Below are 144,179 nucleotides of genomic sequence, written 5' to 3' on the forward strand. Positions count from 1 at the left end.
AAATCAAGTAAAAACTAGTTTGTTTCGACAGCATAGCTAACTAGAGCACTAGCTAACATATTTACATAATCATTTGCTCTGATCAGCTGATAGCCACTCTTCCCGATGTCAATCATCTCTGGTCCTCGCTAGGCTTGCTTACAATTTGTGATGAGTGAGTGTATTGTTGCAGAACATAAGACTTTATGAAATTTTGGTATGTTATGTATTTCGTGTGACTGAATTATGAAAGGCGATTATTTTTTATTTCTGCACCTGTCCCCCAAATGTCTGTGCACGGCCCTGCATGTGATCAAATGTCTGTGCACGCCCCTGCATGTGATCAAATGTCTGTGCACGGCACTGCATGTGATCAAATGTCATGCAGTTTTTGATTAAGTCGACGATGTTGCTTTTTTCCAACTGCACAATGCAGCCATCAACTGCATTGTGAGAGGCACTATTTGTCAACCAATCATTTGGGTGATTTTGCCTGACCCAAAGCGAACGTGACCTGAAACAGGAACCAACTTTGCTGCGATTCTAACACTACACTACGGGGGATACAAATTAAAGTGATATTTGAGACCTATGTTTTTAGTTTATGATTGTGTGATATGGGGGTATAGAAAACTTTATTAAGACATTTATAAAGAAAAACCTTTATAAATAATAAAAGCTATGTTCACACTGCCATGTTGATCTGAGCCTTGCTGTTGGAAAACCCCTACAGTGTCCGATTTTCAGCTGTCGTAGAGATACCTACACTGACTTTCATCTATTGCCGACTTTTATCTACAGTTGGCTTTGCTAGCCTTACTGCTCAAACACACCCATTACTTACACCTCCAATCCTTTCAGATCACTCACAAGGGCAGCGTCTTAGAATTCAGCCTATATTAAGGCAATCATTGAACACTCCTGTCACTCCTCGCCCTCAACTAGTCTGTCTAATGATCACACCTGCTTCCAATCAGATAGTTAAACTGTGGCACCTCCATGGCTGTCAGCAACAGTATAAAAGCCCCAGTCATTCCCACAGCATCAAGCATTGCAGTCAGATGGTTTTGGTTGTGTAGTAAGCCTTCAAGGTGGAGCAGTTTACAGTAAGGTTGTGTTTACACAGGCAGCTGAATTCTGATATTTTTTCACTAATTGGTCTTTAGACCGATCAGCTCTGAATAAGATCTGATGTGATTGTTAAATGTCTAAACGCACCCTACCTAGCTTCTGCTAGAAAATGGCAAAATCCTTTGGATATGGAATGAGGTAATGTCTTTTCAACAACTACATTTAATGTTGATTCTTAATTGATATAACTTGCCTAGAATACCACTAGATTATGGTGAGTGGTTTCAATAAAATGTTGTGGCTTAAATGTTAAACTGAGGTTTTCTTCCTTACTGCACTGGGGGTATATTGTTCTAATTTATGCTTACATTGACCATTTGCTGTTTTTGGTTTTGTAGCCTACCCATACCAACAGCCTAAGTCAGTTGAGCAGCCCCAGACTAGCTTCCAGCCCCAGTCAATCCAGCAGCCGAGCTTCCAGCAGCCGAGCTTCCGAACTATAGTGCTCTGCTACCCGATCATGATAGGCCCTGACATTATAGAGTACATTGGTTTAGGGCAGGATAAAAAAATCAATAACTAGGATACTGGCAGGGCTCTGGAATCATTAAATTCATAACTAACATTTTGAAGCTGAGCCACTTACTCGTGTTCTGCTGCTCAGTACTGTCATATCTGACTAAAATAGTAACATGGTTTAAGAGGTGCTTCAACCTTGTTAAATATAAAACAGAGATTATTTCACCCCAAAAATGTTTTGTTGGAGTTTAGGGTGATAGAGTAGTTACCAGCTAACTGCTCATGTCTTGTCATTGAGCAGAGCAGCCCAAGCGGAGCCATTGCTATGTAAACTCAGACCCAGAACTAACATGAGCAGCACTTCAAGAGTGAGTGACAGAATGGGGGGAGGAGCTAATTGATTCACTATGGCGCAAGTTATTTCTGATACACCATTTCCATGCTCTTGTGACACTTGATATTCTGGATTTCCCTTGATTTGTCTGTGATTAAACTGTGGGTCAAAAGGGAAATAAAAGTATTTTCAGATTTTTTGGGGGGGTGAATCACACTGTACCGGTTTCCTAGACGGCTAGCTACCAGTGTCTTCCCCCTCCTTTGTACCGGGGACCTCCGAGCTAGCTAGCACCAGTGTCCTTCCCTACTGCCTGCAATACACCTGCTCTTGACGTTAACAGAACTGTGGGAAAACAGTGCCTGACACACGGGGGCGAAGTACACTGTCTACCGATATGCTGCATTCTGTGTACCAGCATCACTGTAGTCCTAGTTAGCTAGCTACCGTTGACACCCCAACCTCTTCTGTGGGTTTTATCGGCGGTTGGTATCCAACCTAATGGTGCATTTCCGCCTCCCTCCTGTGTACCAGAGTCATAGCTTAAAAATGGACCAATAGAAATAAAGGGCTGTTGCAGGAATGCAATCATGCCTGAATTGCCGGCTGCAATCGTACCCTTCTTGACCAAGCAGCCAACTTACCAGCAGACAAGCTCCCTGCAGCCCAAACCATTTGAGCAGCCTTCAGACTAGTTCTCTTTCAGCCTACTTGGTTTGACATCTCCCTTTGTGACACCTCACTATGTCATTGGTTGAAGCCTTATTCAATCGCTCTTAACAGGCCAATCATTCAAATGTATTTACAAAGCCCTTTTTACAACAGCCAATGTCCCAAAGTGCTGTACAGAAACCCAGCCTAAAACCCCAAACAGCAAGCAATGCAGATGTAGAAGCACTGTGACTAGGAAAAACTCCCTAAAAAAGGCCAGAACCTAGGAAGAAACCTAGAGAGCAACCAGGCTCTGAGGGGTGGCCAGTCCTCTTCTGGCTGTGCCGTGTGGTGATTTTAACAGAACATGGCCAAGATGTTCAAACGTTCATAGTGGACCAGCAGGGTCAGATAATAATAATCACAGTGGTTGAGAGGGTGCAACAGGTCAGCAGCTCAGGAGTAAATGTCAGTTGGCTTTTCATAGCTGATCATTCAGAGTTAGAGAGGGGTAGAGTGAGAGTCCAAAACAGCAGGTCCGGGACAAGGTAGCACATCCAGTTAACAGGTCAAGGTTCCATAGCCGCAGGCAAAACAGTTGAAACTGGAGCAGCAGCATGACTAGGTGGACTGGGGACAGCAAGGAGCCATCAGGCCAGGTAGTCCTAATGCATGGTCCTAGGGCTCAGGTCCTCTGAGAGAAGAAAGAGGGAGCATACAGTGCCTTGCGAAAGTATTCAGCCCCCTTGAACTTTGCAACCTTTTGCCACATTTCAGGCTTCAAACATAAAGATATAAAACTGTATTTTTTTGTGAAGAATCAACAACAAGTGGGACACAATCATGAAGTGGAACGACATTTATTGGATATTTCAAACTTTTTTAACAAATCACAAACTGAAAAATTGGGTGTGCAAAATTATTCAGCCCCTTTACTTTCAGTGCAGCAAACTCTCTCCAGAAGTTCAGTGAGGATCTCTGAATGATCCAATGTTGACCTAAATGACTAATGATGATAAATACAATCCACCTGTGTGTAATCAAGTCTCCGTATAAATGCACCTGCACTGTGATAGTCTCAGAGGTCCGTTAAAAGCGCAGAGAGCATCATGAAGAACAAGGAACACACCAGGCAGGTCCGAGATACTGTTGTGAAGAAGTTTAAAGCCGGATTTGGATACAAAAAGATTTCCCAAGCTTTAAACATCCCAAGGAGCACTGTGCAAGCGATAATATTGAAATGGAAGGAGTATCAGACCACTGCAAATCTACCAAGACCTGGCCGTCCCTCTAAACTTTCAGCTCATACAAGGAGAAGACTGATCAGAGATGCAGCCAAGAGGCCCATGATCACTCTGGATGAACTGCAGGGATCTACAGCTGAGGTGGGAGACTCTGTCCATAGGACAACAATAAGTCGTATATTGCACAAATCTGGCCTTTATGGAAGAGTGGCAAGAAGAAAGACATTTCTTAAAGATATCCATAAAAAGTGTTGTTTAAAGTTTGCCACAAGCCACCTGGGAGACACATCAAACATGTGGAAGAAGGTGCTCTGGTCAGATGAAACCAAATTTGAACTTTTTGGCAACAATGCAAAACGTTATGTTTGGCGTAAAAGCAACACAGCTGAACACACCATCCCCACTGACAAACATGGTGGTGGCAGCATCATGGTTTGGGCCTGCTTTTCTTCAGCAGGGACAGGGAAGATGGTTAAAATTGATGGGAAGATGGATGGAGCCAAATACAGGACCATTCTGGAAGAAAACCTGATGGAGTCTGCAAAAGACCTGAGACTGGGACGGAGATTTGTCTTCCAACAAGACAATGATCCAAAACATAAAGCAAAATCTACAATGGAATGGTTCAAAAATAAACATATCCAGGTGTTAGAATGGCCAAGTCAAAGTCCAGACCTGAATCCAATCGAGAATCTGTGGAAAGAACTGAAAACTGCTGTTCACAAATGCTCTCCATCCAACCTCACTGAGCTCGAGCTGTTTTGCAAGGAGGAATGGGAAAAAAAATTCAGTCTCTCGATGTGCAAAACTGATAGAGACATACCCCAAGCGACTTACAGCTGTAATCGCAGCAAAAGGTGGCGCTACAAAGTATTAACTTAAGGGGGCTGAATAATTTTGCACGCCCAATTTTTCAGTTTTTGATTTGTTAAAAAAGTTTGAAATATCCAATAAATGTCGTTCCACTTCATGATTGTGTCCCACTTGTTGTTGATTCTTCACAAAAAAATACAGTTTTATATCTTTATGTTTGAAGCCTGAAATGTGGCAAAAGGTCGCAAAGTTCAAGGGGGCCGAATACTTTCGCAAGGCACTGTACTTAAGTTCACACAGGACACTGGATGAGACAGGAGAAATACTCCAGATATAACAGACTGACCCTAGCCCCCCGACACAAACTATTGCAGCATAAATACTGGAGGCTGAGACATGAGGGGTCGGGATACACTGTGGCCCTCTCTGTCGATACCCCCGGACAGGACCAAACAGGCAGGATATAACCCCACTCACTTTGCCACATCACAGCCCCCACACCACTAGAGGGATATCTTCAACCACCAACCTACTACCCTGAGACAAGGCCGAGTACGAAGATCTCCCCCACGGCACAAACCCGAGGGGGGCGCCAACCCAGACAGGAAGATCACATCAGTGACTAAACCCACTCAACTGACGCACCCCTCCTAGGGACAGCATGGAAGAGCACAAGTAAGCCAGTGACTCCGCCCCCATATTAGGGTTAGTAGCAGAGAATCCCAGTGGAGAGAGGGGAACTGGTCAGGCAGAGACAGCAAGAGCATTTTGTCGCTCCAGTGCCTTTCCATTCACCCTCACACCCCTGGGCCAGACTACACTCAATCAATAGGACCTACTGAAGAGATGAGTCTTAGGCAGACCATTCCATAAAAATTGAGCTCTATAGGAGAAAAGCCTGTCTCCAGCTGTTTGCTTAGAAATTCTAGGGACAGTAAGGAGGCCTGCGTCTTATGTGTAGGTATTAGCCCAGAACGTTTTTTTTGTGTTATTACATACAGCTGGAAACAACTTTTGGATATCAAGCAGCGGTAACTCAACAGCATTATGACCAGGAATACGACTTTCCCGAATTGGATACTTTGTTCATACCCCTCAAGGCAATTTAACTTATCCCAGAGGCTGCTCCAAGACGCCACCGTCAGGGAAGAGGTATTCGGAGGGGTCTTCTAACCCGACTCTGGAGGCGTGCACACCATCCATCGCTTCCGAGTATATTACTCACTAATGTTCAGTCTCTGAATAATAAAGTAGACGAGCTCAAGGCGAGGATATCCTTCCAGAGAGACAACAGGGACTGTAGTAACATACTCATTATTCATGTTTCACGGAATCATGGCTCTCTCGGGATATACTGTCCCTGTCCATACAGCCAGCTGGGTTCTCAGTACATCACGCAGACAGGAATAAAGAACTCTCCAGGAAGAAGAAATGCGGTGGTGTTTGTTTCCTGATTAACCTTTTAACCAAATATTTCTAACAGTTGCCCCCAGCGTGAGTTGTTTTATGCACGTGATGTCAGAATGCATTCACTGTTCCAAAATGTGAATGTTATTCAACAGGACAGTTAACACTGCTAATTATCTATTCAACTTGTCAATTTCAAATTATTTTCTAACAAGTTGTATATTCTAACAACAATTTTAAATGAGGTGTGTTCCGTCTCCTCATTTATTCACATAGAAGTAGCCCATTTCAGCGTTGCAGACAATTTATGTTTGAGGCTTTACTGAGCCAGAATAAACTTCTCTCTTCGAGAAGAACCCACCGCACTTTACTCATGTTTGCGCAGATCAAGTATGCATATATTTGCACTGTCTTGCAAGAATTGGAAAATGTTCTTGCTTGTGCTTGCTTTGCCTTCCTTGTTGTTTTCCTTACAAATAATAATTTTGGACTTGTGTGCATTCCTATCAAATTTAGTTACTAATTTTCTGTATATTGTGTTGTTGTTTCTACTGTAGGCACCTACAGCAATGCATGTATGTATGTATGTATGTATGTATGTATGGAGCATAATGTATTTACAGTTGTAGTCACATGTTTTCAAGTACTTGTGACAAATAATGCATTCCGATTATTGCATCTCTTATAATGGACAGCTATGATGTGTATTCTGGGTGTCACATAATCTGTCAGACTAAAGATGTTATAATGAGGTAAAGGAATGGTTCACTCATCTTTCGGGTAAACTTCCGGAAGTGAATGAAGGGAAGTGGATGATCGTAGATGACACACCCCCTTCAACATGCATACTATAAACAGACCAAACTCATCTTGTCTCCTCTTATTATCTTTGGTTGAGGCAAAAAATATATATACATTCCGGCATGCACAAACTACCCATCGTTGGATTACTTTCGATTTCTAGAAAATGTTTTACTCAATTATTTAAATCAATGGTGAGCTCACCCATGATGTGATTAATTATAAATAGTCATTTCCATTAGCTAATTCATATTGTAGTTTCTGTCAGCTGAGAGTTATAAAAATATGACCTCTTGTGTTACGTCAATCTTTCCACAGTTAGCGCTAGGACAAATATACATTTGTCTACATTTTCCGGTTTGGATGATTGTGTTATGCTGTAGCTACTTCTGTGAATGTCTGAACATTGCATCCAAAAATAAACTGGTCACATTCTGGACACTGTGTTTGTTCAAAATGATTCTGTCAGAAAAAAGTGCGGCCAGCTCAAATGCTGATTGTTGCGTCAATCGAAAATGGACGTTCTAAATAAGCATTCTAATCAAGCCTTCTAATCACACAGGTTTGATCTTACGCAACAGGGACCACTATAGAAGGATCACACCCGTTTGTTGGTACGTGTGAAAAAGTTAACTAGTCATGATGTGATTGTGATAACATACAGAAACTCAAGTCCTTTTGTTCACCTGAACTAGAATACGACGTGAGTAAGACATTTAAGCCTCCTACTCTCAGACGGCCCAGACAGCATCCCTAGCCGCGTCCTCAGAAAATGCGCAGGCGAGCTGGCTGAAGTTTACAGACATATTAGGCTCTGTGTGTATTTAATCCGACCCTCTCTGCCTAGTCGTCGCCATTTTACCTGCTGTTGTTGTGTTAGCTGATTAGCTGTTGTTGTCTCACCTGTTGTTTTAGCTAGCTCTCCCAATCAACACCTGCGATTACTTTATGCCTCGCTGTATGTCTCTCTCAAATGTCAATATGCCTTGTATACTGTTGTTCAGGTTAGTTATCATTGTTTTAGTTTACTAGTTCCACTCTTCATACCTCTGATACCTCCTTTGTCCCACCTCCCACACATGTGGTGACCTCACCCATTATAACCAGCATGTCCAAAGATATAACCTCTCTTATCATCACCCAGTGCCTGGGCTTACCTCCGCTGTACCTGTACCCCACCATACCCCTGTCTGCACATTATGCCCTGAATATATTCTACCACGCCCAGAAATCTGCTCCTTTTATTCTTTGTCCCCAACGCTCTAGGCGACCAGTTTTGATAGCTTTTAGCCGCACCCTCATCCTACTCCTCCTCTGTTCCTCGGGTGATGTGGAGGTAAACCCAGGCCCTGCATGTCCCCAGGCACCCTCATTTGTTGACTTCTGATCGAAAAAGCCTTGGTTTCATGCATGTCAACATCAGAAGCCTCCTCCCTAAGTTTGTTTTACTCACTGCTTTAGCACACTCTGCCAACCCTGATGTCCTTGCCGTGTCTGAATCCTGGTTTAGGAAGGCCACCAAAAATTTGGAGATTTCCATACCCAACTATAACATTTGCCGTCAAGATAGAACTGCCAAAGGGGGAGGAGTTGCATTCTACTGCAGAGATAGCCTGCAAAGTAATGTCATACTTTCCAGGTCCATACCCAAACAGTTCAAACTTCTAATTTAAAAAATGTATCTCTCCAGAAATAAGTGTCTCACTGTTGCCGCCTGCTACCGACCCCCTTCAGCTCCCAGCTGTGCCCTGGACACAATTTGTGAATTGATCGCCCCCCATCTAGCTTCAGAGTTTGTTCTGTTAGGTGACCTAAACTGGGATATGCTTAACACCCCGGCAGTCCTACAATCTAAGCTAGATGCCCTCAATCTCACACAAATCATCAAGGAACCCACCAGGTACAACCCTAAATATGTAAACATGGGCACCCTCATAGACATTATCCTGATCAACTTGCCCTCCAAATACACCTCCGCTATCTTCAATCAGGATCTCAGCGATCACTGCCTCATTGCCTGTATCCGCTACGGGTCCGTGGTCAAACGACCACCCCTCATCACTGTCAAACGCTCCCTAAAACACTTCTGCGAGCAGGCCTTTCTAATCGACCTGGCCCGGGTATCCTGGAAGGATATTGACCTCATCCCGTCAGTTGAGGATGCCTGTTCATTCTTTAAAAGTAACTTCCTCACCATCTTAGAACAGATATAGCCCTTGGTTCACTCCAGACCTGACTGCCCTCAATCAGCACAAAAACATCCTGTGGCGGACTGCAATAGCATCGAATAGTCCCTGCGATATGCAACTGTTCAGGGAAGTCAGGAACCAATACAGGCAGTCAGTCAGGAAAGCAAAGGCCAGATTTTTCCTGTAGCTCTAACTCCAAAAAGTTCTGGGACACTAAAGTCAATGGAGAACAAGAGCACCTCCTCCCAGCTGCCCACTGCACTGAGGCTAGGTAACACGGTCACCACCGATAAATCTATGATAATCAAAAACTTCAACAAGCATTTCTCAACGGCTGGCCATGCCTTCCTCCTGGCTACTCCAACCTCGGCCAACAGCTCCCCCCCCCCCCCCCCCCCCCGCAGCTACCCGCCCAAGCCTCCCCAGCTTCTCCTTTACCCAAATCCAGATATCAGATGTTCTGAAAGAGCTGCAAAGCTGGACCCATACAAATCAGCTGGGCTTGACAATCTGGACCCTCTATTTCTGAAACTATCCGCAGCCATTGTCGCAACCCCTATTACCAACCTGTTCAACCTCTCTTTCATATCGTCTGAGATCCCCAAAGACTGGAAAGCTGCCTCGGGTAATCCCCCTCTTCAAAGGGGGAGACACCCTGGACCCAAACTGTTACAGACCTATATCCATCCTGCCCTGCCTATCAAAGGTCTTCGAAAGCCAAGTTAACAAACAGATCACTGACCATCTCGAATCCCACCGTACCTTCTCCACTGTGCAATCCGGTTTCCGAGCTGGTCACAGGTGCACCTCAGCCACGCTCAAGGTACTAAACGATATCATAACCGCCATCGATAAAAGACAGTACTGTGCAGCGGTCTTTATTGACCTGGCCAAGGCTTTCGACTCTGTCAATCACCCTATTCTTATCGGCAGACTCAGTAGCCTCGGTTTTTCTAATGACTGCCTTGACTGGTTCACCAACTACTTTGCAGACAGAGTTCAGTGTGTCAAATCGGAGGGCATGTTGTCCATTCCTCTGGCAGTTTCTATGGGGGTACCACAGGGTTAAATTCTCGGGCCGACTCTTTTCTCTGTATATATCAATGATGTTGCTCTTTCTGCGGCCAATTCCCTGATCCACCTCTACGCAGATGACACCATTCTGTATACTTCTGGCCCTTCCTTGGACACTGTGCTATCTAACCTCCAAACGAGCTTCAATGCCATACAACACTCCTTCCGTGGCCTCCAACTGCTCTTAAATGCTAGTAAAACCAAATGCATGCTATTCAACCGTTCGTTGCCTGCTAGCATCACCACCCTGCATGGTTCCGACCTAGAATATGTGGACATCTATAAGTACCTAGGTGTCTGGCTAGACTGTAAACTCTCCTTCCAGACTCATATCAAACATCTCCAATCTAAAATCAAATCTAGCGTTGGCTTTCTATTCCGCAACAAAGCCTCCTTCACTCACGCCGCCAAACTTACCCTAGTAAAACTGACTATCCTACCGATCCTCGACTTCGGCGATGTCATCTACAAAATAGCTTCCAATTCTCTAATCAGCAAACTGGATGCAGTTTATCACAGTGCCATCCGTTTTGTTACTAAAGCACTTTATACCACCCACCACTGCGACCTGTATGCTCTAGTCGGCTGGCCCTTGCTACATATTCGTTGCCAGACCCACTGGCTCCAGGTCATCTACAAGTCCATGCTGGGTAAAACTCTACCTTATCTCAGTTCACTGGTCACGATGGCAACACCCACCCGTAGCACGCGCTCCAGCAGGTGTATCTCACTGATCATCCCTAAATCCAACACCTCATTTGGCCGCCTTTCCTTCCAGTTCTCTGCTGCCTGTGACTTCAAAATTCGCTGAAGTTGGAGACTTATCTCCCTCACCAACTTTAAACATCTGCTATCTGAGCAGCTAACCGTCCGCTGCAGCTGTACATAGTCCATCCGTAAATAGCCCACCCAATTTACCTACCTCATCCCCATACTGTTTTTATTTATTTACTTTTCTGCTCTTTTGCACACCATTATCTCTACCTGCACATGACCATCTGATCATTTATCACTCCAGTGTTAATCTGCTAAATTGTAATTATTCGCTCCTATAGGCTATTTATTGCCTACCTCCTCATGCCTTTTGCACACAATGTATAAAGACTATTTTTTTCTACTGTGTTATTGACTTGTTTATTGTTTACTCCATGTGTAACTCTGTGTTGTTGTCTGTTCACACTGTTATGGTTTATCTTGGCCAGGTCGCAGTTGTAAATGAGAACTTGTTCTCAACTAGCCTACCTGGTTAAATAAAGGTGAAATAAAATTTAAAAAAATGAAAGAGCACCAGTAAGCCAGTGACTCAGCCCCTGCAATAGGGTTAGAGGCAGAGAATCCCAGTGGAAAGAGGGGAACCGGCCATGCAGAGACAGCAAGGGCGGTTCGTTGCTCCAGAGCCTTTCCGTTCACCTTCACACTCCTGGGCCAAACTACACTCAATCATATGACCCACTGAAGAGATGAGTCTTCAGTAAAGACTTAAAGGTTGAGACCGAGTTTGCGTCTCTCACATGGGTAGGCAGACCATTCCATAAAAATTGAGCTCTATAGGAGAAAGCCCTGCCTCCAGCTGTTTGCTTAGAAATTCTAGGGACAATTAGGAGGCCTGTGTACGTGTAGGTATGTACGGCAGGACCAAATCAGAGAGATAGGTAGGAGCAAGCCCATGTAATGCTTTGTAGGTTAGCAGTAAACCCTTGAAATCAGCCCTTGCCTTGACAGGAAGCCAGTGTAGGGAGGCTAGCAATGGAGTAATATGATCAAATTTCTTGGTTCTAGTCAGGATTCTAGCAGCCGTATTTAGCACTAACTGAAGTTTATTTGGTGCTTTATCTGGGTAGCCGGAAAGTAGAGCATTGCAGTAGTCTAACCTAGAAGTAACAAAAGCATGGATACATTTTTCTGCATCATTTTTGGACAGACAGTTTCTGATTTTTGGAAAGTTACGTAGATGGAAAAAAGCTGTCCTTGAAACAGTCTTGATATGTTCGTCAAAAGAGAGATCAGGGTCCAGAGTAATGCCGAGGTCCTTCACAGTTTTATTTGAGACGACTGTACAACCATTAAGATTAATTGTCAGATTCAACAGAAGATCTCTTTGTTTCTTGGGTCCTAGAACAAGCATCTCTGTTTTGTCCGAGTTTAAAAGTAGAAAGTTTGCAGCCATCCACTTCCTTATGTCTGAAACACAGGCTTCTAGCGAGGGCAATTTTGGGGCTTCACCATGTTTCATTGAAATGTACAGCTGTGTGTCATTCCGCATAGCAGTGAAAGTTAACATAATGTTTTCGAATGACATCCCCAAGAGGTAAAATATATAGTGAAAACAATAGTGGTCCTAAAACGGAACCTTGAGGAACACCGAAATTTACAATTGATTTGTCTGAGGACAAACCATTCACAGAGACAAACTGATATCTTTCCGACAGATAAGATCTAAACCAGGCCAGAACTTGTCCGTGTAGACCAATTTGGGTTTCCAATCTCTCCAAAATAAATTGGTGATCGATGGTATCAAAAGCAGCACTAAGGTCTAGGAGCACGAGGACAGATGCAGAGCCTTGGTCTGATGCCATTAAAATGTAATTTACCACCTTCACAAGTGTAGTCTCAATGCTATGATCGGGTCTAAAACCAGACTGAAGCATTTCGTATACATTGTTTGTCTTCAGGAAGGCAGTCAGTTGCTGCGTAACAGCCTTTTCTAAAATCTTTGAGAGGAATGGAAGATTCGATATAAGCCGATAGTTTTTTATATTTTCTGGGTCAAGATTTGGCTTTTTCAAGAGAGGCTTTATTACTGCCACTTTTAGTGAGTTTGGTACACATCCGGTGGATAGAGAGCCGTTTATTATGTTCAACATAGGAGGGCCAAGCACAGGAAGCATCTCTTTCAGTAGTTTAGTTGGAATAGGGTCCAGTATTCAGCTTGAAGGTTTAGAGGCCATGATTATTTTCAGCATTGTGTCAAGAGATATAGTACTAAAACACTTGAGCGTCTCTCTTGATCCTAGGTCCTGGCAGAGTTGTGCAGACTCAGGACAACTGAGCTTTGAAGGAATACGCAGATTTAAAGAGGAGTCCATAATTTGCTTTCTAATAATCATGATCTTTTCCTCAAAGAAGTTAATGAATTTATTACTGCTGAAGTGAAATCCATCATCACTTGGGGAATGTTGCTTTTTAGTTAGCTTTGCCACAGTATCAAAAATAAATATCTGATTGTTCTTATTTTCCTCAATTAAGTTGGAAAAATAGGATGATCGAGCAGCAGTAAGGGCTCTTCTATTCTGCACGGTACTGTCTTTCCAAGCTAGTCGAAAGACTTCCAGTTTGGTGTGGCGTCATTTCCGTTCCAATTTTCTGGAAGCTTGCTTCAAAGCTAGGGTATTTTCTGTATACCAGGGAGCTAGTTTCTTATGAGAAATGATTTTAGTTTTTAGGGGTGCAACTGCATCTAGGGTATTGCGCAAGGTTAAATTGAGTTCCTCAGTTAGGTGGTTAACTGATTTTTGTCCTCTGACGTCCTTGGGTAGGCAGAGGGAGTCTAGAAGGGCATCAAGGAATCTTTGTGTTGTCTGTGAATTTATAGCACAACTTTTGATGCTCCTTGGTTGGGATCTGAGCAGGTTATTTGTTGCAATTGCAAACGTAATAAAATGGTGGTCCGATAGTCCAGGATTATGAGGAAAAACATTAAGATCCACAACATTTATTCCATGGGACAAAACTAGGTCCAGAGTATGAATGTGACAGTGAGTAGGTCCAGAGACATGTTGGACAAAACCCACTGAGTCAATGATGGCTCCGAAAGCTTTTTGGAGTGGGTCTGTGGACTTTTCTATGTGAATATTAAAGTCACCAAAAATGTGAATATTATCTGCTATGACTACAAGGTCCGATAGGAATTCAGGGAACTCAATGAGGAACGCTGTATATGGCCCAGGAGGCCTGTAAACAGTAGCTATAAAAAGTGATTGAGTAGGCTGCATAGATTTCATGACTTGAAGCTCAAAAGACGAAAGCGTATTTTTTTAAATTGAAATTTGCTATCGTAAGTGTTAGCAACACCTCCGCCTTTGCGGGATGCACGGGGGATATGGTCACTAGTGTAACCAGGAGGTGAGGCCTCACGCAGTAAATTCATCAGGCTTAAGCCATGTTTCAGTCAGGCCAATCACATCAAGATTATGATCAGTGATTAGTTAATTTACTATAATTGCCTTTAAAGTAAGGGATCTAACATTAAGTAGCCCTATTTTGAGATGTGAGGTATCACTGTCTCTTTCAATAATGACAGGAATGGAGGTCTTTATCCTAGTGAGATTGCTAAGGCGAACACCGCCATGTTTAGTTTTGTCCAACCCAGGTCGAGGCACAGACACGGTCTCAATGGGGATAGCTGAGCTGACTACACTGACTGTGCTTGTGGCAGACTCCACTAAGCTGGCAGGCTGGCTAACAGCCGGTGGATAGAGAGCCGTTTATTATGTTCAACATAGGAGGGCCAAGCACAGACCAACTTCAATTTGTTTACTGCCCCAATAGATCCACAGACAATGCAATCACCATCGCACTGCACACTGCGCTGTCCCATCTCGACAAGAGGAATACTTACATAAGAATGCTGTTCATTGACTATAGCTCAGCCTTCAACACCATAGTACTGTCGTGACGTTACTATAATTAATGTGATGACTGCTATTCATCTAATAATGACCTCCTACCTTTAGTTATTACTCTATTAAATTAATCATGTTACAATTCATTAGTAATTTGGGGCACCACGAGAACCGTTTCCCGAATTAATTCAAGAATATATCGATATCATACCAGTCATCAATCAATCATTTCCTCATATCAGTCTCATTCTGAACGTCGCATAATCCTTGCATATCTGCATGAACCCTAGCCTAAGTGATGAATCAGCGACACACATATTGGCTTAATTATTTATTTACTAACTAACTAAACAATCACACAGAATTACATAAACACACACGGTATATGTAATCAATTAATATGAATATGAAAAGTCCCTAGTGGACTAACCTGATTTCTCTGTCATCTCTCTGTTGAAACCACTATCTGTCTATGGCGAGTAGTTCGATGTAAGTCTCTGGTTGTCCACCAGAGGTCACAATGTCCTTCTTAGTTGAAAGGCTTATTTTGTTCTGGAGTGTTCGTTAGAATAGATACATCAGAGTTGTACCACACGGTGGTGAGAGGGAAATGTTCTTCCCTTTCGTCTTTGTCAATTGTACTAGACTACTTCACAATACCCAGCTGCAGACTGAGAATGTTTGATCTAATCTTCACCTTCTTCACTTGTTGAGAGTTTCAGAGGGTCTTACCATTTTCTGGTCTTGTAGTTTTAACAATTTTGTGACGTCCGGCTTACACGGTCCGCCTCCTTGGTCTAGTGTAAATTTCCATGCGAGTCCTGTTAAGCACTCAGGCCTTGGAGGGCATTCCATCCTGTTGACACAATGTCTGTGCTCACGTGGGCATGGTTACTGACTTGGCCCAGGTTAATATGAAAATACACTATCTCATTTAGAAGGCTAAAATCACATTTTATATTTTATAAAGTATTGTAATACTTAATCATTTATTTTATACATTTTGAGGCAAATCTGATATATACATTGTGAAAGCTCTTAAAGTTACAATGTTTCCGATCATTTTAATGACATCACATATTCCATCTGTCATCATTATCAACATTCTTTATCTTAGAAATATTGTTTCTTTGGCAATAGTCTCTCTGTAACACTCAGACATTCCATTCTCAATACTGCAGAGCCAAAGGGAGAGTTTCTGCCAGGTATTTACGATCCGGTTGTTAAGTCATAAAACTGGGCCAACTCCCAAAGGAGAGAGAGAGAGATTGGCAATCTGTCAGCCATTGGCCTAGCTGATCCGGCAGTATCCTCCATGCTCATCATTTAGCTCGGTTCCCTGGGTCTGAAGTCCGCCTTCTGCAACTTGGTCCTGGACTTCCTGACGGCCACCCCCAGGTGGTGAAGGTAGGAAACAACACCTCCACTTCACTGATCTTCAACACAGGGGCCCCACAAGGGTGCGCGCTCAGCCCCCTCCTGTACTTCCTGTTCACCCATGACTCCACGCCTCCAACTCAATCATCAAGTATGCAGACGACAACAGTAGTAGGCCTGATTACCAACAATGACGAGACAGCACACAGGGAGGACGTGAGGGCCCTGGCAGAGTGTGGTGCCAGGAAAATGATCTCTCCCACAACGTCAACAAAACAAAGGAGCTGATCGTGGACTTCAGGAAACAGCAGAGGGAGCACGCCCCTATCCAGATTGACAGGACTGCAGTGGAGAAGGTGGAAAGCTTCAGGTTTCTCTGCGTACTTATCACTGACAATCTGAAATGGTCCACCCACACAGACAACTTTTACAGAAGTACAATTGAGAGCATCCTGTCGTGCTGTATCACCGCCTCGTACAGCAACTGCACCGCTTGCAACTGCAGGGATTTCCAGAAGGTGGTGGTGTCTACCCAACGCATCACCGGGGGCACACTGTCTGCCCTCCAGGACACTTACAGGACCCGATGTCACAGGAAGGCCAAAAATATCATCAAGGACATCAACCACCCGAGCCACGGCCTGTTCGAGGTCAGTACAGGTGCATCAAAGCTGGGGCCGAGAGACTGAAAAAGCTTCTATCTCAAGGCCATCAGAGGGTTAAATAGCCATCACTAGCCGGCTACCACCCAGTTACTCAACCCTGCACCTTAGAGGCTGCTGCCCTATAGACAGTTGAAGTCGGAAGTTTACATACACTTAGGTTTGCGTCATTAAAACTCGTTTTTCAACCACTCCACAAATTTCTTGTTAACAAACTATAGTTTTGGCAAGTCGGTGAGGACATATTTCCAACAATTGTTTACAGACAGATTATTTCACTTATAATTCACTGTATCACAATTCCAGTGGGTCTGAAGTTGACATACACTAAGTTGACTGTGCCTTTAAACAGCTTGGACAATTCCAGAAAATGATTTCATGGCTTTAGCTTCTGATAGGCTAATTGACATAATTTAAGTCATTTGGAGGTGTACCTGTGGATGTATTTCAAGGCCTACCTTCAAACTCAGTGCTTCTTTGCTTGACATCATGGAAAAATCAAAGGAAATCAGCCAAGACCTCAGAAAAAAATTGTAGAAAAAATTATTTGGAGCAATTTCCAAATTCTTGAAGGTACCACGTTCATCTGTACAAACAATAGTACGCAAGTATAAACACCATGGGACCACGCAGCCATCATACCGCTCAGGAAGGAGACGCGTTCTGTCTCCTAGAGATGAACGTACTTAAGGGCGAAAGGAACAAATCAATCCCAGAACAACAGAAAAGGACCCTGTGAAGATGCTGGAGGAAACAGGTACAAAAGTATCTATATCCACAGTAAAACGAGTCCTATATCGACATAACCTGAAAGGCCACTCAGCAAGGAAGAAGCCGCTGCTCCAAAACCACCATAAAAAGTCAGACTACGGTTTACAACTGCATATGGGGACAAAGATCGTACTTTTTGGAGAAATGTCCTCTTGTCTGATGAAACAAAAATATAACTGTTTGGCCATAATGACTATCGTTATGTTTGGAGGAAAAGGGGGAGGCTTGCAAGCCAAAGAACACCATCCCAATCGTGAAGCACGGGAGTGGCAGCATCATGTTGTGGGGGTGCTTTGCTGCAGGAGGGACTGCTGCACTTCACAAAATAGATGGCATCATGAGGAGGAAAAATTATGTGGATATATTGAAGCAACATCTCAAGACATCAGTCAGGAAGTTAAAGCTTGGTCGCAAACGGGTCTTCCAAATGGACAATGACCCCAAGCATACTTCCAAAGTTGTGGCAAAATGGCTTAAGGACAACAAAGTCAAGGTATTGGAGTGGCCATCCCAAAGCCCTGACCTCAATCCTATAGAAAATGTGTGGGCAGAACTGAAAATGCGTGTGCGAGCAAGGAGGCCTACAAACCTGACTCAGTTACACCAGCTCTGTCAAGAGGAATGGGTCAAAATTCCCCCAACTTATTGTGGGATGCTTGTGGAAGGCTACCTGAAACGTTTGACCCAGGTTAAACAATTTAAAGGCAATGCTACCGAATACTTATTGAGTGTATGTAAACTTCTGACCCACTGGGAATGTGATGAAAGAAATAAAAGCTGAAATAAATCATTCTCTCTACTATTATTCTGACAGTTCACATTCTTACAATAATGGTGGTGATCCTAACTGAACTAAGACAGGGAAGTTTTACTAGGATAAAATGTCAGGAATTGTGAAAAACTGAGTTTAAATGTATTTGTCTAAGATGTATGTAAACTTCCGGCTTCAACTGTACAAAGACATGGAAACACTGGCCACTTTAATAATGAAACACTGGCCACTTTAATAATGTTTACATATTGTTTTATTCATGTATATATTCTATTCTGTTCTACTGTATTTAGTCAATGCCACTCTGACATTACTCGTCCTAATATTTCTATATTTATTAATTCCATTCTTTTACTTTTAGATTTGTGGGTATTGCTGTGAATTATTAGATACTACTGCACTGTTGGAGCTAGGAATACACGCATTTTGTTACACCCGCAATAACGTCTGCTAAATATGTGTGTGTGACCAATACATTTGATTTGGTTTGACTCCGTCCAGGTCTCGTGGAGATTCTGCAATTCCGTCCACAACAATGTTGTTCCGCCTTGACTTTCCCTCCACTTTCCCTCTAATTTCTCAATTTCTATCATGGATTCACATACATAACTGACGTCCTCTCTTAATGACTTACAGGTTGCGTTCATCTTGCCGTTCTCCTGTTTAAACTTATCGAGCTGACACTGGGAGAACTGCAAACTGTTCTTCAGGTCCTGGACCTCTTCAGGTCAGGTCATCCATTCTTTTTTTAGTTGTCTCAGTATTTGAATGCAACACTTGAAGATATTTTGTGGCTGTTGTAACAACTGCTTGTAGAACTACTTTTGTTCATTTGAAAGATCCTTCATCTGTAATAATAGACATCACTGTCCTCAACGCTACTCACAACGGCTTTGGTTTTTGTCATGGTCGCAACGTAAGCTACGCTGTTACTGCTTGCAGTTTCAGACAGGGAAAGTCACAGGGAAGATGGAAACAGCAACAAATAGCAGGGATCTAGACAGCCACAAGACCGGGACAATCCGTGATCCCAGCCACAAGGGCTAACCGTGTCGCGGTCTGGATTCAAGCCCTCAAACCCTGATAGCTTGATAGGCAGCTAGCAGCTAGCTGCTATGCCAAGCGGTTCCTCAGACGCTTGGTCGGCAGGATCCCTGGACAGATAGCAGCAGTCCCAGCAACTGATGCAAACCTTGTTCCAGGATCCAAACTCAAAAAGGTAGCTAGCTAGCTAGAAATCAAACCTTTTCAAATGAATACTTTTTGAGAGACTTTCCAAAACAACAAACCGAGCTCTCCCTCATTCCGCGTTTAACAGGAAGTGGGTGTGGAGCCCACTCGGGGTGCAAACTGGTCTACGGGGGTTATGTGATCATCTGGGGAGGGTGGAATGGCCTGGGTTAGGTTGAGGCCTGGATGCCCTGGGTTGAGGCTTGAATGGCCTGGGATGAGGCCTGTATGGCCTGGGTTAATGCCAGTGTGGCCGTTTGATATGCCGGGGTGGCCGCTTGGTAGGCCACTTTGGCCACTAGGGTAGCCGGTTGGCCGATGTTGGCCTAACCCATTAACAGCGAACATCTGTCGTCTCTCAGAGCAACACGTGCCAAGCAGACTGAATTTACTGTCATGGGGGAACCACCTACCTGGTTTATCCCAAAGTCATCGAGGAGAGACCACAACGCTCCTCTAAGCGTGGACACACTGGGCCCACAAGTGGCCAAATGCGCTTCCCTCCTTGGGCCTGATCCCTCCCCCCACTCACGAGTGAGAGCGAACAGTCTCGCCCTCATCCTGATAGCCCCACATTGGCCTGGGAAGCCATGGCTGGCAGAGATTTTACCTCTCCTGTACGCACAACCATGGTGCCTCCCACAAGGCAGGGATCTGCTATCCCAAGTGAAGGGCAAAATATTCCACCCTCATCCCGAGTTTATGGATTTCTGGGCCTGGCCCGTTAGAGGTCCAACTTAAACTCGGTGGGCTTGCCTCCGAACATAATTGCCACAATTCAGAGTGCAAGAGCTCCCGCACAAGAGGTCTTTATGACCTGCAGTGGAGATTGTTTGAGAAGTGATATGAGAGACACGAGTTGGTCCCCTTTCAGTGCTCTCCTTCCTATAGGAATTGCTCAACATGGGCAAGTCCTTTCCCACCATTAAGGTCTACTTGGCAGCGATCACAGCCTAACATGTAGGACTAGGTGAGACGACGATCGGGGCTCAACCAATTGTTTGTCATTTAATGATGTCTCCGTCTGGTCTCTAAGCCACTTGCCCCATCATAGGACTTGGCACTGGTTCTGGATGCACTCACAGGCCATCATTTTGAACCCCTGGACATGGTGGATCTTAAGACTATGTCTTATAACAGGGTTTCCCATACTCGGTCCTGGGGCCCCCCCTGGGTGCATGTTTAGATTTTGGCCTTTGCACTACACAGCTGATTCAAATATTCAATGCCTAATGATGAGTTGGTTATTTGAATCAGCAGTGTAGTGCTAGGGCAAAAACCAAAATGTCCACCCAGGTGAGGCCACAGGACCGGGTTTGGGAAACCCTGTCTCATAAGATGGACTGTTGCTCACCTTGGCTACGGCCAAGCGAGTTAGTGACCTTCATGCGCTCTTGGTTCATTTTCATGTACACAGTTTAATCCCGACTACTCCAAGATTATGATATGTCCTTATGCCGAGTTTGTTCCTAAAGTAATTCATATGGCATAGTAGTCAAGCCACTGACCTCTTCCCCTTCCACCCTCCACCATTCTCTTCCCCAGGTTGTGTCTGGTACATGCCCTGCACGTCTACATGGACAGGACTAGGCTGTTCCGGAACTGTGACCATTTGTTTGCTTTCCCAACCCTGCTCAGGGTAGGGCTTTGTCCAAAGAACAGGTAGTGAGGGCTATTGCCAAGGCATACAGTTGTAGGGGGTTGCAGTCTCTCCTGGGTGTCCAGGCGCATTCCACCGGAGGATTTGCTACATCATGGGCACTGTTCAGGGCCAGCTCTCTGAGATTTTTGGGCTTCCTGTCATACCTTTGTTAGGTTATATCGTCTGGATGTAAATGCACCTTCTCTGGCGCACAAAGTCCTCGATGCTGGAGCTGAGCAGGATGAATCAGGCACATTACCATGTACCACAACAGGCTTCTCAGGAAATGGGGTATTGGCAATCAGGGCATTTTGCAAGTGTCCCATAGTGAGATGTCGAACCGATTCGACTGAAAGATTGAACTTTGGGTTACGGTATATAACCCTGGTTCTCTGAAGGAGAGGAGGGAGCCATCTCACCAGATTGCCCCTCTTGCATGACTCTAGAATTAGGAAACCAGAGCATTGCAGGTGCTATATAGCCACGCATGTATAGTACACTCACAAAGCGGCTATATAGTACACCCACAAAGCTCTGATTGGCCTGCTAGGTGTGATTCTCCTCCAGAGAACCGGGTTACATACTGTAACCCAAGGTTTACAGTCCCAGCCAGTTCAGCCCAAGCCAGTGGTCCAGCAGCAGCCCTGGTATGAACTCAAGCAAGCTAATATAAATCATGCTGTTACACAGAGCAAAGGGGTCATGTGGAACATGGGCTCTGAAAAGGGAAGCAGTTTTTGGCCCGCAGATTCAGCAGGCAGCCAACTTACCAGCAGCCGAGCTCCCAGCAGGCCAAGAAGTCAACCTACAAGCAGCCAAGCAACCAGCAGCCCAAGCAACTCGTGCAGCAGGCCTACCAGTAGCTGAGATTCTAGCAGCTCAATATCATGATTAGTGAGTGATTAGTTGGAAATGTTCATGGTTTTCCAGACTCTACACCTTCCCGGAGGGTGACATCCATGGAAGCTCTGACCAGATCAAGAGAGTTTGAACAACTACACTTGGGTGGGTATAAAGCAATTGCACTATTAACCACTTGAAGGTTTTGGCCTTAGAAATTGTCTATAACAACTAACATTTTTGCTCTTGCTCTCAGTTTGGGGAAGGCCCTTTCCTGTTTCAGCATCACAATGCCCCCGTGCACAAAGCAAGGTCCATACAGAAATGGTTTGTCAAGATCGATGTGGAAGAACTTGACTGGCCTGCACAGAGCCCTGAACTCAAGCCTATCAAAAACCTTTGGGATGAATTGGAACGCTGACGCTGTCCATGTAGCAATGTTCCAACATCCAGTGTGAAGCCTTCCCAGTAGAGTGGAGGCTGGTTTAGAATCAAGGTGAGGACCAACTCCATATTAATACCCATGATTTTGGAATGAGATGTTCGACGGGCAGGTGTTCACATACTTTTATCATGTAGTGTGTGTAAACAGTGCATTTCGGAAAGTAGTCAGACTTGTTACATTACAGCCTTGTTCTAAAAATGGATTAAACAGTTTCCCCCCCGATCAATCTGCACACAATACCCCATAATGACAAAGCAAAAACAGGTTTAGAAGTTTTAGCAAATTTATTACAAATAAACCAATGAAATATCACATTCACATAAATATTCAGACCCTTTACTCAGCACTTTTGTTGAAGCACCTTTGGCAAAGATTACAGCCTAGAATCTTCTTGGGTATGACGCTACAAACTTTGCACATCTGTACTTGGAGAATTTCTCCCATTATTCTCTGCAGATCCTCTCAAACTCTGTCCGGTTGGAGGGGAGCGTCGCTGCACAGCTATTTTCAGATCTATCCAGAGATGTTCGATCGGGTTCAAGTCCGGGCACTGGCTGGGCCACTCAAGGATATTCAGAGACTTGTCCTGAAGCCACTCCTACGTTGTCTTGACTGTGTTTATTGTTGTTGTTCTGTTGGAAGGTGAACCTTCTGTCCAGTCAGAGTTTCTGAGCACTCTGGAGCAGGTTTTCATCAAGGATCTCTCTGTACTTTGCTCCGTTCATCTTTCTCTCAATACTGACTAGTCTCCCAGACCCTGCCGCTGAAAAACATCCCCACAGCCTGATGCGTCCTCCAGACGTGACGCTTAGCATTCAGGCCAAAGAGCTCAATCTTGGTTTCATAAGACCAGAGACTCTTGTATCCCATGGTCTGAGAGTCCTTTAAGTGCCTTTTGGCAAACTCCAAGCAGGCTGTCTTGTGCCTTTTACTGAGGTGTGGCTTCAGTCTGGCCACCCTACCATAAAGGCCTGATTGGTGAAGTGCTGCAGAGAGGGTTGACATTCTGGAAGGTTTTCACATCTCCACAGAGGTACTCTGGAGCTCTGTCAGTCCCCATTGGTTTCGTGGTCACCTCCCTGACCAAGGCCCTTCTCCCCCGATTGCTCAGTTTGGCATGGCAGCCAGCTCTAAGAAGAGTATTGGTGTTTCCAAACAACTTCCATTTAAGAATGATGGAGGCCACTGTGATCTTGGGGACCTTCAAGGCTGCAGAACATTTTTGGTACCCTTCCACAGATTTGTGCCTCGAAACAATCCTGTCTCGGATCTCTACGACAATTCCTTCAACCTCATGGCCTGGTTTTTGCTCTGATGTGCACTGTCAACTGTTGGACATTGAACGGGGTACGGTAGTAAATGCCAGGTGCATTGGTTTGTTTTTTAAGAACTGCAACGCTGCTGGGTTTTTCACACTCAACAGTTTCCTGTGTTGATCAAGAATGGTCCACCACCCAAAGGACATTCAGCCAACTTGACACAAGCGTAGGAAGCATTGGCGCCAACATGGAACAGCATCCCTGTGGAACGCTTTCAACACCATGTAGAGACCATGCCCCGACGACTTGAGGCTGTTCTGAGGGCAAAAGGGGTTGCAACTCAATATTAGGAAGGTGTTCCTAATGTTTGGTATCACAGGAGGTTGTTGACACCTTAATTGGGGAGAACGGGCTCGTGGTAATGGTTGGAATGGTATCCAAAACATTGTTTCCAGGTGTTTGATGCCATTCAATTTACTCTGCTCCAGACATTATTATGCACCGTTCTCCCCTCAGCAGCATCCACTGTTTGGTATACTCCAGATTGTTTTTGTTGAATGCCTGGTATAGCAAGTAGCGGCAAAGGAACACAATGTATATTATCCAGGTCAAACTCAAACCCTATAATCTGCATGAATAGTGTTGAATACTTCTCTGGTCACACTTTATGCTCACAAACTAAATTAGTCAAAACCAGCCATTGCACCTTATTCTACCCTATGGTGAATTATGAAATTCTGTGCAGACAAACGTCCAAAAGGGAAGATCAAATCAGGGAATGGAACCTAAATTATTTTCCAATCGTTTCATTCCGATCAGAACCCCGATTTATTTTGTTCCGTTCGTGTTATGACCAGGATAATAAAGTTCTGAGTCAGTTCTAATCCCAAAAAAGTAACTGTTCGTATAGTCAGAGAGGAAGCGAGGCCCAACTCGCTGGAAAATCTGTCTCTCTCCAGCAGGTGGCGTTTTCCCCCCGTATTTTCGCCCACTAAGCAAGGTTTTTGGTTGGAAGTCAATAAAATAGTGTCTAATTTGGTCAACAAAAATTTGCTACGTGAGTTTTTTTTGGTCTAATAGAAGTTTCATAATGCTTAACTTGTTATGAATGTACACGTGACATCCTGGCAATTTTGAGAAAATAAACCCTATCGGAGATGTCTAGAGATGACTACACATACAGTATTCATGGCATGAGGCTAGTAGCATAGCATCTCTCTCCATTGAATACAGACTGTTGATGTCAACAACCCTCATCGAATAATCAAAAAAGTATTATAATAAGGAGTTCATGTATCCACCAACCCAAAGAAAGGATAAGCAGAAGCTAGACAGCCAGCCGTGCCGCTTTGTGGACAATGACTCCTATTGTTAGGGCAGAGACATGTATCTTGTCAGTATACCCATACTCTTTGGTATAGTTCCTTTTCGTTCATTTGTACTGCATGAAATCAACAGTTTTTACATTTAGCTCATTAAGGCTGCATTCACACAGGCAGCCCAACTCTGATTTTTTTTCTTCCACTAACTGGTCTTTTGACCAATCAGATCCACTCTGAAAAAGAGCTGACATGAACGGATCTGATGTGATTGGTCAAAAGACCAATTAGTGGAAAAAATATCAGAATTGGGCTGCGTTTAAACGCAACCTGATTTACTCCACCAACTAGGGTAGATAGAGCAGCTTGCTATGGAACAGATAAACTAGTTTTTTACATGTTTGATGGACAGATAAGCGCAGGCCATAGAAGCTACTATAATATCACAGGTGGGGATAGAGCGAGAGAGAGAGTGGGGTGGACATGGAGCACTGAGCAGCCTTGAAGCACTGAGCAACATGACAAAAAAGTGTTCCTTGAAACAGTTCCAACCTCTGTATCAAATTTTGATACATCTTTGTATTCTATATTCTCTCCATTTCGTTTTTTATTTAATTTTTCACTTATTGTTATCCATCCACAGATTTGTCACTGAATTAACTGTAAACCCATGTGACGATGACTGTAAACTATTAGAGGATGAGTTCCAACACTTACCTGCATGTTCAAAGGTGGGTGGGTGCCTTTAGCTTTGCTATATACACTACCGGTCAAAAGTTTTAGAACACCTACTCATTCAAGGGTTTTTCTTTATTTTACTATTTTCTCCACCTTACAGTGAAATACTTACTTACAAACCCTTAACTTCTTTGGGACTGGTGGGCAGTATTGAGTAGCTTGGATGAATAAGGTGCCCAGAGTAAACTGCCTGCTACTCAGGCCCAGTTGCTAATATATGCATATTCAGGATGGATAGAAAACATCCTGAAGTTTCTAAAACTGTTTGAATGCTGTCTGTGAGTATAACAGAACTCATATGGCAGGCACAAACCTGAGAAAAAATCCAACCAGGAGGTGGGAAATCTGAGGTTTGTAGTATTTCAAGTCATTGCCTATTGAATATACAGTGTTTATGCGGTCATGTTGCACTTCCTAATGCTTCCACTAGATGTCAACAGCCTTTAGAACCTTGTTTGAGGCTTCTACTGTGAAGGAGGGAGCTGTTTGAGCTGATTGAGTCAGGGGTCTGCTAGAGTGGCATGAGCTGATCACGCGTGCTCACGTGAGTTAGCTGCGTTCCATTGCATTTCTACAGTCAAAGGAATTCTCCGGTTGACACATTATTGAAGATTTATGATAAAAACATCCTAAAGATTGATTCTATACTTCGTTTGACATGTTTCTAAGAACTGTAATATGACTTTCATCTGAACTTTCACCTGGACTTGGATTGTGTACTAAACGCGCGAACAAAAAGGAGGTATTTATCAAACAAAACAAACATTTATTGTGGAACTGGGATTCCTGGGAGTGCATTCTGATGAAGGTCATCAAAGGTAAGTGAATATTTATAATGCTATTTCTGACTTCTGTTGACTCCACAACATGGCGGGTATCTGCATGGCTTGTTTTTGTGTCTGAGCGCGTACTCAGATTATTGCATGGTTCGCTTTTTCCGTAAAGTTTTTTAAAAATTTGACACAGCGGTTGCTCAGCAGTTGCGGTTGCAGTTGCGACACAGCGGTTGCTCAACTGCTGAGCAGTTGCTATACCAGGCAGTGATGCAACCCGTCAGGATGCTGTAGAACCTTTTGAGGATCTGAGGACCCGTGCCAAATCTTTTCAGTCTCATGAGGGGGAATAGGCTTTGTCATGCCCTCTTCACAACTGTCTTGGTGTGCTTGGACCATGTTAGTTTGTTGGTGATGTGGACGCCAAGAAACTTGAAGCTCTCAGCCTGCACCACTACAGCCCCGTCGATGAGAATGGGGGCGTGCTCGGCCCTCCTTTTCCTGTAGACCACAATCATCTCCTTTGTCTTGATCACTTTGAGGGAGAGATTGTTGACCTTGCACTATAGTGTCAGGTCTCTGACCTCCTCCCTATAGGCTGTCTCGTCGTTGTCGGTGATCAGACCTACCACTTTTGTGTCATTGGCAAAATGAATGATGGTGTTGGAGTCGTGCCTGGCCGTGCAGTCATGAGTGAATAGGGATTACAGGAGGGGACTGAGCTCACACCCGAGGGGCACCTGTGTTGAGGATCAGCGTGGCAGATGTGTTGTTACCTACCCTTAACAACTGGGGGCGACCTGTCAGGAAGTCCAGGATCCAGTTGCAGAGGGAGGTGTTTAGTCCCAGGGTCCCTAGCTTAGTGATGAGCTTTGAGGGCACTATGGTGTTGAACGCTGAGCTGTAGTCAATGAATAGCATTCTCACATAGGTGTTCCTTTTGTCCAGGTATGAAAAGGCAGTGTGGAGTGCAATAGACATTGCATCATCTGTGGATTTTTATTTAACCAGGCAAGGCAGTTAAGAACAAATTCTTATTTATATTGACGGCCTACCCTGGCCAAACCTGGATGACGCTGGGCCAATTGTGCGCCGTCCTATGAGACCCCCAAATTTGGATTTGATTCAGCCTGGATTCTACCTAGGGACTGTAGTGACGACCTCTTGCAGATGCAGTGCCTTAGATCGCTGCGCCACTCGGGAGCCCTGGATCTGTTGGGGCGGCATGCAAATTGGAGTGGGTGTTGGGGCGGCATGCAAATTGGAGTGGGTCTAGGGTTTCTCGGATAATGACGTTGATGTGAGCCATGACCAGCTTTTCATGGCTACAGATGTGAGTATTATGGGTCTGTAATCATTTATGCAGGTTACCTTAGTGTTCTTAGGCACAGGGACTATGGTGATCTGCTTGAAAGATGTTGGTATTACAGACACATCTAGAAGAAAACGAAATGCACACCTATTAAGACGAGGTGCTGGCTAGCGGAGTAGAAAACTTGAAAATAAAAGAGAGACGTATTACAGACTCAGACAGGGAGAGGTTGAAAATGGCAGTAAAGACACTTGCCAGTTGGTCAGCGCATGCTCGGAGTACACGTCCTGGTAATCTGTCTGGCCCTGCGACCTTATGAATGTTGACCTGTTAAAAGGTCTTACTCACATCGGATCCGGAGAGCGTGATCACACAGTTGTCCGGAACAGCTGATGCTCTCGTGCATGTTTCAGTGTTACTTGCCTCGAAGCAATTTAGCTCGTCTGGTAGGCTCATGTCACTGGGCAGCTCTCGGCTGTGCATCCCTTTGTAGTCTGAAATAGTTTGCAAGCCCTACCACATCTGACGAGCGTCAGAGCCAGTGTAGTACGATTCTATCTTAGTCCTGTATTGACGCTTTGCCTGTTTGATGGTTCGTCATAGGACATAGTAGGATTTCTTATACGCTTCCGGGTTTGAGTCCCGCTCCTTGAAAGCGACAGCTCTACCCATTAGCTCAGTGTGGATGTTGCCTGTAATCCATGGCTTCTGGTTGGGGTATGTACGTACAGTCACTGTGGGGACGACGTAATCGATGCACTTATTGATGAAGCCAGTGACTGATGTGGTGTACTCGTCAATGCCATCGAAAGAATCCCGGAACATATTCCAGTCTGTGCTAGTAAAACAGTCCCGTAGCTTAGCATCTGCTTCATCTCACTTCAAAGGGCTCCTTTACTATACTACCCGCCGCACATGTTCTTCAAGCCTCCAAACAGTGGTGAATGAAAAGAGACATATTTTCAACAAATCACCAAAAAGTGTAATGACATTTGGCGATTGTCAATTGGCCAGAATTGATGCGTCATTTGCTGTCTGCATCTGTGTCGGCCACTCATCTCTGCCTTGGCAAAATGTCAATGTTCTGGTCGAACCACATCACATTTTGGAGCCTAGGCTATACCACCTGTTTAAGTCCATTCGCAAATGTTTCATGCCTCTGACATGCGGTAGTGATTAATAATGGTGTAATAGCCTACCGTTTTCTTGAAATGTTGTTTTAATTATTGTAATAGGCTCATGTTTTACCGATATGGCGTACCCCCACTATTTATTTTGACACCGTACCGGACCTCCTTACTTTCACCACTGGGAAAAAGTAAATGAATCCACAAATTGTATATATATTTTAAATGACCACGTTTTAATGAATTTGTTGATATAATTAAAAACATATATTAGAAAACAGTACAGCAGGAAGTAGGCGGGACTTTCATATCAGATAGACGGGTTGGCTGACAACGTCACAAATTATACGGGTGCATTGTTGCCGGAAGCCATGCTTAGTTATAATTCTGAATAGTCAGATGCTGTAGCTAGCAACAATGACATGCAGGGAATCGCAGTTGGCTCATTTCAGCTAGTTTTATCTTGTTCTTGATACCATGTCTTGTTTTGAGGTGTTTTGACTGGTTTCATGTCAATGCTAATATGGCAAAAATGTGCTAGCTAACTAACTGTAACGATGTATTTGTGAAAATGTATTTGTTTTCAATAAACATTTGTATATCTTTCTAAATGTTTAAATGAAAATTTTACAAGCCCACATAACACACTGCTGCTACTGTTTATCTGTCCTGTTGACTAGTCACTTCATTCCTAGTTATATGTACATATCTACCTCAATTACCTCGTTCCCTTCACATCGACTTGATACCTCATGTATATAGTCAAGTTATTGTTACTCATTGTGTATTTACTATTACATTTCTATTATTTATCAATTTTATTTCTACATTGTTGGGAATGGCCCGTAAGTAAGCGTTTCAGTTTTAGTCTACACCTGTTGTTTATTTAACTAGGCAAGTAAATTCTTATTTACAAGGATGGCCTAGGAACAGTGAGTTAACTGCCTTTTTCAGGGGCAGAAAGACAGATTTTTACCTTGACAGCTTGGGGATTGATCTAGCAACCTTTCGGTTATTGGCCCAACGCTATAACCACTAGGCTACCTGCCATTTACAAAGCATGTGAGGAATAAAAATGTATTTGATTGAACTTGTTTGCAAATAATTGGTTAGAGATCTTAAATATCACTTTAATTTGTATCTCCTGTAGCTTCAGAATTGTGTCAAAGTTAGTCCCTGTTTCAGTAACGTCGTGAGTCAACCAAAAACACCCGAATGATTGGCTGACAAATAGTGCCTCAATGCAGGTGATGGCTGCATGGTGCAGTTGGTATGACACAACTGCAGCGACTTGAAGACAACTTCATCAAAGACTGTTAGAGAGGATCAAAACTGTAATGTATCATGAGTAGTTATTTATTAAACAAGGTTCTTTGTAGATCAGTCAGTCGGCATTCGCCTGCACTGTCATTGACAAGCCCATTAACGGCATGCCCTTTGATCACATGGTTTTTGTAAAGTTCATGCAGTCCACATGTAGGCGCAAGTCTGACAATCTTTGTCTCCATAATGCAACACACTTGAGCTGCTCGAACCATAGAGAATGATAGAGGCCTCTAGTGGCCAAAAGTCTGCGTTAGCATGGGAAGCACCATTGAGAGCTTCCACCATCTTAATGTAGTCAACTGGGTGGGACTTCCAACTTTATTGGCTGATCCCTCCTGAAGAAGAAGAAAATGTACTACTTCAAAATGGAGATTGCCTCAATGGCGCTCCCAATGCAGTCACAGACGCTATGATGGCAATGATAAAGATGAGTCCTCTATCTATCTCTATGGCTTGAAGGTGCCCATTGTCTGTGTTTTTCAATGCCAGTTCTGCTTAAGTTTGTCACACAGCTGGCTAGGGCTGGAAGCACCCCCTCCCTTTGTGGAGAAAGGGGAGGAGCATATTACAGTCACTCTCTCACTGATGAACTGTATGTAGCAAGGTGTTTTGACTGTGTGTATGTTTGACTGTGTGTATGCGTGTACCCTTTTCTCCAAGTTAATTGTGATGCAGTAAGTTTTAGCAGTGAGGGGGGAAACAATTATAAAGAATAGGCAGTTTAGTTCTGATTGGGTATGTGCAAGACAGATTTTTAACATGGTGATTCAATCAAATAAATCAACCCCCCCCCCAAAATAAAGTGGTTCGCTAGGGAAAGTGGATATAATCAATTCCAGAAAAACGCACAAACCAGGAGATTAACCAAACAAATTAAATACAGTAGCTAAACAAGAAAACGTGTTAAATCAAATTCCAGACATTTCAGGCATAAACATTTTAATCACATATATATTTTTAAAGACCTCTATTGGTCATTGGTGGAACTACAGTGGCACAAGCAGACATTTTAATTGAAAAAGAGTTCGCCTGCAGACGTGCCAGCGAGACAAAATGTCCGACCTGAAATTAGCTCATGGGATGTGCGAAAATGAGTAAATGTCAGTAAATGTAATTTTTCCCAATGATGAATAAATTTGCATATGTTATTTTGGCTCTGGATGCATATGTTGTACATATAGGTCTACTAAATCACTTTAACCTATGATCAGAACAATTTAGCACTTGAAGCAGTTGAGCATCTTTTTTGTTCAGTCTGGCCTAAAACGAGTCTTACCTTTCTGTTTTTTTTGTTTCTTCCTTTTTCCTTTACGATTTAGATCCTAAATTTGAAGCCACAAAACTAACAAATCACCACTATCTATAGACAATTTGGTTTTTAGACACTTATGTTGCTCTGCTGCTATGAACAACTATAGCTTTTGAACAGTTTAAATGCTTAACAGCTACAAAGAGAGCCCACAGATCACAAGCACTGGAGTTTCAGATGAAACTTTTCTAGGATGTGGCATGAATAAAAAAAATAAAAGAAAGTACAATACATAATTTCCACCAAAGATGTTATACTTTACTATAATTATAAACTGTTTTTAGTATACTTGTGTTGCCACTGTTCTTAAACAGACCCCTCCCACTTATGAATTCCACCCCTGCTCCCTTCATACTTCCCTCACCCTTCCCCCATCAGACAAGACCACACCCCATCCCCCTCTTCTTGCCATGTCAGAAAACAGTCTTTAGCTCTTCCACTATGGCGGTCTTGTGACTAATACTGTCTATTCTCCTAGTAGAGCAGGTGATCAGGTAGTCTGTGAAAGTCTACACAAGTCTTGCATACCCTCAGGCGATCAGGTAGTCTGTGAAAGTTACACAAGTCTTTCATACCCTCACAGATCTAAGAAAATCAAGTTAGAAATGGTTCTGTTCTCTCTTCAACACATATAATTTCCTTCAACTTCTACTTACCTTGTTCAATTAAAAAAAAACTTCATAGACGACAGTATTCATACTGTACTTGATTTTTTTTTAAAGCTACTCCTACCAGCTTTCACGTTGTTTTCTGTCATGGACGACATCTAGTAGGAGGTGCCTAGACTGCTCTCACGCACTCAACCCCCTCCCCTTGACTACGAAGGAGGAGGAGCTGGCAACACAGTGGTGGATGACTGACTGTAGTCGCTGAGAACAGTCTGCATGCACAGGTTTTGTTTTGGTGTTCTTTCAAGCCGGTGTGTCCGCGTCACTATCACGCTCATATTTACGTTTTTTCCCTTGGTTCAGTTTGCGATCCTCTGCACATTATACATCGATGTTGTGAGCGAGGAGCACATTCAGCTCGTGCGGATACCGGCTATTTCGCGGGAAACAGGCAGAATTCAGAAGCATCGGTGAGTTAGCTAGCATGCTAGCTGTCTTAACTGTTTTTACAGATCATTCCAACAGTTTTATTTTTGTCTATTTAAAATGTGTCACTTTCTCTATAAAATAGACGTTTCTTTTTTTTCTGTCATGTTCTTGAACGAGTAAGTGTAAAACATTAGCTTACGATGTAGACTGGTCTTGGCAGGGACATGGACGTGAAAAAAAGTGAGGTGGGGTGAAGGGGGGCGCTAGCTAGCTACGGTTGGCTATTGAGTAGAGAAATACAATTGTTTGTTGGTATATATTTAAAGATATATGTGTGTTTATATATCTACCAAAATATATATATTTAAAAAATGTGTGTGTTTATATACACACAAGCACACATTTAAAATGTGTATATATATATTTTATTTTATTATTATTATTATAATTTTTAAGATTGTGTGATTTTAAATATATATATATTTTATATATATTTTTTTAAGTCTGTCTATACACACTATATATATATATATATATATATATATATATATATATATATATAAAAAATGTGTGTGTGTGTGTATATATCTACCAAAAGATAGTTGCAAATGTAATTAGATTTAGTATTTCTTATGTTTGCTTTGTATCTGGCTGTACATTTTTTGTTGCTGCCCAAAATGTTATGTTTCTTTGAAGACAAAAATGTGCTTTCATCGAAAAACATGTATCAAGTACAAGTGAATGTTGCAAGCCTAGGCAGCTAAAGCGGTTTGTTTCACAGCATAGCTTGTTGGCACACTAACTACCATACTTTATATTATTTGGTGTCATAATTTGGAAATGCACACGCCATCTACAGGTTATAGTCCATCATAACCTAGCCCAGTGATTCTCAATTGATGGGTTGTGACCCAAGGAGGTTTTGTGGGTCGCGGGTGTCTGGAATAAAATAAAATCTTGACTTAAACCAGGTAGAACATGTGTAGTATAGCAACACTATTTTGGTTGATTTTATGGTCTAAAGCCAGTGAGTTTATTAACATTCTTAATCAAGGACATGGGCAAAGTTGTATTTTTGAAAATGAAAGCAGTGGGAATGTTGTTTCCTTGTCATATAATTGCTGCATTTACTATCAATATAGCATAAAAAAATGTTTTCAGATTGTGTTTTGGCAATGCGAATATTGGGTCGCAACTGAGACAACCTGGTTCAATATGGGTCCCGGGGAAAAACCAGTTGAGAACCACTGATCAAGCCTATGTCGATGCACTCAGAATCTAGACAACCCCATTGGTTGAGATGATGTGATCCCCTTCAACCTTGACAACTTCTTTATAACCATGACGGCCACCAAACATTGACAAAGTTGTGAGTGCAAGTCACTGGGGCTATAACAATACATGTTGCTTCTTGCTCTATAAATGAAGCAAGGAATTTGTTTCAAAAGGAATTATCAATGATAGTAAATTAAAAGATGTATAAAATGTTTGCAGGGAAGCATGGAAGAAGCCTATGTAGGATCGGGTGATGCTGGAGGGTGTCAGTTGAGATGTTGCAGTATTACAATGAAAGGGGTTATCTGGCTTAAATCATTTTAGTAATCAGACTGATAGCCTCTTTTCAAGATCAGAATATTTGCAAATATTGTCAAGTTTGTAAATAGCCATCAACCATTTCAGTTTCAAAACTAGCAACCAAACAAAGAGCAAGTAATGTCAAACTACCATGAGATATTGAGACAAAGTATTGGTACAGACACTATGGAAACACAGACACAACATTGAATGACAATCTTTTCTTTTCTTTAGAGCCACTGTATGAGGAGTCTCGCTCTAACATCAGCAATAACATGTAAAATGTATGAGTAGCACATAAATACATTTAGCATATGTCTTAATTCAGCACCAGTAGGAACTTTAGGAAACAACCTTAATGTGACTGCAAAGTATTCCCTGACATTGTTACACATTGGGGATCAAGCACATGGAAAAAACCTAGCTAACAGCAACTATGGTGGCCATTTTGAGTTGCTGCAATAATAAGTGGCACCGTCAGAAAATGTGGCAGCACAGTGTTTGTGTGTGGGGGAGGGGATGGGATAGTGAATAGTTAGCACTCAGCTGCATTAGCCTCCCAGGAAATGCATAATAATTATATATGATAACAACTATATGATAACATTTTAGACAATCTATCACTTTCAAAGTCTTGGGTCCATTTTTGTTCTTGTTGGCTGTGTAGAAGGCATTTTGAATATCTGCTCCCAATGTGCTCTCTATTGCAATTGGAACTTTCTTAGGTCTACGAAAATAGAAATGATGGTGAACAGACACAATTACTTTCCCGAACACGTTTTCATTACATTGGAAAGATTATTATCAGATTACATGTGGGCATAGGCCTAGAATTAGCTTTTCTCCTTCTGTTTCCACACAGTCCTAAAATGAACAGTATTGTAAACTATGTGACTTACATCGAGGGCAGACATCTCTCTTGGAGACATATTTTGTGCTGGAATTGGAATGCTTGTCTCACTGTATGTACTAGCATACGTGAAAGGCTGTTCATGCTTGAAGAAACCTAGTGCACCCCTGGAAGCATCGTTTCAGGTATGCCTAGATGTTTTTTACACATATTGTAATCAGTTTGGAACCACATTGTAGTCTATTAGTGTAACGTAAGGTGTACGTAGAATTACAGAATTAATACGCAATCTCCTTTAACGTGAACTATTTCAAGTTGTTTTTGATAAATATTGAAACACCTATTATTGGTATAGTTTCTTATAAAAAATAATATTTTTGAACGTAAAAAAATGTGTTTTTAATGTTCGAGCATTACTCTCCCCTCTTGTCTTGTTATTTGATCTCAACCCCCCCTGGCTTCTTAAAGTGGTATGGCCCTGGTTTGCTGTACTTTTCCACTCAGTACACAGTCTGTCTGTGAGTGACTGTGTTAGTGAGGGGGAGGGGTGTTCCAACGTCTCCTGTGTAGACCAATCGTTTACTGGATAGTTGTGCGTTTTTGTTTTATATATTTGTTCTATTGGTGCAACTTTCTGTGTGTGTTTTAGGCAAATTTGGGCTTTAAAAATAAGTTATTTCAGGCACATTGGTGAGTTAGTTCATGTTCATTTGTGTAGAGACTTGAGATTGCATTTGTTCTGGGGGGTTTTCAGTTCCCTCGTGTAAAGTAGTTTATTACCTTTAACGTTTCATTGTAAATATGAGTACCAGTAGTTCCAGTTCGTTCACACCAAGTGTGTATGCCCCCTCATCCACTTTAGTCTCCCCTCTGAGGAAGATGGTAAAGTCCTGCTGACAGTTATCCCTCCCCCACTGCTTTTCCAGGCATCCATATGCCTGCGTTTTCGGGGCTAACTGAAAAGGAGGCAGAATTCAGGACAAAAGCTAGGCATTTGCAGTTGTCATAGACTATATTAATATTTTATATTGGCTAGTTAATAGCTATTGGACGATTCCATGCCAGCGGGAGAGAAAAATATTTTTGTTATCTCCGATTGTTTTGGCAATTCTCACATAGAAACTTCATTGGGAGGAAGGATGTTTGACATTTTTTTTTACATTTGTATCACAAATCATATGGTGAAAGTGTACATTTAAGGCCTTTTTTTTAGACCTATACATGTTTCCTGTAAGACTATGATCTATGAACCATACATGATATTTTGGAATGTACACATACTCCATATTTGAGAGAACAATATAAGGAGGAAGATGTTCTCTGGATCATGTACGGTTCACAAATCATCGTGTCTTTACAGAAGGCGTGTATTGGTCTAAAAAGAGTCTAAAATGGCCACTTTAATCAGGATTTTTCTCAAAAATGGTTAGTGATACAAATGTTAAAAGTATTTTCAAACGTCTTTAATCCCAATGAATTTCTCTGTGAGAATTACCCGAAAAATCTGATATACCCTTTGAAATAATACATCATTGTTGAATAATTACCTAATGTTAATAAACCATATGCACATTTCTGTAAGAAAAAATAGGTACGCGTTCTTGTGTCAAGAAGAGACATTGTCGTGTCATCCTAGTTTCAGATAAATAACTTTGTAGAAATGACTGTTGTAAGTTTTTCATAGAAAAACGATAGCATGGCGAGTTTCTCCACATAGACACTTTTGAATTTGGTTAACGAAGATGTTGAGTTTATTTTGGTTAATTTTTCAATCTGGTTCAACAAGACAGTTAACTGTTTGTGGTAGTATTGGACTGTAACGAAACAATCCCTCTTTCACCTTCTGTCAAACCAAGATGTCTGCCTCAAGCGACCTCACCAACCCTGATCAGTCATACCCAACCTGTCTCGGGACCCAGAGTATGATATAGCCTTATAATAATATATACCATTTAGCAGACTTTTATCCAAAGTGATTTACATCAGTGTGTGCATACATTTTAATGTGAATGGCCCTAGAGGGAATCAAACCCACGACCCTGCGACACAAGCGCAGTGCTCCACCAACCGAGCCACACAGGACACTCCTTGATCAACCAGTTTCAGTGAATCGAACAGCCAGTCTATGGATGAACATAACCCAAGGGAGGGACTGACACCAATGCAGCACAAATATGAGAAATGTGCAATCAGTTCTGTGTGGGCAATCAGTAGCAAAGCAAGGAACCCCTGTCTGGCCTGGGAGGAAAACAGTATCCAGATGCTCACTTAATCAGTGCTTTGTTGTACAGTTTAGGCCTTCAAATTTGACAGACATTACAATAATCGGAATACCATTCAGATGCCTGTATTCTGTGATTCCATTAGTTTTTTTGCATCGTGGAAGGTATTTAGTTCAGAAGTATGAAAGCTCTGAATACCAGTTGTGTGCGTAGTATTTGAAAATATGTGTTATGTACTTCATCTCAATCCGGAAATATTTAGGCTAGTGAGGTTGGACCACTTGAAGACTACTTCCAGTTGTGACTGCTGCTGTGAGTCGCTACAGAACAGTCGTGTGGGGGATGGGCAGCATAAAAAACGAGAGCAACATTTCACTCAAGATAGCCTACACTTAACAGGATTTGTGGAGTAACATTTGTGTGAAGGCCTACAGGTCAAGTCTATAACAGAACTATAAGGTGCAGCCACCCCACCCCTGAACGTTTTACCCGTTCATGTGATAGACATCTTTAATGGTACTTTACATAACAGAAATATAGGCCTAACACCAGCATAACATCTTGTACTAGCCTAATCCCATTTGTGGTCAGTTAGCAATGTAGGTTAGTCACTTACATATATTTATATAATATGCCTGTAGGCTAATGTAGGAAACGTATTCCATATATCACTCCTTGTTCTGGATCCCCAGGGCTATTCATGCCAGAATTCTTAAAAACTGAAGGTCGGAGTTAACACTGTAAAGTAGGAAGTAGTATTGAATGATTCTTCCCTTGTCTAAATAACATTGCTTAAACTGGTTTCAGCAGGTTCTAGCTGGTTCCTTTTACACTGCCTCTGGATTGGCTAACAACCTGATTGAGAGAGCAGGGGGAGGAACGTGTTCCCAATGTGATCTTGAGTCAATATTTATGTTCGTCTTTGGTGCTTTGGACATTTCATGAATCATTGATTGTTTTATATCCCAAGGTCATTTAAACAGGTGGTTATTTAAATACTTAAAACATTTTTGTGTATGTGTGTCAAAATGTCTGATGTACAAACTTGAGAGAAATTATGTGTTCATTTTCAGCGAGGAATGCATGAACCAACCTGCATTATGGATGAGAATCAGGCCTAATTATAATTTATAACAATTATTATTCTGCTTCTCACAGGAGTCATTCACATAAAGCCATGAACTGCTATTGAATAAAATACTTCATGGCACTCATTAGACCAGTAAAGAATATTATGTACAGTCTTGCAGATCTATAATAAAAGTGTTCACAGAACCCCCAGGGTGTAATGTAGTGGTATATGTACTGTGTTGCTCGGGTCTAATGATTGCACCACTATCAGTTACTAGTATAGGGCCCTATAAAATCTGCATTGAGGAGAACGAGGTACAGAATTACTGAATCCAGATATTAAAACAGAATTGATCAATATTCAAAAATATATTGAACTTAGTAGGAAATCAACTAAATGTATTGAACTTATTAGAAAATCCATTAAATTGCCCAAATTAATCATAAAACATGAACAAAATCCATCAGTGATTTGTATTTTCCTGCACTTTCTGAAAAGACACAGGAATGTCCCTCTGTGTGTGTGTGTGTGGTGCGTGCATATGTCTACACTTTGTGTAGCAATTAGCAATGGTGCTAATGATAACCTTCTGATAGGGATGGAAAGGCTTTCCTAAAAAAAAACGAAATTAAATGTTAACTACAAAGTAATGGCAAAATGATATTATGATTATTTGCATCAATCCAGTGGCCATTTGTTTTGCACACACTGCAAAACAAGTGCTAGAGAAATGTTGCTAACCAAACAAAGGTATCTTGCTGGTGCATTAAAGGGTAACTACACCCCAAAATCAAAATGTCTTCTATTTTTCTCAGACCTCGAGTAGTATCCTGATGAGGTTTAAGCATTGTTGTGGACAATTATTTTTTTTTTCTATAAATAAATGTGTGATTTTTGAGAGTGAAAACCTGGTTATTCCCCCTAGGGGGGGAACGGAATTTGGGAAAAAACTAAACGAATCGGGCAAAAAAATAAAACATAGGGCCTTATAAAATATGTCGGTAGGTTACTTCGACTTATATTTTTTTGTAGTAGCTGGTTAGCAAGGAATTTCTCAAATTGTTAGCAATATTTGGACTTTCAACGTACAATTGATTTTAGACAGATTGGGTAGTTCACCTTGGTACTGGGTGGTCACTGGGTTTCTTGTCCTGTGGAATAGAACAACCTTGTGGTTAAAGATACCAGGGATTTTGGGGGTTTGGCAGGGTTATAAATCTAAATTACACATCACAAAATCTTATTTGCGACAAGATTACACATCAATATTATTTGCCTTGAAGATACTTGAGAAACTTTCATTGTTTTTTTAATCCATGATAGACAAGAGACGAGGGAGACTGAAATAAATCAAGCCCAATGCATTTTTTAATTTTTTTTGTTTGTATTGGTTCAGACATACTACGCAGTAGGCCTGTTATGTATGTAAAATTTATGTAAAAAAAAAACGGTGAACAGATCCGCACATGGTGTGTCATGCCGATGGGATTCGATCTTGCAACCTTTTGGTTACTAGTCCAACGCTCTAACCACTAGGCTACCTGCCGCCCCACCTTTCTGACCCTGAACAAGGCAGTTAAGCCACTGTTCCTAGGCCGTCATTGAAAATAAGAATTTGTTCTTAACTGACTTGCCTAGATAAAGGTAAAAAAAAACGAAACAAATACAACTCCCACCTGGTTGAACATTTACTTAAGGTCACCCAGCCTTTTGGACAGCAATTGCATTTTTTAACAACTGCGACCTGGCCAAGATGAAGCACAGCATTGAGTATTGTCTTTGTCACAAAGCACCTAATCAGAGGGAACATTGGACCGACAGGGTAACAATTGGAAGTGGGATGGATGCCAAAGACTTGGGCTTTCCTACAAACCCAGAATTTGTGAGCAATCGTTATTGTGTGAACAAGTCATACAGCTGTCATTCATTTAGCCCTTCTTTAACTACTAGAATATAGAGTAACAATTCCAAGCTTGACTTAATTCTAGAGGCACTCTGAGGTCAGTGGTCAAGTTCTAAGGAGAACCCCGATGGTGAAAAAGAGGACACAAAGCTCAGTGAGTAAGATACTGGAGGAGGTCTGTAACCTGCATGAGAGCTGAAAAAGCATGGAACATCTCTGTTCAAATCAGTATCTCAATCAGAGTCAGCGATCTTTCGGTGTCATTGTTAGCGATAGGTTATGAAGTGCGGTCTTTCGGTACAATCCCCATTGTATAATTATGGTAAGAATAAAATGATACCTTAAAGTGGGAGGAGTTTAATCTCTCTAGTCCTCCTGCACAAGTGAATGTTTCAGCCAACAGCTGCCAAGTGCTAAGCCTGGCTGCACATAGCAGCAGCACTGGCGGACATTTTGAGTTTCTGCTGGCAGTCCTCAGGCAGTCTATGAAAGAGGAAGGGAGTGGGGGGTGGGCATACTACGCAGTGAGCTATTAGCTGGCTAGTGTTAGTTGTACTGAATAACTGTAATATCAGCAGAATTTTTAAATTATCTTAGGTTTCATCTTGTAATCCAAGAAATATGCAAGAAACAAAACATAGTCCTGACTCAACGAGTAATTTATCTACTACCATAATTTTTTTTATGCATGTTCGCTTTATCATTGTATTGCTATTGACATTAGTTATAGGCCTTTTTAATTTATTAAGTTATTTCTATATTTTTATACTTTCACCTGTGTTACTTGTGTATCTTTTCTATCTATAGTGTGCTCAGCTGCCATTAATATTCCATACTGGTGTTCAAATCAAATGTTATTTGTCACATACACATGGTTAGCAGATGTTAATGCGAGTGTAGCGAAATGCTTGTGCTTCTAGTTCCGACAATGCAGTAATAACCAACGAGTAATCTAACCTAACAATTCCAAAACGACTACCTTATACACACACGTGTAAAGGGATAAAGAATATGTACATAAAGATATATGAATGAGTGATAGTACAGAACGGCATAGGCAAGATGCAGTAGATGGTATCGAGTACAGTATATACATATGAGATGAGTAATGTAGGGTATGTAAACAAAGTGGCATAGTTTAAAGTGGCTAGTGATACATGTATTACATAACGATGCAGTAGATGATAGAGTACAGTATATACATACACAGTGGGGCAAAAAAGTATTTAGTTAGCCACCAATTGTGCAAGTTCTCCCACTTAAAAAGATGAGGCCTGTAATTTTCATCATAGGTACACTTCAACTATGACAGACAAAATGAGAAAAAAAATCCAGAAAATCACATTGTAGGATTTTAAATGTATTTATTTGCAAATTATGGTGGAAAATAAGTATTTGGTCAATAACAAAAGTTTAACTCAATACTTTGTTATATACCCTTTGTTGGCATTGACAGAGGTCAAACGTTTTCTGTAAGTCTTCACAAGATTTTCACACACTGTTGCTGGTATTTTAGCCCATTCCTCCATGCAGATCTCCTCTTGAGCAGTGATGTTTTGGGGCTGTTGCTGGGCAACACTGACTTTCAACTCCCTCCAAAGATTTTCTATGGGGTTGAGATCTGGAGACTGGCTAGGCCACTCAGGACCTTGAAATACTTCTTACGAAGCCACTCCTTCGTTGCCCGGGCGGTGTGTTTGGGATCATTGTCATGCTGAAAGACCCAGCCACGTTTCATATTCAATGCCCTTGCTGATGGAAGGAGGTTTTCACTCAAAATCTCATGATACATGGCCCCATTCATTCTTTCCTTTACACGGATCAGTCGTCCTGGTCCCTTTGCAGAAAAACAGCCCCAAAGCATGATGTTTCCACCCCCATGCTTCACAGTAGGTATGGTGTTCTTTGGATGCAACTCAGCATTCTTTGTCCTCCAAACACGACGAGTTGAGTTTTTACCAAAAAGTTATATTTTGGTTTCATCTGACCATATGACATTCTCCCAATCCTCTTCTGGATCATCCAAATGCTCTCTAGCAAACTTCAGACGGGCCTGGACATGTACTGGCTTAAGCAGGGGGACACGTCTGGCACTGCAGGATTTGAGTCCCCGGCGGCGTAGTGTGTTACTGATGGTAGGCTTTGATACTTTGGTCCCAGCTCTCTGCAGGTCATTCACTAGGTCCCCCCGTGTGGTTCTAGGATTTTTACTCACCGTTCTTGTGATCATTTTGACCCCACGGGGTGAGCTCTTGCGTGGAGCCCCAGATCGAGGGAGATTGTCAGTGGTCTTGTATGTCTTCCATTTCCTAATAATTGCTCCCACAGTTGATTTCTTCAAACCAAGCTGCTTACCTATTGCAGATTCAGTCTTCCCAGCCTGGTGCAGGTTTACAATTTTGTTTCTGGTGTCTTTTGACAGCTCTTTGGTCTTGGCCATAGTGGAGTTTGGAGTGTGACTGTTTGAGGTTGTGGACAGGTGTCTGATAACAAGTTCAAACAGGTGCCATTAATACAGGTAACGAGTGGAGGACAGGAGCCTCTTAAAGAAGAAGTTACAGGTCTGTGAGAGAAAGAAATCTGGCTTGTTTTTAGGTGACCAAATACTTATTTTCCACCATAATTTGCAAATAAATTCATTAAAAGTCCTACAATGTGATTTTCTGGTTTTTGTTTTGTAATTTTGTCTGTCATAGTTGAAGTGTACCTATGATGAATGTTACAGGCCTCATCTTTTTAAGTGGGAGAACTTGCACAATTGGTTGCTGACTAAATACTTTTTTGCCCCACTGTACATATGAGATGAGTAATGAGATGAGTAATGTAGGGTATGTGAACATTATATTAAGTAGCATTGTTTAAAGTGGCTAGTGATATGTTCAGGTACAAGGAACATGATTGATCCCTGATTGATTGATAAATGTCAAATGTTACAACTTGTAAACATTGATATATTTGACTATGGTGTCTAACGTTACGTACTCTCTCAGGCTTGTTTTGAACATTACGGCAAAAGGTCCTTATTTTCACTTGCGTTCTTGTTTTAGGACGGAAGTAATCTAGATTTCTGGTGGTTAATTAAACGGTTCTCTCTAGCACCCTCTCTAGTTGGAGAAAAATCTTCTCCCCCCCATCAGAATGGTTTAGTCCTAGCTAGGCTGTAATTTTCCATGCAGCTACAGACTGCTAGTGTGGGGGAGGGGTGGTACTAAGTGTGTCAGGCTGTGCACTCTAGTACTGACTGCGCTGCTAGCCTGTTTTTTTTGCGGGCAAAAAGCAGTCTCTGTGCTGCATGCTTCTGCCAAAGTTACAAAAAAAAGTATATTTTGCTTTTGTTTTAATCACTTTTAAGATGGCTACCCTGGGGTAAATCCCAAAGGGGGAAAATCATTTTGTTTCCATCCTTTTGTTCTGAGTGTGTTACACTGTGCAGTTTGTCAGCCTGTGCTGGCTCAGTGTTGCCTGTGCTGGCTGTCTTGAGCCACGAGGCTGAGATTGATGGTTTCACTGTATGCACAGCCTTGCACAAGAACACTCTATGCTGAAACAGATGGAACAGTCCAACCTTAGTCCCCCTCACCCTCCCGCTTTTTTTCTTCCTCCCTCTGCTGTTGCTAGTACAATCAACACAGCCAATCGAATCACCCGTACAACCTCTGTCCAACGGAAGGCCTTCTTCTCCAGACTACTGTTCAAGGTTTACTTGAATTTCTTTCTTTTTTTGAAGACTGTTGTACAGTTATAATGATGTTTGCTCTGTTCTGACTATGATCTTGGCCTATATTTCAGTATTTAACTTAGCCATTGTTCTATATATTATTTTCCATTAAGTAGTGCTATGCTAGCCACAATTCCGAAACGTAGATAATATAATTTTTTTAGAGTGTTGTTTAAAAAAATAATAATAATAATGTTTACAGTAGTGCTGTATTTGTGTTTTGTATTAGGAGAAAATATTTGTAGATATTTTCTGTAGTAAAAAAAGTATAATTCTTGGCATTTAGATTGTCATGCCCTGCTATTTGTGTGTGAGGACATGAGAGGGTTGGGGGTGAATGCTAGAAGCCTTAAGTATTGTATTAGCAGCAATGCTTTGCAACCAGTCCGAATGTGTAAAAATATTTGTCTGACAAGTGAAAACGGTCTTGAATCATCGGCACCGGAATAAGAACAGGAGCTTTAACAGGGAGGTAATATCTTTATATCTACCAATGTTTTCTCATATTGGTTTCTTGGCTAATGGATTCTTATGGGAATCTATAAAAAATACAAAAAGCAATAAGACCACAAACGGTCTCTGATCAATACTGGGATATGAACACTGATCAAAGCTCATGTTGCGCTGGCTCCTCCCGCCTTGCCACTAATTGAAAAACACACCTGGGGTTTGAAAGGTATAGGGGCGGCAGGTAGCCTAGTGGTTAGAGCGTTGGGCCAATAACCGAAAGGTTGCTGGTTCAAATCCCCTAACTGACAAGGTAAAAATCTGTCGTTCTGCCCCTGTTCCCTGGTAGGCCTTCATTGTAAATAAGAATTTGTTCTTAACTGACTTGCCTAGTTAAATAAAGGTTCAATACAAAATATAAAATCATCTTGGATCGAGTTAACAAAAGTTTCATTATTCAGAGGCTGTCATCCGTAATTTGTTATTGTCGAGGCAGTGAAAAGTAAGAGCAGGAATTCTTGAAGATTTCTGCAGACGACCTACCTCAGCCAAATCAGTTGTGAAATTTAGCATACAAAGTTTACTCGACATTGCTGAGACTGATAGCCTACCTTTGTCTGTGTCTTGGGAGAGATCTGAAAAGGGAGGGAATTTTCACAGAAATTATTGTCTGAAAGGAGTTTCTGAAATGTATGCCATCAACCTGAGGATGCAGCAGGAGAAAATAGTCACGAAAGAAAACTGTAGCTTGGACTATGTCTTGGAGCCATAGGCTTGGAGCCCATCTCTGCCAACTTTTTGGTTTGACCAAACCTGTCTTGCTGTGTGACAGGTTTTTTGTATTTAATTTAGCCCTTTGTAGCCCTTTTGTTAATGATTTGAAAGATCAGCAGTATTTTACAAGTACTTGAGGAATTGCATACCTGTATACCTGCTTAGTAATTTTGAGATGTTTGCCAGTGCCTGTGTTGTCATATGGATGAATTCAGGAATGGGCAGATCACTGGAAATATATTTATAATGCGCTGCAATCACAGATGTGCCCATTATTTTCAAGCCTTTTGAGATTCTGTGAATTGTTGTGCTGCTGTGTAGCCACATACCCCTCTAGAATTGTTGTGAGCTATGAACAGAACACAGTACTAGTCAAGTACTACTAGCCTAGTAAATCACAAAGGTTGGTCAGAGAAGACAAACATTACCAAAGGAATAGAAGCAAGAACAAGATGGTGATGAGGAGTCTTTTTTTCCTCCAGTTTGGAGGTATACAGTGGACAGTTTACAGCTATTGCAGACCAGAAACCAATCATCTATGGCCCACATCAATCAGTAAATACTGTAGTATATAGTACAGCGGAGGACTAGCTTGAACCGCATCATGGTAGCTTCAGGAGAAAATATACCCAAACTAAATACATTTAACCTAATTGATCAGCATAACCTAACACAACATTATGTGGGATGGATGAGGATCATAACTACTTTGAAAAAGAAACTTAACCTACTTTTAATACAAATAAAAACTAACGAAACAGCCTGTGAAAAATTGGCATACAGAGCAGGTAACATATTAACATGAAGGTGATGTAAGTTGATGCACTGTTGTACTACAATGGATTGGATGCGTGTTCAGTTAGCAGTGTGTGGGGGCTCAGTCTGGCTGGCTGCGCATACAGCAGAGTTGGCGGACATTTTGTTTTTTCTGCAGTGAATCCGGAACGCGTGTAATGAAAGAGGAGTGGTGAGGGGAAGCCTACGCACAGTCTGCAGTAACATTGGAATGTTAACAGAGCTGTTGTAACATAGCAGTGATTTTATTCATTTTGTATCATATCAGAGATGAGAAAATAACATGTTAATAATTATTATAGTAAAGTTATGATGTCAAAATGTTACTGAACATATTATTTTTCATCTTCCATTCAAAGGACATTTTGGTCAAATAAGTATCTCAATCAGAGTCAGCATTCTTTTGATTTCTTTGTTAGCAATAGGAGTCCATAGAACACACAAAGAATGTCATAAATTGCGATCGTTCGATACATTCCCTATTGTATGTATAATTATGCGAAGAGTAAAATGATACCTAAAAGTAGGAGGAGTTTAAACTCTCGTCCTCTTGCTCAAGTTGATGTTTCAGTCAACAGCTGCCAAAGTGCTAAACCTGGTTGTCCATTGCACCAGCACTGGCGGACATTTTGAGTTTCTGCAGGCAGTCCTCACACAATCTATGAAAGAGGAAGGGAGTGGGGGGTGGGGGATGGGCGGTGGGGGATGGGAGTGGGCGATGGGCATACCACGCAGTGAGCTATTAGCTGGCTAGTGTTCTAGTCCCAATCAGCAGCAATTTTAAATTATCTAATTTTGGTTTCATCTCATAATCCAAGCACTATGGAGGATACAGAAAACAGGTTAGACCTGCCTCTCAAGAATGATGTTTTTATTGGCGTTTACTTTATCATAGTATTGATATTGCCATTAGTAATTATAGGCCTATTAACTAAACAATTATCATCTCACTTTCTTCTCAGAAATTCAAATTCATATCACATTTTATTTGTCACATACACCGAATACAACAGGTGTAGGTAGACCTTACAGTGAAATGCTTACTTACAAGCCCTTAACCAACAATGCTTTAAGAAGTTTTAAGAGAAATAAGGGTTAAGTAAAAAAATTTTAAAAAAAGTTACAAATAATTAAACAGCAGCAGTAAAATAACAATAGCGAGGCTATATACAGGGGTTACCGGTACAAAGTCAATGTGCGGGGGCACCGGTTAGTCAAGGTAATATGTACATGTAGGTAGCATTAAAGTGACTATGCATTGATAATAAACAGGTGGTGGTAGTAGTAGTAGTAGTGACTATGCATTGATAATAAACAGGTGGTAGTAGTAGTAGTAGCAGTGTAGAAGAGGGGTCTGGGTAGCCCTTTCATTAGCTGTTCAGGAGTCTTATGGCTTGGCTGTCGAAACGTTGGTATTACATTTTTGCATCTGAGCTCCTAGAGTGTGCGGCTCTCTTTTATTTTCAAGTTTCTACTCCGCTAGCCAGCACCTCGTCTTAATAGGTGTGCGTTTCTTTTTCTTCAAGAAGCGGTTTGCACCTAGACTTGGTACCGCTTGCTGTGTGGTTGCAGAGAGAACAGTCTATGACTAGGGTGGCTGGAGTCTGACAATTTTTAGGGCCTTCCTCTGATACCGCCTGGTATAGAGGTCCTGGATGGCAGGAAGCTTGGCCCCAGTGATGCACTGTGCCGTACGCACTACCCTCTGTAGTGCCTTGCGGTCAAAGGCCGAGCAGTTGCCATACCAGGTAGTGACGCAACCAGCCAGGATGCTCTCGATGGTGCAGCTATAGAACCTTTTGAGGATCTGAGAACCCATGCCAAATCTTTTCAGTCTCCTGAGGGGGAATAGGTTTTGTTGTGCCCTCTTCACGACTGTCTTAGTGTGTTTAGACCATGATAGTTTGTTGGTGATGTGGACACCAAGGAACTTGAAGCTTTCAACCTGCTCCACTACAGCCCCGTCGATGAGAATGGGGGCATGCTCGGCCCTCCTTCTCCTATTGTCCACAATCATCTCCTTTGTCTTGATCACGTTGAGTGAGAGATTGTTGTCCTGCCAGGTCACTGACCTCCTCCCTATAGGCTGTCTCATCGTTGCCAGTGATCAGGCCTACCATTTTTGTGTCATCGGCAAACTTGATGATGGTGTTGGAGTCGTGCCTGGCCGTGCAGTCATGAGTGAACAGGGATTTCAGGAGGGGACTAAGCACGCACCCCTGTGGGGCCCCCATGTTGAGGATCAGCATGGCAGATGTGTTGTTACCTACCCTTACCAACTGGTGGCGGCCCATCAGGAAGTCCAGGATCCAGCTGCAGAGGGAGGTGTTTAGTCCCAGGGTTCTTAGCTTAGTGATGAGCTTTGAGGGCACTATGGTGTTGAACGGTGAGCTGTAGTCAATGAATAGCATTCTCACATAGGTGTTCCTTTTGTCCAGGTGGGAAAGGGTAGTGTGGAGTGCAATAGAGTTTGTGTCATCTGTGGATCTGTTGGGGCGGTATGCAAATTGGATTCGGTCTAGGGTTACTGGAATAATGGTGTTGATGTTAGTCATGACCTGCCTTTCAAATCACGGCATGGCTACAGACGTGTGTGCTACTGGTCGGTAGTCATTTAGGCATGTTACCTTAGTGTTCTTGAGAACAGGAACTATGATCTGCTTGCAATATGTTGGTATTACAGACTGCCAGGGACAGGTTGAAAATGTCAGTGAAGACATTTGCCAGTTGGTCAGCGCATGCTCGGTAACGCAGATGAAAAACACACAACAGGTTAACATTCACAAGGCCGCAGGGCCAGACGGATTACCAGGACATGTACTCCTGTGTATCTTTTCTATCTATAGTGTGCTCAGCTGCCCTAATATGCCATACTTGTCAGGGCTCGACATAAATGCTTGTCCAGGATTTTTTTATTTTTTTTAATTGTCGGACAAGAAGAATATAAATTTAAGTTGTCCGAATGGACAAGTAAAACAAATCACACAAAATTCACAATATCAAACAAGGAGGGCCCTGATACAATATTCAATAGACAATGGCTTTAATATTCAAATCAATTTTTCATGTACATACATTTAAAAAACATGTCATAGGGTAGGTGATATGCACATCATTAGCAAAGTTTTAATGAGACTTTTAATGGCATAAATATAGGCTAAGCAGCCGTCATGTTTGACAAACATTTTGAAAGATAATTTGCCTAACATTAACATCTAAAGGCTTGATTCTGTTGACATAGGCTACACGAGGCAGGGTTTGTTCAGACTAAATGGTCACAAAACTGGAGAGTGAAGGACCGTGCCTGTTGCCAGATCACACACCTTGAATCTGAGCAGAAGCATTTTGAAACTATTTAACCATAAATGTAATTGTCTAAAACTTGGAAGTTTTATGTGTCATATTAGTAACCAATGCTAGTTGATGCATCTTTAAATCTCCCCTCTTTCTTAATTTCTAATGGATATTTTCTTCTCTGTCACATAAAACCACTTGGTATTTTCCTGCTAATTGCATTTTAGAACATTTGCGCATATCCAACAGCCATGTGCGCCATTGTTGAGCTTATAATAAGATTTATTTTTAAACTTTAGCAACATTTTATGCTAAATGGTCTGACCTGTTGCATCAGCCTCCATTATTTTTTACAATTTTTTAATCTACGGTGGTTGTATGAATTTTGGATCTGTCATCCCAGAATTCTCCCCGGGTCTGTTTTTAAACCATAGATGTATTGTTTATCGTCCCAGGGATGACAGGACGAGCCCTGTAGGCAATTATTTTCTAAAGACATAAAAAGTATTTGGTTGTAATTGTAATGGTGCAATATTTTATTGGCTACCGAAAATGGCCAACCATCCTCCAGAAGAGCCTTGAAGCGGTAGTGTTGTATTTTGAGACATTGAACGTCCAACGAAGCCATTAGGCTGAGTGTGGCCAACATTTTTGTCTGATTCTCTATGGTAAAAAATATAGAACTGCATTTTATTTTGAAAAGTGGTTCCTTGCATCATACAATGATGTGAAAATTGTGTCACAGACCTTTTTTTTTGGAACAAGTGTTTGAGCTTTTGGACATGTAAAAAATGGCAAAAAAAAGTTAATTTCAAGCCCAGCTGGTGTAAAGGCACATGGAGAATAATTGATCCCTGTATTGATTGATATCTGTCCAGTTGTACAAGGCTTTTTTTTTAACATAACAGTTAAAGGTCCTTATTTTCATTAGCGTTCTCATTTTAAGACAGAAGTAGTCTAGATTTCTGGTATTTTAATTAAACAGTTTTATCTCTCCAGCTCCCTCTCTAGTTGTAAAAAAAAATATCTTCCCCCTACCTCTGTCAGAATGGTTTAGTCCTAGCTAGGCTGTAAATTTCCATGCTGCTGCAGACTGCCAGGGTGGGTGGGGGAGGGGTGGCCGCTAAGTGTGTCAGGCTGTGCACTATAGCACTGACTGTGCTGTTAGCCTGTTTTTTTTGCGGGCAAAAAGAAGTCTGTGCTGCATGCTTCTGCCAAGTTACTAAATAAGTAGTATATTTTGCATTTGTTGTAGTAACTTTTAAGATGGCCATTGTGAGGTAAATCCTAAAGGCAAAAAATTACCTTTTGTTCTGAGGGTGTTACATTGTGCAGTTAGTCAGTCTGTGCTGGGTCAGTGTTGCCTGTGCTGGCCGTGTTTAGCGATGAGACTGTGATGGTTTCACTGTGCGCCCGTGTGCACAACCTTGCAAAAGAACACACTATGCTGAAACAGATGGCACAGTCCGACCTCAGCCCCCCTCACCCTCCCACTTTTTTTTTTCTTCCTTCCTGTGCTGTTGCTAGTTCCCTCAACACAGCTAAACGAATCACGCGTATAACCTCTGTCCAATGGAAGGCCTACTTCTCTAGACTACTCCTTTTCAAGGTTTACTTACATTTTTATATGTATATTTTTAAACAGCCAAGTTACTCTATTCTGACTAGTATCTAAACTTCAGTATTCTATTTTTTGTTTGTTCGCTAAAGAGTGCTACGCTAACAATTCTTCCAAAACGTAGATAATGTGTTTTTTTTTGTTATTTATGTAACACTAATGGCGTTGTATTTGGTCATTGTGTGTTTTTGTCTTAGGAACATTTGTATTTTTTGGGGGGGTATAAAACATACGCAAATGTTTGACATTTAGATATTTATGTCCAGCTATTTGTGTGATAGGAAGTGAGAGGGTCTGAACAGTTGGGGGACAATACTAGAAACATTAAGTATTGTGATGGCAGCAATGCTTTGCTACAATTTAGAATGTGTAAAAACTTTTTGTCTGACAAGTGAAAAAGATATTGAATCATCATTGGCACCAGAATAAGAACACGAGCTTGAACAGGAAAGTGATCCCTTCATATCTACCAATATTTTCTCCTCTTAGTTAACCGGCTAATTGAGTCAAATAAGGATCTTAGAAAATGAACTTTAAAAGGCGATAAAACCACAAACTGTCTCTGATCAATACTGGGATATGAACACTGATCAAAGCTCATGTTGCATGGCTCCTCCCACCTTGCCACTAATTGAAAATCACACCTGACGTTTGAAAGGTAGAGATCATCTTGGATCGAGTCCAATTAACAAAAGTCTAATTATTCAGAGGCTGTTAAGTCATTTGTGCTTGTCGAGGCAGTGGAGAAATTCTTGAAGATTTCTGCAGACCACCCACCTCAGCCAAATCAGTTGTGAATGTAAAATTCAACGTACAATGTTTACTCAACATTGCTGAGACTGATCGTCTACCTTGTGCATTGGGAGAGATCTAAAAGGGGAGGGAATTTTCACAGAAATTGTAATCTGAAAGGAGTTCCTGAAATGTATGCCATCGGCCTGAGGATGCAGCTCACATTGGTCTAGCAACAGAACATTAGAGCACTCTGCACTTGGATCAGGGCCTTATTTAACAGGAGAGAATATTCATTAAATAAAACTGTATCTTGGACTAGGCTTGAAGCCCAGCCCGTCTCTGCTAACTTTTTGGTTTGACCATATCCTCTCACTGCTGTGTAGCAAGGCAGGCAAGTTGTATTTATTCACTTTTTACTTCGTATTGCCCTATGCTAATGCTAATGATTGAAAGATCAGTACTATTTTACAATGACAAATGAGAGGACTTGCCTTCCTGTATACCTGCATAGTTTTTAAAAGTAATTTTCAGTTGTTTGCCAGTGCCTGTGTTGTCATACGGATGAAATCAGGAATGGGCAGATCGCTGGAAAGATATTTATTATGCGCTGCAATCACAGATGTGCCCATGAATTTTCAAGCCTTTCCCTGATTTTACACACCTGTGAATTGTGCTGCTGTGTAGCCACATATCCCTCTGGAATTGTTGTGAGCTTTGAACAGAACACAGTACTAGTCAAGTACTATTAGCCTAGTAAAGCACTAGTGTTGGTCAGAGGAGACAAACATTACCAATGGAATAGAAGCAAGGACAAGATGGTGATGAGGCGTCTTTTTTTTCCTACAGTGGACAGTTGACACCTATTGCAGACCAGAAACCAATCATCTATGGTCCACATCAATCAGTAAATGCTGTAGTATATAGCATAGCGGAGGATTAGCTTGAACCGCATCATGGGAGCTTCAGGAGGAAAATTTACCCAAACGAAATACATTTAACCTAATTGATCAGCATAACCAAACAGAAAATGGTGTGGGATGGATGAGGAAGTACATAATAACTACTTTAGAAAAAATATACAATTTGTAAAAAGCAAACCTAACCTACTTTTTATACAAATAAAAACGAACAAAACCATCTATGTGAAATTGGCATACAGAGCAAATAATTTAACATGAAGGTGATGTAAGTTGATGCACTGTTGTACTACAGTGGATTGGATATGTGTTCAGTTAGTAGCGTGTGAGGGCTCAGCCTGGCAGTGCACACAGCAGAACTGTCGGACATTTTGTTTTTTTCTGCAGTGAATCCAGAACGCGGGTAATGAAAGAGGATTGGGGAGAGGAAATGACGTGCACTGTGTAGTAACATTGGAATGTGAACAGCGCCATTGTAACATAATAGGATGTGATTTCACCTCATTCGTTTTATATCAAGGAAACTCATCAGAGATTAGAAAATAACATGTTAAAAATTCTTATTGTAAAGTCTAGGGAAAAGGTGACTAAACTATTTTTCATCATCCATTCGAAGACATTTGGGTAAAATCAGTAGTGCAATCTTTTGGTTCCTTTGTTAGCAATAGTCCATACAAGAGACAAATAATGTTATTCTCAATCTTTCGGTAGGATCAAAAATATGAATGCAACATATGAAGTGTTGGTCTCATGTTTCATGAGGTGAAATAAAAGATCCCAGAAATGTTCCATATGCACTAAAAGCTTATTTTTCTCATCTTGTTGACCAATTAGTTTACATCCCTGTTAGTGAGCATTTCTCCTTTGTCAAGATAATCCATCCACCTGACATGTGGCATATCAAGAAGCTGATTAAACATCATGATCATTACACAGGTGCACCTTCTGCTGGGGAAAATAAAATGCCACTCTAAAATGTGCATTTTTGACACACAATACAATGCCACATGTCTCAAGTTTTGAGAGAGTGTGCAATTGGCACGCTGACTGCAGGAATGTCCAACAGAGCTGTTGCCAGAAAATGTAATGTTCATTTCTTTACCATAAGCCGCTCCAGCGTCGTTTTAGAGAATTTGGCAGTACATCCAACTGGCCTCACAACCGCAGACCACTTTTAACCATGCCAGCCCAGGACCTCCACATTCGGCTTCTTCACCTGTGGGATTGTCGATGAGACCAGCCACCCGGACAGCTGATAAAACCATGGGTTTGCACAACCAAAGAATGTCTGCACACGCTGCCAGAAACAATCTCGGGAAGCTCATCTGCGTGCTCGTTGTCATCACCCGGGTCTTGACCTGACTGCAGTTTTGCGTCGTAACTGATTTCAGTGGGAAAAGGCTCCATTCGATGGCCACTGGCATGCTGCAGAAGTGTGTTCTTCACGGATGAATCCCGATTTCAACTGTACCGGACAGATGGCAGAGAGCGTAGAGTGTATGACGTCGTTTGGGCGAGCGGTTTGCTGATGTCAACGTTGTGAACAGAGTGCCCCAGGGTGCCATTGGGGTTATGGTACGGGCAGGCATAAGCTGCACACAATGAACACAATTGCATTTTATAATTTGTGATTTGAATGCACAAAGATCTGCCGCCATCACCTCATGTTTCAGCATGATAAGGCACAGCCCCATGTCTCAAAGATCTGTACACAATTTCTGGGAGCTGAAAATGTCCCAGTCCTTCCATGGCCTACATATTCACAAGACATGTCACCAATTGAGCATGTTTGGGATGCTCTGGATCAATGTGTACGACAGCGTGGTCCAGATCCCTCCGATATCCATCAACTTCACACAGCCATTGAAAAGGAGTGGGACAACATTCCACAGGCCACAATCAACAGCCTGATAACCTCTATGCGAAGGAGATGTGTCGTGCTGCATGAGGCTAATTGGTGTTCACACCAGATACTGACTAGTTTTCTGATCAATGCCCTTACCTCTTTTTAAAGAAATGTGACCAACAAATATATATCCAAAAATGTAAAATCCATAGATGAGGGCCCAATTAATGAATTAATTCATTTGAATGGACTCATTTCCTTATATGAACTGTAACTCAGTAAAATCTTTGACATTTTTGCTTGTTTTTGTTAAGTGTATAATTATGTGAAGTGTAAAATGATACCTAAAAGTAGGAGGAGTTTAATCTCTCTAGTACTCCTGCACAAGTGAATGTTTCAGCCAACAGCTGCCAAGTGCTAAACCTGACTGTGCACAGCAGCAGAACTGGTGGACATTTTGAGTTTCTGCTGGCAGTCCTCGCGCAGTCTATGAAAGAGGAAGGGAGTGGGGGATGGGCATACTACGCAGTGAGCTATTAGCTGGCTAGTGTTAGTTCTACTGAATAACTGTAATATCAGCAGCATTTTTAAATTATCTATTTTTGGTTTCACCTTGTAATCCAAGAACTATGCAGGAAACAGAAAACATAGTCCTGACTCTCAAGAAGGAGTAAACTATCAACTACCATATTATTTTATGCATGTTCGCTTTATCATTGTATTGCTATTGCCATTAGTGATTATCAACCTTTTTAATTAATACAAATACTTATTTCTAAACAATTATCACACTTCTCAGAAATTGTGTTACACCTGTGTTACTTGTGTACCTTTTCTATCTATATTCCATAATGGTGTTAAGGTACAAGGAACATGATTGATCCCTGTATTGATTGATATTTGTCAAGTTTTACAACTCGTAAACATTAATACAGTTAACTATGGTGTCTAAGATTATATACTCGCTCAGGCTTTTAATTTGTAATTTTTTTTTTACATTACACCAAAGGTTCTTTTTTTCATTTGCGTTCTTATTTTAGGACAGAAGTAGTCTAGATTTCTGGTGGTTAATTAAATGGTTCTCTCGACCTCCCTCTCCAGTTATAAAAAAACATCCTCCCCCTACTTCTACCTGAATGGTTTAGTCCTAGCTAGGCTGTAGTTTTCCATGCAGCTGCAGACTGCTAGGGTGGGGGAGGGGTGGTACTAAGTGTGTCAGGCTGTGCACTTTAGTACTGACTGTGTTGCTAGCCTTGTTTTTTTTGCAGGCAAAAAGATGTCTGTGCTGCATGCTTCTGCTAAATTTACTAAAAATATTTACATGTATTGTTGTAGCTTTTATTATGGCTACCCTGAGGTAAATCCCAAAGGGAGAAAATCCTTTTGTTTCCATATGTTTTGTTCTGAGGGTGTTACATTGTGCAGTTTGTCAGCCTGTGCTGGGTCAGTGTTGCCTGTGCTGGCTGTGTTGAGCCATTAGGCTGAGACTATGGCAGTTTCACTGTGTGCACAACTTTGCACAAGGACACTCTAGGCTGAAACAGATGGAACAGTCCAACCTTAGCCCCCCTCACCCTCCTGCTTTTTTTCTTCCTCCCTCTGCTGTTGCTAGTTCCCTCAATCAACACAGCCAAATGAATCACGTGTACGATTTCTGTCCAACGGAAGGCCTTCTCCAGACTACTCCTGTTCAAGGTTTACTTGAACTTTTTTTGAAGAATGTTGTACACCTATAAGGGTGTTGCTCTATTCAAATCAAATCAAATTTTATTTGTCATATACACATGGTTAGCAGATGTTAATGCGAGCGTAGCGAAATGCTTGTGCTTCTAGTTCCGACAATGGAGTAATAACCAACGAGTAATCTAGCTAACAATTCCAAAACTACTACCTTATACACACAAGTGTAAAGGGATAAAGAATATGTACATAAAGATATATGAATGAGTGATGGTACAGAGCGACATAGGCAAGATGCAGTAGATGGTATCGAGTACTGTATATACATATGAGATGAGTATGTAAACAAAGTGGCATAGTTTAAAGTGGCTAGTGATACATGTATTACATAAAGATGCAGTCGATGGTATAGAGTACAGTATATACATATACATATGAGAGAAATAATGTAGGGTATGTAAACATTATATTAAGTAGCATTGTTTAAAGTGGCTAGTGATATATTTTACATCAATTTCCATCAATTCCCCTTAAAGTGGCTGGAGTTGAGTCAGTGTGTTGGCAGCAGCCACTCAATGTTAGTGGTGGCTGTTTAACAGTCTGGTGGCCTTGAGAGAGAAGCTGTTTTTCAGTCTCTCGGTCCCTGCTTTGATACACCTGTACTGACCTCGCCTTCTGGATGATAGCGGGGTGAACAGGCAGTGGTTCGGGTGGTTGTTGTCCTTGATGATCTTTATGGCCTTCCTGTGACATCGTGTGGTGTAGGTGTCCTGGAGGGCAGGTAGTTTGCCCCCGGTGATGCGTTGTGCAGACCTCACTACCCTCTGGAGAGCCTTACGGATGTGGGTGGAGCAGTTGCCGTACCAGGCGGTGATACAGCCCGACAGGATGCTCTCGATTGTGCATCTGTAGAAGTTCGTGAGTGCTTTTGGTGACAAGCCGAATTTCTTCAGCCTCCTGAGGTTGAAGAGGCGCTGCTGCGCCTTCTTCACAATGCTGTCTGTGTGGGTGGACCAATTCAGTCTGTCTGTGATGTGTACGCCGAGGAACTTAAAACTTACTACCCTCTCCACTACTGTTCCATTGATGTGGATAGGGGGTGTTCCCTCTGCTGTTTCCTGAAGTCGACAATCATATCCTTAGTTTGTTGACGTTGAGTGTGAGGTTATTTTCCTGACACCACACTCCGAGGGCCCTCACCTCCTCCCTGTAGGCCGTCTCGTCGTTGTTGGTAATCAAGCCTAGCACTGTTGTGTCGTCCGCAAACTTGATGATTGAGTTGGAGGCGTGCATGGCCACGCAGTCGTGGGTGAACAGGGAGTACAGGAGAGGGCTCAGAACGCACCCTTGTGGGGCCCCAGTGTTGAGTATCAGCGGGGTGGGGATGTTGTTACCTACCCTCACCACCTGGGGGTGGCCCGTCAGGAAGTACAGTACCCAGTTGCACAGGGCGGGGTCGAGACCCAGGGTCTCGAGCTTGATGACGAGTTTGGAGGGTACTATGGTGTTAAATGCTGAGCTGTAGTCGATGAACAACATTCTCACATAGGTATTCCTCTTGTCCAGATGGGTTAGGGCAGTGTGCAGTGTGGTTGAGATTGCATCGTCTGTGAACCTATTTGGGCGGTAAGCAAATTGGAGTGGGTCTAGGGTGTCAGGTAGGGTGGAGGTGATATGGTCCTTGACTAGTCTCTCAAAGCACTTCATGATGACGGAAGTGAGTGCTACGGGGCGGTAGTCGTTTAGCTCAGTTACCTTAGCTTTCTTGGGAACAGGAACAATGGTGGCCCTCTTGAAGCATGTGGGAACAGCAGACTGGGATAGGGATCGATTGAATATGTCCGTAAACACACCAGCCAGCTGGTCTGCGCATGCCCTGAGGGCGCGGCTGGGGATGCCGTCTGGGCCTGCAGCCTTGCGAGGGTTAACACGTTTAAATGTTTTACTCACCTCTGCTGCAGTGAAGGAGAGTCCGCATGTTTTGGTTGCGGGCCGTGTCAGTGGCACTGTATTGCCCTCAATGCGGGCAAAAAAGTTATTTAGTCTGCCTGGGAGCAAGGCATCCTGGTCCGTGACTGGGCTGGTTTTCTTTTTGTAATCTCCGTGATTGACTATAGACCCTGCCACATACCTCTTGTGTCTGAGCCATTGAATTGCGACTCTACTTTGTCTCTATACTGACGCTTAGCTTGTTTGATTGCCTTGCGAGGGAATAGCTACACTGTTTGTATTCGTTCATGTTTCCGGTCACCTTGCCCTGATTAAAAGCAGTGGTTCGCGCTTTTAGTTTCACGCGAATGCTGACTAGTATCTTGGGCGACATTTTAGTATTGAACTTGGATATTGTTATATTTTTTTGTACCGTGAAGGAGTGCTGTGCGAACCCCAATTCCAAAACGTAGATGTTTTTTATGAAGTGTTAATTATTTTCTAATATTTTTTACAATAGCGCTGTATTTATGTTTTGTATTAGGAAAAAGTATTTTTATTTATTTTCTCTAGTAAAAAAGTAGCAGCTTTGACATTTAGATTGTCCATGCCCTGCTATTTGTGGACAATGAGAGTTTAAAAGAGTTGGGGGGGAATGCTGGATGTCTGAAGTATTGTGTTAGCAGCAATGTTTTTCAACCAGTCTTGATGTGTAAAAATATTTGTCTGACAAGTGAAAAAGGTCTTGAATCATCATTGGAACCGGAACAAGAACAGGAGCTTTAATAGGAAGTTGATATCTCTATATCTACCAATATTTTCTCCTATTGTTTTCCTGGCTAATGGAGTTCTATGGGAATGTTAGAAAAAAAATATTAATGCTACAAAACCACAAACGGTCTCTGATCAACGCTGGGATATGAACACTTATCAAAGCTTGTGTTGCGTGGTTCCTCCCGCCTTGCCACTAATTGAAAAACACACCTAAGGTTTGAAAGGTAGAAATGAGCTTGCATCAAGTCCAATTAACAAACGGGTCATTATTCAGAGCTGTCAACAGTAATTTGTTCTTGTCGAGGCACTGAAGTAAGAGCAGGAATTCTTGAAGTTTTCTGCAGACCACCTACCTCAGCCAAATCAGTTGTGAAATTCAACATACAATGTTTCATCAACATTGCTGAGACTGATCGCCTACCTTTGCCTGTGTATTGGGAGAGATCTGAAAGCAGAGGGAATTTTCACAGAAATTCTAATCTGAAAATAGTTTTTGAAATGTATTCCATCAGCCTGAGGATGCAGCTCACATAGGCCTAGCAACAGAACATTAGGGCACTCATTTAACAGGAGAAAACATTCACTAAATAAAATGTAGTATGGACTATGGCTTGGAGCCCATCCTAACTCTGCTAACTTTTTGGTTTATCCAAACCTTCAAGACAGGTTTTTTTTCTTATTATTGCCCGATGCTAATGATTTTAAAGATCAGCAGTGTTTTACAATGACAAATGAGAAAAATTGCCTTCCTGAATAACCAAATAGTTTTTAAAAGTAATTTTGAGACGTTAGCCGGTGCCTGTGTTGTCATACGGATGAATTCAGGAATGGGCAGATAACTGGAAAGATATTTATAATGCGCTGCAATCAGAGATATGCCGATAAATTGTAAAGTCTTTCCCTGATTTTACACATCTGAATTGTTGTGCTGCTGTGTAGCCACATACCCCTCTAGAATTGTTATGAGCTATGAACAGAACACAGTACTAGTCAAGTACTACTAGCCTAGTAAATCACTAGTGTTGGTCAGAGGAGACAAACATTACCAAAGGAATAGAAGCAAGAACAAGATGGTGATGAGGAGTCTTTTTTTCCTCCAGTTTGGAGGTATACAGTGGACAGTTTACAGCTATTGCAGACCAGAAACCAATCATCTATGGCCCACATCAATCTATAATTGCTGCAGTATATAGTACAGCGGAGGACTAGCTTGAACCGCATCATGGACCTTCAGGAGAAAATATACCCAAATGAAATACATTTAACTAATTGATCAGCATAACCTAACAGAAAATGGTGGGATGGAGGAGGAAGTACATCATAACTACTTTGAAAAAATATACATTTTGTAAAAAGCAAACTTTAACTTTTTATACAAATAAAAAAAAGCAAATGAAACCGACTGCAAAATTGGCATACAGAGCAAATACTTTATTAACATGGAGGTGATGTAACTTGATTCAGTGGATTGAATGTGTTCAGTTAGTAGCCTGTGAGGGCTCTGGCTGTGCACACAGCAGAGCTGGTGGCCATTTTGTTTTTTCTGCAGTGAATCCAGAACGCGGGTAATGAAAGAGTGGGGGAGGGGAGGACTACGAGCACTGTGCAATAACAGTGGAATGTGAACAGCGCTGTTGTAACATAACAGGATGTGATTTCACCTTTTTTAGTTTTTTTTAACATGTTAATAATTTTTGTTGTAAAGTTATGAGGAAAAATGTTACTGAACATAATTTTTCATCATCCATTCGGAGGACATCTTGGTCAAATCAGTATTTCCATCAAAGAGTCAGCGATCTTTTGGTTTCTTTGTTACTAATAGGATTCAATACATGAGACAAATAATGTTACAAATTGCGATATTTGTGTACAATCCCCGTTGTATGTATAATGAAGAAAAATATGAACACAACATGTAAGCTGTTGGTCACATGTTTCCTGAGCTGAAAAATAGATCTCAGACATTTTCCATATGCACAAAAAGCTTATTTCTCTCATTTTGTGCATACATTTGTTTACATACATGTTAGTGAGCATTTTTCCTTTGCCAAGATAATCCATCCACCTGACAGGTGTGGCATATCAAGAAACTGATTAAACAGCATGATCATTAACAGGCCACTCTAAAATGTGCATTTTTGTCACCAATGTCAAGTTTTGAGGGAGTGTGCAATTGGCATGCTGACTGCTGGAATGTCCACCATATATATATATTTTACCATAAGCCGTTTCCAACGTTGTTTTAGATTTGTAGTATGTCCAACCGACATCACATCCGCAGTCCACGTGTAACCACGGCAGCCTAGGACTTCCACATCCGGCTTCTTCACTTGTGGGATCCTCGATGAGACCAGCCACCCGGACAGCTGATGAAACTGTGGGTTTGCACAACCAAAGAATTTCTGCACAAACTGTCTCGGAAAAATCATCTGCGTGCTCGTTGTCCTTACCAGGGTCTTGACCTGACTGCAGTTTTGCGTCATAACCGATTTCAGTGGGAATAGCCTCCCTTCGATGACCACTGGTACGCTGCAGAAGTCTGCTCTTCACGGATGAATCCCGATTTCAACTGTACCTTGCAGACAGTGTAGCGTGTATGTGTGGGCGAGTGGTTTGCTGATGTCAATGTTATGAACAGAGTACCCCATAGTGGCGTTGGGGTTATGTTATGAGCAGGCATAAGCTATGAACACAATTGCATTTTATCGTTTGCGATTTGAATGCATGAAGATCTGCCGGCATCACATCTTGTTTCAGCATAATGCACGGCCCCTTGTCGCAAGGATCTGTACACAATTTGTGTACAGATCATGTACGACCGCGTGATCCAGATCCCACAGGCCACAATCAACAGCCTGATAACCTCTATGTGAAGGAGATGTTGCACTGCATGAGGCAATTGGTGGTTACACCACATACTGACTGGTTTTCTGATCTATGCCCCTACCTCTTTTTAAATTGACTCATTTCTTTATATGAACTGTAACTCAGTAAAATCTTTGACATTTTTGCTTGTTTTTGTTCAGTGTATTATTATGTTTAGAGTAAAATGGGAGGAGTTTAAACTCTCGTCCTCCTGCACAAGTGAATGTTTCAGCCAACAGCTGCCAAGTGCTAAACCTGACTGTGCACAGCAGCAGAACTGGCGGACATTTTGAGTTTCTGCTGGCAGTCCTCACGCAGTCTATGAAAGAGGAAGGGAGTGGGGGGTGGGCATACTACGCAGTGAGCTATTAGCTGGCTAGTGTTTTACTGAATAACTGTAATAGCAGCAGCATTTTTAAACAATCTATTTTTGGGTTCGTCATGTAATCCAAGAACATGTAATCTAAGCACATAAAACAGTTTAGTCCTGACTCTCAACAATGAGTAAAAAACAATCAACAACCGTCTTTTTGTGTGCATGTTCGCTTTATCATTGTATTGCTATTGCCGTTAGTGATTACGTTAGGTCTGTTAAGTAAAATCCTTATTTCTAAACAATTTTATCACACTTTCTTCTCAGAAATTGTGTGTTTTCACCTGTGTTATCTTTGTGTCTTTTCTATCTACGGTGCCTTCGGAAAGTATTTAGGTTACAGCCTTATTCTAAAATTGATTAAATTGTTTTTTCTCTTCATGAATCTACACACAATACCCTGTAATGACAAAGCAAAAACAGGTTCTTCTATTTTTCTCCCCCCGCATGTGCATAAGTATTCATAGCCTTTACTTTGAAGCACATTTGGTAGCGATTACAGCCTCAAGTCTTATTGGTTAGGACGCTATGAGCTTGACACACCTGTATTTGGGGAGTTTCTCCCATTCTTCTCTGCAGAACCTCTCAATCTCTGTCAGGTTGGATGGGGAGCGTCGCTGCACAGCTATTTTCAGGTCTCTCCAGAGATGTTCGATCGGGTTCAGGTCCGGGCTCTGGCTGGGCCACTCAAGGACATTCAGAGACTTGTCCCGAAGCCACTCGTGCGCTGTGTGCTTAGGGTTGTTGTTGGAAGGTAAACCTTCGCACCCAGTCTGAGGTCCTGAGCACTCTGGTGCAGGTTTTCATCAAGGATCTCTCTGTACTTTGCTACATTCATCTTTCCCTTGATGCTGACTACTCTCCCAGTCCCTGCTGCTGAAAAACATCCCCACAGCATGATGCTGCTACCACCATGCTTCACCGTAGGGATGGTGCCAGGTTTCCTTCAGATGTGACGGTTGGCATTCAGGCCAAATAATTCAATCTTGGTTTCATCCTACCAGAGAATCTTGTTTCTCATGGTCTGTGAGTCCTTTAGTTGCCTTTTGGCAAACTACAAGCGGGCTGTTATGTGCCTTTTACTGTGGAGTGGCTTCCATCTGGCCACTCTACCATAAAGTCCTGATTGGTGGAGTGCTGCAGAGATGGGAGAACCTTCCAGAAGGACAACCATCTCCACAGAGGAATCTGGAGCTCTGTCAGAGTCACCATCGGGTTCTTGATCACCTCCCTGACCAAGGCCTTTCTCCCCCAATTGCTCAGTTTGCCCGGGCATCCAGCTCTTTGAAGAGTCTTGGTGGTTCCAACTTCTTCCATTTAAGTTCCCCTTTGTTCTTGTACCTTCAATGCTGCAGAAATGTTTTGGTTCCCTTCCCCAGATCTGTGCCTTGACACTCCTGTTTCATATCTCTACAGACAATTCCTTCGACCTCATGGCTTGGTTTTTACTCTAACATGCGCTGCCAACTGTGGGACCTTATATAGACGGGTATATGCCTTTCCAAATCATGTCCAATCAATTGAATTTACCACAGGTGGATTCAAGTTGTAGAAACAACTCAGGGATGATCACTGAAAACAGGATGCACCGGAGATACATTTTGAGTCTCATAGCAAATGCTCTGAATACTTATGTAAATAATGTATTTCTGTATGCAAAAAATCTAAACCTGTTTTCGCTTTGTCATTATGGGGTATTGTTTGTAGATTGCTGGGAATTTGTTATTTAATCAATTTTAGAATAAGGCTGTAATGTGAAACAAGTCAAGGGGTCTGAATACTTTCCGAAGGTAGTGTATAGTGTGCTCAGCTGCCCTAATATTCCATACTGGTGTTCAGGTACAAGGAACATGGTTGATCCCTGTATTGATTGATATTTGTCAAATTGTACAACTCGTAAACATTGATACATTTGACTATGGTGTCTAAGGTTATATACTCTCTCAGGCTTTTTTAAAATCATTACAGGGAAAGGTCCTTATTTTCACCTGCGTTCTTATTTTACGACAGAAGTAGTCTAGATTTCTGGTGGTTAATTAAACTGTTCTCTCTCTACCACCCTCTCTAGTTAGAAACAAATATTTCCCCCCTACTTCTTTCAGAGTGGTTTAGTCCTAGCTAGGCTGTAATTTTCCATGCAGCGTTAAACTGTGCTAGTGTGGGGGAGGGGTGGTACTAAGTGTGTCAGGCTGTGCACTCTAGTACTGACTGCGCTTCTAGCCTGAGTTTTTTTTTGCTGGCAAAAAAGCAGTCTTTGTGCTGCATGCTTCTGCCAAAGTTACTAAAAAGGGATATTTTGCATTTGTTTTAATAGGTTTTAGTATGGCCACTCTGGAAATCCTAAAGGGGAGGATCATTTTGTTTCCATCCTTTTGTTCTGAAGGTGTTACATTGTGTTGTTTGTCAGCCTGTGCTGGGTCAGTTTTTCCTGTGTTGAGCCATGAGGCTGAGACTATGACGGTTTCACTGTGTGCACAACCTTGCACAAGTACATTCTATGCTGAAACAGATGGAACAGTCCAACCTTAGCCTCCCTCACCCTCCCGCTTTTTTTCTTCCTCCCTCTGCTGTTGCTAGTTCCCTCAACACAGCCGAACAAATCGCGCGCAAGACCTCTGTCCAACGGAAGGCCTACTTCTCCAGACTACTGTTCAAGGTTTACTTGAATTTTAGATTTTAAAGAATCTTGTACACCTATACCCATGTTGCTCTATTCTGACTAGTATCTTGGACTACATTTCAGTATTTAACTTGGCTACTGTTGAAATTTATTTATTTTTTTTTGTTAAAGAGTGCTACAGTAACCACGATTCCGAAACGTAGATAATATACGTTTTTGTGTGTTATTTTTAAATAATATATTGTGCAATGGGGCTGTTTGTTTTGTATTAGGTGAAATATTTGTATATATTTTCTGTATTCGTAAAGTAGCATTTTTGGCATTTAGATTTTCATGCCCTGCTATTTGTGAGAGGAAGTGAAAGGGTCAGAACAGTTTGTAGAGAATGCTGGAAGCCTTAAGCATTATGTTTGAATATGTAAAAAACTTTTGTCTGACAAGTGAAAACTGTATTGAATAATCATTGGCACTGGAACAAGCACAGGATCTTAAACAGGAAGGTGATATCTTCATATCTACCAAAATGTTCTCCTATTGTTTTCCTGGCTAATGGAGTTCTTTTGGGATCTTAGAAAATAAAACTGTAAATGTGACAAATATCCAACACTGGGATAGCAATGCTAATCAAAACTCATGTTGCATGACTCTTCCCGCCTTGCTACTGATTGAAAACACTCCTGGGGTATGAAAGGTACAGATCATCTTGGATTGAGTCCAGTTAACAAACGTCTCATTATTCTGAGGCTGTCATTAGTCTTTGTTGAAGCAGTGAAAAGTAAGTGGAGGAATTCTTGAAGATTTCTGCAGACCACCTAGGTCACTTAAATCAGTCGTGAATGTAAAATTCAACTTAAAATATTTACTCAACATTGCTGCGAGCGATAGCCTCCATTTTCCTGTGTCTTGAGAGATCTGAAATCGAAGGGAATTAACACTGAAATAGTCATCTGAATGGAGTTCCTGAAATGTATGCCGGTAGCCTGAAGATACAGCTCACATAGGCATAGCAACAGAACATGTGAGCACTCTGTACTTGGATTAAAAGCCTCTGATTAACAGGAGAAAACATTTACTAAATAAAACTGTATCTTGGACTAGGCTTGAAGCCCAGCCCGTCTCTGCTAACTTTTTGGTTTGACCATATCCTCTCACTGCTGTGTAGCAAGACAGTCAAGAGTTTATTTAATTTGTGTTCGTATTTAATTTGTGTTCGTATTGCCCTATGCTTATAGTTGTAAGATCAGCAGTATTTTACATTGACAAATGATAGGAATTGCCTACCCGCATACTTTTTAAACGTAATTTTGAGATGTTTTCCAGTGCATGGACTTTTCAGTTACACCTGTTGCTCATAGGTCTATAAAATCCAGCACGCAGCCATGCAATCTCCATAGACAAACACTGGCAGTAGAAGGGCCTTACTGAAGCTCTGTGACTTTCAACTTGGCACGGTCATAGGATGCCACCTTTCCAACAAATCAGTTGGTAAAATGTCTGCCCTGCTAGAGCTGCCCCAGTCAACTGTAAGTGCTGTTATTGTGAAGTGGAAATGTCAAGGAGCAACAACAGCCCCAGCCGCGAAGTGATAGGCCACACAAGTTCACAGAACGTGACCGCCGAGTGCTGAAACACGTAGCGTGAAAAAATAGTCTGTCCTCCGTTGCAACACTCACTACCGAGTTTCAAACTGCCTATGGAAGCAACTTCAGCACAAGAACTGTTCGTCGGGAGCGGCATGAAATGGCTTTCCATGGCCCAGCATCCGCGCACACCAGCCTAAGATCACCATGCGCAATGCCAAGCATCGGCTGGAGTGGTGTAAAGCTCGCCACCATTGGACTCTGGAGCAGTGAAAACACGTTCTCTGGAGTGACAAATCCCATATCACCATCTGGCAGTCCGACGGACGAATCTGGGCTTGATGGATGCCAGGAGAACGCTACCTGCCTGAATGCAAAGTTCCAACTCAAGTTTGGTGGAGGAATAAGGGTCTGGGGCTGTTTTTCATGAATCGGGCTTGGCCCTTTAGTTCCAGTGAAGGGAAATCTTAACGCTACAGCGTACAATTGCATTCCAGATGATTCTGTGCTTCCAACTTTGGCAACAGTTTGGGGAAGGCCCTTTGCTGTTTCAGCATGGCAATACCCCTGTGTACAAAGCAAGGTTCATACAGAAATGGTTTGTAGAGATTGGTGTGGAAGAACTTGACTGGCCTGCACAGAGCCCTGACCTCAACCCCATAAAACACCTTTGGGTGAATTGGAACGCCAACTGCGAGCCAGGTCTAATCGCCCAACATCAGTGTCCGACCTCACTAATGCTCTTGTGGCTTGTGGCTGAATGGAAGCAAGTCCCCGCAGCAATGTTCCAACATCTAGTGGAAAGCCTTCCCAGAAGAGTGTAGGCTGGTTTAGCAGCAAAGGGGGGACCAACTTCATATGAATGCACATCATTTTGGAATGAGATTTTTGACAAGCAGGTGTCCACATACTTTTGGCCAGTGTATTTATAATGTGCTGCAATCCCGGATGTGCCCATACATTTGTGAATTGTGCTGCTGTGTGGCCACATAACCGTCTGGAATTGTTGTGCGCTATGAACCAAACACCGTACTAGTCAAGTACTACTAACCTATTAAATCAGTAGTGTTGGTCAGAGGAGACAAACATTACCAAAGAAATAGAAGCAAGGACAAGATGGTGATGAGGAGTCTTTCTTCCTCCAGTTTGGAGGTATACAGTGGACAGTTTACAGCTATTGCAGACCAGAAACAAATCATCTATGGCCCACATCAATCTATAATTGCTGCAGTATATAGTACAGCGTAGGACTAGCTTGAACCGCATCATGGGAGCTTCAGGAGAAAATATACCTAAACTAAATACATTGTAACAAAATTGATCAGCATAAATTAACACAATGATGTGGGATGGATGAGGAAGTACATCATAACTACATATTTTTTAAAACTTTTTTCCCAAACTTAAACTAACCTTTTATACAAGTGACTTACGAAACCTATGCAAAATTTGGCATATGGTGCAAATAACGTATTGACATGAATGTGACTTGATACACTATTGTACTACATTGGATTGGATGCGTGTTCAGTTAGCAGCGTGTGAGGGCTCAGCTTGGCTGGCTGCGCACACATCAGAGCTGGTGGCCATTTTGTTTTTTTCTGCAGTGAACCCAGAACGCGGGTAATGAAAGAGTGGGGGAGGGGAAGACTGCGCACAGTGTGCAATAACATTGGAATGTGAACTGAGTCGTTGTAACATAATAGAATGTGATTTCACCTTATTAGTTTTATATCAAGGAAACTCATCAGGGTGAGAAAATCATATGATAATAGTTGATATAGTAAATGAATGAGGCGAATGTATTATTTTTCATCATCCATTCTAAGGCAATTTTTTAAGTCGAAGGACATAATAAAAAAGTTTGATAAATGATCAAACTCAAAATAGAACTCAAACCCCCCTTATCTGTATTGATATGAGGGGTAGCTGTGCGCTTAGTTGTAACAGAGTGTCATTGGTATGTAGGCTAGCGTAGCCTGCAGCTTTGTCTGACTAGAGCTGTAACTTAGTTTGCACAGTCTGTGTAAAGGACGCGCTCTCTCTGTGTGTAGGTTGCTTAACGGATGTTGTAAAATTTATGTGACTGTTTGTCATGTGATACCAGGCTGCACATTGAAGTCAAAGGCACATGGGGTGGGGCCACCAGCAACGTGGCCTATTTATATAGCTCTAAGCAGTCTACTGCAGTCTGTCTAGGCAGCAATGCAGCAACAATGCAGTAGACTGTTGTACCTGGAACTGATACAATAATGCAGTTTCTTGGGCCTGGAATTTATTGAGTTTACAGGGCCAAACTAAAGCACCTTTATGACCTAGTTCATTTTAATATGCTGGGTGAAAATCAATTGGTTCGGATAGCAGTATCTGCCAATTTCTGAGAAACATTTAGAAAATAGAAAAAATAACCTACTCCTCACCTCAACAATATCATGGATATTTTGTTGTTTCGCAGATGTGTTCGTTATTTGGAAACCACTGCATTTTGATGAGTGATAATGTCATTCAGTGACGTGCGTAACCTGTCCCTATGGAAAGTAAAATATCACTAGGGATCAGACAGCAATGCTAGGTAACGGTTTCACTACGTCAACTAGAATGGTGTATCGTAACTAGGATAAAGGCCTATTGCTCCATGTGTAGGTTGCTATGACCAAATAGTTTGAATATTTTTGTATAGTATTAGTTAGTTTTTCTTTTTATGTATACTTTTTATAGTATTTTACAGTTTCTCTGACTGCTGTCTGTTTCTGCTCATATTTGGAGTGTTCAGGCGAGGCAGATGGCTAATCATCTTCCATTATTCACACTGTAGTTTGTCCGTGCCTTTAGCTTGGAATTCATTATTTTTATGTTTTATCTCTGTATTGGTCCTGTGGAGCCTTCTGCACAAACTGATCAGTTCTGTGCCGAAAATGTACTTTCAACGTCATCCTCTGTGTGAAGCCTGTTGTGCGAGTTTGTCTCTGTGTGTGGTGGTTGTTCTAGAAAATTGTGAAACAATTATCTGGACATTTCAAGATGTATCTTGAAGCACAGAAGCCTAAGTAATGATAGTAAATCTCATTCGTGAAGACTCGCCTACCCTTTTTGGCTGGTTTTTGGCCATTGTGGAATATTCTACTTGTAAAACGTCAAACTGTCAGGAGCTTTGCTATTATCAATTATTACGGCCACCATCTCCTGACTAGTAAAACATTTCTGCAACTTGTTTTTTTATGATGTACTTATTAATGAAACGCTCTATATGTTGCTGAAATGTGCTTTAAGTCGTTACATTGAATTAATAATAAATACATTTTCCCCCTCCCCCTCTAGGTTATTGGATCCTTTTGGTGTCAAATCCATGATCGGAAACCTCCAGGTGAGAAATTATTTTAAATCTAATATAATATAGGACCACTGACACCCCTAGGTCACATTTGACTAAATACAAAAATCCATATGAATGTCATATTTTGTATATTGGCCTATTGTTCTTAATGATTGTATCAATGTCACTGTAACTATGAGAAAATGACTGTCAGCGGAATATAAACTCCATAAGCACAAATTGGAACCTAGCCCCGACGCTGGAATGCGTTCGACAATTGGAACTGTATAAGGTAAATCATGCAGTCCTTGCACAACCCTTCCTCCCTGTTGCCAACGGAGCCTGTATCTAGGGGCCCTGATTGGTTGAGGAAAAGGACCAATAAGAGCAAAGGGGAGGGACAAAAGCAAGTAATGTTGCTGCCATCCCCTGGGATAATGTCATATCCGTGCTGCAGACTGGGCCGGCTGTGTTGGATTTGACAACGCAAAAGCTTGTCAGCCAATTGAAGCGAGGGATAGTGTTCTTACAGTGAAAAGTATAGTCTTCTGTCATGTTAGTGTGTTCGTCACCCCTGGACCACATGGCATCTCAAGTTCGCAATCCTGAGGACAAAAAGTTGTGAGCGAACATGCTGGACTAAACTTCAGTGGAGAGGAAGCTGGACTTGAGACTATTTTGATTGACTTCTGCTGAGTCACTCTTTCTGCTGAAATTGACTCTTGTCAATGGTTCTGTATGCTGAGCTCACAGTGAAAAAGAATCTTCTAGAATAGAACAAAGAGGGGAAAAACATACCAACAGGGCTCTACAGTGACCCCTAGTGGTGTCCCAGAACACTACATCGGTTTGGCCTTAAAGACAGCTCATCTGTACCCATTGTAGTGGGTAGAAGCTAGGTGGGTGGCGCAGGTGCTGTTAGCATTCCCGAGGAGGATTCTTTCCTGACCTGTTCCAACTAACATCCCCATCCCTCCTTGTCATTCCTCAGGTTAAAATGGAAGTTGCTGTGGCAGAAGAGAAGAAGAAGATATTCCGAGCCAGGAAAACCATGAAGATAAGCGACCGCCAGCAACTGGAGTCTCTCCACAGCACATTGTCGTCACCCGTCCCGCCCCTGTCCAATTCCAATTCCAGCTCTCCCCCTCCCCGTAGCCCACTGACGAACGGTACGCACCCAGAGGATGCACAGAAGGGGGCAGACAGAGAGCAAAATGACGTTGCGGTGACATCTCGTTCCACAACCCCAGTCTCCCCTACCTCCCTGACCTCTCGATCCCCTCCCCTTGCTCTGTCCCTATCGTTGTCTCCCTCCCCACCAACCTCCCAAAGCCCCAAAGCCAAGGAAGATGCCACTCCCTCTCCATCATCGCCATTCCACAACCTTAACGACGTGCTGAAAAAGATGGAGGAAGAGGGAAAGAAAAACGAATGTTCCACATCCCCTTCCAATAAGGACAAGGAAGGAAAGGATACAGAGATGGAGGTGGCAAAGGCGGACAAGAAAGAAGAGAAAGCACCTGAGATAGAGAAAGAGGTTTGTATGAGAACGAGTGAGAGGAGCTGAAATATGGATAAATGGGAAACATTGGAAGTTAAGGAAAATGGGGGTTATAGTTGGAAAGTGTTGAAGTTGGCATTGTTAGGGGTCCAAGCACCGCAAGTAGGATTTAAGTTTTGTGTTTAAGTTTGGCGGCTAAAATACAAACTTACCTGGATGTTCTCTTCTCCAGGAGGCCTGCACTACAACTGGAAAGAGCCATGAGGACCAAGCCCCTATGGATCAGTATCCTCTGGACTCTTCGTTCTCTCCCGTCTCGCTCGCCACTTCTGACGAAGAGTCTGGGAAGGAAAAGAGGACAGAGCAGAAAGAAGACACTGTGGCCATGGAAACGGATACGGACAAGGACCATACAGAGACCAAGGCCTCTGAGACCTCCACTTCCACGGAAGAGAGACCTTCCTCCCCTAAAGCCGCTACCGTGGCCTCCCCTAAAGCTGCTACCATGACCTCCCCTAAAGCCGCTACCATGACCTCCCCTGTCCGCACCCCCTCCCCCTCTGCTGCCCCTGAGCCGGATCCGGACATCAAAGAAGAGGTGGTGAAGAAGGGAGAGAAGAAGAAAGAGAAGGAAGGAGTAACGAAGGAGGAAAAGATGGAGGTAGTTTCTGTGAAAAAGGAGAAACAGAATGTTGCCGGGTGTTCTACCTCATCTCTTGCCTCCTGTACATCCACAAGTGACAAAGGTATGAAATGATAGAATCGGCAAGACCTGAAAAATCATCCAGAGCTGACTGATAGTAGTAGGCACTACTATGCCAGCTATGTTTCATTTTCAAACTTTTTGGGATTTATAACAAAATATATAATCTGGGAATACTTGCATTTTACAAATAAAACAATACAGGAAAAAAATCTAAAATTAATAACATACACACAAGCATACTGCACAGGAAATTATATCACATGACCATTAACCAAAATAATCTGATTAAACTAAACCAGAACACTTCGTCTCAACAGGGGTGAAGGTGAAGGAGGAAAAGAGCTCCTCTTCTGGACAGAAGCGTCCCCTGTTGGAAGGTGACGAGAAAGATGGAGGGAAGGTTGAAAGAGACGGGAAGAGGCAGAAGGTGCAGGGCATGGAGTTGGAAGCTCAGCTCGAGTTGAAAATCACTGCGAAAGGTGGCAGTCGCCTAAAACTTGAAAAGGTTGGTCTGGCAGGAATTGATGATACCTGTTCTCACGTATTAGCATTTTACCCCCAGGTTTAAGACTTTACCCCCAGTCAGGTATAAAGTACCACTCAAACAATATTGCCTCACACTATCTAGCCCTAAATTGCATCTTGAACTCATCCTACGTTTCTCTTCTTCTCAGGTTCTGCAGAAAATGGTTGAGGAGCGGTTGAGGGCGCTGCAGCTCACCGTCTTCGACCAAGGTTTACAGGAGCTAAAAGACCGGGTAGAAAAGATTGATTGTGCCACAAAACACCAGAGCACCCTTAACACACTACAGGTAAGCTAGCTACATGTTAAACTACTAGTAACGGGTATGTTACAAGTCGACTTGACAATAGTCACAACAGTCAGAAATTGTTGTCAATGGTTATAGTCAGCAATAGTCATAGTTTTCAATAGTCACAAAATTCAGCAATGCTAATTAAAATCCTTACAAATGGAAAGTCTCACAGGTTCTCACTGTTTCTTACCCTTTTTCAGGCCAAGATTGCTAGATTAGCGAAGAAATTCGGAGAAGCCAACCAGGCCTCGGAGAACAAAAGAAAACAGGAGGTAAGAAATGTTGTTAATTTATGGGACCCCAGTGTCTCAGATATATTTTTGTGATCTACTACTCATCGATATTAGTTAAAGCTGCATTATGTAACTTTTTTGGGTGACCCGACCAAATTCACATAGAATTGTGAGTTATAGAGATCTGACATTCTCATTGAAAACAAGTCTAAGAATGCTTCCCGTTCTAAATATTTGTTTTGTGTCTTTTGCTGAAAATACAATATTTTTGGTTATGTAAATTATATTTCACAGGTGTTTAAATTGTACAATGATTCTCTACACTATACTTGCTTGTTTTGTCACATAAACTAAAATTAGGTGAACAATTAGAATTTTAGAAACCAGGAAATGGTGGAACGAATTCTGCATATTGCACCTTTAATATCAAACAGACAATTAAATAAAAATTGCTGAGGGTGTTGGCTAAAGGTGTCACCATGGCGTGTGTTCGCAGGCGCTAACGTCCCCTGTTGCCAAGACTGCACCTGCTACAAACACCATTCCGACACAACGGTAAGAGTTCGGTCCAATTCCAATGTACTACTTCCTCATTTAGAAAAGCTTTTAGTCGTTTGTATGCATTTCCTCCTGTGAATCACAGGTGAACAGTAATCAAAAACAGGGGATTGCATTGCCTCTAGTCTTATGAAGATGTTGGATTCAACCATTATTTTAGTTTGTTTGCAGTCTTGTGTTAATCACCATTGGCAATCATGGATGACAATTCCAAAACTTTCACATATTCCATAGTTTCCTTTTTTTTCATCTCTTGTGACAGCACATTCCCATTGCTTGTATTCTCCAGCATAAAACTGTATTTTCTGTATTTGTAATTCAAATCATGCAGAAGGAAAGCTGTGTGTTAGTCATTGCATGGGGCTATACTAGCTATCATTGTGCCTTTGTATCAACGTGACAATACCGGCCTGAAGCCAATGAATGCCACACATGGAGTCAATCACAACGTGTGATTGAATGTGTGGTGACTCTGCACAGGATCGTTGTCAATAATACTGAGGCTGGATTAAATTCTCGGGGAGATTGGATTAAAAAGCAACAACATCCGCTAAAAACCATAATAACGGGAAACAAAGATGATACCTTTCGAGGGTATTCTCTGATGTACAAGACTGACTTCTCTTTTGATCGCTTAGTGCCTACCCGTCAGGCATTTTCAAACCAAAACCCCACATGAAATCAATCATCATTTTGTTTTCGATTAAACAAACAAACAGCGGTTCGGTTTTTGCGTCTTTTCTTTTGCACACCACCATGGTTCCAGGTCCTGAGTCTTGTGACGTTATACAATGCGCCAAAGCTTGAGAAAACAAGCTTTTAAAAGCTGTGCAGACAGTGTTCACAGCACCCGATCCAACTGCACCTCTCCTCTCAACAGCGTGCTCCGAATGCATCCAAAGCTGGAGCTGCAGTCTGAAGAGGGGGCATGGCGGAGAGGGGAGCTGGCGACCTCTATTGGTTGGATTAAGAAGGAAGTGAAAGAGGAGGAAGAATCCGAAGAAGAGTATGAAGAGATATCTGAGGAAGAGGAATTTGAGAATCCTTCATTCAACCTAAGACACCAGCCTGCTAGAAGAGATGGGTCACAGCAGCAGTCACCACAGCAACCGAGTGGAGGAACTAGGGTTCGTTCAGACATAATGCTGCGTCCCATCTCCACAGACAAGGAGAAACAGCTTTACCTGCGTTCTAAGAATGCTGCAAGGAAGGCCAGATCCGATCGTTACGCAGTATTCCTGTTCCGGAACCTGGTCTCCTACGAGAACTACGTGAAGTGGGTCACCACGGTGAACTACGTCGGAACGTTGGGCAAAGACGCGCTGCCTGTTAACCTGCGCGAAACCATGAAGAAATATTTGGAACAAAGGTTCAACAAACTGTATGCCAGAGACTGGAAAAAGATCAGGGACTCCATCAATGAGATCCTGAGAGTGAAGAGACTACAGTTCTTCTTTGAATCAGACTTTAATTTGACTTAAACATGTTTGATTGGGAAGGTGCCAATTTCCACAGTAGTCGTGTTGCACTTTTATGTTTTGTATGGAATTATGGAAACGACATAGTCTTGAGATAGTTGCAATCGTCACTTTTATTTGACCAACGTTAACAATAATATATTTGCATTCTTGCCCCATGAAACATTTTATTTGTTCATAATATTCCCAGTTCCTAATGTACTGTACTAAATAAAGGTCTGGATTACTATATAAAAAAAAAACATGTTATATATCATTACAACACAAATGTATACCAAAATGTTTTATTTAATGTACAGTACCAAAAAATGTTAACCTGCAAACACTTCACGATTTTCATGACAGAATACCACAAACAACTCAAGAATGATACCTATACACTAAACAAGTCCTAAAGAAATCAACACTTTTTACCCGCTTTTTTGTGATCAAGATTTTTTTTTAAATGTGTAGATATTTTTGGTTGAATTCGTAAAATTCAATGCAAAGAAGAACAAACAACAAAATACACATAACAAACACTCAGTCAAAAAAAAATCAGTGAACACAATGTTACAAACACAGGGGGGGAAACAGAAGAAGACCAAGCCAGAAGACAGAATAATAGTAAACTGGTAAAGTGTGGCAAAGAGGTCGCCAAATTACAGGAAGACTTTTTCTCTGGTCTGTCTCAATATGATCTCTGACCTATTTTTAAACAAGCCAACTGAATGCAAATCACATCTCTTTCAATTACCTTTACATTTTTTTTTATTAAACTCAATGCAAACACACATCTTTTCCAACAGGCCAGTAGCAGCTGTCGTAAAGCAGCCCATGACCAGCCCAGTCTCTACCAACCTTACAGGTAAGATCTCCCTTCTTCTTCACCTTCTCCCTTACCTGTCAATAGAATGTTTCACTTATCATGGGGATTGAACAACCCTGAGATCAAGTTACAAGATAAAGAACGACACCAACTGACCATCAGCTGTCAGGAATAAACTCACCATTCCTTTCCTCTCTCCTGTTGTCTTTCCAGTTTCTCCGGTGAAGCAGGCCAAACCTGTCCCCACTACCACTACGGCCACTGCCATGGTAACACAGGGCTCCATCCTGCAGCTGATCCCCACCTCCTCTAGCTCCGCCTCCCTGTGCACCGTCACCTCCCAGAGCGGCCCCACCGGCACCCTGCTCCTCAAGACCACCTCTGGCTCCAACGTGGTGGGCCAGAATGGCCAGCCGCTCCTCATCCAGCTGCCTCTCTCTGCCATGGCCAACGGCGGGGCCGGAACCCTGGTCAACATCCCTGTGTCCTCCTTCAACTCGCTCAACAAGGCCAAGACCACTACTCCCACCACTACCTATATCCTCAAGGCCGGCCCCACCACCTCCACCATGGCCGGCCCCACCACCTCCACCATGGCCTTGCAGCCCATCTCCTCCACCACCCAGCTCTCCCCAGCCATGTCCCCAGCCCAGATGACCCTGGCTCGGGCTGTGTACCAGGGGGGCACTGGGGGGATCAGTACGCCCAGTGCTGGGATGTCAGTGACCACAGCCAGGGCGCCGGTTCAGGCGTCCTCTGGTCCAGCCGCTACGGGCTCGGCAGCTCCAGGACCTCCTTCGGGGACGGCTATGACGTCAAAGACAGGTGGGTTTTCTAGCAACAGGCCTGATAACAATATCCTATACTGTATGTGGACAAGATTAATAATTGCATTTATATATACAGTTGAAGTCGGAAGTTTACATACACTTTTTAGCCAAATACATTTAAACTCAGTTTTTCACAATTCCTGACATTTAATCCTCGTAAAAATTCCCTGTCTTAGGTCAGTTTGGATCACCACTTTATTTTATGAACGTGAAACGTCAGAATAAAAGTAGAGAGAATGATTTATTTCAGCTCTTATTTCTTTCATCACATTCCCAGTGGGTCAGAAGTTTAGTATTTGGTAGCATTGCCTTCCACAAGCTTCACACAATAAGTTGGGTGAATTTGGTCCCATTTCTCCTGACAGAGCTGGTGTAACTGAGTCAGGTTTGTAGGCCTCCTTGCTCACACACGCCTTTTCAGGTCTGCCCACAAATTTTCTTTAGGATTGAGCTCAGGGCTTTGTGATGGCCACTCCAATACCTTGACTTTGTTGTCCTTAAGCCATTTTGCCACATCTTTGGAAGTATGCTTGGGGTTAATGTCCATTTGGAAGATGCATATGCGACCAAGATTAACTTCCTGACTGATGTCTTGAGATGTTCCTTCAATATATCCACATCATTTTTCTCCCTCATGATGCCATCTATTTTGTGAAGTGCAGCAGTCCCTCCTGCAGCAATGCACCCCTACAACATGATGTTGCCACCCCGTGCTTCATGGTTGGGATGATGTTCTTCGGCTTGCAAGCCTCCCCTTTTTTCCTCCAAACATAACGATGGTCATTATGGCCAAACAGTTCTATTTCTCCAAAAAGTACAATCTTTGTCCCCATGTGCAGTTGCAAACCGTTGTCTTGTTTTTTTTTAATGGTGGTTTTGGAGCAATGGCTTCTTCCTTGCTGAGCGGCCTTTCAGGTTATGTCGATATAGGACTTTTGTACCCGTTTCCTCCAGCATCTTTACAAGGTCCTTTGCTGTTGTTCTGGGATTGATTTGCACTTTTCGCACCAAAGTACGTTCATCTCTAGGAGACGGAACGCGTCTCCTTCCTGAGCGGTATGATGGCTGCGTGGTCCAATGGTGTTTATACGTGCATACTATTGTTTGTACAGATGAACATGGTACCTTCAGGCGTTTGGAAATTGCTCCCAAGAATGAACCAGACTTGTGGAGGTCTACAATTTTTTTTCCTGAGGTCTTGGCTGATTTCTTTTGATTTTCCCATGATGTCAAGCGAAGAGGCACTGAGTTTGAAGGTAGGCCTTGAAATACATCCACAGATTCACCTCCAATTGACTCAAATGATGTCAATTAGCCTATCAGAAGCTTCTATCAGAAGCTTTTCCAAGCTGTTTAGTTAGTTAGTGTATGTAAACTTCTGATCCACTGGAATTGTGATTATAGTGAATTCTAAGTGAAATGATCTGTAAACAATTGTTGGAAAAATGACTTGTGTCATGCACAAAGTAGATGTCCTAACCGACATGCCAAACTGCTGTTTGTTAACAATAAATTTGCGGAGTGGTTGAAAAACTAGGGTTAATGACTCCAACCTAAGTGTATGTAAACTTCCGACTTTCAAAGTGCTCAAAACACATCCACTCAGGATGTGTAGCACCCAAAGCAGCAAAATCTAAAAACCTGTTGTAAAAGAGAATATTATCTAACTGTTTTCTTTCCTATGTCTGTTCCATCCCTTTCAGATAACCAAGCAACAAGCTCTACTCCAACCAAAACGGGGGCTCGACCCAAAGGCTCCTTCATAGACCTCACTGAGGAGGAGGAGGAGGAGGATGATGATGTGCTAGGTGAGAATGAACCCCAAAACCATCTCCAAATTCCTCCCTTTCAACTCCAGAGAGGTCTACTAAATTATTGAGTCATGTCCTCTAAAATAGTGACTATTGTTGCTAATGATGTGAACAATTCTGGATAAAGAAATATGAATTGAATTCCCTCTTCTGTCCTCTATTCTTAATTCCTTCTCTTTAATTCTACAGTGACTGGTGTGAGAAAGGCCATTACGACTGCGGTATCGTCCTCTTCAGTTACCCAGCGATCTACTGGACCTCCTCCGCTGATCAGCACTCCTAGTGGTGAGGCATGCACGTTACATAGTCATTGATATTGACACTATACACAGGCAGTTAGGAAAGCTAAGGCTAGCTTTTTCAAACAGAAATTTTGCATCCTGTATCACAAACTCAAAAAAGTTCTGGGACACTGTAAAGTCCATGGAGAATAAGAGCACCTCCTCCCAGCTGCCCACTTCACTGAGGCTAGGAAACACTGTCACCACTAATAAATCCACTATAATTGAGAATTTCAATAAACATTTTTCTACAGCTGACCATGCCTTCCACCTGGCTACCCCGGTCAACTGCCCGGAACCCCCCACAGCAACTCACCTAAGCCTCCCCATTTCTCCTTCACCCAAATCCAGATAGCTGATGTTCTGAAAGAGCTGCACAATCTGGACCCCTACAAATCAGCCGGGCTAGACAATCTGGACCCTCTCTTTCTAAAATTATCAGCCAAAATTGTTGCAACCCCTATTACTAGCTTGTTCAACCTCTCTTTCGTATCGTCTGAGATTCCCAAAGATTGGAAAGCTGCCGCGATCATCCCCCTTTTCATAGGGGGAGACACTCTAGACCCAAACTGCTACAGACCTATATCTATCCTACTTTGCCTTTCTAAAGTCTTCGAAAGCCAAGTTAACAAACAGATTACCAACCATTTCAAATCCCACTGTACCTTCTTCACTATACAATCTGGTTTCAGAGCTGGTCATAGGTGCACCTCAGCCATGCTCAAGGTCCTAAACGATATCATAACCGCCATCGATATGAGACATTACTGTGCAGCCATATTCATCGACCTGGCCAAGGCTTTCGACTCTGTCAATCACCACATTCTTATCGGCAGACGAAACAGCCTTGGTTTCTCAAATGACTGCCTCGCCTGGTTTACCAACTACTTCTAAGACAGAGTTCAGTGTGTCTAATCGGAGGGCCTGTTGTCTGGACCTCTGGCGGTCTCTATGGGGGTGCCACAGGGTTCAATTCTCGGGCCGACTCTCTTCTCTGTATACATCAATGATGTCTCTCTTGCTGCTGATGATTCTCTGATCCACCTCTACGCAGACGACACCATTTTGTATACTTCTGGCCCTTCTAGTGACTCCCCATCCCGCATGAGGGAGCGTAATCATCGACTGACACTAATTAGCATAACTCAATGGACATAAATATTCCTAGAAAATATTCCTATTCATGAAAATCACAAGTGAAATATATTGAGACACAGCTTAGCCTTTTGTTAATCACCCTGTCATCTCAGATTTTCAAAATATGCTTTACAGCCAAAGCTAGACAAGCATTTGTGTAAGTTTATCGATAGCCTAGCATAGCATTTTGTCCAGCTAGCAGCAGGTAACTTGGTCACGGAAATCAGAAAAGCAATCAAATTAAATCGTTTACCTTTGAGCTCTGGATGTTGTCACTCACGAGACTCCCAGCCAATGTTCCTTTTTTCCAAAAATATTATTTTTGTAGGCGAAATAGCTCTGTTTGTTCTTCACGTTTGGCTGAGAAATCGCCCGGAAATTGCAGTCACGAAAACGCCGAAAAATATTCCAAATTAGCTCCATAATATCGACAGAAACATGGCAAACATTATTTATAATCAATCCTCAAGGTGTTTTTCAAATATCTATTCGATAATATATCCACCGGGACAATTAGTTTTTCAGTAGGACCGATTGGAATAATGGCTACCTCTGTATTTTATGCGAGAATCACTCTGGGAGCATCAGGTGACCACTTGCGCAATGTAGCCGCTTACGGGTATTCTTCAACATAAATGCGTAAAACTACGTCACAATGCTGTAGACCTCTTGGGGAATCGGAGAAAAGTAATCTGGTTGATAGCCCATTCACTGCTCAATAGGGACGCATTGGAATGCAGCGCTTTCAAAACATGAGGCACTTCCGGCACTTCCGGATTGGATCAGTTCTGTTATACTCACAGACAATATTTTTACAGTTTTGGAAACTTTAGAGTGTTTTTTATCCTAAGCTGTCAATTATATGCATATTCTAGCATCTTGTCCTGACAAAATATCCTGTTTACTACGGGAACGTTATTTTTCCAAAAATGAAAATACTGCCCCCTAGTCACAAAAGGTTAACTAACCTCCAGACGAGCTTCGATGCCGTACAACTCTCCTTCCGTTGCCTCCAACTGCTCTTAAATGCAAGTAAAACTAAATGCATACTCTTCAACCGATCGCTGCCCGCCCGTCCAGCATCACTATTCTGGACGGTTCTGACTTAGAGTATGTGGACAACTACAAATACCTAGGTGTCTGGTTAGACTGTAAACTCTCCTTCCAGACTCACATTAAGCATCTCCAATCCAAAAATAAATCTAGAATCGGCTTCCTATTTCGCAACAAAGCATCCTTCACTCATGCTGCCAAACATACCCTCGTAAAACTGACCATCCTACTGATCCTTGACTTCGGCGATGTCATTTACAAAATAGCCTCCAACACTTTACTCAACAAATTGGATGCAGTCTATCATCCGTTTTGTCACCAAAGCCCTATATACTACCCACCATTGCGTCCTGTACGCTCTCATTGGCTGGCCCTGGCTTCATACTCGATGCCAAACTCACTGGCTCCAGGTCATCTACAAGTCTCTGCTAGGTAAAGCCCCGCCTTATCTCAGCTCACTGGTCACAATAGCAACACCCACCCGTATCTTGACGCTACCCATCCCTTTAGCGGGATAATTGTCATCAACAACCGCTGAATTGCATAGCGCCACATTCAAACAATATTACTATTTATATTCACATAATCACAAGTGCAATATAGCAAAACACAGCTTAGCCTTTTGTTAATCCACCTGTCGTGTCAGATTTTGAAAATATGCTTTACAGCGAAAGCAATCCAAGCGTTTGTACGTTTATCGATCGCTCGACAAAACATTATGTACACCTAGCATCAAGAAGGAAACCTGTACAGAATAAACATATTCCAAAACATTCATCCTGTTTGCAATTAAAACTGCAAAAAATGTGGCAAAGAAATTAACTTTATGTCCTGAATACAAAGTGTTATTTTTGGGGCAAATCCAACACAACATATCACTGAGTACCACGTTTCATATACTGAACAAAAATATAAATGCAACATGCAACAATTTCTAAGATTTTATGTTGTTACAGTTCATATGAGGAAATCAGTCAATTGAAATAAATTAATTTGGCCTTAATCTATGGGATTTCACATGCTGGAAATACATATATGCATCTGTTGGTCACAGATACCTTAAAACAGTGGGCCTCAGGATCTCTTCACAGTATTACTGTGCATTCAAATTACCATAAATAAAATGTAATTGTGTTCGTTGTCCGTAGCTTATGCCTGCCCATACCATATCCCCACTGCCACCATGGGGCACTCTGTTCACAACGTTGACATGAGCAAACAGCTTGCCCACACAACGCCATAAACGTGGTCTGCGGTTGTGAGGCCGGTAGGACATACTGCAAAATCTCTAAAACAACGATGAGAGAAATTAACATTAAATTCTCTGGCAACAGCTCTGGTGGAAATTCCTGCAGGCAGCATGTCAATTACACACTCCCTCAACTTGAGACATATGTGACATTGTATTTTGTGACAAAACTGCACATTGCATGTATGGGAAATTTCTGGGATCTTTTATTTCAGCTCATGAAACATGGGACTAACACTTTACAAGTTGCCTTTTTTATATTTGTTTTCAGTATATGATTATGATGGTCATGATGCTTCTTGACAGGGTCATAAGCAAGCATAGTGGTGGGGCTGGCTGCATCATGTTATGAGTATGCTTGTCATTGGCAGGGACTAGGGAATTTATGGTAAAAAGAAACATACTTTTTTTTAATCCTAGAGGATAACCTGGTCCAGTCTGCTTTCCAACAGACACTGGGACACCGTCACCTTTCAGCAGGACAATAACCTAAAACAAGTCCAAATATACACTGGAGTTGCTTACCAAGACAACGTTGAATGTTCCTGAGTGGTCTAGTTTCAGTTTTGTCTTAAATCGGCTTGATTATCTATGGCAAGACTTGAAAATGGCTGTCTAGCAATGATCAACAACCAACTTGACAGAGCTTGAAGAATTGTAATAATAAAATAATGTGCAAAGCTCTTAGACTTACCAGACATAGTCACAGCTGTAATCTCTGCCAAAGGTGATGATAACATGTATTGACTCGGGGTTGAATACTCTAATCAAGATATGTTTTTTTTTAAACATTTTTTATATATACAAATGTTAGAATTTTACTTCCACTTTCACATTTAGTATTTTGTGTAGATTGTTGACAAAAAAAATGACAAATCAATTTTAATCCCACTTTGTAACAGCAAAATGTGGAAAAAGTAATGGGGTCATACTTTCTGAAGGCGCTGTAAAGTCTAAGATCTTTGATTGGCTGAGGCAGAATTTGTGACCGGAAATAATCAACGCCAGCTGGACTTGTTAGCATATGGCTAAGTGTGCCAGGATATCTAATTGGAATAGCTAACATGTAGCGTTCTATCACATGCAAGTACGTAGACCATTTTAAATTGCAGATGCGGAGTTGGACAAAAAGTTTACGTTTAAACATTTTCTAATGTTCAAATATGGACCCCATATCAACCTGATATTACTATAACACTCATTAGATTCTAATCTTAATTGATGGATGTTTTATGATTGTGGTCAGTCAGTTGACACAATTTAATAGAATTCCAAGGATATCAATTAGCCTAGCCATGCCTGTTATTCAATGTGTTATAAGTCAGCTCTGTCTATTTGCTCTGTAAAAGTGGTTTTGAGTAAAAGTTTGCATATTGTTTTTTTACTGAAAGAATCTTGTGATCAACGCAGATTTGAGGAGGGGATGCTTATTCTGTTATCTAATTTGACATTGTCCTCTCTTTACAGGCACAACATCAAGAGCATCTCCTCAACAGTCAGTTGGCGGTCCTCATCTGACAGTTCACTACCGCCCCCCTCTGGTGAGTTTGTTACCGCTGAATCTATTTCACATATTCATATTTTTCTTTGATTCATTTGAGTTCCTATAACATTTTAATGTGTTCATTTCTCAACATTTTAATGAATACGAAACAAACACAACACAATGAAATACAAAATAGGCAGCTCCTTGGCCACCTATATAAAGTAATGACCTTGACCTTTAAAGATTTATCCTTACTTTTCATATTTAATATAGCTTTTGTAAAATAACATTAAAATATATTTTCTGTGTTGTACTGAAGGACATGTGTTTTTGTTACAAAGGTTACTAGAGGGTGAAATCATAAAATATTTCAGAGAGATTTACTGACCTCATCACATTGATAGAGTCTTCAATGGGTCTTCTTTGTGATGTCACACACTGTCACATGATTACCATCATGTGATATGCTTTAAAATGGCTTTTTACCTTTGTTATACTGAATGACATTGATGAAGCGCAAAAGTCCGGACAAAAGTAGTTCAAGTTTTAAAATATTTTTCCGATACAGTATGTTGCCCATTACTCTATATATTTTTTGCACACACTAACACACACAAAAAAAGATGGCGCCGACAGAGATGGTCGCCTTGCTTCAAGTCCTTAGGAAACTGCAGTAATTTTGTTTTTTATGTATTATTTCTTACATTGTTAGCCCAGAACATATCAAGTGTTCTTACATACAGCCGGGAAGAACTATTGGATATAAGAGCGACGTCAACTTACCAACATTACGACCAGGAATATTTCTTTCCCGTAGCGAATCCTTTGTTCGGACCTCCACCCTGGACATTGGATATAATCCCAGAGGCCGACCCAAAACATCGTCGTCACTGCAGGAGAGGCAGACGGAGCGGCCTCCTGGTTAGACTTAGAATGGCGTGCACACCACTCACCGCTTCCGAGCATATTAGTCGCCAATGTCCAGTCTCTAGACAACAAGGTGGACAAAATTAGGGCATGAGTTGCCTTCCAGAGAGACATCAGAGATTTTAACATTCTCTGTTTCACGGAAACATGGCTCTCTCGGGATATGTTGTCAGAGTTGGTACAGCCACCAGGTTCCTTCATGCATCATGCCGACAGAAACAAACATCTCTCTGGTAAGAAGAAGGGCGGGGATGTATGCCTCATGATTAACGACTCATGGTGTAACAATAACAACATACAGGAACTCGAGTCCTTTTGTTCACCTGACCTAGAATCCCATACAATCAAATGCCGACTGCATTATCTCCCAAGAGAATTCTCTTCGATTATAGTCACAGCCATGTATACCCCCCCCACACACTTCAACGGCCCTGAAAGAACTGCACTGGACTCTATGTAAACTGGAAACCATATATCCTGAGGCTGTATTTATTGTAGCTGGGGATTTTAACAAAGCTAATTTGAGAACAAGGCAATCTAAATTCTACCAGCACATTGACTGTAGTACCCGCTCGAGCAAAACACTGGACCACTGCTACTCTAACTTCCATGATGCATACAAGTTCCTCCCCTGCCCTCCCTTCGGCAAATCCAACCATGACACCATCTTGCTCATACCGTCCAATAGGCAGATCCTCAAATAGGGTGACGAGAACCATTCAACGCTGGTCTGACCAATCGGAATCCACACTTCAAGAGTGGGCTGGAAAATGTTCTGGGAAGCCTCAGACAATAACATATATTTATACGCCCAACTCGGTGAGCAAATTTATTAGGAAGTGCATTGGAGATGTTGTACCCACTGTGACTATTAAAACCTACCCCAACCAGAAACCGTGGATAGATGGCAGGAATCGCGCAAAACTCAAAGCGTGAACCACCGCATTCAACCATGGAAAGAGGTCAGGGAATATAGCCAAATATAAACAGTCTAGTTTTTCCCTCCACAAGGCAATTAACCTCTTGAAGCTAGGGGGCACTATTTTTATGTTTGGAAAAATAACGTTCCCAATGTAAACAGCCTATTTCTCAGGACCAGATGCTAGAATATGCATATAATTGACAGGTTAGGATAAAAAAATACTCTAAAGTTTCTAAAACTGTCAAAATATTGTCTGTGCGTATAACAGAACTGATATTGCAGGCAAAACCCCGAGAAAAATCAAACCAGGAAGTGGCTTCTATTTTGAAAACTCCATGTTCCATAGCCTCCCATTGCTAATTTTAAAGGGATATCAACCAGATTCCTTTTCCTATCGCTTCCTCAAGGTGTCAACAGTCTTCAGACATAGTTTCAGGCTTTTATTTAGAAAAATGAGCCAGAAAGATAACATCGCGTTAAGTGGTCACATGAGTTTTGCTCGTGCAACAGAGTTTGGATAGGTATTGCTTTTCCCTCTCCTACTGTGAAAGACATTTGCGGTTGATATATTATCGATTATATATTTTAAAAACAACCTGAGGATTGATTATAAAAAATATTTGACATGTTTCTGTGGACATTACGGATATTATTTGGAATTTGTCTGCGTTGTCGTGACCGCTCTTTCCTGTGAATTTCTGAGCATAATGCTCCAAACAGAGGTATTTTGGATATAAAATAATCTTTATGGAACAAAAGGAACATTTGTTGTGTAACTTGGAGTCTCGTGAGTGAAAACATCCAAAGATCATCAAAGGTAAACGATTAATTTGATTGCTTTTCTGATTTTCGTGACCAAGCTACCTGATGCTAAGTGTACTTAATGTTTTGTCATGCGATCGATAAATTTACACAAACACTTGGATTGCTTTCGCTGTAAAGCATAATTTCAAAATCTGAGAAGACAGGTGGATTAACAAAAGGCTAAGCTGTGTTTTGCAATATTGCACTTGTAATTTCATGAATATGAATATTTTTAGTAATATTATTTGACTGAGACGCTATGTTATTCAGCGGTTGCTGATGACAATTACCCCGCTTAAGGGATGGGTAGCGTCAAGAAGTTAAACAAGCGAAATGTCGGTCTAGGGACAAAATGGAGTCGCAGTTCAGCGGCCCAGACACAAGACGTATGTAGCAGGGTCTACAGGCAATTACAGACTACAAAAAGAAAACCAGCCACGTCACGGACACCGACGTCTTGCTTCCAGACAAGCTAAATACCTTCTTTGCCCGCTTTAAGGATAATACAGTGCCACCAACTCAGCCCGCTACCAAGGACTGCGGGCCCCCCACCTCTCCTTCTTTGTGGCCGACGTAAGACATTTAAATGTGTTAACCCTCGCAAGGCTGCTGGCCCAGATTCATATTCCATCCCTTTACATTTGTGTGTATAAGGTAGTGTGAATTTGTTATATTACTTGTTAGATATTACTGCACTGTCGGAACTAGAAGCACAAGCATTTTGCTACACTTGCATCTGCTAACATCTGCTAATCATGTGTATGTGACCAGATTTGATTTGAATTAGGCTATAGGTGTTCATTTATATTTTTACGATTAATTTCTACATTTTAAAAATAATTTTTTCATTCGAATTTTAACCCGGACAGTTACACTGAAGGACATTTTGACACTTTAAAGCTCAATAACTCCCTTAATTTAATAGTTTGCAACACAAATATTTCTGTCAAAAGAAGGGTAAGAGTTGAGTGATTTAATATTATATTTATACATATTTATCTTCTGTAAAATGAATGGCCTTCGGACACCAAATTTACACATCTCGTCTTTGGCCCATATATGTTTATGTATGAAATCCGTCCTTCAGTATCACGCTTTTGTCCTTTAGCACAACAAAAGTTTAATGTTATAACAAATGTCACCCATGATGCTGAATAACAGTTGCTTTGTTATCCCATGTTTTCACTAGTTTACAAAATGTAATCATGCAATTCATATTTACTTGTTGTATGAATACTGAATATTATAATTGTAAACTATTTCATGGCATTTTAAGGTATTTCAAGGAACATTATCTTTATACTGTAGATGTCATTGTCTAATAAGGAGAGTGCTGCACGGCACAGACAAAAGATTAACACAGATCCAGTTGTTAGGGAGGACAGACTAGCCAGAAGAAAAGCAAGGTATTGTTTTCATGGCTTCATGCTACTGTCAGCAACAGAATAGGATATAATAGGATATAAAGCTGGGTGGATAACACTTAACATTAAGTTGCGCTATTACACTGTAGTTAATGTTTTATTGCACTGCAGTTAAAGTATAACTGATGAATTATATTAGTTAATATAATATTACACACACAAATATGGATTAAAAATGGATTATGAATTATATTAGTTAAACGCTGCTTCACATTTGGGGCACTATGAAAAATTGAGACTGTACAAGTTTGAATTTAAGTAGTTTGATGGGCATTTTATCTATCTATTTTGTGTAGGTATCTTGAAATTGCATTTGTGTACCTGCATTGAATAGAAATTTACCAGTTGCAGTGTAATAATACATAATACTTAACTATCATGTAATATTGCAACTTAATGCAATGTAAAGTGTTTTCCGCAGGCTCAAATTATAGTAAAGTGATTATTATTAACATTAGCAGTGAAATAGTAACAAAACATGTTTGGGAGAGGGAGTTGATTTAACTTTTAAACTTTGATTAAGTGTTATCATTGTATAGCTTACTATTAATAGACTACTAATAACATTTCATGGATGCAAATCCTATTCTGTGCCCGTGTCATAAATATTACATTTGAATTTTTTAGCTATCAGAGAAGAAAAAAGGTTGTCAATCCTGATCATCTACCGATCCATACAATGACACACTCTGATGCTGAAAAAAAGAGGGGAAAATTGAGATTAAATCAGAGGAGGTGGCGTGAAAAAAATAGAACAAATTATTGTGGTGATGAATTTAACTCCAGTGTCCACTGAAGGAAACTATTTTGAACAGCCCCCTGAAATACTTGTACAAGTACAACATGAACCTGCACCTCCAGAGTTGGAGCAACCATCTGAGTCCTTGACTCCAGAACTAGAGCAATCCCTTGAGCCTCAATCTCAAACACTGGAGGAACCACTTGCTTCCTCCACTCCATAAAAAGTGAAAAGGGTATCAAAGCGTTGCAAGTGGCTGCAAAAAGAAAAACGAGAACTAAAGAAGAAAATTCTCCAACTGGAAATGCAACTAAAACAATCGCAACAAAAAAGTGACAAATTACGAAAGGGCATGCAAAGGTCAAATAAATTCAAACGCAATCTAACTGAAAAATACAGGCCACGAGGGGAAAAGAAAATGTATTCCGTGAGGAAAACACTGGTCATTGCATTTCTTAGTAGAGATGAAAAGAGTGGTCTTTTCTCAGGGAAGAAAGACACGGTCATGCAAAAGAAGATTCAGAGGCGCATACTCATGAAATCTCTAAAATAATGCCATGCAGAGTACAATTCAGAGGTGGATGGAACACTCGCTGTCATACAGACAGTTTTTACGACTGTGGCCACTTTACATTACAGAGCCGAAGGCACATGACCTCAACACCTATGCATGTCTCGATCACGAGAATGTGAAACTTCTAGTTGACAGGTTGAGCTAAAGCGGGTTGCTGCAAACCTCAAGCGTTTCCGAGTTACTGTCTTCCATTGTCTGTGATCTCAAGAACAGGCAATGCATGTACCGTCTTTGTGCAAAGTTATGCTATGATGAAATAGAGCTGGTCCTACCTGAAGAGAATGTACTAATTTCCTGGCAACAGTGGCAAAGGGAGAAATCAAGCAATGGAGAAAGGTCATTCTCAAATTTTGTGAGAAAAAAAAACAGATGGGCAAGTGGCTTGATCTGGTTAAAAACTTAAACGAGTAACTGGGTGCACTTGAGAGGCACCAGATTAACTGGCTGCACCAAGTTGAGCAGTGCCGAAACTTTAAAGACACACTTAAAGAACACAAGGTTGTAATCCACATGGACTTTTCTGAAAATTATGCATGTCAGCTGCATACAGAGGTTCAGGCTTTTCATTTTGGGGGCGGCCGTAAGAAGGCAACTATACACACAAGTGTTGTGTACACACCACAGGAATGCCAATCCTATGCCTCCATTTCAGAGTCCCTCCGGCATGACGAGCGTGCCGTGTGGACTCATCTGAAGCCTTTCTTGGATGATAGGAAGGGAAAAAAACATCCCCAACCACACTACATGCATGAGTGATGGCCCCGTCACGCAATATAGAAATAAAAATAATTTCTACCTCTTGAGCACGGTGTCATTTCGCATGGGTTTCAAAAAGGATTCTATTTTTTGAGAAGTCCCACGGAAAAGGTGCTCTTGATGGGGTCGGTGGTTCAATTAAACGTTGTGTAGATGAGTTTGTCAAAAAGGGCGATGACCTCCAGAGCCCAAAGGAGCTCTACACCATGCTGGAGAAAACGCAGTCAAGCGTAAAGTATTTCTGGATTGAGGATGAGATTAACCGATTCTGATGAAGCAGTTCCAAATTAGTTGCCAGCTGTCAAATAAACCTTAAAAATCCACCAGATCATCGCAAAGGAACCTGGAAAGATCCACCATCGAGAGGTGTCTTGCTTCTGCTCCCGAGCAGGTAACCCCTGTGAGTGCAATGCTCCAACAGAGGTGGACTTTCAGAACCAAAATGCAGAAGCAGAACCACCAGAGGACTTAAAAGGAAAGTTCATAATAGTCAATTACGATTACCAGCCATTTGTTGGCCAAGTTTTGAAGGTTGTAGGAGAGGAGATGGAAATCAGTTGCATGCAACAAGCAGCTGAAAGAAATAATTAATTTGCGTGGCCCCAAGTTCAGGACATCACATACTACTTCAAGTCGGATGTCCAAGCAGTAATCTCCCAACCAGACCTGTGTACTACAACACGAAGGAATTCAAAACTCTGCAACTCTGACTGGGAAAAGTTTACCAAATTCCAAGTTACACACCAGTTAGGCTACAGAATACTACATAGGCATACACAAGAAAACGACCAACACAAGCAATCTAAAAATAAATAGATGTTTTAAAGATGTTATGGAATGATGAGTTCAATTTGAGAACGTTGATGAGTTCCATTTGATGTTCAAACAATGGATTTGGTTAATATTCTGATATATATTCAGAATACAGAAATTGTTTTTTTTGATGTTGGTGTAATAATTGTTTATGCATTTTCTTTCAAATGCCTGATGTAATGTCATGACATTACTTTGAGAACGATATCCACTGTTTCGTAATGATTTTAAGCAAAACTACAGTTTTTTGCCCAATGTTTTTGGAATGTTTTTAATGAATGCTTTGTTTGAAATGTTCAATGCTGATTTAATCCTGTGAATTAAATTGTACCTCGTGTCAGTTAAACTATGTTGTATAGTAAAACCCATGTTCTTTGTGTGTGTGGCGTATGAGTCATTTCTCTCTCTCTCTCTCTCTCTCTCTCTTATGGAAGAGATTTAAGTTCAGCTAGCCTGCACATTTTAAACATCTTATCCTGTTTTTTACAAAGTTTTATAACAACAACAAAATAGCTAAAAGAAAAATACTATTTCTGCTACTAATAATAGTTCATAGGATCATTATTGTTGTTGCTTAAGGATCACATTTAATCAATATTTGAGAGCCATAGTGATATGTGTCATTCGGTGTAACAAAATATTGTCATACAGTATAACACCAGTATTTTATTAAAATCTTGCTTTTGTTGACTCAAAAACAAATCTCAAAGGATGAAGTGAAAGATATTGTCATAGATTTTAGCATTTTTTTCAGTGTAAGGTAGGAAGTTTTGTAGAAAAAAAACTTCAACAAATTGAATTGTACCCGTGACACATAAAATATGTGGTATTCAAAAATAAAAGTGTCATTTTTTCTGGGTAGTTATATTTCTGCCAGTCTAAGCATGGATATATAACCTTGTGGAAAAATGTATCACTAGCCACTTTAAACAGTGCCACTTAATATAATGTTTACATACCCTACATTACTCATCTCATATGTATATACTGTACTCTGTACCATCTACTGCATATTGCCATCTTTATGTAATACATGTGTCACTAGCCACTTTAAACAATGGCACTTTTATACGTTTACATACCCTACATTACTCATCTCATATGTACAGTGTATATGTATATACTGTACCCTATATCATCTACTGCATCTTTTTGTAATACATGTATCACTAGCCACTTTAAACTATGCCACTTTGTTTACATACCCTACATTACTCATCTCATATGTATATACTGTACTCGATACCATCTACTGCATCTTGCCTATGCCGTTCTGTACCATCACTCATTCAGTTATCTTTATGTACATATTCTTCATCCCTTTACACTTGTGTGTATAAGGTAGTTGTTGTGAAATTGTTAGGTTAGATTACTCGTTGGTTATTACTGCATTGTTGGAACTACAGTTAATGCTATACTCGCATTAACATCTGCTAACCATGTGTATGTGACAAATAAAATTTGATTTGTAATTTTGAGGGGAAAAAACAGTGTTGTACTGAATTACATTTTACTAGGGTACATTCATATGAATCACACAAAAAATGAATTATTGGCTTTATTCTGGAATATAACTAATATAAGGGTGTAGGTGACACTCCAATGAACATTAAAAAAAAATACTTTTAGGAATTGTAATTGCTGTTTTATTTTTTTCGTACTTTGAAAACCTTAAGTCTTTTACCTATATATTTTTATTTTTCGAAAGCTATACATTTGTGAAATGTTTTCCTGCATATTTCTTGTCCTAATTAATTTCCATCTCCTCTTGTTTCCCTCCCAGGACTCCCCATCCAAAGCACGCATGGGAAACAATACCACTCCAACCAAGCCCCCCCCTGTCACCCTGCCCCCGTTACCCTTGGCTCCCTTGCCTCCTGGCCGGCTACCCATGGAGGCCAACCAGACCACGCCCCCCCAGCAGCCCCAGCTGAAGTTGGCCAGGGTGCAAAACCAGAATGGCATCGTCCTGTCCTGGTGCGTGGCAGAGACTGACCTGACCTGTGCAGGGGTGGAAAGCTACCACCTGTACGCGTACCACCAGGACAACGCTGGGTCGGCCGGTAATGGCCCTGGAGCGGGGCAGCACTGGAAGAAGATTGGGGAGGTGAAGGCACTGCCACTGCCCATGGCCTGTACCCTCACCCAATTTGTTTCTGGATCTACGTATTACTTTGCTGTCCGGGCCCGGGATGTGTACGGGCGCTTCGGGACTTTCTGTGAGCCGCAGTGCACTGACGTCATCAGCGCGACGACTCCTAGCTGAGCCAACCAGGAATGGAAAAGGCATTTCATGTGACAGGAAGTTGATAGCATTCCACCTGCTTCTTTTTTAAGGTGTTCTGGAGGACCCTGACTGAGATTGCTTTAGTGTTAACACTTGTGAACGTACACAAACACACACCATGAGAAAACATCTAAATGTACACTGTTGGACTCCAGACTACTCTGATTGGAGAAAGGATATGGCAACGGTTATCGTTGTGCCTATCGTTGTATATTCTTTGTGAGTTAAGCTATTGTACATAAGTGAATTGTTCCCCATGGCAGGTCAGATATTTATATGTTGACTTCTGTTACCCTTGTCCAGATGTTTTTATTATAATTTTTTTTTTTTTGGCTTTATAAAAAATAAGTAAAAGAAAATACATTTTAACGTTCACAGAAATTGCACAGGAATGCAACATCGGTGTTAGAACTTAAATGATGTTAGAACGATGATAGTAATTTTGTATGTATTGTCTGGTAACCAGACTTAATAGGAATGACAAATTCAATAAAACGTTTTATTGGAAAGTTTACAAGTGTTGAGATTCATTTTGTTAGCCTGTGTTTACACAGCTGTCCCCATTACACAGCTGTACCCCAATCTTGTTGTCTGTTTTACATGTGACCCATATTTGCTCGTTCTCACTGATGTAGCCTCTGAAATAGCCCGCAGACGCAATGCTCATTTACTGCCACAGTTCCTTTACATTTTTGGGTGATTGTCTTGTCGGCATTGAAATTGTATATGAATTGAGAATCACATACGAATATGGTAAGAATCGGAACAGATTTCATGTTTTTGCTGATGTTTACACAATTGGGAAAAGGTCAGATATGAATCGGATATGCCCATACATAAGAATTTGTTGTGCTGTGTAAACCAGGCAGATTTCATGGCTGTGTTTGCACAGGCAGCCCAATTGTGTCAATTACAGTGGGGCAAAAAAGTATTTAGTCAGCCACCAATTGTGCAAGTTCTCCCACTTAAAAAGATGAGAGGTCTGTAATTTTCATCATAGGTACACTTCAACTATGACAGACAAAATGAGAAAAAAAATCCAGAAAATCACATTGTAGGATTTTTAATGAATTTATTTGCAAATTATGGTGGAAAATAAGTATTTGGTCACCTACAAACAAGCAAGATTTCTGGCTCTCACAGATCTGTAACTTCTTCTTTAAGAGGCTCCTCTGTCCTCCACTCGTTACCTGTATTAATGGCACCTGTTTGAACTTGTTATCAGACACCTGTCCACAACCTCAAACAGTCACACTCCAAACTCCACTATGGCCAAGACCAAAGAGCTGTCAAAGAACACCAGAAATAAAATTATAGACCTGCACCAGGCTGGGAAGACTGAATCTGCAATAAGTAAGCAGCTTGGTTTGAAGAGATCAACTCTAGGAGCAAATATTTGGAAATGGAAGACATACAAGACCACTGATAATCTCCCTCGATCTGTGGCTCCACGCAAGATCTCACCCCGTGGGGTCAAAATGATCACAAGAACGGTGAGCAAAAATCCCAGAACCACACGGGGGGACCTAGTGAATGACCTGCAGAGAGCTGGGACCAAAGTAACAAAGCCTACCATCAGTAACACACTACTCTGCCAGGGACTCAAATCCTGCGGTGCCAGACGTGTCCCCCTGCCTAAGCCCGTACATGTCCAGGCCCGTCTGAAGTTTGCTAGAGAGCATTTGGATGATCCAGAAGAAGATTGGGAGAATGTCATATGGTCAGATGAAACCAAAATATAACTTTTTGGTAAAAACTCAACTCGTCGTGTTTGGAGGACAAAGAATGCTGAGTTGCATCCAAAGAACACCATACCTACTGTGAAGCATGGGGGTGGAAACATCATGCTTTGGGGCTGTTTTTCTGCAAAGGGACCAGGACGACTGATCCGTGTAAAGGAAAGAATGAATGGGGCCATGTATCGTGAGATTTTGAGTGAAAACCTCCTTCCATCAGCAAGGGCATTGAAGATGAAAAATGGCTGGGTCTTTCAGCATGACGATGATCCCAAACACACCACCCGGGCAACGAAGGAGTGGCTTCGTAAGAAGCATTTCAAGGTCCTGGAGTGGCCTAGCCAGTCTCCAGATCTCAACCCCATAGAAAATCTTTGGAGGGAGTTGAAAGTCTGTGTTGCCCAGCAACAGCCCCAAAACATCACTGCTCAAGAGGAGATCTGCATGGAGGAATGGGCCAAAATACCAGCAACAGTGTGTGAAAACCTTGTGAAGACTTACAGAAAACGTTTGACCTCTGTCATTGCCAACAAAGGGTATATAACAAAGTATTGAGATAAACATGAGTTATTGACCAAATACTTATTTTCCACCATAATTTGCAAATAAATTCATTTAAAATCCTACAATGTGATTTTCTGGATTTTTTTTTTTCTCGTTTTGTCTGTCATAGTTTAAATGTACCTATGATGAAAATTACAGGCCTCTCATCTTTTTAAGTGGAAGAACTTGCACAATTGGTGGCTGACTAAATACTTTTTTGCCCCACTGTATTTGCAAAAAAAGCTGATCTGGTCAAAAAAGCTGGTTAAAAAAAACCAATTAAAATATCAGAATTCGTCTGCCTGTGTAAACGCAGCCATAGAATCTGATCTTTTCACTTCCAATTTCAATTTTACCACCTCTATATGTGGATCTCAATCCTGATACAAACCATATCCTCCATATGCGACCTCTGTCTGGACGCTCAGATTCTTTTGATCTGAAGTGTTATTTTTTGCACATGACCTGCCATTATCATGACAACCACCCCAAAATGTAAAGGAACAGTGACAGGAAATGAGCATTGCATCTGTGTGCTATCTGGGATCATTGGGACTACTTCAGAGGCTACATCAGTTTGAACATGCAAATCGGATGTCGCATGTAAAACTGAGTAAACAAAAAGAAAAACGATTGGAATGAATGAAAGTCAGATTTGGGTTTTTAGAGTGGCTGTTAAAACACAGCCTTCGTGTCATAGCTGAAGTTTTCATTGATAGCTTTTATTACATACCTTTATGCATTCAATTGATTCAGTATTAGTCAATGTTGCAAGGAATTACTTGCATTGCAGACCAATATTCATGTTTCTTTCTCTCCAGCCGACAATCTGACATTAGGCTAATCTTATGGCACCTGGAGGTACTTTTATAGACGTTTCCTGTCAGCAGCTAAAGAGATCCGGAGGGTGGCAGCCATTCAGAAACGCACCAATAAAGCTGTCATTATCCAACACTGACACCAGCTTCCATGACCATCCATCTCCTCACATGATCTACAAGAGTGGCACTTAAGGTATGAAAGGCTGACTGACACTTGTGTGTTTCCCCCCTATTGTCCTGTATATGAACATGTGCTATGAATAAAGCACTGCACGACATGAGGATGTTCTATTCCAGAAGCATGATAAGATTCCACAGCTGGTGCTTTGGAGTGCTGAAAGAATTCTCAGACAAGCTGTGAAGTTGGGAGGTCAGGAATAAGGTGTTTATTAGGTTTTATATTTGTAAGCCTAGCTGTCGTTAGTAGGTATTTAACATAGAGATAGATAGAGGACTCCTCTTTATATCTGCGCCATTATAGCATCTGTGACAGCATGGGCAGAGCCATTGAGGCTACAACCCATAGGAATCCCCACCCAGTTGACTACTTTAACTTCTTGACGCACCCATCTCGTTAGCGGGATCATTTTCATCAACACCCGCTGAATTGCAGCGCGCCAAAATTAAATTACTAAACATATTTAATTTTAATTAAATCACAAGTGCAATATAGCAAAACACAGTTTAGCTTGTTGTTAATCCACCTGGCGTGTCAGATTTCAATACAGCTTTTCGGCGAAAGCATAACAAGCGTTTATGTAAGAACATCTCTCTCAGTCGACAAAATATTACAAACACCTAGCAGCCAAGTAGATTGGTCACGAAAGTCAGAAAAGCAATAGATTAAATCGCTTACCTTTGATGATCTTCGGATATTTGCACTCACGAGACTCCCAGTTACACAATAAATGTTCTTTTTGTTCCATAAAGATTATTTTTATATCCAAAATACCTCCATTTGTTTGGCGCGTTATGTTCAGAAATCCACAGGCTCGAGCGGTGACGACATCGCAGATGAAAATTCCAAATAGTATCCGTAATGTCCACAGAAACATGTCAAACGTTTTTATAATCAATCCTCAGGTTGTTTTAAAAATATATAATCGATAATATATCAACCGGGACTGTCACTTTTTCAATAGGAGAGGGAGAGACAATGGCTGCCCCACTTTGTTGCGCAAGCAAATCTCTGCGAACACCCAGCTATCCACTGACGCGATGTTATCTTTCTTGCTAATTTTTCAAAATAAAAGCCTGAAACTATGTCTAAAGACTGTTGACACCTTGAGGAAGCCATAGGAAAAGGAATCTGGTTGATATCCCTTTAAATGGAGCGAAGGCAGGCTATGGAACATGGAGCTTTCAAAATAGATGCCACTTACTGGTTTGATTTCCCTCAGGTTTTCGCCTGCAATATCAGTTCTGTTATACTCACAGACAATATTTTGACAGTTTTGGAAACGTTAGAGTGTTTTCTATCCTAATCTGACAATTATATGCATATTCTAATTTCTGGGCCTGAGAAATAGGCAGTTTCAAATGGGTATGTTTTTTTGCCAAAAACAAAAATCCTGCCCCCTACACTCAAGTGATGGTGGAAGCCCTCAATGGTTTCTCTGTAATACTGCCAGCCACCTAGCAATTTTATGAAGATTACTTTAGCTAGCCCAGGTAAGTCCCCAATCTCTCAACCTCATAACCAGCTACCAAGAAGCCATTTCAGGCTATCAATCGAGTTATAGTAACTAGCTTGTCTAACTATCTTAGCTGGCAAGCCTGCTGGCAATGTTGGTAGACTTTAGAAAAGCAAGCAATTACTAAATGTACTGAATAAGACTCAATCTTTTATACAGATTTTATCAGAGATGCAGAAAAGCATATTTAGTTTCTTTAAAAAAAGATCACCACCAGTCAGGAGGATACAGGCAGAGTTATGCTTCGATATACAGGAAAATATATATATATATATATATATTTTTACATAGAATTAAGCATAATGATTAGGGCTCTAGATTGCAGGAAAAGGCTTTATCTGGTGTTAGAAACAGCCTTCCTCAAGTACTTTGTGCCCACACAGATTTTTAGGGGTGCATGACGCCCCTGAACACGATGTTAGTTAAAAAAAAAAAAATGTCAGGTAGCAGGTGTTCATTATCGACAATAGGGGGAGCCATTCTCCTTATTATATTAGATTTTTCTAGACATTTGTTGCAAATGAGAACCTGCATCCCTTTAATTCAAAATCCTATAGAGGGACCCACCTCCACACATCTCTCTCTCTCTCTCTCTCTCTCTCTCTCTCTCTCTCTCCCTCCCTCCCTCCCTCCCTCCCTCCCTCCCTTCCTTCCTTCCTCTCTCTCTCTCTCTCTCTCTCTCTCTCCACCCCCCTCCCTCCCTCCCTCCCTCCCTCTCTCTCTCTCTCTCTCTCTCTCTCTCTCTCCCCCCCCCCCCCCTCCCTCCCTCTCCCCCTCTCTGGTCTCTAGTAGAGGAGGGGGTGGACAGCGAGTCAGCGCACTTTGAGATCTACGTTCTAAGGCAGATGGAGGTGCCAGTTGTACGTTGTCTCTAGCTCTGGGTAGTACCTAAGCATGCTGCCTGTTTGACACGTTTAACAGTTGTCCCGGAGAAGGCTTTACGCCTTAAATAACTGGAAGGCTCCTGGTTTTGACGGAAAAGGAAGAGATGAAGAAGATTTGTAACAGTTGGAGAAATTACTGATAACCCTCCTCTCAGCTCACACAAACCGTCAAAACGGAAGGCTTTGGAGTATTCAATTTTTTTTCCCGTTGTATGTTTTTTCTCTTCCTTATCGTGGTGCTGGGAGGTGCTTCATCTTTTCATATATTCGCTCTCTCCATCATTTGCCTCCTCATTTATTTCTCCATCTACCTGCTGTACAATTTCCTCTATTTATGAGTGAGAGAGAGAGGAGGGGGAGTTTTTATTTTTATTTTGAGACTTTTTTTCTTTCCTGTCTCTTTCCTCTCTCCCTCCTCACCATTCCATCCTTTTCGATCCTTATTCCTTTCCTTCTCTCCTCTACCCCTTTCCACCAGTTCTCCACAGCACATTCCTCTCCCTCTCTTTCTCTGTCTTTAAACTCAGATGTAAATTAACTTGGACTGAATTTTTTAAAGAAAGAGACAACTAAACAGCAACTCTTCATCAATGACTCCTTTTCCCCCATTTCCCTTCTCTTCCTCCTCTGGTCCTTCCTCACCCACATCCTATGCATCACAATTTTGCGGGATTCTTAAATTGGTAACTCTAGGTAGGTTTACTATTGTTTAGTGTCTGTCTATCTGTCTGTCTGTGTGTGTATTTGTGTGTGCTTTACGTATACATAAAACACACATACACACACACTCACACACTAAACTATGGCGAAAAGGAGAGAGATTATATCTGGTACTCATATTCAGTTGATGTTGGTCTCACAATTCTTCCATGCCCATTTGCCGCGTCAGTTCAGTCAAACTTCATCCATTTTTAATTGTTGTCTTTGAGGAATACAGTTATCTATCTTGGCGTTTTCTCTGTCTCGCCTTATACATTGCATTTCTCATATGTACCTGATGCCATTTTGAGTCTTAATTGGAAGATTAGCAGAAAATGACTACGTTTTCCCTGAAGTTTTGACTTGTGATTTAGCAAACTATGTATTTGGACAGAAACTTGAAAACTGCCAGTGTTGGGTAAGGTATTATTGGACCCCTATGGTTATTTCTGGTTGTTTGGCATATCACGATTAATGCTTGATTTTCAATTTCTTTCATTCAACTGGTCCATCATCTGTATTTAGCTTTCTCACCCCCACCCACCCACTTGCCCCCCCCCCCCCCCCCCCCCTCTCTCTCCATGAATTATTGACACGCACACATTACCCAAAAGTAATAAACGTCCCATACCAATTTCCCTTTTAGTATTCAATTCCATTTGTTTCTGCATCCCCCTCCTTATTTCGGTTTGATGTTTTTTCAACTAGAATGGACAGTTCTCCATTAATTGTCTCTGAATCTGTTTCTTCCCCTTCCTTGTATTCCACCTCTCTTGTATCTCAAAAGGCACGTAAATCAGGAAAGACTTCCGGGCTTAGTTGTTGAAAAGTAGATTAAAAAGCTTGTAAAGCCTTGGATTGCGACACATCTGAAGAACACTGTTCACAGTGTGTGTGTAGGTTTGAAATAGTGACAGACTGATAGACAGATAAGAATAGAAATCAGTAGGAGAAGAATGTTGTTCATCTCATTGCACTCCATCTCTCTCTGTCAAATTCCCCTCTTTTTTTATGATGTTTCTTCTCAGCATCTGAGTTGTATGTCTTATGGGAGATCCCTTTTCAATCATCAACATCACCAGTTCATCCAAAATAAGTTATTAATGTAGCTCTTGTGTGTCCATTGGGAACACACGCACACACACACACACACCACACACACACACACACACACACACACACACACACACACACACACACACACACACACACACACACACACACACACACACACACACACACACACACACACACACACGCACAGTTTATGGCAAACAATTTCAATCAATAGCATTCACATCTTCAACTTTTGTCTTTTTTCTTCTTCTTGTGGATTGAAAAGGGGGTTCAATTCAAACAAACCCTCCATGTTTATTGCTTTGAGCGGGATTTCACCATGAAGGACTAAGGAACCCACACCACATTTTGTGTTTTCAAGTGGCAGCTCTGTCTTTACTGTTGTCCCACTCCTCTGATCACCATTAAATTAATAATGAGTTACAGACAAGAGTTAAATAGGTGAGTAGTGGATTGAACTGTGTGTGTGTCCGTGCCTCTGCTTGCATGTATGGTGTGTGTGCTTGCATGCGTGTGAGAGAGAGTATAAGTGTGTGTGCTTGCAGGCGTGTGAGAGAGAGTATAAGTGTGTGTGCTTGCAGGCGTGTGAGAGAGAGTATAAGTGTGTGTGCTTGCAGGCGTGTGAGAGAGAGTTTAAGTGCGTGTGTGTGTTGTGCACACTAGCATGTAGGGTTGTCTGTGTGTGTATTCCGGATGAACTTTGATTAGTAGGTTACGTTCTAACGGGGTGTACAGTATCCTTTTAGATCTATCCTCACCACACTGTCTTATCACAGCTTCTGATCTTAATAAGTGTTCTATACATTTACCCTCTACATGAACTGTACTGTATAGAACAGCTCTTTGTGTCATCCAGGGTTGCCCAACTGCTGGCCTTCGGGCCGAATTTGGCCTGGGGGTGGTTTGATTTGGCCCCCCAAGTTTGAGCTAAAACACATAAAAGACTGTAAAAACACCAGGAAATGATTTTCAAGTGATTTTAATTTTGGAACGCATTTCCCAGGCGTAGAGAGACACGTGATCATATATAAATATAAGCAAGGTTTGAAAATGTTATGTTTTAGTCAAATATTATATCTGTTTGGGCTTCTTGCAGTCAATTTGCTGTCTAGGAATGATTTGTAATTATGTTCCGGCCCCCCGACCATCCGCTCAAGAATCGTCCCGTGGCTGGATCTAGTTGATGATCACTGATGTGGTCTTTAGGCCTGCCCCTCCTCTCCTGTCCATCTAAACACATTGTTTTGTGTCTATATATAATGCACATGCACAGTAGGCTCCAATGCAGAGTGATACTGTTCATGTATAGATGTAGGATCCTAATTTGATCACTTTTGTTGCTGAGAAGTATTGAGCTTTGTGATTTACATCAATTCACTGATAACCCACACTAACACAAAGTTCTATAAACTATATTGTACTTTTCATGTAGCTTGCTTTTGGCCAGTTTAATAACCTAACCACCGATCAAGCAACATTATGGACTAAACGTTGCAGTAGGATTATTTTGCTGTGGCAATATAGGTCAAATGAAGATCCCTGGTCTAGTATGGCTGCATTGTCTTCTTGGTTTGATCTATTTATCTTCATAGGGCACGATTCTGACCCGAGTTAAGTGCGTGTAAATTAACGTAATTCCATTTTTATGTACCTTTCTTTCTATTAAGCATGAGAATAGTGTGCTGTTCATTTTGGATGGAGATGGAATAAATGAAGGTACAGCAGAGGTGTCTACAGATACACCGTATTCTGACCTTGATTTAATTCCCTAATAATTCCACCACCTTTACGCATAAGGAAGCCATGAATAAGGTCTAGCGAACCTACCGGTTCCAAGTGGAAAAAGCATCTACTTCATGCACTGTAATTTACAATTAGATAAGATCTATTGATAAGAGCTATGTACGGTGCATTCAGGAGGCTCCCGAGTGGCGCAGCGGTCTAAGGCACCTCAGACATCTCAGTGATAGAGGCGTCACTACAGACCCTGGTTCAATTGCAGTCTGTATCACAACCGGCCGTGATTGGGAGTCCCATAGTGCTGCACACAATTGGCCCAGCGTCGTCCGGGTCAGGGTGTGGTGCAGGCCGTCATTGTAAATAAGAATTTGTTCTTAACTGACTTGAATAGTTAAACATAGGTTCAATAAAAATAAATGAATAACTCAATGTGGAAAAAGTCAAGGAGCTGATAGATTTGAGATGTTTAGGCATATAATTAAGACTAAGTCTTAAATATATGCCCATATTTTTATAATGTAAAATATTAGCCACTATCATTATCAACTTTCAGTAAGCCGAATAACAACACATATTCAACTGCCAATTTACTGTTAGTTCCCTTCAGTTGGTATAGACTACATTATCATTCCATTTAATTACGTTGTTTTGTTTACCTACATTAGAATCCTCTGCAAACGATGTCACAGCTTTTTGGTTGTTGCTGATCTTAAGCCATCCCTTTAAATACGGCGTGGCTTTAAGTTAGAACTTTTTTGACGGACATATATGATGTCTTCACTATAGTACAACTAAAGAAAAACCCTTGAATGAGTAGGTGTGTCCAAACTTTTGACTGGTTCTGTATATAATTAATGACATGTAGGCTCGTTAAATCGTTATGGAGTGGGCAGACCAAGCCTCGACATTTTGAACCCGACGCATTGTGCAATACTTGGCTGTGTCGTCACACAGTTCCATGGTTAGTGCAGGCAGTAGATGAGGGTATAACCTACTATTGTGCAGTGTTCTCCCTATTATAATTCTATGTACAGTTATCTTCCAACGTTACCATGGCTTGATGAACTGAATGTGGCAATTTTCAGAATGAATCAAACCACCGTTTTCTTTCTTTCGCTCATGAAGGCTCTCCAAACCAGTATTTTTTTATGATTCATAAATACTTTCCTAAGTTAAATAATATACAATATCAGAGCATTTTTAAATCTACCAATTGCATATATTTAGATGGCTTTCCTTCATTGATCCCTAATATTCTAAACCCGTTCGATATATTCTGTTGTGTCCGTCAACAAAATTCTAATTTAAAGCCACGCCGTATTTAAAGGGATGGCTTAACATAAATGTACTGACAACCATATTGAATAAAAACTATACAAGAAACTCTGTTGGCCAGCAAGTGGGAGGGTTTTCAGCAGTTGAATTACATTTATTGAGTGTGCACAAGGGAACCACACTTGCAAAGCCTGTTACGCACCTTCATAAGGTAAGTCTGAATACCAAGTGCATAGGAAAGGCGTGCTTAACGAATACGTCATTTCCTAAGTCGGAATCGGGCCCATATAGCCTAGCCTATATCTGTTATGTACAATACAGAGTGTACTTGTGAATGTAATTCATATTCCCCCAAAATGTGAAATTCTTGGCTTGCTTTTGTTTATTTTGATATTAGAGGCAGCATATATAACTGCCACAGCTCCTACATAGTCATTACCCAAGACCCAAGTATTGATCAACTAACTTTCAAGTTATCTACAATTCCACAAAATGTCATTTAGTATCAAATCTGATTCTTATCTGAAGTGGTTGAAGTCAATCAGTTGCAAAGTTTAAGTCAATGTCAAATGTTAGTGGATGTGAGATATAATTTTAAGTCCAGACTTTCCTTTACGAAGGCCTTGGATGAAGCTTTTTTAACTAATTCTCCTTCCTAGTCCTCCATCTCAATCATTAGAGTAAAAGTAGTCTCTCAAAGTTTCAGTGCGTTGATGTTAATTGAGTATAGTGTACTGTGGACCCAAGCAGTCTGAATGATTTAGGTAGGCTTTTAACCCAGCACAGTGAGGAGGGATGTCACTACGCTAGGAGAGTGAGCTCTTATTACTATTTATAATACACAATGTTCCTCCCAGGTACATTTTTTGACAATGTCTCTGTCTCAAATGGCACCCTGTTCCCTATATAGTACACTACCTCTGACGAGGGCCCACAGGGGTTTGGACGAAAGTAGTACACTGTATAGGTGATAGGGTGTCATTCGGGACTCAGACAATGTCTTCCTGTCTCTAACTCACAAAGGGCATCCATCCAGCCCTCCATCTCAGTTCTAAAGGATTAATGCTATATAAGCTGTGACGCATGGTGAGATTATGTTGCTGCATTTGAGAGACATGGCTAGGCTAGCCTATATGTTCAATTTGTGACATTTCTGGTCAATTCTGTAAAGACATGGTAATGGCTTGCATTTACTGTATGTAGGCTATAGACCTAGCACTTGTTATTGAGTCTCAAAGTGATTGACATTGTATGCCAGTAACTCACATATTTCCTTTATCATATGCCATGCGTTCCATTTTTGAAGGGGGCAAAGGAAGTTATAATTATGTATTTCGCAATGAGAATCCAATCTGCTGCCCTTTCCAGATAGATATTAATAATCAGTAGTTTTGTTTAATCCATTTTACTATCACCACAATATATCATATTGTATATTTCTGAATAATTGTCTTTGAAAGACGTTGTTTGATTGTAGTGAGGCTAGGGCTGGCCGGCTTACTTGCATGTGGTACAGTATTTAATTGCCGAAGTGTGCGTATGTTTCTTTGAGCCCAATACATCGTTTGCAGTATTAATGTAATTTAAATACTACTGTAGGAGTTTGAGATAATTACAGTTGGAAAGAGAGAAAGATGGGTTTTGGAAATAAAATGTGTTGAATACATAATTTATCACTCTGCCAGGCAGGATAAAAATTCCTCACACAGTGATATCCTTTGACATTTTTCCCAGGGCTAAAATGTGTGTACACACACACACACACACACACACACACACTTCCTAGAGGGCAACATGGTAAAACACAGCGGGGAAATGCAGGACACAACCCATCTACAAAAGTGGGAAGGGATGAAGGCAGGAAGAGAACATGAGAGAATGATGCATATATTACACGGACAAGATCAGAGACTAGTGGGTGTTAGGCCAAAGTTACTTCTTGAATACTTATCATCAAAATTGGCAAAGTGCTTCCTATTTGTTTAACCCATTTTATATGTCTGTTGTGTATGGAACTTTTTCCAGAAATCTATTGTTGAATGTATTGAATGTTAGGCTCAAGTTAAATCTACCCATTACAAACCTTGAATACTTAAAGGGCCAATGCAGCTGTTTGTTTTTCAATATTAAATCACTTATTGGTAGCAATCTAGTACCTTACTGTGATTGTTATTAATTAAAATAGCAACAAACTCAACAAAAATAGCTTTTTAGCAAATATAAATTTCTCAAGCAAGAATTTTGCTAGGACTGTTATTGGTAGAGAGGTTTGGAACAATTTTTCTTATTTGGCTATTAACTCATTTACTGCCTGGTGATGGGCAGACCAAAACTCCATCCCACCAAAACAGACGGCCTTTCAAAAAGCTCTTACACTTAAAGGGCATTATTGTCACAATTTCTCAGTGTTATTCCAACCTCATATTGTGGAAATATACATAAAACCCAGGATAATCAAGTTTTTGACTTCACTGGGCCTTTAATGTCAACATTGGCAAAGTGGTTACTACTATATGTTTTACACATTTCGTATGTCTGTCAATGTAAGATATGGAATATTTTCTGAAATACGATTTTAAAAAGTGGTATTAAATGTTAGGCCAGAGTTGAATCCAACCAACAGACAAAATGAACTAAGTACCATTTTTCTTTTGCACACATTTTGTACTGTCTGTCAATGTATAATATGGAACTTTTATAACATGTGATAAGGAGATAAATCACACTGCATAATTGTGTTTTGGCCAAGAGCCAATCCATAAATCAGAAAGGATTTGAATTCAGATTGTGAAGTGAAAGGTGAAAAGCTGTGTTAAAAGCCTTGAACCTCTGAAGCAATTGACTTGTGTATACAAACGACACAAAATAATTCACCATTAAGCAGAGAAACATTCGCCATAACAGATCATGTCTGGTTATTGACCATCTCTCTGTCTCCCTCCTCTCCTCTCTCCCCCAGTCTTGACAAAGACCCAACGTACAGACAGATGATGGTGACTAAATAAACGAGGGGAGCGACAGAAGACACGGAAAAAGGGAAGGAGGAAGACATGCTCTAATCTCCGCATTGCCACGGCAACCGTTGTTCACACACACACACACAGAGTTGTCAGAGGAAACCTCGTCGCGCTGTATCCTCCAGTGGAAGAAGACGGGAGGATGAGTCAGACGACAGGAGACGAATGAGAGAGCGCCTCGCCCCTCTCCATCTCTTTCTCCATTCGTCATTTCTCTATTTATTTTTTTAGTTCTCCTTACACACTCAAACTTGACACACGCACACTTGTTCAATCCCGGTGCTCATCCCTCACTCCATAAGCCCTCTTCACGTCTACTCCTCTCTGCACGGCTTCATCTGTTCATCCTTCCCTCCACCCGGTGCTATGAGAGGAGTAGTTGGGTCCCAGACCACACCACCATGCCAGTTCTGAAGAGTAGAGAGGAGATCTGGGCTGGCAATGTACAAGGTAGGACCCCCCAAGGCCTTTTACTCTTGACCTTTTCTCTCTGTTTCACAGATGCAGTCCATCAGTCTTAGGCCCGAAATTCAATCAAACCTGCAATGTTTATTACATGTACATTGTAGTCATTTAGCAGATGCTCTTATCCATTCATCTTAAGCTAGCTAGGTGGGACAACCAGTACATTTCCGCCCTATAAAGTAGCTATCAGCAAAGTCAGAGCTGGCAAGGGAGAGGAGAAAAAGCCAAGTGCGAGTGTTAGTTCACGAAATGCATTTAAAAACATATATAATTCTGAAGTGTATTCGATAATAAACTATTATCCGTGAACATACACACTTGTTATTGTGAAAACTGGACGCACCCACCCATGAGCGGAATGTACCTGGTAGTAGCGGTGGTTTTTGAAGAGAAAGAGCGGCTGCCTAAATATCACAATGCAGGTTCGATTGAAAAGCCTTCCGTTTCTTTATGTGTGATACAATATCCACATGAGGCTGAATGTGTAACTGTCTGCCTTTGAAAGGGCTTATTTACATGACTTTTGTGAACAGTAATGATCTAATATGACCGGTAAAGCCAAAGTCCCCTCTTTTGGCCGTCAGCAACCAATGTTATTCCTTTTTGTACTCCATTTAGTATGTACAAACAGTCATTGCTCATGTTATTTAAATCTAGAACCATTCGTTTTCAGTACCAGCGAGATCGAGAGAAAAGCGTGAAGTAGAGAATGAAACTAGAAACGGATAAAGGGTGAGAATGGAGGATGAAGGAAGAAAGAGTTAGGAGAGCGTAGAGGAAGAAAGGACTAATTGTCTTCCTCTCTCTCTCCCTGGGGTGGGCGTAGAGGGAACTAAAAGTGGAAGGAAAACTGGAAGTGAATGAGAGCTGGGGGGGGACACACAGAGACAGGTTTATCTAATAGTGGATGTAGAGACTGGAAGTGAGACAGAGAGACAGGTTTATCTAATAGTGGATGTAGAGACTGGAAGTGAGACAGAGAGACAGGTTTATCTAATAGTGGATGTAGAGACTGGAAGTGAGACAGAGAGACAGGTTTATCTAATAGTGGATGTGGAGACTGGAAGTGAGACAGAGAGACAGGTTTATCTAATAGTGGATGTGGAGACTGGAAGTGAGACAGAGAGACAGGTTTATCTAATAGTGAATGTGGAGACCGGAAGTGAGACAGAGAGACAGGTTTATCTAATAGTGAATGTGGAGACTGGAAGTGAGACAGAGAGACAGGTTTATCTAATAGTGGATGTGGAGACTGGAAGTGAGACAGAAAGACAGGTTTATCTAATAGTGGATGTGGAGACTGGAAGTGAGACAGAGAGACAGGTTTATCTAATAGTGGATGTGGAGACTGGAAGTGAGACAGAGAGACAGGTTTATCTAATAGTGGATGTGGAGACTGGAAGTGAGACAGAGAGAGAGGTTTATCTAATAGTGGATGTGGAGACTGGAAGTGAGACAGAGAGACAGGTTTATCTAATAGTGGATGTGGAGACTGGAAGTGAGACAGAGAGACAGGTCTATCTAATAGTGGATGTGGAGACTGGAAGTGAGACAGAGAGACAGGTTTATCTAATAGTGGATGTGGAGAATGGAAGTGAGACAGAGAGAAAGGTTTATCTAATAGTGGATGTGGAGACTGGAAGTGAGACAGAGAGACAGGTTTATCTAATAGTGGATGTGGAGACTGGAAGTGAGACAGAGAGACAGGTTTATCTAATAGTGGATGTGGAGACTGGAAGTGAGACAGAGAGACAGGTTTATCTAATAGTGGATGTGGAGACTGGAAGTGAGACAGAGAGACAGGTTTATCTAATAGTGGATGTGGAGACTGGGAGTGAGACAGAGAGACAGGTTTATCTAATAGTGGATGTAGAGACTGGAAGTGAGACAGAGAGAGAGGTTTATCTAATAGTGGATGTAGAGACTGGAAGTGAGACAGAGAGAGAGGTTTATCTAATAGTGGATGTAGAGACTGGAAGTGAGACAGAGAGCAGGAGAGATGGACAGGGAACAGAAAGGTAATCAGACAGACAGACAGAGAGACCGAGGCCCAATTTTGATAAACTCTGATATCTACTGGGTGAAATTCCACAGTGTGCCATCACAGCAGCAAGACCTGTTGCCACAAGAAAAGGGAAACCAGTGAAGAGCCAACACCATTGTAAATACAACCCATATTTATGTTTATTTATTTTCCCTTTTGTATTTTAACCATTTGCACATCGTTACAACATTATATATAGACATAATATGACATTTTAAATGTATTTTGGAACTGTTTACTGTTCATTTTTGTTGTTTATTTCACTTTTGTTTATTATCTAGTTCACTTGCTTTGGCAATGTTAACATACAGTATGTTTCCCATGCCAATGAAGCCCTTGACTTGAGAGGGGCAGGGAGAGACAGACAGACTGAATGAAACATTTATCTGACTGAGGATGGAGGTCTCAGACAGAGGTTACGTCTCAAATGACATCCTATTCCTTATAATGGGCACTACTTTTGACCAGAGCCCTATGGGGCAAAAATATTGCACTAAATAGGGAATAGGGTGCCATTTGGGACACAGACAGATAGATTGGGAACGGGAGCGTGCGACCCAGAAGGAGCTTGTTTGTGGAGCTGGTTTGGTTTGTGGTGGATTACGTGTTCTCTTGTTCTCTTGCCGGGCTTAGTGGTGTGGCAGCCCCCTTCTGTGAGCAGTAGCTTGTGACCAGAGTGTGTCTGTTTGTGTGTGTGTGTGTGTGTGTGTGTGTGTGTGTGTGTGTGTGTGTGTGTGTGTGTGTGTGTGTGTGTGTGTGTGTGTGTGTGTGTGTGTGTGTGTGTGTGTGTGTGTGTGTGTGTGTGTGTGCGCGCGCGTGCGTTGAGAGAGAGTGGCAGCAGTGCATCATGGCCACAGACAGACGACCTGGCAGGCAACTCTATTGGCTTCTGGCTTCATTTGACTGGCTTTACAAATATTGATGGAGTCATTAAAGGATTAAGGGGACTCGAAGTGCAGGCTGACAGGTTTTTGTGTGTACTCGAATGTATCGGACAGTGTGCGTGTCGGTTTGTTTGTGAGAGAGAGACATGTACAAGTATTCCTTGTGGTCAAAGTTAAAGGCATTTAAATAGTTATTTTCTTACTCTAGACTTTTTCTGGTCCTTTTCTCATTCCTCTTTGAACCTGTAATGCATCACCATCTCCCAAGTATAGACTTTTCCCGAACGACCATCAGTGTATTGACCCATCGTCGATGACGAAAATGTATGCCCTCACTAACTGTCGCTCTAATAAGAGACGATCATCTGACTCCCACCCACTCACCGTTTGCTTCTCTGTGATGAAAATATTCATTCCAAATGTCTCTCTTTTTCTACCTCTCTCTCTTTTTTCCCCACCACCACTGCCAGTCATGTGTGACTGTCTTTGAAGGTAGGATGGAAGGTCTAAGAATAGCATAGATGGGCCCCATCACTGTGATACTGCTGCAGCCCACATACTGTAGCTTCTTAGAGGGCCATTCTTTCTCACGCTCTCACTCATATCAGCATTCCTTCAACACGTATCCCTCTTAACAGGCAACCGAATATACTTATAGTGTAGGTGTTTTGATACAATTTATAGGATAGGGACTTTGAATAGAAAAAAATGCATCTTCACTGAAATATCCTGGCTTCTTAATATAATAGTATATGCTGTTTAGCAGACACGTTTATCCAAAGCGACTTAGTCTTGCTTGCATACGTTTTACGTACAGGTGGCCCTGGGAATCGAACCCACTGTCCATGTTCTACCAACTGAGCTACAGAGGACCACTTCTTTTGACTTGAGTCAATGCAGCACAGTGAGAGTCTAATCGGTTGGTTACTGATCCCCTCTCTTTGGCAGTTTGTTCTGTAAATGACATGATCGGAATGTCTTGGTCGTCGTAGATTCTTAGAGTGCCATATCAGCTCAACTCATCAGCATGCCTTGAATTGCCCCTTCGATACCTATTTCCCTTAATAGGCTACCTGATATCCTCCTCCTCCTCTGTGTCCCAAATGGCATTCTATTCCCTATGTACTGCACTACTTTTGACCAAAAGGAAGTGCACTAAACAGGGAATATGGTGTCATTTGAGACACAACCCTAGTCTAGGTGCTTGGATAAAATTGATAGGCTAGGGTGTATACTGCTTTTGAATAGAGAAATGTTTCCATTGAAATATCTTGGCTTCTCTTGACTTGAGTCAATGCAGCACACTGTGAGTCTAGTTGGTTATATGATCAGAATGTATAGATGCTGTGCGAAAACATTTTGTTGTTGAAGTTGTCACTGTTCCCTGTCACGCCGACGGAACCTCTTTTGAAGCCGCTTTTTGACAGGCAGACAGAGTTACAGCGAGAAGGGAGAGAGAGAGAGAGAGAAAGAGAAGGGAGAGAGAGAGGTGAAGAGGGAGAGAAATGGAGAGGGGTTAGAGAGAGTCAGGTTTTTCAGAGACAGAGAGGCAGAACAAAAGGGAAGTGTGGCTCGTTGAGAGAGGGGTGGCGGTATAGAGAGAGAGTGACAGAGGGAGGGTATGATACCAGAACAGGTTGAAGGAATAAGGGAAGTAACATTTGATGAATTACAAATGAGAGAGAGAGAAAAGAGAAGAACTGGGATCATCATGTGTTGTGCAGGTGACTCTTCAGAGAAGGAACGATAGTGAGAGGATAATGATACATTTAACGGAGGAGATAAAGAGGGTGAAAGAGATTCGTAGATGGAGTGTGATCTAACCAGGCTACAGTAGAGTACATGCCATGAAGATAAAGCATGATACTCCTTCGTAGTTTCAAACCTTCGTGACAAACTCTTTCCCCAAGGGACCTATCCACAAAAGAACACGAAGAGCCTATGTGACCGTTAGTATGCTGTGGGTGATTCCATTGTATTCAAGTTAGCAGTGCACTGTGGTGACCATATAAGAGGTTTACTAGCCAAACCAGGAGTATCGCTAATTTATAGAACACTTGAAATCAGGGGTTGGAACCAAAGTTATTTTCCAATTGTTTTGTTGTGAACAGAACCATTATTTGTTCATTCTGTTCCACTGTTCCCACTAGCAAAATAAAGTTCTGAACCAGTTTGAACCCCAAAAAGCAACGGTTTATATCGTTCCTTTCGGTTCCTTTTTAAACCTTTGAAACATCCATTTTATTTTACATTTAGCTCGACATTATATTACTTCACCAATCAGTGCATATAGAATAGCTTGGTGTGGAGCGGGTAAGCGATTACATCTGTATAGGAAAGTCGTCAATAACAAATTGTATTTTGCCGTAACAGTATGGTTTAATCATGATGAAAGACGAACACACATACTGTGCTGCCAGTCACAGTGTAGGGCGGGAGATGCAACTGACGTTTTCAGGGTGAGGAAGGAGGATGTAGGAAGCTTGCCTTGAAGCTCTGAGCATCTTGTTATGACATGCATTACCTAAATTAGGCCCACAGAATTATACCTATAGAGGAGCGGCTTCTTTGGAGGAACTTTGAACGTCTTTGAACTTCCGAGTTGGTTTAATGTTGGTACCAGAACAAGCTAGCTAGCGAACGAGCGTCGGACCAGAGCTAGCTAGCGAACAAGCTTGTGTGTTCAGAGCAGCACTCTTATCTTTTGTAATTAATAAATCCAACGTGAAAAGGTGATAACTATTGTATCCTTAACTGGCATTGAAAAGTCCATCCATTCTTCTGTAATTAACCATCTCTCCCTAATTTCTGAATTACGCTTGTAAAGTCGTCAGTTGGCTACAGTAACCTATGTAATGTTGTCAATAAGCTACAGTAACCTATGTAATGTTGTCAATAAGCTACAGTAACGTTGTCAGTAAGCTAGAGTAACGTTGTCAGTAGACTACAGTAACGTTGTCAGTAGGCTGCAGTAACCTATGTAATGTTGTCAGTAGGCCACAGTAACCTATGTAATGTTGTCAATAAGCTACAGTAACGTTGTCAGTAGACTACAGTAACGTTGTCAGTAAGCTACAGTAACATTGTCAGTAGGCTACAGTAACGTTGTCAGTAGGCTGCAGTAACCTATGTAATGTTGTCAGTAGGCCACAGTAACCTATGTAATGTTGTCAATAAGCTACAGTAACGTTGTCAGTAGACTACAGTAACGTTGTCAGTAAGCTGCAGTAACATTGTCAGTAGGCTACAGTAACGTTGTCAGTAGGCTGCAGTAACCTATGTAATGTTGTCAGTAGGCCACAGTAACCTATGTAATGTTGTCAGTAGGCTACCGTAACCTATGTAATGTTGTTAGTAGGCCACAGTAACCTATGTAATGTTGTCAGTAGGCTACAGTAACGTTGTCAGTAGGCTACAGTAACCTATGTAATGTTGTCAATAAGCTACAGTAACGTTGTCAGTAGGCTACAGTAACATTGTCAGTAGGCTACAGTAACGTTGTCAGTAGGCTGCAGTAACCTATGTAATGTTGTCAGTAGGCCACAGTAACCTATGTAATGTTGTCAATAAGCTACAGTAACGTTGTCAGTAGACTACAGTAACGTTGTCAGTAAGCTACAGTAACATTGTTAGTAGGCTACAGTAACGGTGTCAGTAGGCTGCAGTAACCTATGTAATGTTGTCAGTAGGCCACAGTAACCTATGTAATGTTGTCAGTAGGCTACCGTAACCTATGTAATGTTGTTAGTAGGCCACAGTAACCTATGTAATGTTGTCAGTAGGCTACAGGAACGTTGTCAGTAGGCTACAGTAACCTATGTAATGTTGTCAATAAGCTACAGTAACGTTGTCAGTAGGCTACAGTAACCTTGTCAGTAGGCTACAGTAAAAGTTGTCAGTAGGCTGCAGTAACCTATGTAATGTTGTCAGTAGGCCACAGTAACCTATGTAATGTTGTCAGTAGGCTACCGTAACCTATGTAATGTTGTTAGTAGGCCACAGTAACCTATGTAATGTTGTCAGCAGGCTACCATAATGTTGTCAGTAGGCTACAGTAACCTATGTGACGTTGTCAGTTGGCTACAGTAACCTATGTAATGTTGTCAGTAGGCTACAGTAACCTATGTGACGTTGTCAGTTGGCTACAGTAACCTATGTAATGTTGTCAGTAGACTACAGTAACCTATGTAATGTTGTCAGTAGGCTACAGTAACCTATGTGACGTTGTCAGTAGACTACAGTAACGTTGTCAGTAGGCTACATGAACCTATGTAACGTTGTCAGTAGGCTACAGTAACGTTGTCAGTAGACTACAGTAACATATGTAACGTTATCAGTAGGCTACATTAACCTATGTGACGTTGTCAGTAGACTACAGTAAAGTTGTCAGTAGGCTACAGTAACCTATGTAACGTTGTCAGTAGGCTACAGTAACCTATGTAACGTTGTCAGTAGGCTACAGTAACCTATGTAACGTCGTCAGTTGGCTACAGTAATGTTGTCAGTAGGCTACAGTAACCTATGTGATGTTGTCAGTATGCTACAGTAATGTTGTCAGTAGGAACAGTAATGTTGTCAGTAGGCTACAGTAATGTTGTCAGTAGGCTACAGTAATGTTGCCAGTAGGCTACAGTAATGTTGTCAGTAGGCTACAGTAATGTTGTCAGTAGGCTACAGTAACCTATGTAATGTTGTCAGTAGGCTACAGGAATGTTGTCAGTAGGCTACAGTAATGTTGTCAGTAGGCTGCAGTAACCTATGTGATGTTGTCAGGAGGCTACAGTAACCTAGTAATGTTGTCAGTAGGCTACAGTAACCTATGTAATGTTGTCAGTAGGCTACAGTAATGTTGTCAGGAGGCTACAGTAACCAATGTAATGTTGTCATTAGGCTACAGTAACCTATGTAATGTTGTCAGTAGACTACAGTAACCTATGTGACATTGTCAGTTGGCTACAGTAACCCATGTAATGTTGTCAGTAGACTACAGTAACCTATGTGACATTGTCAGTTGGCTACAGTAACCTATGTAATGTTGTCAGTAGGCTACAGTAACCTATGTGACGTTGTCAGTTGGCTACAGTAACCTATGTAATGTTGTCAGTAGGCTACAGTAATGTTGTCAGTAGGCTACAGTAACCTATGTGACGTTGTCAGAATGCTACAGTAATGTTGTCAGTAGACTACAGTAACCTATGTAACGTTGTCAGTAGACTACAGTATCCTATGCAACGTTGTCAGTAGGCTACAGTAATGTTGTCAGTAGGCTACAGTAACCTATGTAATGTTGTCAGTATGCTACAGAAACCTATGTAACGTTGTCAGTAGGCTACAGTAACCTATGTGACGTTGTCAGTAGGCTACAGTAACGTTGTCGGTATACTACAGTAACCTATGTGACGTTGTCAGTAGGCTACAGTAACGTTGTCAGTAGGCTGCAGCAACCTATGTAATGTTGTCAGTAGGCCACAGTAACCTATGTAATGTTGTCAGTAGGCTACCATAACCTATGTAATGTTGTCAGTAGGCCACAGTAACCTGTGTAATGTTGTCAGCAGGCTACAGTAATGTTGTCAGTAGGCTACAGTAACCTATGTGACGTTGTCAGTTGGCTACAGTAACCTATGTAATGTTGTCAGTAGGCTACAGTAACCTATATGACGTTGTCAGTTGGCTACAGTAACCTATGTAATGTTGTCAGTAGGCTACAGTAACCTATGTGACGTTGTCAGTTGGCTGAAGTAACCTATGTAATGTTGTCAGTATTCTACAGTAACCTATTTGACGTTGTCAGTAGACTACAGTAACGTTGTCAGTAGGCTACATGAACCTATGTAACGTTGTCAGTAGAGTACAGTAACGTTGTCAGTAGACTACAGTAACCTATGTAACGTTATCAGTAGGCTACATGAACCTATGTGACGTTGTCAGTAGACTACAGTAAAGTTGTCAGTAGGCTACAGTAATGTTGTCAGTAGGCTACAGTAATGTTGTCAGTAGGCTACAGTAGCCTAGTAACGTTGTCAGTAGGCTACAGTAACCTATGTAATGTTGTCAGTAGGCTACAGTAATGTTGTCAGGAGGCTACAGTAACCAATGTAATGTTGTCATTAGGCTACAGTAACCTATGTAACGTTGTCAGTAGGCTACAGTAACCTATGTAACGTCGTCAGTTGGTTACAGTAATGTTGTCAGTAGGCTACAGTAACCTATGTGATGTTGTCAGTATGCTACAGTAATGGTGTCAGTAGGAACAGTAATGTTGTCAGTAGGCTACAGTAATGTTGTCAGTAGGCTACAGTAACCTATGTAATGTTGTCAGTAGGCTACAGTAATGTTGTCAGTAGGCTACAGTAATGTTGTCAGTAGGCTACAGTAGCCTAGTAACGTTGTCAGGAGGCTACAGTAACCAATGTAATGTTGTCATTAGGCTACAGTAACCTATGTAATGTTGTCAGTAGACTACAGTAACCTATGTGACGTCAGTTGGCTACAGTAACCTATGTAATGTTGTCAGTAGGCTACAGTAACCTATGTGACGTTGTCAGTTGTCTACAGTAACCTATGTAATGTTGTCAGCAGGGTACAGTAATGTTGTCAGTAGGCTACAGTAACCTATGTAATGTTGTCAGTAGGGTACAGTAACCTATGTAATGTTGTCAGTAGGCTACAGTAACCTATATGACGTTGTCAGAAGGCTACAGTAATGTTGTCAGTTGTCTACAGTAACCTTTGTAATGTTTTCAGCAGGGTACAGCAATGTTGTCAGTAGGTTACAGTAACCTATGTAATGTTGTCAGTAGGATACAGTTACTTATGTAATGTTGTCAGTAGGCTACAGTAACCTATGTGATGTTGTCAGTATGCTACAGTAATGGTGTCAGTAGGAACAGTAATGTTGTCAGTAGGCTACAGTAATGTTGTCAGTAGGCTACAGTAACCTATGTAATGTTGTCAGTAGGCTACAGTAATGTTGTCAGTAGGCTACAGTAATGTTGTCAGTAGGCTACAGTAATGTTGTCAGTAGGCTACAGTAGCCTAGTAACGTTGTCAGGAGGCTACAGTAACCAATGTAATGTTGTCATTAGGCTACAGTAACCTATGTAATGTTGTCAGTAGACTACAGTAACCTATGTGACGTCAGTTGGCTACAGTAACCTATGTAATGTTGTCAGTAGGCTACAGTAACCTATGTGACGTTGTCAGTTGTCTACAGTAACCTATGTAATGTTGTCAGCAGGGTACAGTAATGTTGTCAGTAGGCTACAGTAACCTATGTAATGTTGTCAGTAGGGTACAGTAACCTATGTAATGTTGTCAGTAGGCTACAGTAACCTATATGACGTTGTCAGAAGGCTACAGTAATGTTGTCAGTTGTCTACAGTAACCTTTGTAATGTTTTCAGCAGGGTACAGCAATGTTGTCAGTAGGTTACAGTAACCTATGTAATGTTGTCAGTAGGATACAGTTACTTATGTAATGTTGTCAGTAGGCTACAGTAACCTATGTGACGTTGTCAGAAGGCTACAGTAATGTTGTCAGTAGACTACAGTAACCTATGTGACGTTGACAGTAGACTACAGTAACCTATGTAACGTTGTCAGTAGGCTACAGTAATGTTGTCAGTAGTCTACAGTAACCTATGTAATGTTGTCAGTATGCTACAGAAACCTATGTAACGTTGTCAGTAGGCTACAGTAATGTTGTCAGTAGGCTACAGTAACCTATGTGACGTTGTCAGAAGGCTACAGTAATGTTGTCAGTAGGCTACAGTAACCTATGTGACGTTGTCAGAAGGCTACAGTAATGTTGTCAGTAGGCTACAGTAACCTATGTGACGTTGTCAGAAGGCTACAGTAATGTTGTCAGTAGACTACATTAACCTATGTAACGTCAGTAGGCTACAGTAATGTTGTCAGTAGGCTACAGTAACCTATGTAACGTTGTCAGTATGCTACAGTAACCTATGTAACATTGTCAGTATGCTACAGAAACCTATGTAACGTTGTCAGTAGGCTACAGTAACCTATGTGATGTTGTCAGTAGGCTACAGTGACGTTGTCAGTAGACTACAGTAACCTATGTGACGTTGTCAGTAGACTACAGTAACGTTGTCAGTAGGCTACAGTAACCTATGTAACGTTGTCAGTGGGCTACAGTAACCTATGTAACGTTGTCAGTAGGCTACATAAACCTATGTAACGTTGTCAGTAGGCTACAGTCACCTATGTAATGTTGTCAGTAGGCTACAGTAACCTATGTAACGTTGTCAGTAGTCTACAGAAACCTATGTAACGTTGTCAGTAGGCTACAGTAACCTATGTAACGTTGTCAGTAGACTACAGTAACCTATGTAACGTTATCAGTAGACTACATTAACCTATGTAATGTTGTCAGTAGGCTACAGTAACGTTGTCAGTAGGCTACAGTAACCTATGTAACGTTGTCAGTAGATTACATTAACCCATGTAATGTTGTCAGTAGGCTACAGTAACGTTGTCAGTAGGCTACAGTAACCTATGTAACGTTGTCAGTAGACTACATTAACCTATGTGATGTTGTCAGTATGCTAAAGTAACCTATGTAATGTTGTCAGTAGGCTACAGTAATGTTGTCAGTAGGAACAGTAATGTTGCCAGTAGGCTACAGTAATGTTGTCAGTAGGCTACAGTAACCTATGTGATGTTGTCAGTATGCTACAGAAACCTATGTAATGTTGTCAGTAGGCTACAGTAATGTTGTCAGTAGGCTACAGTAATGTTGTCAGTAGGCTACAGTAGTGTTGTCAGTAGGCTACAGTAATGCTGTCAGTAGGCTACAGTAACCTATATAATGTTGTCAGTAGGCTACTGTAATGTTGTCAGTAGGCTACAGTAATGTTGTCGGTAGGCTACAGTAACCTATGTAATATTGTCAGTAGGCTACAGTAATGTTGTCAGTAGGCTACAGTAATTTTGTCAGTAAGCTGCAGTAACCTATGTGATGTTGTCAGTAGGCTACAGTAACCTATGTAATGTTGTCAGTAGGCTACAGTAATGTTGTCAGGAGGCTACAGTAACCAATGTAATGTTGTCATTAGGCTACAGTAACCTATGTAATGTTGTCAGTAGACTACAGTAACCTATGTGACGTCAGTTGGCTACAGTAACCTATGTAATGTTGTCAGTAGGCTACAGTAACCTATGTGACGTTGTCAGTTGTCTACAGTAACCAATGTAATGTTGTCAGCAGGGTACAGTAATGTTGACAGTAGGCTACAGTAACCTATGTAATGTTGTCAGTAGGATACAGTAACCTATGTAATGTTGTCAGTAGGCTACAGTAATGTTGTCAGTTGTCTACAGTAACCTATGTAATGTTGTCAGCAGGGTACAGCAATGTTGTCAGTAGGTTACAGTAACCTATGTAATGTTGTCAGTAGGGTACAGTTACTTATGTAATGTTGTCAGTAGGCTACAGTAACCTATGTGACGTTGTCAGAAGGCTACAGTAATGTTGTCAGTAGACTACAGTAACCTATGTGACGTTGACAGTAGACTACAGTAACCTATGTAACGTTGTCAGTAGGCTACAGTAATGTTGTCAGTAGTCTACAGTAACCTATGTAATGTTGTCAGTATGCTACAGAAACCTATGTAACGTTGTCAGTAGGCTACAGTAACCTATATGACGTTGTCAGTAGGCTACAGTAACGTTGTCAGTAGACTACAGTAACCTATGTAACGTTGTCAGTAGGCTACAGTAACCTATGTAATGTTGTCAGTAGGCTACAGTAATGTTGTCAGTAGGCTACAGTAACCTATGTGATGTTGTCAGTAGACTACAGTAACCTATGTAACGTTGTCAGTAGACTACAGTAACCTATGTAACGTCAGTAGGCTACAGTAATGTTGTCAGTAGGCTACAGTAACCTATGTAATGTTGTCAGTATGCTACAGAAACCTATGTAACATTGTCAGTAGGCTACAGTAACCTATGTGATGTTGTCAGTAGGCTACAGTAGCGTTGTCAGTAGACTACAGTAACCTATGTGACGTTGTCAGTAGACTACAGTAACGTTGTCAGTTGGCTACAGTAACCTATGTAACGTTGTCAGCAGGCTACAGAAACCTATGTAACATTGTCAGTAGGCTACAGTAACCTATGTAACGTTGTCAGTAGGCTACAGTAACCTATGTAACGTTGTCAGTAGGCTACAGTAACCTATGTAACGTTGTCAATAGGCTACAGTAACCTATGTAACGTTGTCAGTAAGCTACAGTAACCTATGTAACATTGTCAGTATGCTACAGAAACCTATGTAACGTTGTCAGTAGGCTACAGTAACCTATGTGACGTTGTCAGTAGGCTACAGTGACGTTGTCAGTAGACTACAGTAACCTATGTGACGTTGTCAGTAGACTACAGTAACGTTGTCAGTAGGCTACAGTAACCTATGTAACGTTGTCAGTAGGCTACAGTAACCTATGTAACGTTGTCAGTAGGCTACAGAAACCTATGTAACATTGTCAGTAGGCTACAGTAACCTATGTAACGTTGTCAGTAGGCTACAGTAACCTATGTAACGTTGTCAGTAGTCTACAGAAACCTATGTAACGTTGTCAGTAGGCTACAGTAACCTATGTAACGTTGTCAGTAGGCTACAGTAACCCATGTAACGTTGTCTGTAGACTACAGTAACCTATGTAACGTTGTCAGTAGACTACATTAACCTATGTAATGTTGTCAGTAGGCTACAGTAACGTTGTCAGTAGGCTACAGTAACCTATGTAACGTTGTCAGTAGATTACATTAACCCATGTAATGTTGTCAGTAGGCTACAGTAACGTTGTCAGTAGGCTACAGTAACCTATGTAACGTTGTCAGTAGACTACATTAACCTATGTGATGTTGTCAGTATGCTACAGTAACCTATGTAATGTTGTCAGTAGGCTACAGTAATGTTGTCAGTAGGAACAGTAATGTTGCCAGTAGGCTACAGTAATGTTGTCAGTAGGCTACAGTAACCTATGTGATGTTGTCAGTATGCTACAGAAACCTATGTAATGTTGTCAGTAGGCTACAGTAATGTTGTCAGTAGGCTACAGTAATGTTGTCAGTAGGCTACAGTAATTTTGTCAGTAAGCTGCAGTAACCTATGTGATGTTGTCAGTAGGCTACAGTAACCTATGTAATGTTGTCAGTAGGCTACAGTAACCTAGTAACGTTGTCAGTAGGCTACAGTAACCTATGTAATGTTGTCAGTAGGCTACAGTAATGTTGTCAGGTGGCTACAGTAACCAATGTAATGTTGCAGGGGGCTACAGCAACCTATGTAAGGTTGTCAGTAGGCTACAGTAATGTTGTCAGTAGGCTACAGTAACGTTGTCAGTAGGCTGCAGTAATGTTGTCAGTAGGCTACAGTAATGTTGTCAGTAGGCTACAGTAACGTTGTCAGTAGGCTACAGTAACGTTGTCAGTAGGCTGCAGTAACCTATGTAATGTTGTCAGTAGGCTACAGTAATGTTGTCAGTAGGCTACAGTAACCTATGTAATGTTGTCAGTAGGCTGCAGTAACCTATGTAATGTTGTCAGTAGGCTACAGTAATGTTGTCAGTAGGCTACAGTAACCTATGTAACGTCGTCAGAAGGCTACAGTAACCTATGCTTCAGATGGGAGGGGCAGGTAGTCTACATACACACCCACTGTAAAAAAAAATCAGCTTGCAGGCAGACGCTGGAATAGGTTTCTGAGTGAGAGTGAGGGCTTTGCATAGGCGCTTTGTTGTGATTTTTTGGGGACTGGTAAAAAATATCTGGAACATGAAAGAATATTATTAACCGGTCCCCAACACTATAGATCACTTTCTTTTTCGGTATGGGTTCTGCTCTTCAAATGATTTAGTTATTTTACGGTTTTCGGTTCTGTTCCCTGAACCAGTTCTAACCCTTGTTTTTTAAATACTTTTCTGGTCATCATGGATAAAAAATACATTTGGCCCCAGAAAGATAATATTGTAATTAGTGTATCAGAGCTGGCTTGTGTGATAAGTCCCTTTGGTTGAAACCTGAACATTTGGATTGATTCCCCATGCTAATGCCAAGGATTTAGCTCAGTGGGCTAAAATAATATTGCGGCTCACAGTGCAGGAGACTCCTGAGTCTGAGTGTCCCTAACTACTGTGTGAAGTGAACCTGCCTCCTGAGTCTGAGTGTCCCCCCCCCCCCCGACTGTATCACTGAGCTTGCTTTCATTTGGCCCTCTGCTGGGAACAGCTTGCTAATTAATTACCCATGACCACTGAGGTGGAGAGGGGTTGGGTGGGGTTGGAGGGTAACGAGACTGGGAGGGTGGTGGTGGGGGGGGGAAGCAGGTCATAACTAGTGTCCTCAAGGGGTAGGCTAAAATTAATCTCTCCGCCTTGCCAGAAAGACATCTTGCCAGACAAAAGTAGTACAGGCTGTTTCTGGGTTTGAATGAGGAAAAGTTATCTGTATCAAGTGTTGTTTTTTGCATGGCTGTTAACATCTGTCAAACAGAGAATACATAGACAGAGGTATAGTATAGAAATGAGTGATGACACAGGTGTGCGAGACTGTATAGAACAACATGGCTATCCAGTGGAGGTTCAGTCATAGAGGCTTTATAGTTCTAATCCAGTGGAGGTTCAGTCATAGAGGCTTTATAGTTCTAATCCAGTGGAGGTTCAGTCATATAGGCTTTATAGTTCTAATCCAGTGGAGGTTCAGTCATATAGGCTTTATAGTTCTAATCCAGTGGAGGTTCAGTCATATAGGCTTTATAGTTATAATCCAGTGGAGGTTCAGTCATAGAGGCTTTATAGTTCTAATCCAGTGGAGGTCCAGTCATAGAGGCTTTATAGTTCTAATCCAGTGGAGGTCCAGTCATAGAGGCTTTATAGTTCTAATCCAGTGGTGGTCCAGTCATAGAGGCTTTATAGTTCTAATCCAGTGGAGGTCCAGTCATAGAGGCTTTATAGTTCTAATCCAGTGGAGGGTCAGTCATAGAGGCTTTATAGTTTTTATCCAGTGGAGGTCCAGTCATAGAGGCTTTATAGTTCTAATCCAGTGGGTGGTCCAGTCATAGAGGCTTTATAGTTCTAATCCAGTAGAGATTCAGTCATAGAGGCTTTATAGTTCTAATCCAGTGGAGGTCCAGTCATAGAGGCTTTATAGTTCTAATCCAGTGGTGGTCCAGTCATAGAGGCTTTATAGTTCTAATCCAGTAGAGATTCAGTCATAGAGGCTTTATAGTTCTAATCCAGTGGAGGTCCAGTCATAGAGGCTTTATAGTTCTAATCCAGTGGAGGTCCAGCCATAGAGGCTTTATAGTTCTAATCCAGTGGTGGTCCAGTCATAGAGGCTTTATAGTTCTAATCCAGTAGAGATTCAGTCATAGAGGCTTTATAGTTCTAATCCAGTGGAGGTCCAGTCATAGAGGCTTTATAGTTCTAATCCAGTGGTGGTCCAGTCATAGAGGCTATATAGTTATAATCCAGTAGAGATTCAGTCATAGAGGCCATTTATCTCTAATCCAGTGGTGGTCCAGTCACTGTTAAGCGGGCCACAGACTCCAGCCCACATAGAGACCCCTCTACTCTGCTGTGTACTGCTGCCGTAAGGAGCAGCCAGATGAGCGTGGTCAATCAAATCCTGGAGATATGGAAGAAATGGGCTAATGCAGACTCCAGGGGATAGAGGAACCCTATCCTACTATCAGTAGGTTTTTTGGGGGCTGGGTGTGTGTGTGTGTGTGTGTGTGTGTGTGTGTTTCAGGCTGGGAATGTGTGTGTGTATGCAGGCATGCATGTCTGTGGCATTTAAGCACAATTAACATTGAAAAGCCCCTCGACCGAGCTCAAGCACACTTAATCAAACACCTAAGACCCTATTCTGTAAAATAGTGACTTTCCTTCCCTTTTTAGGCCATAGAGGAGCAACAGATTGATGACTACTACTCACCACTGATAGCTCAAGTGCCTCATACTGATGATTACATCATCTTGGCCCCACTTCTGGGGATGAATAGGGTGATGAGTCTACTCCAGACATGGTCACTTCCTCTACCCCTTTATCTCCTCTCTTCTCTCTTATTCCCACTGTTCATGTTCTGCTTCTCTGTATCTGCCTCCCTATTTCAACCAACTGTCTCCCTTCTTCACTGCCTCATGCCCAGATGCTCCCAACGCTCTTTCCATCTCTCTCTCTCCCCTTCGCTCTCTCTCGCTCTCTTTCCCTCTCTCTCTGCCTCTCTCTCTCTCTCTCTTTCACTCTCTCGCTCTCTCTTTCTCTCTTCCTCACTCTCTCTTCCTCTCTCTCTTTCTCTCTTCCTCTCTCTCTCTCTCTCTCTTTCACTCTCTCGCTCTCTCTTTCTCTCTTCCTCTCTCTCTCTCTCTCTCTTTCTCTCTTCCTCTCTCTCTCTCTCTCTCTCTCTTTCACTCTCTCGCTCTCTCTTTCTCTCTTCCTCTCTCTCTCTCTCTCTCTCTCTCTTTCTCTCTTTCTCTCTCTTTCGCTTTCTCTCTCTCTGCCTCTGCTTTCACTCACTCACTATCTCTCTCTCTCTTTTGCTGTTTCTCTCACTCTCTCTCTCTCTCTCTGCCTCTCCTTCCCTCCATCTCTCTCTCTTTCCATTTCTCAATGTTAATTAAAATCATAGAGTATCCAGAGGATTCGGCTGCATGGCTGTGATTTAAATAGGGACATCTACTCAACATTACTGTCAGGCTAAAGCAAATTCCATTTATTCTCATAATGTGTGTGCTGCTCCTTCTCGAAGGACATGAATTACTACCATTTACAGTCGTAAATTGTAGACATATGGATAAGAAGACGCTCGCTAACCAATCCTTGACTGTCCAACGATATGGGAATATAATCCAAATCAGCATGCAATACAATACATTGCAAGACATCAGTGACATCAGTGAATTAACTGACATTTCCCCTGGAGGGATATAATTAATTAATTACTGGATAATACTGAAAAGAATAATAACCTATGTCATGATGCTCCTGCATGAGGCTAATTAAAACAGCTTGAAGTCTGATTATCTGATGACAACAGCACAATAGCGACATTTCAGAGATAAAGAGATGCATCTCTGAACCCAGAGATCAAGATGCCACTGAGAACAATGACTGAAGTGGATGTCATTGCCCATCCGCATGTTGGTGAAGAGCCATTGATGTCCAACCATTTACATAAAAAGAGACCGGTGAATTATGCGTGTGCTTCTGAATTATTTGCATGTAGAAAATGCACCGTGTAGGAGTAACGCTCTCAGAAATATCTGTTATGTTCCTTGGCTACTACCTGTAAATCATGATGGGAAATATATCAGCTTTCAGTATGTCATCCTCAATGTCTTTCAAATGTTGCGTGATTCTGGGGATGTTTGTGTGGAAATGTCAGTTTTGACTACTTATGCAATGTCTTTCAGGAAGGTTTCTGTCTATACCGTTACACGGATGTGTTTCTGATTGCAGCTAATGTGTTGTATGACTCCAGTATGTGTTCTGGTTACTGTGGAAATGGATGTGTTTCTGATTGCATAAAGAGACTGTTGCATTCACCGCGGAGCAGCTAACCCTCCTTCCTTCCTGAAGCTGTTTTGAGCTCCAGAGATTGGAACATACAAACTCCCCCCAGTATTCAGGACAAGCAGCGTGTATTTAACACACCTTACACAACACTGTCTCTATCTAACCACCATTCACACACACACACACACACACAAACACACACTCATAGTAGTAGGAAGGATCGGAGGACCAATGCGCAGCGTGGTAAGTGTTCATGATACTTTTAATAGAACACAGAAAAATACAAAATAACAACGTGAAATAACAAAAAAACGAAACAGTTCCGTGTGGAACACACAGACACAGGAAAATAATCACCCACAAATCAAGGGTGAAAACAGGCTAAGTATGGTTCTCAATCAGGGACAACGATTGACAGCTGCCTCTGATTGAGAACCATACTAGGCCAAACACAGAAATACCAACTCATAGAAAAACAAACATAGACAACCCACCCAACTCACGCCCTGACCATACTAAAACAAAGACATAACAAAAGAACTAAGGTCAGAACGTGACACTGTTACTGTAATTGCAGTCTAAAGTAATATGTAATGGACATACGACAGCATATTTAAATGCTCAGTCTAGATTTGTCTGCAGTCTGCGAGGAAAGCAAATGATCCATTGCGTTGGATGGCTCTTGACATTCTCCGTTTCTTGTAATTAATTTGGAGTTATTAATGACGGTTGAACTTTTGTGTAGGGCTGATTACCCTAAATGTCAGGGTAGTTCTATCTTCTCTCTCTCTTAGTCAAACTGGTTGCTCTCTGTGTGTGTGTGTGTGTGTGTGTGTGTGTGTGTGTGTGTGTGTGTGTGTGTGTGTGTGTGTGTGTGTGTTGTTGTTTTCCCCCTTCAGCCTTTTTATAGAGCTTAGTTTTAAGGTCAGGTAGGAGCATTGGTTCATCTCTCTCTGCCAGAATGTCAAGTCAATTTTGTATGTGTGTGTGTGTGTGTGTGTGTGGGTGTGGGTGTGGGTGTGTGGGTGGGTGGGTGGGTGGGTGTGTGTGTTATACTGGGGTTATTTCCTCCGTCAGTAATTAGGCTGGAGAGGCCAAATGCTCCAGAGACTCTTTCATTGACCATGACACACAGTAACACAGACCACCCACTCCTCTCCTCTTCTCTCTCCACACATTCCTAGAATAACACTAGTACATATTGGGTCTACTTCTGGGGGGGGGGGGGGGGAGCTTCTACTATTTTGTGATAAGTCCACCTTATGATAAGTCATTTATATACGAGTGTTTCTTGAAAATCTGTGTTTGTGTCCAACAGTGTGTAATTTTCTTTGTGTGTGCGTGCGTGCAGACCTGGGTTAAAATACTATTTCAAATATCTCAATTACTTTCACATACATTTTGAAGTAAGTATTCAGATGTTTTGTATTGGACAATTCCTGTAGTTGAATATTGGAATGCATTTGGAAATACACTTGGAAAGTATTAGCATGTATATTATTTATATTATTTGAAATACGTATTTAAAGTACTTTCAAATAGTAAGCTATTTATAGGAAGTTAATTGGGAATACTTTCAAATACGTCCAATATACAGTAAGTAGTTGATTCTGGCCACATTATTTAAAAATACTCAAATACACAGAAAATAAGTATTTAAATGACTAATGTCGTGTCTTTGGCTATGCCGGATTTAGTGATATGACATGCTATTCTATAAAATAATTTATACGTAATTAATATTACCTGATTGAGCTAATCATGTAAATGTAATTAACTAGAGAGTCGGCACCACAAAATAATATTTATAGAGCTGTTATCTTCCGAATAAATTCTTAAAGACTCATCTGAAAGTTGTAAATTCTTGGTTATCTGCACAAACCCTGGCTAGCAAGTTGAACCAGCAATACAACATTGGGTTTAATTATTTATTTACTAAATACCTAAATAATCACACAGAATTACACATACACATAATTCAATCATAACTTGATTACAAATTACGTCATAAAGGAAAATGTCCCTAGCGGGCGGAACAGATATGACAGCTTGTTACACAAAATAAAAAGGGCTGGGTTTGAGTGAAAGAGCGGGAAGACTGAGGAACAAAGGGAAGAAGCTGTGCTATCGTAAATACAGTATCTCATGCATTCTAAATTACCGCCCATTTGGAAACGGAAAATGCAATAAATATTTACTCTGAGCTGCGCTTCGGTGGGTTGGTGGTAGATGGGAGGCCGTGTTGCCCAACCGAGTCCTTTTCTGGTGGTCAATTGGATACGTTGTAGTAACGTCGTTGTATGATAGACGGGATACTCTGTCTGTTCCTTCCTAACCCTCGTTTGCATCTGCTGTTGCTATCTCAATGGCTAGGAGGTATCACTTCTGTAGTGAATAAGAGTTCAAAGTTCATACCATTCGCAACCAAAGCTTACGCTGATGTTGGCTTCGTTCTGTCGTTATTACCTGAACCATTCTGACATAGGACCGTCGTCCTCACGTCAGGAAGTTAAATTGTCGTCAAGACGGCTTATATAGGAAGGGAGAGGAGGGCATGTTTGAAAAGTTTTATAGCCCATGTCCCTTCACAGGGGCGGGCCACTGATTGAGCAGCCCTAACTTATGAAAACCCAAATCTCACATTTTAGAAGCTAAAAATCACATTTCATCCCATCACGAATAATTTCATATGCAAACATTTATGTTGAACAACAATTCCATGTGAATCCGATAATTCTGATATGTAGACTTTCCACTGTAGAGTTTATGTCATCTTATCATTGATGAGAATGTCTCAGATGACAACCGAACTGACATCATATTCATTAAGTACCACCGCATATGTTCAATTGATCTGATTGCCAGAATATAGTTCATTTCCCCCCACCTTCTGATGTTCCCAGAATCTCTATGTTAACCAAGGGTTTTGCAAATGTAACATCAGTAGGGTAGAGATAGGAAAAAGGGGGGAAGAGGTATTTATGACTGTCATAAACCTACCCCCCAGGCCAACGTCATGACACTAGTGATAAAATACACATGTATTTGAACGCTGTGTGTATCAGTGTGTGTGTGTATAGTGTGTGTGTATCAGCGTACGAAGCGAACATTGTGTGTATCTCCTTGTCCATCAGGGTGTTGCATGGAGGCATATTTGAATTGTTGCCATGGAAACTCTCTCTCTGTCTCTCCCTCTCTGACTCTCTCTCTCTCCATCTCTCTCTCTCCCTCCCTCTTTCTTCATCCTTGCCCTGCCTCTGTCTCTGTCATTCTCACTATCTCACTCTTTTCTCCCATACTTTCCTCTTCGACCCTCTCTCTCTGGCCATCTTCTCTAACCTTCCTTCTCATTGTGTGCTTCAACCATCCTTCTTTCATCACTCTTTCTTCTTCTCCCTTCATCTTCTGCTCTTCTTTTATCATCCTAATCGTTTCTTTCTTTTCATCCCTCCATCTTCTCAGCACCCATCCTCCTCCCCCTCGCTGGATTTCTTCTTGTTGCTGCTGTTCTTCTTCCTCCAACCAGCTCCATCTGTGTTGTGTATACCTCCATTTATTTTCCCTCCCATCCGCTCTCTTCCTCCTCTTCCTCATCTTCCTCCTCTTACTCCTCCTCTCTCTGCTTTCCTCCCACTCTCTTCCTCCTCATCCTCTCTCTGCTTTCCTCCCACTCTCTTCCTCCTTCTCCTCTCTCTGCTTTCCTCCCACTCTCTTCCTCCTTCTCCTCTCTCTGCTTTCCTCCCACTCTCTTCCTCCTCCTCCTCTCTCTGCTTTCCTCCCACTCTCTTCCTCCTTCTCCTCTCTCTGCTTTCCTCCCACTCTCTTCCTCCTCTTCCTCCTCCTCTCTCTGCTTTCCTCCCACTCTCTTCCTCCTCCTCCTCTCTCTGCTTTCCTCCCACTCTCTTCCTCCTTCTCCTCTCTCTGCTTTCCTCCCACTCTCTTCCTCCTCTTCCTCCTCCTCTCTCTGCTTTCCTCCCACTCTCTTCCTCCTCCTCCTCTCTCTGCTTTCCTCCCACTCTCTTCCTCCTTCTCCTCTCTCTGCTTTCCTCCCACTCTCTTCCTCCTCCTCCTCTCTCTGCTTTCCTCCCACTCTCTTCCTCCTTCTCCTCTCTCTGCTTTCCTCCCACTCTCTTCCTCCTCTTCCTCCTCCTCTCTCTGCTTTCCTCCCACTCTCTTCCTCCTCCTCCTCTCTCTGCTTTCCTCCCACTCTCTTCCTCCTCCTCCTCTCTCTGCTTTCCTCCCACTCTCTTCCTCCTTCTCCTCTCTCTGCTTTCCTCCCACTCTCTTCCTCCTCCTCCTCTCTCTGCTTTCCTCCCACTCTCTTCCTCCTCCTCCTCTCTCTGCTTTCCTCCCACTCTCTTCCTCCACCTCCTCTCTCTGCTTTCCTCCCACTCTCTTCCTCCTTCTCCTCTCTCTGCTTTCCTCCCACTCTCCTCCTCCTCTTCCTCTCCCTGTTTTTCCCCCACTCTCTCCCTCCTCTTTCTCCTCCTATCTCTGCTTTCCTCCCACTCTCTTCCTCCTCTTCCTCCTCCTCTCTCTGCTTTCCTCCCACTCTCTTCCTCCTCTTCCTCCTCCTCTCTCTGATTTCCTCCCACTATCTTCCTCCTTTTCCTCCTCCTCTCTCTGCTTTCCTCCCACTCTCTTCCTCCTCTTCCTCCTCCTCTCTTTGCTTTCCTCGCACTCTCTTCCTCCTCTTCCTCTTCCTCTCTCTGCTTTCCTCCCACTCTCTTCCTCTTCTTCCTCCTCCTCTCTGCTTTCCTCCCACTCTCTTCCTCCTCTTCCTCCTCTTCTCTCTGATTTCCTCACACTATCTTCCTCCTCTTCCTCCTCCTCTCTCTGCTTTCCTCCCACTCTCTTCCTCCTCTTCCTCCTCCTCTCTCTGCTTTACTCGCACTCGCTTCCTCCTCTTCCTCCTCCTCTCTCTGCTTTCCTCCCACTCTCTTCCTCTTCTTCCTCCTCCTCTCTCTGCTTTCCTCCCAGTCTCTTCCTCCTCTCCTCAAATCAAATCAAATCAAATGTATTTGTCACATTGGCAGATGTTAATGCGAGTGTAGCGAAATGCTTGTGCTTCTAGTTCCGACAATGCAGTAATAACCAACGAGTAATCTAATCTAACAATTCCAAAACTACTACCTTATGCACACAAGTGTAAAGGGATAAAGAATATGTACATAAAGATATATGAATGAGTGATGGTACAGAACGGCATAGGCAAGATGCAGTAGATGGTATCGAGTACAGTATATACATATGAGATGAGTAATGTAGGGTATGTAAACAAAGTGGCATAGTTTAAAGTGGCTAGTGATACATGTATTACAAAAAGATGCAGTAGATGATATAGGGTACAGTATATACATATACACTGTACATATGAGATGAGTAATGTAGGGTATGTAAACATTATATTAAGATGCATTGTTTAAAGTGGCTAGTGATATATTTTACATCAATTTCCATCAATTCCCATTATTAAAGTGGCTGGAGTTGAGTCAGTGTGTTGGCAGCAGCCACTCAATGTTAGTGGTGGCTGTTTAACAGTCTGATGGCCTTGAGATAGATGCTGTTTTTCAGTCTCTCGGTCCCTGCTTTGATGCACCTGTACTGACCTCGCCTTCTGGATGATAGCGGGGTGAACAGGCAGTGGCTCGGGTGGTTGTTGTCCTTGATAATCTTTATGGCCTTCCTGTGACATCGGGTGGTATAGGTGTCCTGGAGGGCAGGTAGTTTGCACCCGGTGATGCGTTGTGCAGACCTCACTACCCTCTGGAAAGCCTTACAGTTGTGGGCGGAGCAGTTGCCGTACCAGGCGGTGATACAGCCCGACAGGATGCTCTCGATTGTGCATCTGTAGAAGTTTGTGAGTGCTTTTGGTGACAAGCAGAATTTCTTCAGCCTCCTTCACGACGCTGTCTGTGTGGGTGGACCAATTCAGTTTGTCCGTGATGTGTACGCCGAGGAACTTAAAACTTACTACTGTTCCATCGATGTGGATAGGGGGGTGCTCCCTCTGCTGTTTCCTGAAGTCCACAATCATCTCCTTTGCTTTGTTGACGTTGAGTGTGAGGTTATTTTCCTGACACAACACTCCGAGGGCCCTCACCTCCTCCCTGTAGGCCGTCTCGTCGTTGTTGGTAATCAACCTACCACTGTAGTGTCATCCGCAAACTTGATGATTGAGTTGGAGGCGTGCATGGCCACGCAGTCATGGGTGAACAGGGAGTACAGGAGAGGGCTCAGAACGCACCCTTGTGGTGCTGAGGATCAGCGGGGTGGAGATGTTGTTACCTATCCGCACCACCTGGGGGCGGCCCGTCAGGAAGTCCAGTACGCAGTTGCACAGGGCAGGGTCGAGACCCAGGGTCTCGAGCTTGATGACGAGTTTGGAGGGTACTATGGTGTTGAATGCTGAGCTGTAGTCGATGAACAGCATTCTCTCATAGGTATTCCTCTTGTCCAGATGGGTTAGGGCAGTGTGCAGTGTGGTTGAGATTGCATCGTCTGTGGACCTATTTGGGCGGTAAGCAAATTGGAGTGGGTCTAGGGTGTCAGGTAGGGTGGAGGTGATATGGTCCTTGACTAGCACTTCATGATGACGGAAGTGAGTGCTACGGGGCGGTAGTCGTTTAGCTCAGTTACCTTAGCTTTCTTGGGAACAGGGACAATGGTGGCCATCTTGAAGCATGTGGGAACAGCAGACTGGAATAAGGATTGATTGAATATGTCCGTAAACACACCAGCCAGCTGGTCTGCGCATGCTCTGAGGACGCGGCTGGGGATGCCGTCTGGGCCTGCAGCCTTGCGAGGGTTAACACGTTTAAATGTTTTCCTCACTTCTGCTGCAGTGAAGGAGAGTCCGCAGGTTTTGGTTGCGGGCCGTGTCAGTGGCACTGTATTGTCCTCAAAGCGGGCAAAAAAGTTATTTAGTCTGCCTGGGACGAAGACATCCTGGTCCGTGGGCCTTATATGGGTTGCGGAAGTTGGAATAGCAATGATCCAAGGTTTTACCAGCCCTGGTTGCGCAATCGATATGCTGATACAATTTAGGGAGTTTTGTTTTCAGATTAGCCTTGTTAAAATTCCCAGCTACAATGAATGCAGCCTCAGGATATGTGGTTTCCAGTTTGCAAAGAGTCAAGTAAAGTTCGTTCAGGGCCATCGATGTGTCTGCTCGGGGGGGAATATATACGGCTGTGATTATAATCGAAGAGAATTCCCTTGATAGATAATGCGGACGACATTTGATTGTGAGGAATTCTAAGTCAGGTGAACAGAAGGACTTGAGTTCCTGTATGTTGTTGTGGTCACACCACGTCTCTCTCTGCTTTCCTCCCACTCTCTTCCTCCTCCTCCTCTCCTCTCTCTGCTTTCATCCCACTCTCCTCCTCCTCCTCTTCCTCCTCCCCCTCTCCTCTCTCTGCTTTCCTCCCACTCTCTTCCTCTTCCTCCTCCTCCCCCTCTCCTCTCCTCTCAGCATTGTCCAACCTCACTGAGGATTGAGCCCGTTTACAATTAGCATGTGTACCTGCAATTAGGCCTGACAAACCTCCACTAATTATGCTTTTAGATGGGACATTTGTAGTAACAGACTACATTAGCTACCCCCTTTTCTCTGCTACTTATCCCTCCCACCCCTCTGCTTTGCTCTCCCTCTGGCCCCTTTGATATCTCTTTGCCTATTTCTCTCCCCATTTCTCTGTTTTCTCTCTCCTCCCTTTCTCCCCTGTTTTTATCCTCTCTCTCGCTCGCTCTCTCGCTCTCCATGTTCATTCCTCCTTTCTCTGCTTTCTACTCCCTTACTTCTCCCTAGTTGTTTTCTCCCTGTTTTTGCTCTCATCTCCCTCTTCCGTGCTCCCCTTTGCATGTCCCTCTCTCTGTCTCTCTATCTCTTTGTCTCCCAGTCCCTATCTCTCTCTGTCTCTCTATGTCTTTTTCTCCCAGTCCCTATCTCTCTCTGTCTCTCTATCTCTTTGTCTCCCAGTCCCTATCTCTCAATTCAATTCAATTCAAGGGCTTTATTGGCATGGGAAACATGTGTTAACATTGCCAAAGCAAGTGAGGTAGATAATATATAAAGTGAATATATAAAGTGAAATAAACAATAAAAATTAACAGTAAACATTACACATACAGAAGTTTCAAAACAATAAAGACATTACAAATGTCATATTATATATATACAGTGTTTTAACAATGTACAAATGGTTAAAGGACACAAGATAAAATAAATAAGCATAAATATGGGATGTATTTACAATGGTGTTCTCTCTCTGTCTCTCTATCTCTTTGTCTCCCAGTCCCCATCTCTCTCTGTCTCTCTATCTCTTTGTCTCCTAGTCCCTATCTCTCTCTGTCTCTCGATCTCTTTGTCTCCCAGTCCCCATCTCTCTCTGTCTCTCTATCTCTTTGTCTCCCAGTCCCTATCTCTCTCTGTCTCTCTATCTCTTTGTCTCCCAGTCCCTATCTCTCTCTGTCTCTCTATCTCTTTGTCTCCCAGTCCCTATCTCTCTCTGTCTCTCTATCTCTTTGTCTCCCAGTCCCTAACTCTCTCTGTCTCTCTATCTCTTTGTCTCCCAGTCCCTATCTCTCTCTGTCTCTCTATCTCTTTGTCTCCCAGTCCCTATCTCTCTCTGTCTCTCTATCTCTTTGTCTCCCAGTCCCTATCTCTCTCTGTCTCTCTATCTCTTTGTCTCCCAGTCCCTATCTCTCTTTCTCTCTCTTTGTATTTCTCTCGTCCTCTCTCCCTCTGCCTCTTAAAAAGCATTAAAGTGTAGCTACATTAAGGATTCCCATTTCTATCTCTACATAAACGACAATGCGCTGTCGTTGTCATTTGACTTCTTCCCATACGCACATGCACACACGCACACACACACACACACACACACACACACACACACACACACACACACACACACACACACACACACACACACACACACACACACACGCACACACAGAGTCAGAAACCAAATGTTTCACATCAAGTTATGACTAATTGTGTTTCTCCCTGACTGTCCCCTCCCTCTTCTCCTCTCTTTCTATTCTCTCTCTCCCTATTTCTCTCTGCATTGCTGTTAATAAAAGGAGCAGGAAATAATAGGTCTGCAATTGACTTCAAAGAGGCTAAAGGGGGATGGGAGGGAGGGAGGGAGGGAGGGAGGGAGGGAGGCAGGGAGGCAGGGAGGGAGGGAATAAGACTGGTGGGAAGAGAGGTTAATGGCAATGAGAGGCAGTTACTGCTCAAAGGAAAATAGAAAAAAGAAAGATATAGAGATAGACAGATAGAAAGAGGGAGAGAAAGAGAGCAGGACAGAAAGAGAGAAAGAGTGATAGACAGAGAGACAGAAGCAGAGATGGAGAGAGCTAGAGAGCACAGGGGAGAGAGTAAGCATCATTCTCAGTCTGTGAGTGTCTGATGGTCACTTAACCTGGCAGCCAGTCCATGAAGCTCAGAACCCGTCAATCTGTCAAAACACACCCGGCGCTGTCGGTCTCCTCACCACACACACACACACACACACACACACACACACACACACGCATACACGCACACACGCTCCCACGCACGCACGCACGCACGCACGGACACACACACACGCACACACACACACACATACTCCAAACTGTCTTTGATGTCTGCCACAAGGTTCCTCTAAGGAAAGCACTAGAATAGAGTGGTGGATTAAGCATTGTTGAGTGTCACTAGACATTTTATCTCAATTTATACCATTTCACCATGTGAACAATACTCTATGTGCGTCATTTGATCCTGTTTTCTTTGTGTGCTGTTGTAGCAGTCATGGTGTTATTATGATACAGTACCTCTTTTCAGTCCCATCTCCTGCTGGTAATATCATATTTACTGTACATGATATTAATCCTCTCTCTCTCTCCCCCTCCCTACCTCCCTCCCTCCAGGTACTGCATTTACACTCCTCCACGATGCTTGTCAGCCTCCTCTCCCCCTCCCCACTCCAGGACAGGCGCATCACTTCCTCCTTCCCCCCTCCTCCTCCCGAACACACCTCTTCCCCTCATCAGCACCCTCGGCTGGCCCTTCCCTCCCTCTCCCTCCCTCTCTCCCTCTCTCTCCTCCTCCTCTCCCTATTCCTTCTGCCCATCTGCGAGTCTGCACGGTCGCCTGGGAGGGGCGGAGCTGGCCAGGGCGGAGGAGCACCAGGAGGTGCACCTGGGACGGGAGGAGCAGGAGGCGAGAAAGGAGGCCAGAGGGGCACAAACCTCACCCCCCCTTTCTACCCCCCTTACTACCCCCCAGTATCCCCCGCCCGGCCCCCTGCGCCCCCCTTACCTCCCAAAGTGGCCTCCTCTCTTAGCATCGCCGTCATCCTGGTGGGCAACTCTAGCGAGGTGTCGTCCACCTACGTGGAGAAAGAGGAGTTCCTCCATGTTCCCCACCCTACCAAAGTCCAACTGGAGACCATGAACGACACGGACCCCAAGAGTATCATCAACCGCATCTGCACCCTGATGACCAACACCTGGCTGCAGGGGGTGGTGTTCGGGGACGACACGGACCAGGAGGCCATCGCCCAGATCCTGGACTTCATCTCTGCCCAGACACACATCCCCATCCTGGGCATCCGAGGAGGCTCCTCCATGGTCATGGCTGCCAAGGTATGGAACACCACCTTTAATCCACATCTATTTCCACTGTAGTACACACAACCTCAGACACCTATCTATTGAATAGTGCCGTTCATGTAATAGTTACAGCTGGTTGGATACACATGTACAGTGCCTTGCGAAAGTATTCGGCCCCCTTGAACTTTGCGACCTTTTGCCACATTTCAGGCTTCAAACATAAAGATATAAAACTGTATTTTTTGTGAAGAATCAACAACAAGTGGGACACAATCATGAAGTGGAACGACATTTATTGGATATTTCAAACTTTTTTAACAAATCAAAAACTGTAAAATTGGGCGTGCAAAATTATTCAGCCCCTTTACTTTCAGTGCAGCAAACTCTCTCCAGAAGTTCAGTGAGGATCTCTGAATGATTCAATGTTGACCTAAATGACTAATGATGATAAATACAATCCACCTGTGTGTAATCAAGTCTCCGTATAAATGCACCTGCACTGTGATAGTCTCAGAGGTCCGTTAAAAGCGCAGAGAGCATCATGAAGAACAAGGAACACACCAGGCAGGTCCGAGATACTGTTGTGAAGAAGTTTAAAGCCGGATTTGGATACAAAAAGATTTCCCAAGCTTTAAACATCCCAAGGAGCACTGTGCAAGCGATAATATTGAAATGGAAGGAGTATCAGACCACTGCAAATCTACCAAGACCTGGCCGTCCCTCTAAACTTTCAGCTCATACAAGGAGAAGACTGATCAGAGATGCAGCCAAGAGGCCCATGATCACTCTGGATGAACTGCAGAGATTTACAGCTGAGGTGGGAGACTCTGTCCATAGGACAACAATCAGTCGTATATTGCACAAATCTGGCCTTTATGGAAGAGTGGCAAGAAGAAAGCCATTTCTTAAAGATATCCATGAAAAGTGTCGGATAAAGTTTGCCACAAGCCACCTGGGGGAGACACCAAACGTGGAAGAAGGTGCTCTTGTGAGATGAAACCAAAATTGAACTTTTTGGCAACAATGCAAAACGTTATGTTTGGCATAAAAGCAACACACCATCCCCACTGTCAAACATGGTGGTGGCAGCATCATGGTTTGGGCCTGCTTTTCTTCAGCAGGGACAGGGAAGATGGTTAAAATTGATGGGAAGATGGATGGAGCCAAATACTGGACCATTCTGGAAGAAAACCTGATGGAGTCTGCAAAAGACCTGAGACTGGGACGGAGATTTGTCTTCCAACAAGACAATGATCCAAAACATAAAGCAAAATCTACAATGGAATGGTTAAAAAATAAACATATCCAGGTGTTAGAATGGCCAAGTCAAAGTCCAGACCTGAATCCAATCGAGAATCTGTGGAAAGAACTGAAAACTGCTGTTCACAAATGCTCTCCATCCAACCTCACTGAGCTCGAGCTGTTTTGCAAGGAGGAATGGGAAAAAATTTCAGTCTCTCGATGTGCAAAACTGATAGAGACATACCCCAAGCGACTTACAGCTGTAATCGCAGCAAAAGGTGGCGCTACAAAGTATTAACTTAAGGGGGCTGAATAATTTTGCACGCCCAATTTTTCAGTTTTTGATTTGTTAAAAAAGTTAGAAATATCCAATAAATGTCCTTCCACTTCATGATTGTGTCCCACTTGTTGTTGATTCTTCACAAAAAAATACAGTTTTATATCTTTATGTTTGAAGCCTGAAATGTGGCAAAAGGTCGCAAAGTTCAAGGGGGCCGAATACTTTCGCAAGGCACTGTATATAGTATAATGACAAAATACACTGTTGGTTAAGGGCTTGTAAGTAAGCATTTCTCTTTAAGGTCTTGTATTTGGAGCACATGACAAATCAACCTTGATTTGACACCACCACTAGTACAATGCAGGACAGTAGGTAGAAATAACTCTGTGAAGCTCACTAAATGCTCAGGGTCCTGACACTAGTTGTTATGGCTCTCTATACATTGGGTACATTGGGTTTTTAGTCACACCAACTACTCGACTGAAAGCTAGCTCCTGGTCCAGGGGGGATAGCTGACTTTTGTATATCTAAACAAGGTTACTCATCACCTTGTTGACTATTGTATATCTAAACAAGGTTACTCATCACCTTGTTGACTATTGTATATCTAAACACGGTTACTCATCACCTTGTTGACTATTGTATATCTAAACACGGTTACTCATCACCTTGTTGACTATTGTATATCTAAACAAGGTTACTCATCACCTAGCAACAGGCATACTGTACTATATCTATGCATGTTCCTGTATGAGGGGCGACCAACCTCCTGAAGCGCATTAAGGCACAGCTGGGCAAGACCACAGAAATAGAAGGAAATAGAATATTTATTTTGAATGGCAGCTATACAGACGCAGAAAAAAAGACAAGTAGGCGGCCAACACGTTGCAAAAACGTTAGAGAGACGATTTACAAGTGATAAACACATGTCAGTAGGAGCCCATCAGCCTACACATTACAATACATCAGGATGCATAACTGCAACATGTTTCAACTCAATAAGTCTTCCTCAAGCTGCGTTGTTCAGCTATACAACCGATCAAGGCAGTGTTACTTTCAATATTCAATTGACAAGAGGTACAGTGGATCCATTAAAATCACGCAGAGCAGGGAAACATGACCGTTTTAGCCACTCTATTCTGAGCGGCACTGGGTCCGACTGTGAACGCTACAGCATCTTATTCCAGGCCCGTCTCTCAATGATTGATTCAGCTGTTAATTGGCTTCCTACAGCATATGAATCTGACGTCACGTCCATGACTGCTCCTCAAATGGAACCATTCGCTAGATAGTGCCCTCTGGGCCCTGGTCAGAGGTAGTGGACGACATAGAGTGTTTGAGACAATAAGACGTTTGGCAAGTCAAATAAGAGCTTTGTCAGATGTGACTTAAAGGAAAACTCCACCTAAAACTATATTTTGGCATTTGTTTTATTAGTCCATTGTTGATTTAGTCCCAAAATGTTTTGCATGTCAGCTGTCAAGTTTTCAAGATATATAACTTTAAAAATACATAAATACAGCTGGTAGGATGCATTTTTGTCACGTGTGCTCCCTCTTCGGCCTCTAGGTCACAAGGCTGCTCGTTATGGCGCACACCTGTAACCATCGTTACACGCACTTGCTCGTCTGTCACGTTCTGACCTTAGTTCCTTTTGTTTTGTCTCTATTTTTGGTTTGGTCAGGGCGTGAGTTGGAGTGGGCATTCCATGTTTTTGTTCTATGTTTTGTATTTCTGTGTTTGGCCTGGTATGGTTCCCAATCAGAGGCAGCTGTCTATTGTTGTCTCTGATTGAGAATCATACTTAGCCTTTTCCCACCTGTGTTTGTGGGTAGTTGTTTCCTGTTTTGTGTTTTGTCACCTGATAGGACTGTTTCGTTTTTTCATTCTTTCACCTTTGTTATTTTGTGTTCAGATTAATAAAGTTAACATGGACACGTACCATGCTGCATTTTGGTCCGATCCTTCACATTCCTCATCAGACGAGGACGAGAATCGTTACAGCGTCATTAGACTTCACCTGGACTCCATCACCTCCTTGATTACCTGCCCTATATATGTCACTCCCTTTGGTTCCTTCCCCAGGCGTCATTGTTTCTGTTCCTGTGGCACATCTGTGTTTTTTTTCGTGTTTCTTGTTTTGTATTATGTTGTGTTTATTTATTAGAACATTCACTCCCTGGACTTACTTCCCAACTCTCAGCACACATTGTTACAGAATGACTGCCTCAACTGGCTCAACGGGTTTCCATGCCTCAGCTGGCTCGATAGGCTCTCATGCCTCAGCTGGTGAACAGGTTCCTGTTCCTCGACCGAGGCAACCAGGGAGGTCTCCGCTGGCTCATCAGGCCCCTACGCCTCAGCCGGTTCGTCAGGTTCAGGATCCCCGGGATCGTCCCTTTGGTTGGTGTCCTGCAGCTGGAGCCGAACGCGCCGGGGAGGGGGTACCGTCACGTATGCTCACTCTCTGGCGCTCTAGGTTGCCATGCTGAGACTGACAGGTTTTCCGTACCTCAGCAGAGTTGACCGGTCCGCTCCTGATCCCCGGGATCGTCAATTTGGTCAGTGTCCTGCAGCAGGAGCCGCAGGTCGGGGAGGGGGTACTGTCACGTGTGCTCCCTCTCTGGCCTCTAGGTCACCAGCCTGCTCGTTATGGTGCACACCTGTCACCATCGTTACGCTCACCTGCGCGTCATCAGACTCACCTGGACTCCATCACCTCCTTGATTACCTGCCCTATATATGTCACTCCCTTTGGTTCCTTCCCCATTGTTTCTCTTTCTGTTTCATGTCTGTGCGTTGTTTGTGTTTCTTGTTTTGTATAATGTTCGTTTTATATATTAAAACACTCACTCCCTGAACTTGCTTCGCGACTCTCAGCGCACATTGTTACAATTTTTAATCATATGATACTGTGTTTTGCGTCATATGAAGCTAAATGCATCATACCCGTATTTTGATGATGTGGTGAAACCTACTTTTGAATTGTGACGTACCCAGTAATAACAGACCAATGAACCATATAAATACTTTAGTGAATGTGATTTATCTATCCAGGCTTAGAAATTATTGATGAGATTAGGCCACTGAACACAATGGAAAGTCTTGTAGAAGTCTCTGAGTTTTAGGGGGTGATTTGTCTTTCTTTGAGGATATTTTGACTTGCTTTTGGAGAGTCTGCATCAGGGGATTGGTGGGATTGGCAGGGATGAGGCAACGAAGAGCCGTCTCAAAGTCCTGATTGGCTCGCTCCGACTGTCCATTAGATTTGGGGTGAAAACCAGAGGACAGGCTGGCCGACGACCCAATGAGGGTGCAGAACGCATTCCAGAACCGGGACGAGAACTGAGGGCCACGATCGGAGACCATGTCGACAGGAAGTCCATGGATCTGGAAGATGTGCTGTACCATGAGCTGACCCGTCTCCTTGGCTGAGGGCAACTTAGGAAGGGGAATAAAATGGGCAGCTTTAGAAAACCTAACCACCCTTGCCATCTGACGGAGGAAGACCACTAACAAAGTCCAGGGATATATGGGAGCAGGGGCAGTGAGGAACAAGGAGTGGTTGAAGAAGGCCAGTGGAGTCTTATTTTGTGCACAGACAGTGCAGGCGGCAACAAATGCGGAGACATCAGGAACCATGAAAGACCACTTAAAGCGTAGTCGGATGAAAGCCAGGGTCCGACGGGAGCCTGGATGACAGGTCAGTCTCGAGGAATGTGCCCACACCGGGACTGGGGAACAGCAGAGTCCGGGACAAACATCCAGTTAGCCGGACCCCCCTGGGAATGCTGTGCCTTACAGACAAGGCTCTCGATACATCAGATGACTGCAGGCGTTAGACAGGAGGTACGGAGTATGGACTCTGGGTCAGACGGAGTTGCAACGGAGCTATACAAATGTGAGAGTTGGTCTGTCCGAATGGCATAACCGATTATTGAGTCTTCCACTCATTTCCTTCCTGTATACAAACCATATAGTAGGCATTCTGAAGGTCCAACTTAGAGAAGATGGTCGCTCTCTGAAGAGGTTCGAAAGCCGAGGAGATGAATGGTAGAGGGTAGCGTTTTTTAACCGCAATGTCATTTATGCCCCAGTCGTCAATACATTAGCGGCGGGTGAGGCAGATGGACAAATACCCCCTTGCAGTGAGAGTGTCCTCAATGTACTCCTCCATAGTCTTGGTCTCTGGACTCGACAGGGAGTAAAGCCATCCCCGAGGTGGTGTAGTGCCTGGGAGAAGGTCAATGGCACGGTCATAGGTCGATGTGGGGTGAGAGACGTAGCGCGGTCCTTGTTGAAGACCTCTTAGACCAGGTACTCCAGGTACTCCGCAGGAATGGCTGAGAGATCCAAGGCTTCTCCCAAGCCTGCAGGAAGACGTCTCGGGCAGACTTTGCCAACTTAAGACACTGTGCATGGCAGAACCGGCTCCAGCCCACGATAGACCCAGTGGCACAGTCGATCAGGGGATTGTGCTTCTGTAGCCACGAATACCCCAAAACCACATCGATAGATTCTATGAGCAGGAACTGCATACATTTCCTGATACTCGTAGGTTGATAAGAACCGATAAGAACTAGCGCTCTGAATCCATGGGAATTGAGAGGAGTTGATTGGAGATTCCCAGCTCTGACACCAAGGGAGAGTCGATGAAGCTCTCGTCGGCCACAATGTCAATGAGCACCTGGAGAGATTTAGCCTGGTCACCCCACAATAGGGTGGTATGGAGATGGGTACGAGTAATGGTAGACTGGAAAATCCCTGTATGGCTCACCAGAGAACTCGTACTTACTGATGAGCCAGGTCTTTTTAATGGACAGGTGGAAATATTGTGTCCTGTAGTCTCGCAATACATACAGCTCCTGGTGCTCAACCTGCATAAACTTTCATCTGGAGACAATCTAGCCTTTCCCAGTAGCTTGGGCTCTGGTCAAGGCGATGAGGGAGTCTAGGTCCATGGGCAGCTCCCGGGCTGCAAGCTTGTCATTAATCACCGATAATCCGTGAAGGAACGCGTAGAGCAGGTCTTCCGGGTCGAGGCACTCTCAGCCGCCACCTTGCGAAAATCCACTGCGTAGTCTGCCACACTACGGGAGTCTTGCCGTAGTTGGAGTAGCTTACGAGCAGCCTCTCTCCCGGACATTGGAGAATTGAACAATTCACCTACCTCCGCCACAAACTCCTCCAGACTGAGGCAAATGGTGGACTGTTACTCCCACACCACCTTAGCCCAGGCTTGTGCCTTCCCGGACATCAGCGTTATCAAATATGCTATCTTTGAGAGGTCCAAGGGGAATGAAGAAGGCTGTGGGTTGAAGATGAGGGAGCACTGGGAGAAAAACGCACGGCAGGTTCCAGAATCTCCAGCGTAACGCCTCTGGAGGAGGTAAGCGAGGTTCTCAGGACACCGGGGTAGGCTGGGAAGAAATGCCACTGTTGGCGGGGTTGCTGAGAGTCTGGGGAATTACTGTAGTGACTTGCTGCCTAGTTGGGAATCCGCAGGGCTCCAGCAATGTATCGAACACATGGTCATGGCGTTCTGCCAGGGTATGGAGTCCCTCCATAAGGCATTGCAACTCCCCATGTCTTCCAATGGTGGCTCCTTGGAAGTAGACAGCATTGCGGAGCTGGTCCGAGCCTGCTGGGTGAGTCATGGCCAGTTCGTACTATCACGGCTCAGGCTAAGACCCAGATGCAGACACAGGAGGCGGATAGTACGAGTCTCAGAGTTTATTATAGTACATGCGGCAGGCAAAACGGAAGTCAAGGCAAAGAGTCGGAATCCAAATCAGAAACAGGCAGGTACAGGACGGCGGGCAGGATCAGGGTCAAGACAGGCAGAAAAGTCAGAACTGAGAAGACTAGGAAAATCAAAACTAGAGCACAGGAAACACACTGGTAGGACTTGGCGGGACAAGACAAACTGGCAACAGACAAACAGAAAATGCAGGAATAAATACACAGGGGATAATGGGGGGGAAATAGGAGACACCTGGTGGGGGGTGGAGACAAGCACAAAGACACGTGAAACAGATCAGAATGTGACACTGTCCCTCTCTCTCTCCCTCTCCATCTCTTCTTTAACAAGCATCAATGTTGTTGACGTTCTGCTAGGGATCTGTTTTCAGCGTATTACGTCTCCAGTCAATAACCGGTGCAAAGCGTGTATGTTTAATCCGGTTTTCCCATATAATTAGCTAGTAAATAAATAATTAAAACAATTTATGTGTCTCTGCAGATGCAGGGAGGTTACAACTGTTCAGAATGTTGATATAATACAAGGTTCTGATTAATAAGTTGACTGTTTATAGATGTGATAGGTAAAGACCTTTTAGAGTTTAATTTGGGAGATGATAACTCTTTAAAGAACCGCTCTCGTGGTGCCCCAGATCCTAATGAGTTGGAAAAGAGATATTATCTCAATGAGAAAAAACCTGTATAAATAAAGGTACAATAAAAAAAAAATTAAATGAGTTAATTGTTGCATCATGAATTTAGTCAGGTAACAATTAAATATACACTGCTCAAAAAAATAAAGGGAACACTAAAATAACACATCCTAGATCTGAATGAATGAAATATTCTTAAATACTTTTTTCTTTACATAGTTGAATGTGCTGACAACAAAATCACACAAAAATGATCAATGGATGATTATCAACCCATGGAGGCCTGGATTTGGAGTCACACTCAAAATTTAAGTGGAAAACCACACTACAGGCTGATCCAACTTTGAACAAGTTAAACAACTTAAAACAAGTCAAAATGAGGCTCAGTAGTGTGTGTGGCCTCCACGTGCCTGTATGACCTCCCTACAACGCCTGGGCATGCTCCTGATGAGGTGGCGGATGGTCTCCTGAGGGATCTCCTCCCAGACCTGGACTAAAGCATC

General features: G+C 42.2%; 2 protein-coding genes and 1 long non-coding RNA gene across 10 annotated transcripts in view; 2 read left to right on the plus strand and 1 right to left on the minus strand.

Moving 5' to 3' along the window:
* Nucleotides 1-31,219: 31,219 nt before the first annotated feature.
* On the minus strand, nucleotides 31,220-32,382 carry LOC110485709 (uncharacterized). The gene is made up of 2 exons (XR_002467963.3): nucleotides 32,263-32,382; nucleotides 31,220-32,153 (listed from the first exon to the last, which is right to left on the minus strand). It is a non-coding gene; the product is annotated as an uncharacterized LOC110485709 (long non-coding RNA).
* LOC110485708 (activating transcription factor 7-interacting protein 1) lies at nucleotides 32,146-93,247 on the plus strand. Of its 7 annotated transcripts, none has more exons than XR_016485753.1 (14): nucleotides 32,146-32,684; nucleotides 69,549-69,594; nucleotides 70,535-71,080; nucleotides 71,277-71,790; nucleotides 72,068-72,255; nucleotides 72,425-72,562; nucleotides 72,766-72,837; nucleotides 73,295-73,353; nucleotides 74,237-75,681; nucleotides 75,856-76,467; nucleotides 78,176-78,280; nucleotides 78,473-78,568; nucleotides 83,471-83,544; nucleotides 92,232-93,247. XR_016485753.1 is itself a non-coding variant. In XM_021556846.3 (14 exons), exons 1-14 carry the CDS (start codon nucleotides 32,491-32,493, stop codon nucleotides 92,712-92,714), a joined length of 3,186 nt encoding a protein of 1,061 aa, XP_021412521.3. In that variant the 5' UTR covers nucleotides 32,146-32,490; the 3' UTR covers nucleotides 92,715-93,247. The 7 variants fall into 7 exon arrangements, 4 of the variants coding, with proteins under 4 accessions (XP_021412521.3, XP_036796244.2, XP_090051897.1 ...); XM_021556846.3 differs by having other exon boundaries at nucleotides 75,623-75,681; XM_036940349.2 differs by lacking the exon at nucleotides 32,146-32,684 and adding an exon at nucleotides 43,522-43,962 and having other exon boundaries at nucleotides 75,623-75,681.
* A 12,916-nt stretch (nucleotides 93,248-106,163) lies between these two features.
* Nucleotides 106,164-144,179, plus strand: part of LOC110485710 (glutamate receptor ionotropic, NMDA 2B) — a 131,748-nt gene continuing 93,732 nt past the window's right edge. Inside the window, exons 1-2 of one of the 2 annotated variants that reach the window (XM_090195773.1) lie at nucleotides 106,164-106,671; nucleotides 135,079-135,795. In XM_090195773.1, the coding sequence (XP_090051899.1) occupies nucleotides 106,663-106,671; nucleotides 135,079-135,795 (726 nt within the window). In that variant the 5' untranslated portion in view covers nucleotides 106,164-106,662. Of the gene's footprint in view, nucleotides 106,672-134,876; nucleotides 135,796-144,179 lie in introns of those variants that run through there. The other variant, XM_090195774.1, reaches the window with a different exon arrangement.

Source organism: Oncorhynchus mykiss, chromosome 13, assembly GCF_057628025.1.
Source record: "Oncorhynchus mykiss isolate SJ-2025 chromosome 13, ASM5762802v1, whole genome shotgun sequence".
NCBI classification, from domain to species: domain Eukaryota; kingdom Metazoa; phylum Chordata; class Actinopteri; order Salmoniformes; family Salmonidae; genus Oncorhynchus; species Oncorhynchus mykiss.

Excerpts from the sequence above, each read along its gene's own strand:
- LOC110485708 (XM_021556846.3), top strand. The coding sequence starts at position 32,491 with ATGCACAGGTTTTGTTTTGGTGTTCTTTCAAGCCGGTGTGTCCGCGTC. Across the intron at positions 71,081-71,276 it reads CACCTGAGATAGAGAAAGAG|GAGGCCTGCACTACAACTGG; the intron begins GTTTGTATGAGA and ends TCTCTTCTCCAG. Across the intron at positions 78,569-83,470 it reads GCTGATCAGCACTCCTAGTG|GCACAACATCAAGAGCATCT; the intron begins GTGAGGCATGCA and ends CTCTCTTTACAG.